At 42.4% G+C, this 144,179-nt stretch overlaps 2 protein-coding genes across 8 annotated transcripts; one reads left to right on the top strand and one right to left on the bottom strand.

The window, feature by feature from the left end:
- On the top strand, window positions 34,468-48,561 carry KIAA1191 (KIAA1191 ortholog). Of its 7 annotated transcripts, none has more exons than XM_005685047.3 (9): window positions 34,468-34,683; window positions 35,685-35,797; window positions 36,036-36,122; window positions 39,441-39,619; window positions 42,479-42,605; window positions 44,582-44,706; window positions 46,666-46,772; window positions 46,922-47,064; window positions 47,174-48,561. In XM_005685047.3, exons 3-9 carry the CDS (start codon window positions 36,095-36,097, stop codon window positions 47,380-47,382), a joined length of 918 nt encoding a protein of 305 aa, XP_005685104.3. In that variant the 5' UTR covers window positions 34,468-34,683; window positions 35,685-35,797; window positions 36,036-36,094; the 3' UTR covers window positions 47,383-48,561. The 7 variants fall into 7 exon arrangements, with proteins under 7 accessions (XP_005685104.3, XP_017909203.1, XP_017909204.1 ...); XM_018053714.1 differs by having other exon boundaries at window positions 34,494-34,683; window positions 42,476-42,605; XM_018053715.1 differs by having other exon boundaries at window positions 34,494-34,683; window positions 35,602-35,797; window positions 42,476-42,605.
- Window positions 48,342-131,802, bottom strand: SIMC1 (SUMO interacting motifs containing 1). Its single transcript, XM_018053713.1, has 10 exons — window positions 131,556-131,802; window positions 90,677-92,263; window positions 86,650-86,882; window positions 85,837-85,906; window positions 81,374-81,528; window positions 73,119-73,271; window positions 70,984-71,112; window positions 58,034-58,190; window positions 57,810-57,894; window positions 48,342-49,468 (listed from the first exon to the last, which is right to left on the bottom strand). The coding sequence occupies exons 1-10, from the start codon at window positions 131,682-131,684 to the stop codon at window positions 49,224-49,226; spliced, it is 2,943 nt and encodes a 980-aa protein (XP_017909202.1). The 5' UTR covers window positions 131,685-131,802; the 3' UTR covers window positions 48,342-49,223.

The following is a 144,179-nucleotide window of genomic DNA, read 5'->3' as shown; positions in this document are numbered from 1 at the left end:
CAAACACCCTCTTCCAACAACACAAGACTCTACACATGGACATCACCAGATGGTCAACACCAAAATCAGATTGCTTATATTCTTTGCAGCCAAAGATGGAGAAGCTCTATACAGTCAGCAAAAACAAGACTGGGAGCTGACTGTGGCTCACATCATGAACTACTTATTGCCTAATTCAGACTTAAATTGAAGAAAGTAGGGAAAATCACTAGACCATTCAGGTATGACCTAAATCAAATTCCTTATGATTATACAGTAGAAGTGAGAAGTAGGTTTAAGGGACTAGATTTGATAGACAGAGTCCCTGATGAACTATGGATGGAGGTTCATGACCTTGTACAGGAGACAGGGATCAAGACCATCCTCAAGAAAAAGAAATGCAAAAAAGCAAAATGGCTGTCTGAGGAGGCCTTACAAATAGCTGTGAAAAGAAGAGAAGTCAAAAGATGTCTTCAGGATTCCCTAAATGCTGGATGAAGCACAAGCTGGAATCAAGATAGGCTGGAGAAATATCAATAACCTCAGATATGCAGATGACATCACCCTTACGGTAGAAATCAAAGCAGAACCAAAGAACCTCTTGATGAAGGTAAAAGAAGAGAGTGAAAAAGCTGGCTTAAAACTCAACATTCAGAAAACTGAGATCATGGCATCCGGTCCCATCACTTCATGACATATAGATGGGGAAACAGTGGAAACAATGACAGACTTTATCTTCTTGGTCTCCAAAATCACTGCAGATGGTGACTGCAGCCATGAAATTAAAAGACACTTTCTCCTTAGAAGGAAAGCTATGACAACCTAGACAGCATATTAAAAAGCAGAGACATTACTTTGCCAACAAAGGTCCATCCAGTCAAAGCTATGGTTTTTCCAGTAGTCATGTACGGATGTGAGAGTTGGACTATAAAGAAAGCTGAGCGAAGAACTGATGCTTTTGAACTGTGGTGTTGGAGAAGACTCTTGAGAGTCCCTTGGACTGCAAGGAGCTCAAACCAGTCAATCCTGAAGGAAATCAGTCCTGAATAGTCATTGGAAGAACTGATGCTGAAGCTGAAGCTCCAATACTTTGGCTGCCTGATGTGAAGAGCTGACTCATTGGAAAAGATCCTAATGCTGGAAAAGATTGAGGGCAGGAGGAGAAGGGGACAACAGAAGATGAGATAGTTGGATGGCATCACCGACTCAATGGACATGAGTTGGAACAAGCTCTGGGCAATGGTGAAGGACAGGGAAGCCTGGTGTGCTACAGTCCATAGGGTGGTAAAGAGTCGGACTCGACTGAATTGAACTGAACTGAACTGAACTGAGCACTGAACAATAACAACAACTGCCCAAGGCCTCAGATAAAGAGTATAAGGATTGAAGAAGGTCCTGGGGCTAGGAATGCAAGTGTGCACAGCATGGGGTCTGAGAATTCTTGACTGCCACACCCTCAGAGATCGCACTGACTGTCTTCCAAGGTGCGGAGGGCGACCCTCCCCTGAGGCATCCATGGAGAGCTCTTGTAATTGCCCATCAGTTCAGTTTAGTTCAGTTGCTCAGTTGTGTCCGACTCTTTCTGACCCAATAGACTGCATCGTGCCATGCTTCCCTGTCTCCAAGGGACTCTCAAGAGTCTTCTCCAACACCACAGTTCAAAAGCATCAGTTCTTCGGCGCTCAGCTTTCTTTATAGTCCAACTCTCACATCCGTACATGACTACTGGAAAAACCATAGCTTTGACTAGATGGACCTTTGTCGGCAAAGTAATGTCTCTTCTTTTTAATATGCTCTCTAGGTTGGTTGTAACTTTTCTCCTAAGGAGCAAGCATCTTTTAATTTCATGGCCTCAGTCCCTAGTCATTGCCCATGATCAGGCCTGAAAGGTCAACATAGGTTTTTTAACCAGGAGCTGGACATCTCATCACTGTGCAGATGAATCAACTCTTAAGCATTTTTTTTCAATCCCTGGGGAAAGTGTTGAACTGTCCTATGCTGCTAAGTTGTTTCAGTCGTGTCCGACTCTGTGTGACCCCATAGACAGCAGCCCACCAGGCTCCTCCGTCCCTGGGATTCTCCAGGCAAGAACACTGGAGTGGGTTGCCATTTCCTTCTCCAGTGCATGAAAGTGAAAAGTGAAAGTGAAGTCACTCAGTCGTGTCCGACTCCCCGCGACCCCACAGACTGCAGCCCACCAGGCCCCTCCGTTCCTGGGATTCTCCAGGCAAGAGCGCTGGAGCGGGTTGCCAGCAGATCAGAAACCCACCCAGTGTAGCAGCCCCACCAAAACAGCATAGAATGAGAGAAGGGAACTGGCTCAGATGAAATCGGGGGCTGTTGCAAAAAAAAGATATGAGGGAAGCCAAGCATGTTAACTCAGCATCCATGCACTACCCATGCTCAAGTCTCTCCCTACTTAGAAAAACCAAAGCAAAAACCTATTACAGAAAAGTCTGTCTTTCATCCTGTCTGTTTACCCCTCCCCTGTTCGCCAAAACTGAGCTTCTAGCAATAATATTCAACACTTCGGCTATTTCTTGGTTATTTATTTACTCATTTCTCAACTCGCGGCTATCTGTTATCAGCTCCGCCTTCCCCCTAGTCAGCCAGCACTTCCCTTGGCAAGATCCCCAAGGACCGCACTGTGGTTAAAGCACAGGGACCTTCACCTCTTTATTTTGGTATTTGACTCTGCTGGCTCTGGTCTGCTTGTTGAAACCGTCTCTACCCTTGTTTCCTTCCCCTTCCTTCCTTTCCATTTTTACCCGGACTCTTTTGTGGTCTTTTTCTTGTTCTTCCATCACAGAGTCTTCAGCCCACTTGCACACTCCTTGTTAGATGCAGGCATTCTCCACCTCTCAGCAGGACCAAGGTGGGGAGTCCCAGGTCTTGAGTTAGCACGTGTGGCCCCAATCCTGGCTCTACCTGCAGCTCAGTGAGTCACTGTGGGAAAGCCACTCCTGAGTTTCCTTATCGGTGAGAGTGGACCTGCCAACAGGGTTGTTGTTGGTTTTAATGAAACAATGCTCGCGAAGCATTTAAAACGACACTGGGAACACAGTAAGAGTCGCTTGATAAATGGTGGCTGTTGTGTATTCAAAACGTCTATCCTGCCCCATGCTCACATCACCCCTGGCCCCTTTTTGCTTGTATTTTCTTTTATGAGACCTCACATTGGTTACCTCAGTTTGTAACTTCCTTATCAGGAAGGCTGTGCCTTTTGGACAGCAGATCCTTAGCACAGCGCCTGGCACATAGAAGATGCTGGATAAGTGCAAGTTGGGTGAAGGTGATAGACATGGGTTACATGCTAAGGGGAATATGAAGGTAAAGTTGGCGTGCTTATGAAAGGTCCTCTGGGTTTCCTAGATAGTAACTTAAATTTTTTTCATGTATGGCCATCATTTTTATTTTTTAGGTCCCATCTGACAAATATCCCGAACACTTGTTCAAATAAAATTCAAGAATCCATCAGATAAGAACTTTTCCTTTCCTTTGTCTCCCTATCACCATGACCTTCACTGCCATCATCATTACCATTAGAATTGTCTTTAAGTACCTGATGTAATCGCTGAATAATAATCTTGAAAATTTGTCCAATAAGAATTCCTGCTGCAAGGGTGAGATGTATGGAAAGAGTAACATGGAAACTTACATTACCATGTGTAAAATAGAGAGCCAATGGGAGTTTGCTGTATGGCTCAGGAAACTCAAACAGGGGCTCTGTATCAACCTAGAGGGGTGGGGTGGGGAGGGAGATGGGAGGGAGGGGACATATGTATACTTATGGCTGATTCATGTTGAGGTTTGACAGAAACCAACAAAATTCTGTAAAGCAATTACCCTTCAATAAAAAATTAAATTGGAAAAAAAAAAGAATTCCTGCTGCAACTTAGATTCCCCAGGAAGTAGAATCCGATCTTCAGTTAGCATGCAGGAAGTTGGTTAAGAAAGGTTCTTGAATTCGACACTTAGAATGGGATGGGAAGAAAGCAGGATTAGCTGGAGGGAGAGGGTGGACTGTGATGCAGACAGACCACGCACTCGGCTGGCCCCAAGAAGCTCTGCAGCTGAAATGGTTCTTTGACATTGTCCCTGTTTGACCTCAGGGAGACACAGTGGTGTGCTGGAGCTGGCTCCTACTAGCTCCAGAGAGGAGAGCTTGCATGCATCCCTCCTCAAATATGCATTCATTGACAAAACTTTGATTTGAAACAGGCCATGATAGGAGTATTTACCTTGCCAACCAGAGCAAGACCCTGTTTTACTCACAGCGATTCCCTCCCATCAGGAAGCTTCCAGAAGCCTCTTATCCTCATCTATCAGAGGGCAGGCAGAATGAAAACCACAATCACAGGAAACTAACCAAACTGATCACACGGACCACAGCCTTGTGTAACTCAATGAAACTATTTGAGTCATACAGCGTAGGGCCAACCAAGGTGGACGGGTCATGGTGGAGAGGTCTGACAAAACATTGTCCACTGGAGGAGGGAATGGCAAACCACTTCTGCATTCTTGCCTTAAGAACCCCATGAACAATATGAAAAGGCAAAAAGATAGGACACTGAAAGATGAAGTCCCCAGGTCGGTAGGTGCCCAATAGGCTACTGGAGAAGAGTGGAGAAATAACTCCAGAAGGAATGAAGGGATGGAGCCAAAGCAAAAACAGTGCCCAGCTGTGGATGTGTCTGGTGGTGAAAATGAAGTCTGTTGCTGTAAAGAACAGTATTGCATAGGAACCTAGAATGTCAGGTCCATGAATCAAGATAAATTGGAAGTGGTCAAACAGGAGATGGCAAGACTGAACTTTGACATTTTAGGAATCAGTGAACTAAAATGGACCAGAATGGGTGAATTTAACTCAGATGACCATTATATCTACTACTGTTGGCAAGAATCCCTTAGAAGAAAGAGTAACCCTCCTAGTCAACAAAAGAGTCTGAAATGCAGTACTTGGATGCAATCTCAAAAATGACAGAATGATCTCGGTTTGTTTCCAAGGCAAAGCATTCAATATCACAGTAATCCAAGTCTATGCCCCAATCAGTAACGCTGAAGAAGCTGAAGTTGAGTGGTTCTATGAAGACCTACAAGACCTTTTAGAACTAATACCCCCAAAAGATATTCTTTTCATCACAGGGGACTCTAATGCAAAAGTAGGAACCCAAGTGATACCTGGATTAACAGGCGAGTTTGGCCTTGGAGTACAAAACGAAGCAGGGCAAAGGCTAACAGAGTTTTGCCAAGAGAACACAATGATCATAGCAAATACCCTCTTCCAACAACACAAGAGAATACTCTACACATGGACATCACCAGATGGTCAACACCAAAATCATATTGGTTATATTCTTTGCAGCCAAAGATGGAGAAGCTCTATACAGTCAGCAAAAACAAGACCAGGAGCTGATTGTGGCTCATATCATGAACTCCTTATTGCCAAATTAGGACTTAAATTGAAGAAAGTAGGGAAAACCACTAGGCCATTCAGGTATGACCTAAATCAAATCCTTTATGATTATACAGTAGAAGTGAGAAATATATTCAAGGGATTAGATCTGATAGAGCCTGATGAACTATGGACAGAGGTTCATAACATTGTACAGAATGCAGTGATGAAAACTATCCCCAAGGGAAAAAAAATGCAAAAAGATTGTCTTCGGAGGCCATACAAATAGCTGAGAAAAGAAGAGAAGTTAAAGGGAAAGAAGGAAAAAAAAAGATATATCCATTTGAATGCAGAATTCCAAAGAATAGTTCACTCACTTTTTGAGTGAACAATGCAAAGAAACAGAGGAAAACAATAGAATGAGAAAGACTAGAGATCTTTACAAGAGTAGTAAAGATCCAAGGGAGTATTTCATGCAAAGATGGGCACAATAAAGGGCAGAAATGGTATGGACCTAACAGAAGCAGAAGACATTAAGAAGAGGTGCCAAGATTACACAGAAGAACTATACAAAAAAGATCTTAATGACTGAGATAACCATGATGGTGTGATCACTCACCTAGAGCCGGACATCTTGGAATGTGAAGTCAAGTGGGCTTTAGGAAGCATCACTGCAAACAAAGCTAGTGGAGGTGATGAAATTCCAGCTGAGCTGTTTTAAATCATAAAAGCTGATGCTGTGAAAGTGCTGCACTCAACATGCCAGCAAATTTGGAAAACTCAGCATTGGCCACAGGACTGGAAAAGGTCAGTTTTCATTCTAGTCCCAAAGAAAGGCAGTGCCAGAAATGTTCAAACTACTGCACAATCGCATTCATTTCATATGCTAGCAAAGTAATACTAAAAATTCTCCAAGTGAGGCTCCAACAGTACCTGAAACGACAACTTCCAGAATTTCAAGCCGTATTTAGAAAAGGCAGAGGAAACAGAGATCAAGTTGCCAACATCCGTTGGATCATGGAAAACGTGAGAGAGTTCCAGAAAAACATCTACTTCTGCCTCATTGACTGCGCTAAAGCCTTTGACTGTGTGGATCACAGCAAACTGAAAAATTCTTAAAGAGATGGGCATACCAGACCACCTTACCTGCCTTCTGTGAAACCTGTATGCACTTCAAGAAGCAACAGGTAGAACTGGACATGGAACGACGTACTGGGTACAAATTGGGAAAAGAGTATGTCAAGGCTACATATTGTCATCCTGTTATTTAACTTATATGTGGAGTACATCATGTGAAATGCTGGGCTGGATGAAGCACAAGCTGGAATCAAGATTGCTGGGAGAAATATCAATAACCTCAATATGCAGATGACACCACCCTTAGGCAGAAAGTGAAGAATTAAATAACCTCTTGATGAAGGTGAAAGAGGAGAGTGAAAAAGTTGGCTTAAAACTCAACATTCAGAAAACGAAGATCATGGCATTGGGTTTCATCATTTCATGACAAATAGATGGGAAAACAACAGAAACCATGACAAACTTTTCTTTTCTTGGGCTCCAAAATCACTGCAGATGGTGACTGCAGCCATGAAATTAAAAGACCCTTGCTCCTTGGAAGAAAAGCTATGACCAGCTTAGCATACTAAAAAGCAGAGACATTACTTTGCCCACAAAGGTCCATCTAGTCAAAGCTATGGTTTTTCCAGTGGTCATGTGTGGATGTGAGAGTTGGACCATACAGAAGGCTGAGCGCTGAAGAATTGATGCTTTTGAACTGTGGTGTTGGAGAAGACTCTTGAGAGTCCCTTGGACTGCAAGGAGATCAAAGCAGTCAATCCTAAAGGAAATTAGCCCTGAATATTCATTGGAAGGACTGATGCTAAAGCTGAAGCTTCAATACTTTGTCACCTGATGCAAAGAGCTGACACATTAGAAAAGACTCTGATGCTGGGAAAGATTGAAGGCGGAAGGAGAAGGGGACAACAGAGGATGAGATCGTTGGATGGCATCACTGACTCAACGGACATGGGTTTGAGCAAGCTCTGGAAGATGGTGAAGGACAAGGAAGCCTGGCGTGCTGCTTTCCATGGGATCGCAAATGGTCGGACACAACTGCACGACTGAACAAAAACAACAGGGACATTTACATTATAGAAGTTGGAGACAGGTTGCCCTGAGAATTGGAAGTGACCTTGAGCTGTTTAGGTAAGGAGATCCATGGAGAAGCCTGACAAGCTTCTCAGCAGCTGGGAGAATATCACTCTCCTATGTGGGGAGGAAATGGACTACACAGCACAGAATTCCTCCCTTGCCCCCATGATCTAGAGATGCTGATCTGAGAAAGCCCGGGAGATGATGATTTTTCTAAGTTTTATACCTGTCATTTTAACAGCAATATTTCCTTTATAATTCAAAAAGTTGCAAATAGTTAATTGGTTTTTTAAAAAAATAAACCTCTTCTAGAACAGTTTTAGAAAGCAGAAAAATTGCAGATACTGTGCAGAGAGTACCCCATACCCAATCTCCCCAGTTATTAACATCTTAGGTTAATACAGCATATTTGTTATAATTAATGAACCAACTAATGTTACAATTAATGTACCAATACTGATACATCAATATTAATGAAAACCCATACTTTCTCAGATTGCAAGGGAGAAACTACTCAATTCTAGATATAGAACTGAGAATGGGAAGATTAGATTTGATTGGATTGTCCTATATGAACACAACAATGAGGAACCTGGGTGAAGAATCAGACAAACCCCATGTTGTTGTGCGTGGCTCTAAGGAGGCAGCTTAGGGCCCCTCTGGCCATTTGGCTGGTTAGAAGCACTGCTTTGTCTTGGTAATGCTACTCTGACTGTTCCTGGAGGATAATAACTGTGCCGTCTGGTCAATTTATTAATCTAAGCACACAGTATAGAGAAAGCCTTTAAAAATCTTGTGTAAATAACAGGGAGTTACACTGAAGAGACATATGATTGCATTTGCTTCAAATGCAATCAGTATTCATAACTTATTTGGGACTTTTCCTTGAACACAAAAATATCTTAAGTACATTTGATGATAATTAATATTACAATTACCATGAGAATGATGTTTATACTTGCATCAAAGTATTTTCATTGATATGTGACTCTTTCAGTAATATATTAAAAAAATAACTTGAATGTGTAACAATTGACTTTGTTCTCATATTGTGAATAATAACTTTACTGTTTTCATATTATTAGAAATTCAAGCAGTACAGAGAAGTACAACGTAGAGGGTAAAACATTATAGAAAACCTTACCAACCTGAAATAATACTGTAAACATTAGCCAAACCAAACTCCAGCAACCTCTAGATGGGTGTTTTTCGAGGTCTCAGTCTATATGCAGTTTTTGAAAGCTATATATGGCTATATAGAAATAGTTTTATCAAAGTGGATAAGGAAGGAAGAGAAATGGAAGAAATTTCAGATTGGAAAAGTTGTTTCTTTAACAAAGTCGAATATTCCTCTAAGGCAGAGGTCGCAAACTCAAGCAGCTTTAGGACCAATGAACCAATGACAACATGGCTTGTGAAGTAAGCTATGAATAGTACATTGTTGGTATTATTTTCAAAATAAAAAATCTCTCTGATTATGTTGGCAATTCACCACTGAGTAGGCCAAAGAAAATGAAGAAGTGAAATATTTCCGCAGTCCATTAGCCATAAGCAGCCGACAGCTCTCTAGGCTGTTACCCTTGCAAAGATTATTGAAGGCAGCAGGAGAAGGGGATGACAGAGGATGAGACGGTTGGATGGCATCACCGACTCGATGGACGTGAGTTTGAGCAAGCTTTGGGAGTTGGTGATGGACAGGGAAGCCTGGCGTACTACAGACCATGGGGTTGCAAAGAATAGGACATGACTGAGCAGCTGAACTGAAGAAGTTACAGTCAATTTATTTTTTAAGTAATGTATTTCACTTAAGGTAGAATTGACTGATACCATGCCATAAAAGATTAGGAAACTAGTACTCTTAAAACTTTATTTCATTTATTTTGTGCATTATATAAATTAGCTCTTTTATCTATAGATTAAATTTATGCTTTCAAACATTAAAATATGTAGATTTAATTTCATAAACATAATTCCCACTTTAGCTCTTGGTTCTAAATGGACTTAATGTTCACTGCATGTTATCACATTTTCATTCCTGTGCTCTTTATTTTAATAATCTCTTGGTTGGCTTGTTTTTAACTATCAGGTTTCCCAAAAAGAACTCATGAAAACTACAAATACGATTATATTTGAGAATATCTGACTTTTGCTTTAATAGCCAAATAGCATTGTGGCTGAAAATTATATGCTTTTCTCAAAATTTGCAGACATTGCTGTGGAAAAGTCTGAGACTTGTTGACTTCTTTCCTCTTGTGACTTAGTTTTTTCACCTAGATTCCTGAAGCATGTGTTCTTTATCCTTGGAGTTTGATAATTTCAGCAGAATTTTTCCCAGCATCATCATTCTATGTCAGGTTCTTCCAAAATACAATTTTACTCTTCCATCAAAGTACAGACTCAGTTTCCCCCACATTATGGGAGTATGTATTCATTGTGATCATCTCATAGAGGGGAGATGGGCTCCCCAACCCAAATTTGGTTTTCTGTTGAGACTGATGGTATCACACATGCACTCCAAGAAGACAGGAAAAGGCTTATTACTCACAACATGAGGCTTTCTGGGGTGAGCAGGACACGCTCCCAACAGGTCCAGAAATGGAGATAGCAGGGGAGGTGGCTGGCTTGGGGCTTGATGGTGTTTAGGGAGGGGGGACCAGGAGGAGAGTTCTACACAGTCAGGGGCTTGTGCAGTTTGAACGTCCTGCCAGAGCCAACGGAGGGAGGGATGGGCCTTCCTCATCAGTTTGCCCGGATGTGGGTCAGAAGGGAAGGGGGAGAAACGGGGCTTGAACACTGTCAGCAGTCACAGAAAAAATGGAGTCAGACTATTACAGAGGCCGAATGTCTCTGTGTCTGTCTTTATCGGGTTCTTGCTCTGGGGACACAGTTATCCTCAGGTTGACTTTCCTTTGTTCTCAGCCTCTCCTTTGCATTTGCTATGAATAGCCCTTCCTTTCTGTCGCTAATTCAATTTGCAATTGTATCTAGTCTGTTTCTTCCAGTTTCTGATTTACATTTTAGGAAACCACGTGCTTTTAGTCCTCCGTTTCTTTCTTCGACTTTGCGATGCCTTTTACACCTAATTTTGTTGTTTCATCAGGTTATCTTTTTAGCTCTTGTTCCACTGAATTTATTTTGGTATTAAGTTCTGTCTTGAGCAAGCACACGGCAGCTGGCATTTTCTTCTATTAGGTTATATTTTATCCTAGATTGAACTTTTCATCTGTTCCTTGTATGCAGTAAACCTGTTTTCCCTGCTTTATTGGCCTACTTTTCCCCTCCCCGAGGGTCACTAGAAGACTACTTCCTGGGGGTTCCTCCATCCCCCGTGGAGCCCTGATTCTGCCTTCACGGATGTATGTTCTCTAAGGATGTCGCATGATTCCCCCTGGCTGACAGCTGGCACAGTCCCCACAGCCTCTGCTCCTCCCCAGGCTGGAGACTATGAAGAGAATTCTGGCTTGCGGATGCCTTCTTTTCCTAGCACTGTTTCAGCAGTTTGGGGATCACCTCTAGGATGCATGTTAGGCAATACAGATGCTCATTCTTGTCTTGGCAGATGCTTATTTCAAGTGTGTTATTAAATCTGTGTGGTGCTTCCCTGCTTGCTTGCTGTTGATGGGTGGATTTTTTTTTTCCTGTCTCCTATTTGTGGTATTTACTGTTTTTATGACAAACCTAGATAGTATATTCAAAAGCAGAGACATTACTTTGCTGACTAAGGTCCGTCTAGTCAAGGCTATGGTTTTTCCAGTGGTCATGTATGGATGTGAGAGTTGGACTGTGAAGAAAGCTGAGAGCCGAAGAATTGATGCTTTTGGACTGTGGTGTTAGAGGAGACTCTTGAGAGTCCCTTGGACTGCAAGCAGATCCAACCAGTCCATTCTGAAGGAGATCAACCCTGGGATTTCTTTGGAAGGAATGATGCTAAAGCTGAAACTCCAGTACTTTGGCCACCTCATGTGAAGAGTTGACTCATTGGAAAAGACTCTGATCCTGGGAGGAATTGAGGGCAGGAGGAGAAAGGGACGACCGAGGATGAGATGGCTGGATGGCATCACGGATTCGATGGACGTGAGTCTGAGTGAACTCCAGGAGATTGTGATGGACAGGGAGGCCTGGCGTGCTGCAATTCATGGGGTCGCAGAGTCGGACACGACTGAGCGACTGAACTGAACTGAACTGATCCTCTACTAATCATTGAGTAAAGGGAAGTCGGCAATTGTGCCTCTGTGGGTGTGTCTATAAGGGAAGCAACATCCAATTCTTTTCAAATTGTGCTCACTGATGGAAAATTACTGAAGAAACCACTCAATGTTTCACACATCCTATGTGTAAATATCTGTCCTGTTAATGGCACAGGTCTCTGAGAGGTTGAGTGGAGGAAATTAGGTGCAAATGAAAAGGGAGAGGTGATAATTTGAAATGGTTTTCAACTTTGAGAATAGACTAGAAAGGGGATCTGTTCATATATCACAAAGTATGTATATATATATATTTTAAGTTTTAATAAAAATTTCCCTCCTGTTCCCTTCCCCACTCTCCATTCAGTTAAAGGTGGGTGAACATAAATACCGTTTGTGGGAACAAATGTGGCCTGCGCCCTTGATACTATTCCTTCTTTTTTAAAAAAATCTAATTAATGAGTTTATTTTTGGCTGCACTGAGTCTTTGCTGCTGTGTGTGGGCCTTTGGGTCGCAGCAAGTGGAGGCCACTCTGTCGCAGTGTGCGGGCTTCTCATTGCGGAATCGTCTCGTTGTGGAGCACAGGCTCTAGGCGCGGGGCCTTCAGTGGCTGTGGGACCTGAGCTCAGCAGCTGTGGCGCGCGGGCTTGGTTGCTTCACAGCATGTGGAATCTTCCCAGGCCAGGGATCGAAACTGTGTCCCTGGCACTGGCCGGCAGAGTCGGTTCCACTGTACTACAGGGAAGTCCAATACTTTTCCTTCTTTTCTTTTTTTCCCTAAGCTTCCTGCTTGCTTTTCACCTCACATCTTGGTATGCAAATACTCAAGGAATAGTTTACATTTATGCTCTCTTGATTCCTAATGTATCTCACATTAAATAGGAACATGCACAAAACCAACTCATAAATTAAAATATGTGACTTTAATACTTCATTCCCCTGAGAGTCTGGGGAGAAAATGTGGGAACGTTACTTGTTTACCATCTAGAAGTTTGTTTTTGCCTTACACCCAACCGATTCACTTCCACTTGTCAGGCAAATGCTGAAGACAGAGCTAAAAACAGGTCTAGAAAGTGTGACTGAGGCTGGTGTGGAAATGAGGAGGTGGCGGGAAGGAGGAGAGCTGGGCCAGTGGCTTCTGCAAGTGACTGTTCCAAGCAGCTGAATGTGGCTTTTGTGTTTGCTCATCGTCTGGGGATGGGGCATGGGTGGCGGGCAGTTCTCGTCCTCTGCCAGGATGTGACTCTAAACAACCTTTGATCGTGAGTTGTAGGACTACAGGCTTTCACATTGTTAAGGACCTGGGCCAAATCCTTAGCTAACCCATAGCCAGAATGACTTGGGTTGTAACAAAATGCTTGTACCCCTCAATTTGATGATATATATCAAGAGCTTATTTAAACGGTCATTTCAGCTAGACTGGGCTCCTCAGGCTCAGATACTGTTCTAATGGCTGAGTAGGTATTATCCTTCCTCCAAAGATAATCGTTCACACCTGTGGCTGGGATGGATTTGGACTGGATTCCTTGATGTAGCCAAGGTTGACTAAATTGTTGGAGACTTCTTGGGGGGAAGAAAGGCCCACACTTTGGCTCTATGTCGCTGAGTGTTGAAGACGTACCTCATGCCTAGCGGGGAAAAGGCAGCTGCAGACTAAGGCTACAGTGCAGGACACTGCCATGGGGACCTTAAGAATGAGGGGCTCCGAGGTCTTCCCTGGAGGTCCAGTGGTTAAGACTCTGCTTCCGATGCAGGGGACGCAGGTTCGATCCCTGGTCAGGGAACTAAGATCATATGTGCTGTGCAGCCTGGCCGTGCCACCTCCTGCCCGCCCCGCCCCCGCCAAAAAAAATGGAGAGGCTACTGGGACAAAGGTCATACTGAGTTCTCAGGACACAGGGCAAGGCTGTAACCAATCTCACTCCAACCTGTACTCTGATACATTTTGATAAAACAACTAAGCACACGCGAATAGAAAAGTTGCATCAATCAAAATGAAAAATCAAAAGAGCTGAAGCACTCAAGGCCAAACAGCTCTTACGCTGAGATTCCACTCTAAGAGTAAAACTGTCTTCAAGTTGTATACCTCCAGAGAAGGAAGGCTTACCCCACTGAGTCCCAGGCTTCAGCCTGCTGCTGATATTCTCAATAACATGACCCCAGAAATGCTGAATTATTCCTGTGATCTTAAAGCCCCTGCAACTTGCTGCCAGGCTTGGCGGGGCAGGGATTGGAAAGATCTCTGAAGTGAATGTGGGCAGACTTTGGGCTGTAGGCTCTTTCGTACAGCTCCAAGACTCACTTCCTACTCTACCCAGCTGGTGGGAGCTCTGGATTTTCCAGTGGCTGCCTAGACGTTCCAGGTGACATATCTTACGGTTCCAGGGAGGTATGAACCATTGGATAAATCTGGACCAAAATAAGACAGCAGATTGGAGAGAGTTTGCAGACAAAAATTTCCCCTCCACTGCTCTCTCTTGGCTATTGCAATATACAGTACCTTGGTTCAGATGGTGAAGAACCTGCCTACAATGCAGGAGACCCAGGTTCAAACCCTGGATCAGGAAGATCCCCTGGAGAAGGAAATGGCAACCCACTCCAGTATTCTTGCCTAGAGAATCCCATGGACAGAGGAGCCTGGTGGGCTACGTGGGGTTGCAAAGAGTCAGACACTACTGAGCAACTAATATTTTCAACTTTTTAACTTTCAAGACAGCAGACTGGGAAGAGTTTGCAGAGAGAAAATTTTGCCACCACTGCAGTCTCTTGGCTATTGCAACATACAGTGCCTTAAAATAGTTTCTCTCAGAAATAAGCCAAGTTTTACCCAAGTCACGACATCAAAAAAGAAAGAAACAAAGAAGCTAGGTTTTGAAGCTGTGATAAGCTGGATAACATGCCACCTTGTATTGGCTTGCTTGCTTCCTTTCTTTGCCCTCATTCCTAGTTCCCTACAGGGACAGCCCCCAGTGAAACACCAGCATGTAACTCAGGTTGCTTTCTCGAGAACCCAGGCTAACACAGAATATAAAAAAGAGGTGAGTTTGGCAGAAGTTTGCAATAGAACCAAGAGTGTGGAAGCAAATTTGGGGCACTGAGCAGGTTTAATAGACATAATAGATCAGGGGCGGCAGATCGAGACTCTGGGTCCATCATAAGACGGGTCGACAAGTTGTGGGGTTGGGAGTAAAGTGTGGTAATGGAGTTATGCCTCCAAGAGGTACATTTCCTGTTCTCCAGCAGGTGGCAACAGGAAGATAACTACCAGGACTTTTCCACGTAGTTTGGATGTGTATGCCTATACTCCAGAGGTTACAGAAATATTGGCTCACAGTCTCATTGTGGGGATGGAATTATTCACTGCATTAAGTCTTTATAGGAAAAAGAAGTAAAAAGAAGTGATCACTCCATCAGTGAATATGAAGAGAAATAATATCAGAGTCTTCTGTGTCCACTGGACAGTCTTGCTAAACCTTTGGAAGTCTGTGCTTCGTTTTATACGGGAAACTAGAGCGATTCTCGCACATACAAATCAGGCTGTTGAATCCCCACCACAGCCTGGGCCCCCAAGGTTTTTCTCGCCTCCCTTTTGCAGATCGGGAACTGGAAACTTGGTGCAGTGAAGTGCTCTGTTCCAGGTCACACAGGTTCAGGGCTCAAGCCACCCTGAGGCTGTTTGGCTCAAAACCCCTACTATGGTTTCAAAGGGAACTGAGGAGGAGATTAACCTCTCCTCCTCCTAGAGATTCAACATAGTTTTAGCTGGTTAGCAGCTTGACTTCAGGCAATGAATCAAGACATAGGGGAAATGATTCACAAGTTGAGGGAATTGGGACTCTATTAAAATGGTGTTAGGTAAGGTAATCTGTGTTTGTGTTAGAGACCTATAATTTATGTAGATTCACATGCACTTTTTTTTTTTCAGAAACTGCATAAATTGGGAAATGTGTAGAGTGTTGTGGAACCAAATGTATTTGTATGTGTTCAACACACTGTACCGTTGACTCAATTATCCATGTGGGGATTGGTGGTGTTAGTTGCTCAGTCGTGTCCAACTCTTTGCAACCCCATGAACTGTAGCCCACCAGGCTCCTCTGTCCATGGGGATTCTCCAGGCAAGAATGCTGGAGTGGGGTGCCAGGCCCTGCTCCAGGGGAATCTTCCCGACCCAGGGGTCGAACCCAGGTCTCTGGTATTGCAGGCAGATTCTTTACCGTCTGAGACACCAGGGAAGCCCATGTGGGGATTATTCACTTAAAAAAAAATTGATTGATTTATTTTAATTGGAGGCTAATTACCTTACAATATTCTAGTGGTTTTGCCATACATTGACAAGAATCAGCCATGCGTGTACATGTATTCCCCATCCTGAAGCCCCCTCCTACCTTCCTCCCCATACCATCCTTTAGGGTCATCCCAGTGCACCAGCCCTGAGCACGCTGCCTCATGCATCGAACCTGGACTGGCGATCTATTTCACATATGGTAATATACATGTTTCAATGCTATTCTCTCAAATCATCCCACCCTAGCCTTCTCCCACAGAGTCCAAAAGTCTGTTCTTTACATCTGTGTCTCGTTTGCTGTCTTGCATACAGGGTCATCGTTCCCATCTTTCTAAATTCCATATATATGTGTTAGTATACTGTATTGGTGTTTTTCTTTCTGGCTTACTTCACTCTGTATAATCGGCTCCAGTTTCATCCACCTCAGTAGAACTGATTCAAATGTATTCTTTTTAATGGCTGAGTAATACTCCATTGTGTATATGTACCACAGCTTTCTTATCCATTCGTCTGCTGATGGACATCTAGGTTGCTTCCATGTCCTGGCTATTATAAACAGTGCTGTGATGAACATTGGGGTACATGTGTCTCTTTCAGTTCTTGTTTCCTCGGTGTGTATGCCCAGCAGTGGGATTGCTGGGTTATACGGCAGTTCTATTTCCAGGTTTTTAAGGAATCTCCACACTGTTCTCCATAGTGGCCGTACTAGTTTGCATTCCCACCAACAGTGTAGGAGGGTTCCCTTTTCTCCACACCCTCTCCAGGATTTATTGCTTGTAGACTTTTGGATCGCAGCCATTCTGACTGGTGTGAAATGGTACCTCATTGTGGTTTTGATTTGCAATTCTCTCATAATGAGTGATGTTGAGCGTCTTTTCATGTGTTTGTTAGCCATCTGTATGTCTTCTTTACAGAAATGTCTGTTTAGTTCTTTGGTCCATTTTTTGATTGGGTCGTTTATTTTTCTGGTATTGAGCAGCATGAGCTGCTTGTATATTTTTCGAGATTAATTCTTTGTCAGTTGCTTCCTTTGCTATCATTTTCTCCCATTCTGAAGGCTGTCTTTTCACTTTGCTTATAGTTCCTTCGTTGTGCAAAAGCCTTTAAGTTTAATTAGGTCCCATTTGTTTATTTTTGCTTTCATTTCCGTTACTCTGAGAGGTGGGTCATAGAGGATCCTGCTGTGATTTATGTCAGAGAGTGTTTTGCCTGTGTTTTCCTCTGGGAGTTTTAGATTATTCACTTTTAATTTGCAATCTGGCTTCTCCTTTCAGTTAGGATGTTTCAGGGCTGCTCTTGGAATGCCAACTAATTAAAATAATTTAAGTAAAACATAATTAGTTACAAAAATAAAATCCAATCTTCTCAGCTCCTGAAGATTCTGCAGCTGAGATGTAACTCTAATTCATCCACTATCTTTTCATTCTCCAGCACCATTTTACTGCAGAGAACTTTATTGCTTTCCATGGGTTATCGTAGTAGTTCCCTATCTGGCTTTCCTGCTCACCTCTTCCCCATCCAGTAATCATGCTGCTGACAGTAATCTTCAACAAACAAACACACCTCTCAACACAAAATTTTCTTTGCTTGAATACGTTTAATGACTCATCAGATTGAATGTACATACCAAACTGATCATTTAAGGCTTCTTCGTGCTGCCTGCCCCAGGAAGCTTACCTGATCAAAGCTCCATGTCTTATCTCTCTTCCCAGCTCTGAATCCTCGTAATGCCCTAGATGTTTTTCTCTAAGGGAGACTAAGGTATTCCTGAACTCGTGTTGTCTTTCTGCTGTCCTGTCCTTTTATTTTATTAAAATAAATTTTTATTTTTATTGAAGTTTAGTTGTTTTACAGTGTTGTATTACTTTCTGCTGTATAGCAAAGTGAAGCAGATACACACACACACACACACACATATATATGTGGGCCCCTTTTCCAGCACAGAGAACTGAGCAGTGTTCACTGTGCTACACAGCAGGTTCTCCTTTGTTTCCTATCTTCTTACATAATAGTATATCTATCTATCTATCTATCTCAATCTCCCAGGCCATCCCAGCCCTCACCCACTTTCCCCCTTGCTGTCCATACATTTGTCCTCTACCTCTGTGTTTCTATTTCTGCTTTGCAAATAGGTTCATCTGTACCATTTTTCTAGATTGCACATATACGCATTTATATTAATTAGGGTCTCCACAGGAATTCAACTCAGCTACTATGCAGTACAGTAGCAAATAGATGGGGAAACAATGGAAACAGTGACAGGCTTTATTTCTGTAGGCTCCAAGATCACTGCAGATGGTGACCGCAGCCATGAAATTAAAAGAGGCTTACTCCTTGGAAGGAAAGCTATGCCCAACCTAGACAGCTTACTGAAAAGCACAGAGATGACTTTGCTACAACAGTCTGTCTGGTCAAAGGAAATCTACTCTGAATACTTGTTGCAAGGACTGATGCTGAAGCTGAAGCTCCAATACTTTCGCCACCTGATGTGAAAAGCCGACTCATTGGAAAAGACCCTGGTGCTGGAAAGACTGAAGGCAGGAGGAGAAGGGGAAGACAGAGGATGAGATGGTTGGATGGCATCACTAACTCAGGTGTCATGAGTTTGAACACTCTGGGAGTCGGTGATGGACAGGGAAGTCTGGTGTGCTGCAGTCCATGGGGTCGCAAAGAGTCAGACAAGACTGAGCGACTGAACTGAATTATGCAGTACCTAGCTTGGTGACTGACCCCAAAGAGCTGCAACTTGCCTACTTAACTAACGGCTCTAGGTGTCTCACCTAGAGCCAGACATCCTGGAATGCGAAGTCAAGTGGGCCTTAGGAAGCATCATTATGAACAAAGCTAGTGGAGGTGATGGAATTCCAGTTGAGCTGTTTCAAATCCTAAAAGATGATGCTGTGAAAGTGCTGACTCAATATGCCAGCAAATTTGGAAAACTCAGCATTGGCCACAGGACTGGAAAAGGTCAGTTTTCATTCCAACCCCAAAGAAAGGCAATGCCAAAGAATGCTCAAACTACCGCACAGTTGCACTCATCTCACACGCTAGTAAAGTAATGCTCAAAATTCTCCAAGCCAGGCTTCAGCAATACGTGAACCGTGAACTTCCTGATGTTCAAGCTGGTTTTTGAAAAGGCAGAGGAACCAGACATCAAATTGCCAACATGCTCTGGATCATGGAAAAAGCAAGAGAGTTCCAGAAAAACATCTATTTCTGCTTTATTGACTATGCCAAAGCCTTTGACTGTGTGGATCACAACAAACTGTGGAAAATTCTGAAAGAGATGGGAATACTAGACCACCTGACCTGCCTCCTGAGAAATCTGTATGCAGGTCAAGAAGCAACAGTTAGAACTGGACATGGAACAACAGACTGGTTCCAGATCTGGTAAGGAGGACGTCAAAGCTGTATATTGTCACCCTGCTTATTTAACTTATATGCAGAGTACATCATGCAAAATGCCAGGCTGGATGAAGCACAAGCTGGAATCAAGATTGCTGGGAGAAATATCAATAACCTCAGATACGCAGATGACACCAGAGTTATGGCAGAAAGTGAAGAGGAACTAAAGAGCCTCTTGATGAAAGTGAAAGAGGAGAGTGAAAAAGCTGGCTTGAAACTCAACATTCAGAAAACGAAGATCATGGCATCCGGTTCCATCACTTCATGGGAAATAGATGGGGAAACAGTGGAAACAGTGACAGACTTTATTTGGGGGGCTCCAAAATCACTGCAGATGGTGACTGCAGCCATGAAATTAAAAGACACTCCTTGGAAGAAAAGTTATGACCAACCTAGATAGCATATTAAAAAGCAGAGACATTACTTTGCCAACAAAGGTCCATCTAGACAAGGCTATGGTTTTTCCAGTAATCATGTATGGATGTGAGAGTTGGACTTTTAAGAAAGCTGAGCGCCGAAGAATTGATGCTTTTGAACTGTGGTGTTGGAGAAGACTCTTGAGAGTCCCTTGTACTGCAAGGAGGTCCAACCAGTCCATCCTAAAGGAAATCAGTCCTGAATATTCATTGGAAGGACTGATGCTGAAGCTGAAACTCCAATACTTTGTCCATCTGATGTGATGAACTGACTCATTGGAAAAGACCCTGATGCTGGGAGAGATTGAAGGCAGGAGAAGGGGCCAACAGAGGATGAGATGGTTGGATGGCATCACTGACTCTACAGTCACGAGTTTGAGCAAGCTCCAGGAGTTGGTGATGGACAGGGAAGCCTGGCGTGCTGCAGTTCATGGGGTTGCAAAGAGTCAGACATGACTGCATGACTGAACTGAACTAACTGCTAACAAATCCCATGGTCAGGAATTTTGGTCTTTTATTCCCTGAGTCTGAATTTGGTAATAAGGAGTTCATGATCTGAGCCACAGTCAGCTCCTGGTCTTGTTTTTGTTGACAGTATAGAGCTTCTCCATCTTTGGCTGCAGAGAATATAATCAATCTGATTTTGGTGTTGACCATCTGGTGATGTCCATGTGTAGAGTCTTCTCTTGTGTTGTTGGAAGAGGGTATTTGCTATGACCAGTGCATTTTCTTGGCAAAACTCTATTAGTCTTTGCCCTGCTTCATTCCATATTACCAAATTCAGACTGAAATTGAAGAAAACAGGGAAAACCGCTAGACCATTCAGGTATGACCTAAATCAAATCCCTTATGATTATACAGTGGAAGTGAGAAATAGATTTAAGGGCCTAGATCTGATAGATAGAGTGCCTGATAAACTATGGAGTGAGGTTCGTGACATTGTACAGGAGACAGGGATCAAGACCATCTCCATGGAAAAGAAATGCAAAAAAGCAAAATGGCTGTCTGAGGAGGCCTTATAAATAGCTGTAAAAAGACGAGAAGCGAAAAGCCAAGGAGAAAAGGAAAGATATAAGCATCTGAATGCAGATTTTCAAAGAATAGCAAGAAGAGATAAGAAAGCCTTCTTCAGTGATCATGCAAAGAAATAGAGGCAAACAACAGAATGGGAAAGACTAGAGATCTCTTCAAGAAAATTAGAGATACCAAGGGAACATTTCATGCAAAGATGGGCTCGATAAAGGACAGAAATGGTATGGACCTAACAGAAGCAGAAGATATTAAGAAGAGATGGCAAGAATACACAGAACTGTACAAAAAAGATCTTCACGACCCGGATAATCACGATGGTGTGATCACTCATCTAGAGCCAGACATCCTGGAATGTGAAGTCAAGTGGGCCTTAGAAAGCATCACTACGAACAAGCTAGTGGAGGTGATGGAATTCCAGTTGAGCTATTTCAAATCCTGAAAGATGATGCTGTGAAAATGCTGCACTCAATATGTCAGCAAATTTGGAAAACTCAGCAGTGGCCACAGGACTGGAAAGGTCAGTTTTCATTCCAATTCCAAAGAAAGGCAATGCCAAAGAATGCTCAAACTACTGCACAATTGTACTCATCTCACATGCTAGTAAAGTAATGCTCAAGATTCTCCAAGCCAGGCTTCAGCAATACGTGAACCCTGAACTTCCTGATGTTTAAGCTGGTTTTTGAAAAGGCAGAGGAACCAGACATCAAATTGCCTACATCCCCTGGATCATGGAAAAAGCAAGAGAGTTCCAGAAAAACATCTATTTCTGCTTTATTGACTATGCCAAAGCCTTTGACTGTGTGGATCACAATAAACTCGGAAAACTCTGAAAGAGATGGGAATACCAGACCACCTGACCTGCCTCTTGAGAAACCTGTATGCAGGTCAGGAAGCAACAGTTAGAACTGGACATGGAGCAACAGACTGGTTCCCAATAGGAAAAGGAGTACGTCAAGGCTGTATATTGTCACCTGCTTATTTAACTTCTATGCAGAGTACATCATGAGAAACCCTGGACTGGAAGAAACACAAGCTGGAATCAAGATTGCTGGGAGAAATATCAATAACCTCAGATATGCAGATGACACCACCCTTATGGCAGAAAATGAAAAGAAACTAAAAAGCCTCTTAATGAAAGTGAAAGAGGAGAGTGAAAAAGTTGGCTTAAAGCTCAACATTCAGAAAACAAAGATCATGGCATCAGTCCCATCACTTCATGGGAAATAGATGGGGAAACACTGGAAACAGTGTCAGACTTTATTTTGGGGGCTCCAAAATCACTGCAGATGGTGACTGCAGCCATAAGATTAAAAGACGCTTACTCCTTGGAAGAAAAGTTATGACCAATCTAGATAGCATATTCAAAAGCAGAGACATTACTTTGCCGACTAAGGTCCGTCTAGTCAAGGCTATGGTTTTTCCTGTGGTCATGTATGGATGTGAGAGTTGGACTGTGAAGAAGGCTGAGTGCCGAAGAATTGATGCTTTTGAACTGTGGTGTTGGAGAAGACTCTTGAGAGTCCCTTGGACTGCAAGGAGATCTAACCAGTCCATTCTGAGGGAGATAAGCCCTGGGATTTCTTTGGAAGGAATGATGCTAAAGCTGAAACTCCAGTACTTTGGCCACCTCATGCGAAAGAGTTGACTCACTGGAAAAGACTCTGATGCTGGGAGGGATTGAGGGCAGGAGGAGAAGGGGACGACCGAGGATGAGATGGCTGGATGGCATCACTGACTCGATGGACACAACTCTGAGTGAACTCTGGGAGTTGGTGATGGACAGGGAGGCCTGGCGTGCTGCGATTCATGGGGTTGCAATGAGTCGGACAGGACTGAGCAACTGAACTGAACTGATCCCCTGAGTGTCTAGCATAGTGCCTGGCACATAGTAGGTGCTCAGTGAACACTACTGAATGAATAAAGTACCAAGAGCACAGGCTCCACACCCACGGCAGAGCTCCAGGGATGCAAACACATGAAGGGCAGTGGCAGCAGGACATGGGCTGGAGCTGTCCTGGGCTCCTTGAGAAGAGAGATCCCTGGCCCGCCCAGCTGTGCAGGCCGTGCGCAAAACCCTTCCTCGAAAAAACATTTATGTGTATATGTACACTCTCCTAAATATTTGTTTATACACACACTATCTACATAAAAATATCCTCACTCCATATGTGTATATATATATATGGATTGTATACGTATAAAATCAGTTCAGTTCAGTTCAGTCACTCAGTCGTGTCCAACTCTTTGTGACCCTATGGGCTGCAGCATGCCACGCCTCCCTGTCCTTCACCAACTCCCGGAATTTACTCAAACTCATGTCCATCGAATCAGTGATGCCATCCAACCATCTCATCCTCTGTCGTCCCCTTCTCCTCCCGCCTTCAATCCTTCCCAGCATCAGAGTCTTTTCAAATGAGTCAGCTCTTTGCATCAGGTGGCCAAAGTATTGGAGTTTCAGTTTCAACATCAGTCCTTCTGATGAATATTTAGGACTGATTTTCTTTAGGATGGACTAGTTGGATATTCTTGTAGTCCAAGGGACACTCAAGAGTCTTCTCCAATAAAACCACAGTTCAAAAGCATCAATTCTTTGGTGCTTGGCTTTCTTTATGGTCCATCTCTCACATCCATACATGACCACTGGAAAAACCATAGCCTTGACTAGAGGGACCTCTGTTGGAAAAATAATGTCTCTGCTTTTGAATATGCTGTCTAGGTTGGTCATAACTTTCCTTCCAAGGAGTAAGTGTCTTTTAATTTCATGGCTGCAGTCACCATCTGTAGTGATTTTGGAGGCCCCCAAAATCTTTTGCCGTCAAGTGATGGGACCAGATGCCATGATCTTAGTTTTTTGAATGTTGAGTTTTAAGCCAACTTTTTCACTCTCCTCTTTCACTTTCCTCAAGAGGCTCTTTAGTTCCTCTTCACTTTCTGCCATAAGGGTGGTATCATCTGCATATCTGAGGTTATTGATATTTCTCCTGGCAATCTTCATTCCAGCTTGTGCTTCTTCCAGCCCAGCGTTTCTTATGATGTACTCTGCATATAAGTTAAATAAGCAGGGTGAGAATATACAGCCTTTGGAAGAGCCACTCAAACTCCATGACAGGCCCTACCGGACCACAATTCCGATTTTCTCAGAAGGATAAACTGTTTCCTCCAAACTAGCTCAGCACTTAAAAGCCAATCCGCTGCCAGCCCGGGAAAATCAAATCAAGTGCGGGAAATAAAACCAATCAGGACCCGCAGCCAGCCCGGGAAATAGAGCTAGTTAGAACTCAACACCTAACCCCTCACTAGAGGGTGACCAATCTGACCCAGAGATTCCTGTTTTTAAAATTTTTCAAACGAGAATACCCCATATAAGCAATGTAACCCAGGGCTCAGGGCTCCTCTCCTTAGCTGCTGCGTTGGTAACGGTGGGAGACCCAGCTGGAGCTTGGTAATAAAGACACTCTTGCTTTTGCATCAGATATAGGTTCCCTGGTGGTCACAAGTCATTGGCGACTTGGGCATTACACGTTGACGTACTCCTTTTCCTATCTGGAACCAGTCTGTTGTTCCATGTCCAGTTCTAACTGTTGCCTCCTGACTTGTATACAGATTTCTCAAGAGGCAGGTCAGGTGGTCTGGTATTCCCATCTCTTCCAGAATTTTCCACAGTTTATTGTGATCCACACAGTCAAAGGCTTTGGCATAGTCAATAAAGCGGAAGGAGATGTTTTTCTAGAACTCTCTTGCTTTTTCGATGATCCAGCAGATGTTGACGATTTAATCTCTGGTTCCTCTGCCTTTTCTAAAACCAGCTGGAACATCTGGAAGTTTACATATAAAATAGGTAAATATATAAAAATGTGTGTGTGTGTGTGTGTGTGTGTGTGTGTATACATATATCATAGGTTAAAAAGTACATGTAAGTAAATTAATTCGTGTACAGCCTTGACTCGGAATGGCGAGAGATGGGTCAGGACAGCCGGGGCCGCCCCCTGGCCCCTCGGGGACCGCCAGAGCGGAAGGGCGCGGTTGGCCTTTCTGGCTTGCGGTTGGCCTTCCTGGCTTGCTGTCCGCCGCGCCGCCGTCGGGTGGGCTCCGGGCGGCTGATCCGGGCTGCGCGGCCCGGGAGCCAGGAGGCTGGCGGCGTCCGCAGCGCCCATCCTGCGGGAGAGCCCCAGGTCGCCCGGCTGCGCGCGGGGCCCCCGTCGCAGAGCGGCGCGGGCAGCCCCGGCCCGCGGATGCTCCTGCTTCTGCGCCCCGGCGGAGGCGCAGCGCGGGGTCGGGCGCCGGCCACCGCACGCCGGCTCTCCCCAGCGCGGGCTTACCGTGAGTCTGGAGGCTGAGGTCGGTGCGACGGGGCCTGGCCACTGTCGCTGTTCCCCGAGGCTGGGAGCACAGGTGCCCAAGCCATCCTGGAGTTGTACTGAAATCACGTGAAAAGGTGATCCGTTTCTATTTTCAGTCCCTTCAGACTGAGTATGAGAGAGACTCCCATTGGTCCTTGGATGGTCTTTAATATCTAACACGTGTTAATAAATACACCTTTTCAATCAAGATAGAATAGGCCTCAGGTCAGGAGTTTGGGGCTGGTAACAGCATCTGACCAGAATTTGATAACATTGCTTTTGTTTTCACTTTATTTCTTTTTGTTCATTTATATATGTAGTTAATTGCTTTTCGTGGTAGGTAAGGTCGGCTGTGGATGATGGTGATAAAGTTCTGTTTTAAAATTTAAGTAAAAATGACTCCATTTATTGAAAGATACGTAATAGTGTAATTGGTTTGTGGATGCAGAAAAGTGCGGAAGTTTAACAGGCTGGAGAATGACTTCCTTGTGTCTAGACTGGACAGGGGGGTCTTTTTGAAGAGACTTGGCATTTTGAAGTTTTTCCGTATTTGATTGAGCTCTGAGAGCTAATTCCTTTTCTCACACCAGTGTCCTGGGTGACACACTACATCAGTGAATCATATCCAACGTGGTGCAATAGAATTGTTTTTATCACATAATTTGAAGCTGATTACAGTTTAGGCAGGGTTTTATTTTTAATTAGTTAATTTTAATTGGAGAGTAATTACATTATTGTGATGGTTTTGGCTACACATCAAAATGAATTGGCCACAGGTATACATGTGTCCCTCCCATCCTGAACACACATCCCACCTCCCCTCCAACCCTACCCCTCTGGGTTGCCTTAGAGCAGCAGCTTTGGCTGCTCTTAAGCAGGGTTTTAAAACAACTGTGTACTTAGTGACCCCAAATGATATTGTACCTTAGTGTCTCTTTTTATTCCATTATCTGCTATGTAGGGTTTTTTTTCTTTCTTTTTTTCTATTTTTGGTGTAATTGCCGCTTCCCTCCTCTCACTCTTTTCAGAGTTCTGAGTTAAGGGGTACATAAACATCCACTTCTAAATTGATACGGTTCCCCACCGAGTGCAGGCTTTCCTAAATAGAGCGCCTGGCCCAGAAGAAAGAGAAAATGTGCCAAATAGGCATTTTCAACAGAAGTACTTCTGGGGGTATATTTTGGAAATGTCCTGTCTTTGCTGGCCGTCATCCGTTTTTCTTAATTTCACTTTATAGCAGTCAGTTGTTGAAGTGAAAACTTAACAGTCAACTGTACTTACAGCAATGACAGTACCACTTGGGGGAAACTCATTTTAAAACTTTGTTTTGTGAATTTCTTTAGCATTAAAAAGCAGTGTCCCTGATAAATGAAATAGATATAGGAAGATTTCCATGATTGCTCACCCGAATTCTTCAAAAGCTTCACCTGAAGGTTTGTATGTTTGAATTTCTATAGCTTATAATTTGTTCTTGTGATTCCACTGCCACTCTGTTTCTACTTGAAGAACTTTTTGCAAGGTGTTGTTCTGCAGCAATACTGGAGAATACTGGGTCTTAATGGCAACCCACTCCAGTACTCTTGCCTGGAAAATCCCACGGACGGACGGGCTTGGTGGGCTACAATCCATGGAGTCATGAAGACTGAGCGTCTTCATTTTCACTTTTCACTTTGGTGCATTGGAGAAGGAAATGGCAACCCACTCCAGTGTTCTTGCCTGGAGAATCCCAGGGACAGGGGAGCCTGGTGGGCTGCCGTCTATGGGGTCGCACAGAGTCGGACATGACTGAAGTGACTTAGCAGCAGCAGCAGAAAATTTGATGATAGTCCATGATCAAAAAGTTTGGGAAATTCTGCCTTCATTCCAAATACTGTTTTTAAAAAAAGTTATAGAACTTTTCAGAGTATATTTTATGGTAGTGTTAATAATAAATATTTAAGGGTGAATATTGTGTGCAGAATTTTCCATACGTATTTGACCATGGAACTGTTTTATCTGTTTTGGGACAAAGGCTTTGTGGAACTTGCTTTGGGAAAATTCTGATATCATGATTTCATTTTTCCTCTTAATAATAATTCTGTGGTTTTGCTATCAACCAGTATATAATCTTTCTATTCCACTTTTATTTCAAGGGTGTGGTTATCTTGAATGTATTGATAGTTGGTAATTCACTACTTGGTCACTAAACTTATTTCTTTATTGGGTTATAGAAGAATTATGAAAATCAGACACAAGAAATACCCAGTTCATTACCAGAAACTAGTGTAATCCAATATACTTTGTTTACAGAAGTCTAGAATGGGTACCATACATTTCAGAAAGATTGATTTTAAAACTTTAAGTTATCTCATAGATTGACTTGTGGGTACCACCATATTTCCCTATTATGATAATTAGGTCTTAGTATATTAACATAAAGGACAATCACAAGTGTAAACCCCAGCATATAGAAATGTGTGAGGATTTTGGTTGTTGTTGTTACAGTGTGTTTAGGGTGCTGCTGGCATTTCTCTATATAGAAAAATTAATATCCACTTTTCATTTAAAATTTAAGTTTCTTGGACACTTGGTTTCTAATTTTATAACATGGGCCTTAAATTTTTTCTCCCATTGAGAGGATAAAAATGAATATATCTCTTTAACTTTCTCTTTAATACCCATTTATGTGTGGGTTACTTTTGGTACAGAGGGAGAAGTTAAGCTGCTGTTGCAAGCAAACAATGTGACTTACATTTAATATTTATCTGCCCAGGGATGTTGTTGGATTAAGATGTTGAAGAGTGTTTGGAACTTTGTTTTAGAGCTGTGTTCTCCATTTGTTGTTCTGCTCACATATTTTAAGCTCCACCTTCTTTTAAGGGTGCGTGTGTCATGTATCAGTTAACGGGGGGAGATAAATGTTTCCTTGTCCCCCTTCACTCCACTTTATTAATAAAACTTCAAACCACTTTATTAATAAAATGCTTTTGAAGATCTTAAGAATGTTCTTTTGTTTTTGCTCTCTTTTTTAAAAAATAACTCACTTTCTTATACATTTTGAGGACATTGAAGTTTGTTTTTCTATGTGCTCAATCACTATTTTTATTTTGTCAAAAAAGCACCTCATTTGGCATATGTTAAAAGGAATCAGTTGACAAACTTGGATGTTAGATTGTACATATTCATTGAATTTAATGCAACATGTGGCTCAGTGATTATACATTAGTAATACTGTTATTCTGTTCCTCATATTGACAAACTCTGGTACTGTAAGTCATTATTTCAAGAAGGTATATGGTAGTCACAGAAAATTACATTAAGCGATTCATAATGCAGGTTGACCCAAGTCTTTACATTCAAAGACTGCGTTTATTAATCCACATAGTTGTCCCTAATCCTCATTTCTGCCAGCTCCTCCCATAAACTTCCTGCACATTAATCTTAGAAAGAGTGATGGATGGTTTCTTTTTTTTCTTTTATGTATAAGGATTCTCATGGAGAGATGGGTTTTAGGGTCTCTAAGGTCAATGCAGAAGGTGACGATCTCATAGAGACGAGACTGTTTCAGGGAGGGAGAGGCAATTCCTTAGGAAAGCACCGCGCTGGATCCTAACATAACACTTCTTCATAAGTCAGTTTCAGTTGTCTTATTTTTCTTCCGAAGTTTGTTGGAGCTGTTTGCTGTTTCTGTAGTTGAACACTTAGATTTGGAGTGCATGTTTGTCTTTTAGCCCTAGAATCACCCTAGTACACGTGAGATCTCAGCACACACTGACCGAGGAAGCAGAAGACACATTCTGCATCTCACACTCACTGACTTCAGGACTTAACTTGTTCAGGGAATGGTGGACCTCATTATTTAGTCTGGAGAAGGAAATGGCAACCCACTCCAGGATTTTGCCTGGAGAATCCCATGGACTGAGGAACCTTGTGGGCTACAGTCTATGGGGTCGCAAAGAGCTGGGCACGACTGAGTGACTAAGCAGCAACAATTATTTAATTAGTATTCTATCTCTGTTTGCACAGTGTATAGATGAAGTCATATAAGTGAATCCTGTTTGAATTCACATAAATTAAAATGTCACTCTGTTGTATTAACTGATAACTTATTTACACTTTGTCCCTTTTGTGTCTTTCCAACTTATGCCTTCAGAATCTTCAGGTTCTCGTCTTAAAATTTAAAAATACTACCGGGAGATGGTGATGGACAGGGAGGCCTGGCATGCTGCGATTCATGGGGTCACAAAGAGTCGGACACGACTGAGCAACTGAACTGAACTGAACTGTATCTATTAAAGAAAGGCTCTTACCTATCACCAGTCTCTTACTGATTTATGGGATTAGAGCCTGTGAGGAGAGAGAAAAGTTTCTTAAACATAAACTCACTGGTATTCTGTCTTTGTCAGGTAAGTATATTCTTATAAAAATCTTGTAGGTAAACAAATATTCTGTGTGTCCTAGTGAAAAAAAGGAGGGGATAAGATAGTACAGATTTAGGTGTTAACTTTTAAAGTGGGAGGAATGTGAGTATCTTCACCTAGTTGGTGCCAATTTGAGGAATTCTAATATGATTCCCTGTTTTCCTTCAAACTATATTGAATTGGGTTCTGTTGCTGCAAGCCAAGTTATTCTAATTGAATTTAGATTCAGACATGACTGTTTCCCATGGCTTCCATTCTTGTAGGCTCTATTTATACTGCTTTGTACAGTAAGGGTTTGCCTTTATTTATATTCACAGCATTAATCTCCTATTAATTTTTCATTTTAGGTTATTAAAACATCACATTCATTAGTATAATAATTAGAAAGTCAGTTATCCTCCTAAGGACCAAAACATTTGAGAACAACTCTGATATTTAATTTCTTATATTTTAAAAGGTCTGGCTGAAGATTTTGATTTGAGTTTTGTCCCCATGTTAATATTGTTATAGGGAGGTTTAGACTTATTAAATAGGTGTGTGTCCTGGAACAAGACATTTCTCTGGATCCTAGTGATTTCTACCATCCAGCTAAAAACTAACTGTATTACATTTGGTAGATAGTGGAGAATAAGGCAAAGGATTTAAAGGTGGCATTGATATGTACTAAAAACAACACGGGCTTTGGGATCACACTGTTTACCTCTTGGGGACTAGCTAAAGAATCTCGAGCAGGTTACTTACCTAGTTGAGACTTAAATTCTAGTCTGAAAGTTTGGACAATAATAGCAACCTTTCGAGGTTTTTCTGGAATTAAATACAGTGCGCGCTCAGTCGTGTATGACTCTCTTGCAGCTCTGTGGATTGAAGCCCGCCAGGCTCCTCTGTCCATGGGATTTCCCAGACAAGAATACTGGAGTGGGTTGCCATTTCCTCCTCCAGGGGATCTTCCCGACCCAGGGATCAAACTGTGTCTTTTGTGTCTCCTGCATTGGTAGGTGGATTCTTTACCACTGCACCACCTCAGAAGCCCTTAAATATGGTCAGAAATGTTAAAGCATCTATTGCAGTACAGCACATTCATATCTTAAGTTTCTAAAAAAGTCTTTCCAGTTTAGGGCAGGAGACTAGAAATGCCTAGCTCTTTATAAGGCCGTTGTTAAGTTTTGCCAAAAGTGAAACTAGTTGTGAAAGTAGAAGGCGTAAAGAAGATAATTCCTTCCTCTTCTTTTTTTTCTTTTTTTTTTTAAATAGTCTCTCTATTATCTTTAGGATAAATTTAGGAAGAAAATGTTTAAGGGAAGATTCAGTTCAGTTCAGTCACTCAGTCGTGTCTGACTCTTTGTGACCCCATGAATCACAGCATGCCAGGCCTCCCTGTCCATCATCAACTCCTGGAGTTCACCCAGACTCACGTCCATTGAGTCAGTGATGCCATCCAGCCATCTCATCCTCTGTCATCCCCTTCTCCTCCTGCCCCCAATCCCTCCCAGCATCAGAGTCTTTTCCAATGGGTCAACTCTTCGCATGAGGTAGCCAAAGTATTGAAGTTTCAGCCTCAGCATCAGTCCTTCCAATGAACACTCAGGACTGATCTCCTTTAGGATGGACTAGTTGGATCTCCTTGCAGTCCAAGGGACTCTCAAGAGTCTTCTCCAGCACCACAGTTCAAAAGCATCAATTCTTTAGCACTCAGCCTTCTTCACAGTCCAACTCTCACATCCATACATGACCACTGGAAAAACTGTAGCCTTGACTAGATGGACTTTTGTTGGCAAAGTAATGTCTCTGCTTTTGAATATGCTATCTAGGTTGCTCATAACTTTTCTTCCAAGGAGTAAGCGTCTTTTAATTTCATGGCTGCAATCACCATCTGCAGTGATTTTGGAGCCCAAAAAAATAAAGTCTGACACTGTTTCCACATCTATTTCCCATGAAGTGATGGGACCAGATGCCATGATCTTCGTTTTCTGAATGTTGAGCTTTAAGCCAACTTTTTCACTCTCCTCTTTCACTTTCATCAAGAGGCTTTTTAGTTCCTCTTCACTTTCTGCCATAAGGGTGGTGTCACCTGCTATCTGAGGTTATTGGTATTTCTCCTGGCAATCTTGATTCCAGCTTGTGCTTCTTTCAGCCCAGCGTTTCTCATGATGTACTCTGCATATAAGTTAAATAAGCAGGGTGACATAGATCTATTAAATGTCCTTATTGAATATTGTTCTTTGGTGCTAGTGACTTTCCCTAGCTGTTTGAACCAAGTGAAAAAGGTTAATAAAGCTCTACAGTAAAACAATCTGACTAAAAATAAAGCTGCATACTTAATGGAAAGCCTGGCCCTTTCATTATAAGTGGGAGAATATAACTGAATGTTTGATGAATGCAGAACTTTCATAAGATTTGAGACTATACCAGTTCAAGTTTAAAATAAAGAGGAAAAGAAGTTCAAAATGTACAGATCACCAGATGAGAGTATAAATTATATGGGAAAGTGTATATAAAATAGAAATTAAAGAGGTTGTGGGCATCCTAATGTCACATCTATACTGAAGATATAAAAAATTAAAGTGTCTTCCAATTTTGTATTTTTAACCAGAGAAAAGTTGTTTTCTGTGAATACTTCTGTTTACCAAAACAACCATTGACTTGGTTCTAAAAGAGTTAGATTATTTAAGTCCTGTAAGAATTTCATCTGAAATAGTTTTAGCAGCATACAGTATCAGTAATTATGATATGAAGTCAGCATAACGTTTGCATCTTCTAAAACTGGTTTGATATTTGCTTAGTGCAGTTTTACCCAATTATGTTAGTGATCTTGAGAATTAAAAAAAAAAAAAAAGTCGCAGCAGTGTCCTGTGAAAGAAGTTTCTGTAACCTGAAGTTAATTTAAACTTACTTATGATTGTCACTTATTTTGGGCTCCTAATAAAATCCAGTTACAATTTTAAGACCTGGCAAAATTCAGTTAAAATTTCTATTTGCTTTATTCAGAGTACCAAGGAGTAAATTTTCCCCCTAATTTGTTTATGGAGACCTACTTTTCATAAAGGACTTAAACAAAAGCATCTTGGGTCAAGGATTTGCATAAAATATTCATTTTTCCCAATGCAGTTAAATGGATGCTCTTTCAGAAGATGTTCTTGCTTGCAAAGATGATCATAAAGTCATGCCTATTCCCATATGGAAGAAAATTTGTTATATGAAAAAGCTCAAAGGTTTAGGACAACCTGGGGCAGTTTTTTTGAGGAAGCTTCAAACAGCCCAAGAAAGAAAGGACTCTTTTGAGGATGAGAGTGATGCAGAGGCTTCTTGGAACAAAAAGATAAGCCAGAGTTCAAAGGGGCAGACTTGAGTTAGGTAGGGCTTGCCTAGTGGCTCAGCTGGTAAAGAGTCTGCCCACATGCCAGAGACCTGGGTTTGTACCTGCGTTCGGACGATCACCTGGAGAAGGGAAGGGCTACCCACTCCAATATGCTGGCCTGGAGAATTCCATGGACTATCCATGGGGTTGCAAAGAGTTGGACACGACTGAGGGACTTTGACTCACTCACTGAGTTAGGTAAGAGATGGGAGGGGTGGTAACAGGAGTGGGTGGCTCAGTAGCTTTGGCCCAAGGGAAGGAATGTGGGGAGGTGAACCTAGATAGGTCACCAGAGGTCCCTTCACTGATATGAAGGGATGTGGGATGTTATTGGCAGAGGGGAGTCACTGAAGTCTTCATAGGAATCAGATAAAGATGTTTCTGATTTAAGAATATCAGCATGACCACAATGTTCTGGGTAAATTTAGGGTAGGAAGAAATTGTGGGCAGTCGTTTTAGGATGAGATGGCAAAACTGAGTGAAGAAAATTATACCTATCCTTACATCACCTGTAATTGCCTAAGATAAGATTCACCTGGAGAGCTTTTAATTATTGCAGATTATCGCGATTTTCATCCGCGAGTGGTCACCCCAGTAGGACTGGCATCTGACAGGGAATTGATCATTTTAAAAACAGTTCCATGTGGTTTTATCTCCAGATGGCTGGGGAAATGATGAATATTCATTGGAAGGACTGATGCTGAAGCTCCAATACTTTGGCTATCTGATGGGAAGACCTAACTCATTGGAATTGACCCTGATGCTGGGAGTGATTGAAGGCAAAAGGAGAAGGGGGTTGCAGAGGATAAGATGATTAGGTAACATCACCAACTCAATGGACATGAATTTGAGCAAACTGCGGGAGATAGAAAAAGACGGGATCTTCACTGGCTGTAGTGTATCCTGTCCCAAAGAGCTGGACGCAACTTAGCGACCGAACACCACCACCACCACCTAGAAGAGGCAGGCGCTGCTTGCTTCCCGTTTTGGTCCTGCTTACAAGTATGAACCCTGCTACTAATATGAACCCAGCAGTTCCTGGAAGAGGGTCCCTGCTCACTTCAGGTCTTCTTAGTCAAAGTGCCTTCACATCTCTCTGAACGTCAACTTCCCTAAATGAAAAAGGTTTGAGAGTGTCACTTTACCGTGCTATCTCAGTCTGTCCTCAGCCTGTCACAGGCCCAGGCATAGAATGCTGGTCAGTTCAGTTCAGTCGCTCAGTCGTGTCCGACTCTTTGCGACCCCATGAATCGCAGCACGCCAGGCCTCCCTGTCCATCACCAACTCCCGGAGTTCACTCAGACTGACATCCATCGAGTCCGTGATGCCATCCAGCCATCTCATCCTCTGCGTCTGGTCAAAGGGCGCTTTTCTTCTGGGAGCTGGCGAGTTAGACACACGGAGCCCTGGCCCCAAGACCGTCAGTGCCCGTGATGATCCCAGGGCTTGCCGGATCGTGGACTACAACTCCCAGCATGCTCCGAGCCCCGCCCTCATCCTGCCAGGTCTCGCGTGAAGTGACGCAGCCTCGGGAGAGTTTATCAGGGAGGCTGCCGGCCGTTGGTATCCTGTTCTCCCTCCCAGGTTGGCGTCTGGGACCTTCTGTGTCGCCACAGGCACAGCGCCGCTCACACCATGGCTTGGATCCGGACTGCGCAACAGCCTTTCGAGAGACGTGGGTCTTTGGAGCCTCTTTAGTCCCGGGCCGCAGGCAGCTCCGCGGCGGCGGCGGACGGAAAGGTAACTGGAGGAGCCGGGCCTGCCCTCCCGGGGGCTCGGGCTCCGCTGTTTAGGAGGGGCCTGGCCCCCGTCCCCGCCAGGCCCGGGCCTGGGGCCTCGCGCTGCCCTCACTCAGGCGGGCTTACTCAGGCTCGGAGCTTGGCTGGACCGCACCGTGCAGCTTTCGCTCCGCCTTCTTTTGGGGGGGGGTTCCTCCCACCGCGGGGTTCCTCAGCGATGACGCCCCCGCGGCCCCGGCACCGGGCCCCGCTTCTACCAAGCCGGCCTGGTCCTGGACCACCCTTCCCCGCCTTCAGCTCCCCAGCCTCCTACTTGCCTTGCCCCGGGAAACCTTCATCTTACAGCCCCTGCCCCTAATCTCCGTAGTCTTCTTAAGCCTCGCTGGGTGGAAGAGGCGGTGAGTCAGCCCAGGCCTTTCGCCTCCTGGTGGCGTTGTCTTGCCTCTGGTAAAGGAGAAGTCAGAGCTCTGCGGGGCAGGGGGAGGGCCGGGCCCCGGGAAGTGGAAGGGGAGGTGGCCTTGTCGGAACGCTCCCTGGACTCCGAGGTTGACGGAACTTTGGCTTCTGCGATGCTCTTTATGTGTTTGCCGTCTGAGCTTCATCACGGTAGGGGGGCCAGTGTAGCAAGTTGAAAGCAAATAACGGCTTCCTCAGAGCTTTGCCTTACAGATGGGCCACTTATCTGTGACCTTGGACAAGTCACTTCTCCTTTTTAGTTTCTTCTAAAGTGGGAGTAAACAATGGATTGCTCCAAGGGTTAAAACACAAGATAATCGTTGTCTGAGTATCAGTCAGTACTAGCAACAAAGAATGAATTTATTGACTTGATCCCTGGCCGCTTGCTGTGTGTGGGTCAGGTTATTTTGACCCTGAGCCCTAACTTACTGAAAAATAAAATGAGTATAGTATCTCTTTTTAGGTTGTTGTGGCAAAAACATGAAATACAGGGAGATGTTTGGCAGACTCTGCAGGGCTGTGCCAACGCTGGTTGTTTGTTCTCAGAACCTCTGGAATGGATGGACTCTTCCTGAGCAGTTTCGCTAATTTGCAGCAGCTGGACAATGCTCCTCATTGATAGCTGTCTGTCGGCATAATCGTCGCATCATCTCTCTCTGGTAAGGGGACCTTTTCACTCTGCATGGCGTCTTTGTCATATCATGGGTGTTAAGATCAGTGACGGGTACGCTGAGTCCTTTGACTTTATCCTTTTTTTTTTCCTCCCTTGGCATGTTTGTCACTCATCGGCTCTTTATGTGTTAAAGCCATAAAACTCTGTGTGCCTGTTGAAAGAACAGCATTGGAGCTAGTCTTTGGTGTTCCCTGTAAGAAAATACCCTTTGTTATTTTTATTAGGTGGCGGGGAACTCAGCTCAAAATCTGTGTAGGAAAAGCGCCTGGATCCCAGTCTTTCAATGGCTTCGAGACAACCAGAAGTGCCTGGTAAACTTAGTTCTTTTTGGTAAAGTTATGTTTTACCCTTTAAGGTTTTAAACTAGACAGAAACCACTTTTTCTGAACCAGATGTTTACTATTTAAATGATGCCAGTCTATTATCTTATTAATATAATCCTATTAAATGATTAGTATTATCTTATTATCACATTAAATCTTAACATATTATCTTATTAACCCACCCAGGGTGTGAACGCAAAATCTAACTTGAAAGAGTACCCTTATTGCACTTAGTGGTGGTAGTTAGTTGAGTCTGACTCTTTGCGACCCCATGGACTGTAGCCCACCAGGCTCCTCCCTCCATGGGATTCTCCAGGCAAGAGTACTGGAGTGGGTTGCCATTGCCTTCTCCAAGGGATCTTCCCGACCCAGGGAGGGAACCCAGGGCTCCCGCGTTGCAGGCGGATGCTTTACGCTCTGCACCACCAGGGAAGCCCCGTTGCGCTTAAGCATATGACAGATTTGTCAGTTTCTTACGTATCAAGTCAAAATTCAGAATAGTTCTTGTACCAAAATGACTAAACTCACCCCTTTTTTTTTGTGAGGAGGAGGTAGGAGATTGGGAGGAATGAAAGTCAAAGCAAAAAAGACACCAGCCTGATTTCAAGGCACCTTGAACTTAGTTATAAGAATATTCACTGCAATTAGTGAGTCCTGGGTTCTTTACAGGGTGGTAATTTCTGGGTTAGTGAAGTCATTGATCCTTCCTTGGACTGTTAGTGGGAGTGGTTAGTGATTTTTAAAATCTGAATCACTCAATTTTTAAAACAAATTTAAAAATCTGTTTATCATCATCCTGGCTGCACTGGTCTTCATTGTGGTGTGCGGGCTGCTTTCTCCAGTTGCGGCGCCCGCAGGCCTGCCTTGGTAGTTGGGGCACGGGCTCTCCAGTGGAGGTGCACTGGCTTCGTTGCCCCATAACGTGTGGGATCTTAGTTCCTGGCTAGGGAGTGAACCCTTGTCCCCTGCCCTGGAAGGTGGGTTCTTAACCACTGGACCACCCAGGAAGTCCCTGAATCAGTTTTTGAGTCTCAGTAAGATGATAGTGCCTGTCTCTCAGGGTTACTGTGCAGGTCAAACATCAAATAAATGAAAATTGTGAATCAAAAGTTAATATCAAATAGTTACTTACTGCCCAGAAAAATTTTTGCTTTCTTATTTATGGGAATATGTGTGAAAGTCACTCAGTTGTATCCGACTCTTTGCGACAGTCCATGGAATTCTCCAGGCCAGAATACTGGAGTGGGTAGCCATTCCCTTCTCCAGGGGATCTTCCCAACCCAGGGACCCAACCCAGGTCTCCCGCATTGCAGGCGGATTCTTTTCCAGCTGAGCCACTGGGGAATATATTTCCTCATAAATACTACCTGACTTTATTATTTTTAGGAAGGCTATTGGGATGTCTTTAAGATGTTTGTGAAATTGCTCCCAAATTAAGTGGAGGGATAGGAGCCTCCCCTCTGTCTTTCGGTACGGATCCATCCTGGGTCTGAGCCTCCCCTCTGTCTTTCGGTACGGATCCATCCTGGGTCTGAGCCTCCCCTCTGGCTTTCGGTGCGGATCCATCCTGGGCCTCAGCCTCCCCTCTGGCTTTCGGTGCGGATCCATCCTGGGTCTCAGCCTCCCCTCTGGCTTTCGGTGCGGATCCATCCTGGGCCTCAGCCTCCCCTCTGGCTTTCGGTGCGGATCCATCCTGGGTCTCAGCCTCCTGTCAGCTTGTGCTTCAGTGTGTCTTTCGCTGTGGTTGTGCTGACTGTAAACTCCCTGTGGGCGTCTGGGCCCCAGGGTTGCATGCACCAGGTCGCTGCTTGAAGGGTGGGGAGCATGGAGGGTGTGAGTGCTGGCTGATTTCACCTCATGCTTGCTAGTGGGGTGTTGTTTAAGATCCGTGCCTCAGTTTCCCAGGCTGGAAAAGGGGAAGAATATCTGCTTAATGAGGATTAGAAAAGATGAGGGATGTGTGCTAGACAAGGAAGGGACTTGGTAATTGTTATTTGCTTATGTGTGTGTTTTGAGTGAGATAATCCACATACTATACAATCAGCCATTTTAAAGTGAACAGGTCAGTAGCAATCTTTAGTGTAGTGACAGAGTTGTGCAACCGTCACCACTGTCTAACTCCAGAATATCTTCTCACCCCCAAAAGGAAGCCTTGTCCCTGCAGTGGTCATGCCTTATCCCCGCTGTGGCTCCTCCCTCCACCCAGTTCCAGGCAACTACTAATCCTCTTTCTATGGATTTGTTGGTAATTGTTAGAAATCATAATAGTAAGGGTAACTGCTTGTCCCCCTCTGTTTACATAGAATGTCTTTGCTGGTTTGGGACTTCACTGCCACACAGGTTGATGTTTTGGAGAAAGTGGTTGTGTAATTATAGCAAGAGGAAAATGTCAGCCTGAAGGCAGGATCAGGCATTAGTCCTGGTTTGAAAGGATCCGCAAACAAAGTAAACTTTGCTCCCTGGTCTGGTAGAGCTGAGCGCGCCCTGGAAGTGGGAGCCTGGGTCAGGGTGGGGCGTTCCAGGGGGCAGGAATAGCAGGGTCAGCTGGTAGTGCTTTGAGAGAACAGTAGCCAGTAGTTTCTGGATGGACGTTGCCTTTGCTCTTTTGAGTCATAGGGAACATTTGAAACTGTTTTGGACGCTGCTGGACACCCAGTGTGCCCAGCACGTCATATTGCTCTTGTTTTCTGAGGAGGTGTAGGAAAGGCAGGATCTGTCACCTCTGAGCCTTCACTCACTCGTCTGTACTATAAAATGGGAACAAGACTTCATGCTTTTTTGGGGGGTGGGTGGTGCAGGCCATGAGGCTTATGGAATCTTAGTTCCCTGACCCTGGATTGAACCCGGGGCCTCAGCAGTGAAAGTGCCAAGTCCTAACCACTGGACTGCCAGGGATTCCTAAGACTTCATATCCTCAGTTTTGCCTGAGTTGAGATGCTTGGGATTGCCACGGGGGTGATGGCCTAAAGAATACAAGCTTTGAAATCAGGTGGGTTTGGGTTTTGATTCCTTACTGCACTTTGAAGTTATGTGACCTGGCTCAGGTAAATTGAATTGTTTGGTTTCCTAATCCATGAAGATGGATTAGGGCCGCTGTTTGGGTGAAGTGGAGAATCCAAAGTGGCAGGCCGAGAGGAGGGGCTTTGTCCTGTTTCCTTACCTTGCCTGGGTTAGCCCTTCCAGAACCAGCTGCTATTGCTTTGTCCCAGAAGTGTTTCAGAGCCTTCCTGCCTACAGACAAATTAGTTTAAAGCTACCAGTATGTTCAGCTGGTGCACCCATCCTGACCGGTGTCTCTGTTCTTAGCTCTTGAGCCTAGTGGGCCTCTAGGCAAGATGTCCCTGCCCATCGGGATGTACCGCCGGGCATTCAGCTATGATGATGCCCTTGAGGACCCTACACCCATGACTCCTCCTCCATCGGACATGGGCAGCATCCCCTGGAAGCCAGTGATTCCAGAGCGCAAGTATCAGCACCTCGCCAAGGTATCTGACCCTGCCGAGTGCCGCTGGCAGGCCCAGCCCCTTCCTTCTCCTTCCTCTGCTCCTGAAGCCGCTGGTGGCTCCGAGCACCCAGCGAGTGGGGCACCCACTCATCTCTGTACATGTTAATGTTCCCTGTGGGGTTGGTGGGCCTCTTTTCCTTTCTCATTTTAAACTAGCGTGGCCTTGTCTTCTCCCGTTACCCGCCCCTGCCATTTCCACAGTATTACGTCCAAGCTCCTTAGTCTTAGTCTGGCTTTGCATGGTCCTGGTCCTCTGAACACCATGCGCCCCACGTGCCGTGATCCAGCCTTGCCAGTTTCCTAAGATTTCTTGTGCTTAATAGGGTGTTGGATGCCTCTGAGTCTCTGCTTGTCACTGCTCCGATCGCCTAGAACAGTCCCAGTCCCCGTCCTGTCCCATCTGCCTGACAGATGGCATCCTTTGAGTCTTAGCTCGATCTCAGTCTCCTCTGTGGTCTTCCTCTGTCCTCCCAGTAAACTGTGCCCCTGCTTTCAGGTCTCCAGTGTCCTCTGGACCCTGTCAGCATCCCTGCTGTGTTACGGCACCCTCCATTAGCATCCTGGGGGCAGGGCTGCGTCTGATCTGTACCCCTCTGCAGCATCTGGTGGAGGGCGTGGCAGACGTGCTGCGCTGCTCCTCGTGCGGTCCTGTCTCGGGTGCCCGTCCTATGCCATCCCCGGGGAGCTGCCTCCCCGTTGGCCCTCCTGCCGCAGGCACACGCGCCGATCTGCACTCACAGCCCTTTGTGCAGCTGGGCTCATGCTTCTTACATGTTGGCTGCAGGCGTGTTATTGGAGCCTCTGCTTCCTGACTGTCTATTGTCACCTCTGACTTCCCATGACCAAGATGCCGGAAAGTGGTCCCATTGCCTGAATTAGCTGGTGCTCCTGCTGCTGCTAAGTCGCATCAGTCGTGTCCGACTTTGTGCGATCCCTTAGACGGCAGCCCAACAGGCTCCCCCGTCCCTGGAACACTCCAGGCAAGAACACTGGAGTGGGTTGCCATTTCCTTCCCCAATGCCTGAAAGTGAAAAGTGAAAGTGAAGTCACTCAGTCGTGTCCAACTCTTAGCAACCCCATGGACTGCAGCCCACCAGGCTCCTCCATCCATGGGATTCTCCAGGCAAGAGTACTGGAGTGGGGTGCCATTGCCTGAATTAGCTAGCCTTGCCCAGTTCAGGTGACTCCTCCTCACCCACACCTGCGGTCGCGCTGCACTGTGGGGTCGTGTGACGGCTCGGGTCCTGAGGGCAGGTAAAGCCTCCGTGTAAGCAGCCCTGGGGGTGAACCCTGAACAGCCTGTGCCCCCGCCGTGAGCCTGGCCTCACCCCTGAGGCAGCGTCTCATGTGAGAGATGAAAATACTTTTGTCATGGAGCTGCTGTGGGGATTAAAGAAGAGATAGCAGGGAGGCTCCCATCTGTGTGGAGCCAATGCTGTGACTGGCTCCCAGCCCGCCTCTCTCGGTAGAGCCGTATCTGAGCCTTCCTTTCTAATGGGGGTGCCCGCCCTGTCAGGCTCTTAGAATGGGGCGCCTCTTGCTGTCACCATGAAGGAGTCCCCTGCAGCTCCGGGGCACATTCCCCACATTAGTCATCTACCAAGATCTGACCCAGTCAGCTACTGAGGTGGAAGCACTCTGTGTAAAAAGTGCGGGCAGTGCCAGGAGAGAAGGGCCCGGCAGCCTGCCGGTGGTGCCAAAGCAGCAGGCTCTGGGGACTGGAGCAGGAGATAAGGGCGGCTCCTGATGGGGCTTGGGGCTTGGGGCTTGGGTGGCGGCCCGCCACCCTCTGCATCTGTGAAGGCTCCTGCCTGCTTCACGAGGCAAAGAATGTGCGTCCAGTCTTCGGCTGTGCCCCAGCTGGGACAGCTGACGTTTGGAACAGCCGCTCTCCACGGGGAGCCCAGCCCCACTCCGCGTGCATGCTTCCACTGGTCCTAACTCTCTACGCCCTAGGCATCCGTGTCCCCACCCGCAGCTGTCCTCCAAGTGAGGAAGCAGAGGTTTATTTAGGTTTTACTCGAGTTAGTTATATCTTAGCTGAGAAGTTTAAATCCTGTTTTGTAACAGGGATACATTTCAGTACTTCCTTCTACTCCCCTCCTTTCTGACCATATTTCCTCTCAGCTCCTTTGGAGAAGCAGAGAATAAAGAGGAAGCCCACTTCTCTGCTTCCAGTCAGCGCTGAGCACCGCGTCAGGTGCTGAGCTGAGGGAAGGCAGCATGCTCCAGCTTGCTCGCGTGAAAGATGAAGCGCTATGGAGACTTTCTGGTTTGTTTTAGAGGACCATTATTGGACCTTTAGAACCGTGGTCCAGAAAGTGTGGTCTCGGGACCTGCAGCATCAGCATCACTTGGGGGTTTGTTGGAAATAACGTTCTTGAGCCCCTGCCCAGACCTCCTGAATCCCCTCTGGGTGGGGCCCAGCAGTTGTTTAACAAGCCCTCCAGTGGATGCTGGCGCTCGGCAGGGTTCCAGAACTACTTAGTAGATGCAGTGGTTAATCACGCAAAAGCAGGGATGGTGCTCGGGACACAGTCAACGCCTAGTGATAGGTCTCCTCTGCGTCCTTAGGGCATGGTAATATAGTGTACTGGACACAGTCTGGGAGGACAGTAAAGCCCGGGGCTTCCGATTCTGGCCCTCCCACTTCTATGAGTATGTAAATACAGGCTCTTTGTATCATCTCATATGTGCTGTCACTGTGCATCATATATAGCCAACCAGGTGGGGATGACAGCCCCCTTCACGTGTTTCCTCATGGATCTGATTGCTCCTGAAGGGGGGGTGAGGCTGTGACTCTGTGTCTGGCTCACGCGCCCCCTCCCATCTTGAGCAGGTGGAGGAGGGAGAGCCCAGCGTCTCCCCACGCGCCCCGGCCCCGCTGCCGGCCACTCACAGTGCAGAGAAGGCCCCTGTGGTGAAGGCCAAAGCGACCCATGTCATCATGAGCTCTTTGATCACAAGTAAGCCTCTGCGCCCTCGGAATAGAGTCAAGTGGGGCGGGGGAGAGCTGAGTCCCCGCAGCCAGCTGCCAGGCGCTCTGCATGCCCGCCTGCCTCAGCCTGTCCTCAGCGAGCCCCGCCGAGGCCAGCCTGGAAAGGCGGGAGATTGACCCAGCGCTCAGGATTGCGGTTCATTCGGGGCACTCCAGCTGCTCTGTTGCTACAGCCTTGCTTTCCCCTGTCCATCAGTGTGGCCTGGGGCAAGTTGTCTTAACTGTGGCGGCTGTTCCCCCTCCAAGAGGTGGGGGATCTGGCCCGCAGTAGGTGGCAGGGTTAGATAGCACAGTGCTCAGGGGCCAGGGGCTTCTGCTGCTGCTGTCTCAGGCTCTGCTAGAGGAGACCCCCTCAGGCATCACCCACCTGCCCTGCACTTACTTTGTTAAATTAAATGGCTCAGAGTTGTTCTTTTTCCTGGACCTTGAGGCACCAGTCTTTAGTCTTAAGAATATGTGATTTATGGTCCTGATGAGACTAGAAACAAGATAGCCTGAATTAGAAACATCCTGACAAGTTCTCTAAACTCAGTGGTTCTGGAGGGTCCTTGTAGTTGCCGTGGGAGGTTAACAGTTAATAGATACAGAGCTCTGCTTGTCCGCAGCAGCCTCTGCTGGGGGCAGGGCACGTTGGAGGTCAGAAGCCCTTGTTTATGAGCTCGGGGAGGGCGCCAGTTAGTCTTGGGCAATTCCTGAAGAGCTCACCCAGGAACCGAAAGTTCAGACTCTTACCTGGACTTAGTTTCTTATTCACACAGAAATGCACTGTTTGAATCAGCAGCTACTACTTGTATTTTGCAACCTTGAGAATGTGTCCTGTCAGTGTTAAGAAGCTTAGTCATTGTTCTTTCTGTGCAGTAGAACTTCTTTATTGAAAATACAGGTTACTAACAGCATAAAACATCATAGAACCCCAGTATATATTGTTATCACTCAGATACTTATTTGGCTTAGTTATGTCCACCTGTAAGCATATTTTTATATAATTGTAGATATAATAAACCGTTTTATTTTTTCAGCTAATACTGCCATAAACTTTTGATGTTGCTATAATCTTAATTTTTTTAAAAAGCTGCATTTAAATTAGTGTATTCATGAAGAAGTCCTTTCCTGCTTTTAAAATTTTCAGGTGACTACCTGGCAAGACTGGAAAACACCTTTATACATTTAGTGTATGTCTGTTTTCCCTTGCTTCTACTTCTGATGGAAATAAACCAGCCCCTCGGAAGGGGAAGAACAAAGTCCTGAAGGGCCTGTGGCGTCTGCACTTTTGGCCCACAGCCGCCACATTCTCACCCATGAGGGGTGTACTACGCAGAGCGTGCAGGTCAGGCAGAAGTTCCAGTCGCCCAGGGCGTCACTGACACCGGCGATGAGACGGCCAGATGCTGTGCCAGGCCCTGTGCGGGCAGCTGCGCGCACCCTGGGAAGCACTGCGTCGGTAGGCCTCGGCCAGTTCAAGGCACATTCTCTCTGGTTCAGATCTAACTGCCACCCGGGTGCCGCCTGGCCTAACCGTGGCCTGGTTTCTCTTTGGGCAAAGGTCTTAGAGAGGGTGGTGAGTCTCTGAGAAAGCTTTGTATTAGAGAGCTTGCACTGTTTCTGAATGTCAGCTGCCTTCTCCGTGTTGCATGTCTAAATATGAATAACACAGAAAATGTCCTGGGGTACAAATGAGAGGACAGTAAGGAGTGTTTCCCTGGAGGTTGGCCGGCTGTCTCTTTAGGAGTAACCTGCTCTTTACCTTGTGTCAGGGGGCTTCCTTCTGCTCAGAGACGCTTTGTGGGAGATTGAGAATTGCTGCCATGACGCCTGTCTGGGGGATCCTCTCTCAGACAGCCAGTGTGAGCTCTTGCTCCCGGGGAGAATGGTGGCTATGTTATCTCCCCCAGGTTGCAATGGGAGGTGGGGGATGGCCATGACTATCATGTCCTCTGTCCCCAGAACAGAACCAGGAGAGCATTCATCGTTTTGAGCAACAGGCAGGGCTGCGAGATGCCGGCTACACCCCCCACAAGGGCCTCACCACTGAGGAGACCAAGTACCTTCGAGTGGCAGAAGCACTCCACGTAAGCTTGTTCTTAGGAACTGAACACACACAAACCCTCGTCCTTTACAGCCTGAGCGCGGCTGTGGTTCATGAGTTCCCGCTCAGCTAGTTGGGGGTTGAGGAGAGTGGTGGGAAGAGACTTGAATGAGGAATTTAGAGCTGGTTGAGTCCCCCTCCAGAGTGGTTGCACTTCAGCTGAAAGGTCCAGGGCTCTCAACCTCGTTTCTGCTTATCTGCCTATAAAGCTTGGGTCGGAGGGTCAGATGAGATTCTGGGCTGATCCGTGTGAGCACGTGATGAACAGCAGAGCCAACGTGGGTCACTCTGTGCTAGTGAGTGACCGAGGGTGAGAAAGGAGAGTTGGGAACCTCAGAGGGAACACTGGATGGGAAGGAGTGTCAGGTTCTAATTTAATTTAAAAAAAATTTAGATAGTGTAGAATTGGGATGTTTCTGCTCTTTGATTTTTAAAATTGGAACAAATAAAGAATTTTCAGTAAGGCTTTTGTTGTTTAGTCACGAAGTCCTGTCTGACTCTTCGCAACGCCATGGACTGTAGCCCACCAGGCTCCTCTGTCCACGGGATTTCCCAGGCAAGAATACTGGAGTGGGTTGTCATTTTCAGTTTCTCCAGAGCATCTTCCTGAGCCAGGGATTGAACCCATCTCTCCTGTACTGGCGGGCAGATTCTTTATCACTGAGCCACCTGGGAAGCCCCTTCAGTAAGGTTTATAATGACCAAATGTATCAATAAAATAGTTTTAAATGATTTTCTTTCAGGGACTATCACTTTATAATTAATGCTGCTTTTAAGATTTATCAAGCACTCATATTCACTTCATCTTATTAATCCTCTGACATAGACTCTATTATCCGTGTTTTGTAAATGAAGAAACGGGTTTAAGGTTATGTATTTAAACATCCACAGTATCTGAACTCAAATCTCTGGATACCCTATTCCCTGTGGATTCTTTCTCATATTCCAGAATCTTCTAAGAATTTGGCTCCTGAAGGGGCTTACTCGGAGGCATGATATACAATATATAGAAGGAGGAATAATGTAGAGTTAGTGGCCTGTGGCAGAGATACAAGACACTGTAGACGATGGTTGCCTTTTGTAATGAGTGGCCCGAGTGATTTTTGCACACACATAAAACTGTGCCGTGGGGGAGTCAGGGTTGGTTTGGTGTCCAGCTGAGGCTCTCAGACAAGACATGCTTCTGGAGAGGAGCTCTGTGAGCCTTTGACACTGAGAGCTTTCCAGGGTGTCATTCTGAATTCACTTGCCCAGTTCACCCCATGTAACCATGGAACTGAATCCGGCACATCTTCTGCATCTTGGTCGCAGAACATGAGGATGGCTGAGATGCCAGCTCACATAGCTTCCCATGCTGAGGATGGAGAGGGTTCACACGTGGGCACTTAAGCGTAGCCTGGGCATTGGCATACTAGCCCCGGGGCATGGAGATGTGTGGAAGCCTTGGCCCGGGAGCAGTGAGACAAGCAGGCTTGTCTCCCCGGAAAACTGCTGGTCTGTGGTTAGGCATCTGTTTACTGCACCCAGAGCACCGGGTGGCTGGGTACGGGAGGGAGAGGTTCACAGAGGGAGCGTTGAGCTGGAGAGAGTGGTGCGCCGAGGCTGGGCCTAGGAGAGGCAGGGAGGGGCGCTGAGGAGGGCCCATGGCGGGGCTTCTGGCTCCTCCACTTACTGGCTGTGAATGTGTGGAAATCAGAAGCTCTGGTGTGAAGTTAGTACAGAGATGTTTGAGATGTTTTTGATGAAAACATGTTTTTAAAAGACGGCCTTTTACCTAGAACGGCAGAGCCTGGAGAACATCTGTCCTGTAATCCAGAGGGTGCACCTGCGGACATTTCCTTTTCCTGAAGTTAGAGTGAAGCAGGTTGTTTACACCCTAACTTGGCTGTCTTGTATCTGCTCTGACTTTCACAAAGTCTCTCTTCTGAACCCATGTGAGCAGAAACTAAAGCTCCAGAGTGGAGAGACAGCAAGAGAGGAGAGGCAGCCGGCGTCCACGCAGTCCACCCCGAGCAGCAGCCCGCAGGCCTCCCCTAAGCAGAAAAGCAGGTGAGCACCTCGCCGGCCCCAGCAGCCGGGGGTCAGCCCGCGGCTTCCAAGTCAGGGGCGGGAGCTGGCAGCCCCTGGCCTCAGCAGGGAACACTTCTAGAGTTGGAGCAAAAGGATGTGTTACCTGGCATTTTATCCTTTCTCTTCAGAGGCTGGTTCACTTCTGGTTCTGCCACAGCCTTACCTGGCCCCGGTCTTAGCGCCATGGATTCTGGAAGCGGGGATAAAGACAGAAGCTCAGCCGATAAATGGAGCCTCTTTGGACCGAGATCCCTCCCGAAGTCTGAGTCAGGTGGGGCACCCTCTTCACTAAAGAAAGCAGCGTGGCGGGCGTTTGACCACGTATGCTGGTAACTGCCGACAGATCTTGAAATTGTCTGCTCTGTGGTTTCCTTCTGCAGGAGGCTTTGCCATCCAAGCCTACAAAGGAGCCCAGAAGCCTTCTCCAATGGAAGTGATGCGTGGACAAGCCACCCGAAGGACGGAGGAGCCAGCAACGTTCAAGCCGCCCAAGATGGATATCCCAGTGATGGAAGGGACGAAACAGCTGCCGCGGGCCCACAGCCTCAAACCCCGGGACTTGAATGTTCTCACACCCACTGGCTTCTAGAGCTTTCTGTCCCGGGGGCTCTGCATCGAGGGTATCGAGCCCAGCTCCCTTTACCTTGGCTCTGACATAGGAAAAGTTTTGTCTTTGTGAAAATCAGACTGAGGCTAGATAGAGACATAATTGGTTTTCGCGAAACATTAGTGCAAAGCTTGTCCTTGTGTGGAAAAGCCATTTTGTATTGCTTTAACGTTAGACTAAACTTGAGCAGTGGTATATGGGGACCTCCCCAGAACTTGGACCACTGCTTACTAGGTGACTGTCTGCGTTGCTCCAAAGCCAAGGCTTCAGGATCCCTTCACCACTGTCGAGGTGCGCGTGGACAGACCACGGCGAGGGGATGTCCGTGAACTAGTGCAGGAGACTTCGGCCCTCACGGCCGTGCTGGTGCTGGGTGCTCCGGTCTGGTCAGTCAGGGAACCCAAGGCCTGCTTGAGATCTGGGTAGGGCTAGGAGCCAGCCCCGCAGGGCCCCCGCTCGTGCTGGCACCGGCGTCTCCTCGCGTCCTGGGGGACCTCGTGGGCCTGTGTCCTGCAGCCAGCCCTTGCTGTGGGACCTCGGGGGCCTGTGCTGTGGGAGGGGTGCTTCTCTTCTGCGTGTCACAGAACAAACACTAGTCTTAACACATCCTTTGTTGCACTTTAAAGTGACATTAATTTAGCTTCCATTTGGTTGAAAACTTCCTAAAGGAGAAAATTCAGTCTACTGGCTTGCTATAGATAAATGGCTGTTTAACGTTTTTAAAGAGGTGGCAGCTGCAGCTGGAATGTAGTCTTGAGGTTCATGGGAAACTGCTGTCACTCTAGTTTGATTTTCTTGCTCAGGCTAGGGCTTCTAAATTTTTTTCCTGGGAGGCAGAAGAATTAAAAAATTTCTGTATGCAATCATTTTCCCCTCAAATGAGCCTCATGCCTTTGTAAACATACCTCGCTGAGGAAGGAACTGGGGAAGCCACTCTCTCATTTCTCTTCACTGTACACGTGCAGCCACTGTCTTGAACACCGTCCTTTCCTGCTGTCTCTTGATTTGGACGGTATTGTGTCTACACAAGGAGCCGAGCTGACCTTCCCCCAGAGACACCCGGGAGTCTCAAATGATCAGAATTAATTTATTTGTGTCTTCTGTTATGCTTGTATCTTACTTGTTTTGACAATAAAAGTCCGTACCACTTTCTCAAATGTAGATGGAAGTTTTTTTTCATTAAGTTACTCCATTCTGCCTGCTCAGTCATGAAGCCTAAGCATGATAAACTTGATATTTTGAAACACCATTGCCTTTTTATTGTATCCTTTTAACATCAATCTTTTTGCACCACACTCAATACTTTTGTTTCTATCCCCCTTCATTACATTAGGTCTTAACAGACTGGCCACAAATAGGCAATATCACAGGTCCGATATAGGATGTTTGTTTTCCATTAGGGAGACAAACATCTTTCTCTTTCGAAACAGGTTCTCAGTACCTTGAATGACGTAACATTGATGTCTCAAATTTGTTCAGCACATGGATTCTTTTTTTCACATCTTGAATGGAAATGTTAAACATATAGTGCATACAGTATTACCTGTTTCAAAAAAAGTATACATAAATAATTTATTAAAAAATACATACACCATATGTATTTAAGTCATATCTGAGAAGAGGCTAGGACAGGGTTGTTAAAAAAAAAGATGTTTACTAAAGAGTTAGAAAGTTATCATAGCCTACAGATAAATAAGGTAGGTTTGGTCCTGTTAGATTTTAAACTACTTTCTATCCTTCTGGGACTTCCAAGCAGTTGGAGGTGGAGTTCAGGAGGTATTCTTGGTGTTCAGTGCCTCAGACAACCTTGTGCTGCTCCGGGCCTATGGAGAGACCTCCGAGTCGGGGTTCAGGTCTGCGGCAAAGAAGAGCAGGAGCCTGAGGAGGCGCACCTTGTCCTGCAGCTGCGGGACGAGCGGCTCCCCCAGCATGCGGACCAGGCGGCTGCGGAAGGCCTCGATCTGCTTCTCCACGTCCACCACGGAGATGTCGTCCCCCTGCTGGGGCTTGGGCTTGATTCTTTTGATTATTAAGTCTTTCCGGTCAATCACTGAGCTCCGCAAGTGCTCTGCAAGAGGGAAAAAGTCAGCGGCACTGTTCCGAACGACTTTCTATTCCTCTGTGACTGGGGAAGACGGAATTTTGGTAGGTAGGGTGTAGGCAAAGATTTGTTGATGAGTGACTAGGCTACAAGTCAAAGGCCCATTTCTGAAAGGTCCTTTGTTCTGGCTCTCTCTGGACCTCAGGTTTTAGTATCAAAAAAAAAAAAAGCCTTGGTTTTAGTTCTTTTTCCTTTGTTGATTTAGACAACGAACCTATGTTAAATAATGAAACTATTTCAAATGGATATAATTGGAGAACTATTCTCTGAAAAGAATTGCAAAGAAATTTTACATGGTAAGTCTGTCATGATTTTGGTTTATCATAATTCTGTTGAATCCATTTTGTATGTATTGCAGGATAGACCAAATGAATAAACATATTCATGTTGTTGAGAATAAAGCAAGGGTTCTCACTATGGGAGACAAGGTTGAATTAAGGAACAGGAAGAGGAAGAATTCTGTGGAAGTGGAAACAGGTATCAGTATGAACTTTCATTTTTTTGAAATTACATAATTTACTAGCCCTTGTCAGAAAGGGCCTAGAAGCAATAATAACTGATGGCTGTCCCAGTAGCAATCAGCATACTCAGCACCTAGATCTTGGTTTTGAAATACTATTTCCCACTCCCCACTAAAAAATACCAGAACTCTTGGCAAAAAGGCTGATTTTAGGATCATGGCAAGGAAGTTACAAGGGGAACCTGGAACTTTTTTTATAAGAAAGTAAGGGAATGCTTAGAAACCAATGGGGACATATTAGTTTCTGTTGGCCACATTTTGAACAATATGATGGTAAATAATGGCCAAAAAAATGGGACTATAACACACTGAATTTTAAAATGTCCCAAATCCATAGTAAATAAGAATGAGTGCAGGGAGAAGGGAAAGGTCATTTTTATCAGAAGGCCAGTTAAGAAATGTAGAAGGAATACATAACTAGAAAGGGACCAATCTTCCATCTACTAAATCAATTCAGTCGTTCACTGAATGAAAGGCTGAACGGGAGACTGAGTTTTACCCTCTGGGAAGAGAGCACAGGAGAAGTCTCTTAGGGACTCCCTGACCATATGGTCCAACTTCACACCAGCGAGACCACACTGATGTTCCTGCCTGTTGGTGTAATGCACTGGAAAGGGGCGGCCACCCTCATCTCTTCTGTGTTCTTGCTGCTCATGAGAGAATAAGCTGACCACCCCAGTTGTGCGGTGTTCTATGAAGTAACTGACCTGGACTCTTCAAAAGTGTCCCGTTACGAGAGACAAGTAAAGGCTGGCAGCTGTGTTAGATGACAGGAGGCAGAAGAGCATACCAGCCAAGCACAATGTGTGATGCTTGACTGAATCCTGACCCAAAGCAAAACCAAACAGCAGTCAAGGGTACTACTGGCACACATTAGATAACATTCTATCAAGGACAGAATCAGAGGGATAATGAATAATGGCATGTAGGAGAATATTCTTAAGCTGAAGTATTTAACAATGAAGGATTATGACAGCGCAACTTACTCTAAACTGGTTCAGCAAAAAAAAGTATGTGGATAGAATAGATAAGCCAAATACGGCAAAATGCTAACAGCTTCTGAATCAAGGTACAAGTTACAGGAGTGTACGTCATACTACTCCTTAAGCTTTTCTGTAAGTCCAAAAATAAAATGCTGGGGAAAAGTAAAAACTTCTAAAGGTACCCATTACAAAACCATGACTCGGACCTAGCAGGGCTCTGGAAGTGTGTGGAATCGAGGCACACGGCACAGGGCCACAGGCAAGGCAAATGGAGGGGAAGGGCCCTGCAGGCCTTTCGAGTCCAGGTGTACCAGAGACCATGCCAGCATCATTTTATCCATCTCATTGATAAAAGGGGGTAGTGGCACCTTCATTAACAGGGTTACTAGAAGGACTGAACTACAGGGTCTAGAAATTTGAGGAAATAGAATCAACTGAAAAGAAAAAGTATAATAAATAGATTGTAGAATATCCAACAAGTCTGCAAACAGGAGGCACAGCTGCTCTGAGATGTCATCATAGGGGCATTTCAACATTTAATCAGTGTTACAGTGAGCGCCTACCCTGCCTCTGGGACAGGGCTAGGCTCCGAGGAGACAGCGGGATCAGAGACCTGGGCCCAGCCCTCATGGACTGACACTCTAGCCGCAGGAAGCCTGACAGTGGTTAGTCAACAAAGACAGTTGTGGTTTTGGTGAGTGCAACCAAAGAAATCAACTGGGTGCTGTGATAAACAGGAACACTGAGGATCAAGGGAGGCGGTGCATTCTAGCTGGGGAGGGCCTCTTAGTTGAGTCCCAAAGGATAAGGAGGTAAGCATGAAAAGTCTAGCGGAAAAGCAGTCCACGTAGCGGGAAAAGGCGCAAATGCCATGATGGAGGAAAAGCTTGTTTGGAAAACTAGGTTAGAGCTGGGTAGCAAGAAGGAAAACGGGGCCAGAAGAGACTGGCAGGCAGCCTGGGTCAGAGTTTGTCTTCTGAAAGCAAAAGGAGATACGTGGAATGTTTTAAGCAGTGAAATGTGCGATACTTCAGTCTGCTACTGGGGAAGAATGATCACAGGGGACAAAATCCTTTTAGTAGAATATGATTTTCTTAAAGCATGTGCTATTCTGAAAAACAAGAAAACGACTTCGAAATAACAGAATTGGCTGCAAAGAGAGGGATGGGGAGACTTGGGAGCAAGGGAACTTGGAATTTATTAATACCGGAAATTCAGAGAAGCAAAGGTTAGCGGTGCCCACCTACCTACCGCCCAAGGGAAGTCCTGGCCAGTGGACTTGAACCATCCTGGCCCAGCTGGCGGGGCCTTGGATTTCATGCTTCAGTAGGGACGAGAGTTCTTACTGCAGAGGTTCTTGGGGTGGTTGTGTGAGGCAGTCTTTGCAAAGGGCTTATGTGGCATGAGGCCTGGCTCGAGATACTTGGGCTGGGAGTGCCGTTACTAGTCCCTGGGTCAAAACTAGGGCTAGTGATTATCACGTGGCAAGGTCATCGTCACCAGGGCCTCCAATCCAACGGTCACATGGAGCCCTTTACCATCTCTGCAGCTCTTCCATGTACCTCCATGTCAGTACCGGCAGAACCCTAGGTGTACCTTCAGCCTCGACACCCCTGCCCTGCCACACCCTTGTCACCATTACCCTCGCCTGACCTCCCGCGTCCTCAGCCAAGCTGTCCGCCACCCATCGGGCCTTATGTCAACCGTCTTGCCGGGCTCCCTTCACTCTGGAATCAAGACAAGTGAGCTCCCTAGCTGGGGGCCTTCACGCCTGCTCCTGTCTAGGCCCACGGTCTTGTTTGCTGCTGCGCTCCCCTTACTCACTGAATCCTAGTCCTACTAGTTTGCTCTATGTTCCTTGGACTCATTAAGTTGCTTCTGGCCTCAAGGTCCCTGGACATGCTGTTTCTTCTTTCCAGGAAACTTTGCCCTCCCTATTCGCCTGGCTAACACCAGTACTTCACATCTTAGTCTGAGTATTACTCCTTTAGGGAGGCCTTCCTGAGTTCCCCCATACACAAGTAAGTCCTACTTTTTCCCTTCACAGCATTTTATTTTCATTGCAATTATGTTACTAGTGTGATGGTTTGTTTCAAGCCAATCACTTCACTAGACAGTTAAGCTCTAGGAGGGCAGGGGCCACGTTGGTCTTAGACACTGAAGTTTTCCCAAGGAGCCAGGCACAGAGGAGGCACTGGGTAAATATTTGTTGTCCGGATGAATGTATGAACTGAACCGATTGTGCCTGAGTCTGCTTTTCTCCCCTCTGTGGATGAGGCTCCTTCAGGAAGGCTGTGTGTGAGACTCTCCTTGGAATGAACAGGTGTCTGACTTTCACATCACTCTCAGTGGCTCAGAGTGAAATTCAGGAAAATCATTTTGTTTATTTAAATACCATATGTTTAAATTCCTAGATTCATAGCTTTAAAGTATATTCTAATTACATGCATCAGGAGAACTCACAGCACATGGCAGCTCGTAATTTTGCTGAGGCTCGGATTTGAGTTTCATGGCTGTGAAACTGGGGTGTGGAGGCTCACTTCCCTCAGCTCAGGTGACAGCCCAGCATCCACCTCTTAGGGGCTGCTGTGCTGTCTATGGGAACATTTACAAAATGTGGGGGTTCCAGATACATTGCTCCCCAAGGCCAAGGGTCAGTATGAAAGTAATTTAACCATGTATAGAGAGTTTAGAAAGTGGGCATCAGAAATTCCTTAGAACCTCATCTTCTAATCTCATCTGGAATTTTACAGAAAATTAATTTCCTCCAGTGTGTTTCCACTGTACACAGGCTCTGGCCACAGACCTAGGTTTGAACCCTGGCTCCGCATGTACTTTCCTCTCCGCTTCTGTTTGCCCGTGTGTGAAGGGGGTTGGTGCTCATCTCACAAGCTTACTGGGTTAGATAAACCAGTGTATGTGAATTTGCCTATGCCCCCTTCCTCTCTTCCTTCTTAGAAGTTCCCACAAACAAAGGGCACACTTGGACTCCCCAACCTCTTTCTTTCCTCCCCACCCTTGGAGCAGGACAACTCTGTGTGTGTGCTCAGTTGCTTCAGTCATGTCTGACTTTCTGCGATCCCGTGGACCGTAGCCTGCCAGGCTCCTCTGTCCGTGGGATTCTCCAGGCAAGAATGCTGCAGGGGGTTGCCATGCCCTCCTCCAGGGCTCTTCTCCACCCGGGGCTCGAACCTGTGCCTCCTGAATTGCAGGGGGATTCTTTATCTGCTGCTCCTCCTAGGAAGCCCATTGGACAACTCTGGCTGACCTCAAAATGCACTCAGTGATGTCCTCCTCCCACTTGAACCGGGCAGAGATGACTAAGGAGCCGTCACAGCAAAATGCCTCCTGATAAAGACACTATTTCAGGGAACCATTCAGTTGTGTTCTTCGCAGGACTCTATTTTCAAACTTCTGGTTCTAAATATTTCTTCTTCTTAACTCTTTTCCAAAGAAGCTGAAAAGGATGCTAAGGATAAAACAGGACTGGAACACCCCATTTATTCTTAGTCAGTATACACTGGTCTGAGAGCTTCCTCTCCCTTATTCAAGGCAGAAAAGAATATTCTGTAATAAAAGTCGATCCCATGTCCACCTTGAATCACTATTGCCTGTGACCCAGATATATTCCCGGGAAACAAAACAGAAATGAACAACAAGTATTAAGGGTGAACTTTAAACAAAACCAAGCTGCTTTAATATTAAACTTTCTGCTAGATCTCCAAAAGAAACAATTACATAAACTTCAGTGAGGCTGAGCACACATGGAATTTGCCTTTGGGGCTTTGTTCTTAAAAGGACACGTACCTTTCTTTGAGCATGTTAAAAAATGCACAAACCACACAACCTCACGTCATGGCCTCGACAACGCTCTGTTATGTTTTAGTTACAAGTGTCTGAAACAGAGAAGACCCTTGTAGCATACTCCTGGCCTGGCCACAGGCAGCCTGAGAGTCGGCAACACTGACAGCACTTTCTGCTTTATTTCGCGCTGCTGCTGCTGCTAAGTCACTTCAGTCGTGTCCAACTCTGTGTGACCCCATAGATGGCAGCCCACCAGGCTCCCCCATCCCTGGGATTCTCCAGGCAAGAACACTGGAGTCGGTTGCCATTTCCTTCTCCAGTGCATGACACTGAAAAGTGAAAGTGAAGTCACTCAGTCATCTCCGACCCTCAGCGACCCCATGGACCACAGCCTTCCAGGCTCCTCCGTCCATGGGATTTTCCAGGCAAGAGTACTGGAGTGGAGTGGCTTTATTTCATGCCTATTAGCAATTAGTCTTGGCAAGTTATGTATTATCATCCCTATTCTATAGAAGGAAGAAACTGAGGTCTAGAGATATAAAATTAGCTGCCCAATGCAGAGTAGGTGAGGGAATTGGGATTCAAACCCAGAACTTCTATATTCAATCCAGTGCTTTTAATTTTTTTTAATGTTTCTGTAATACCTTCCTCAATTCCAGGCAAAAGAGGGTGTAAGGAACATCTTATCTTCCCAAGAGCATTGCCAAGCTAAAATCAACCTCAATATGATCATGTATGTGTGTATATAGCTGTATATATATATACACACATATATACATGCAATGTATATATATATTAAGTACAGAATAAATGGCAGAAATAGCAAGGACCTAAAAGAAGCAGAAAAGATTAAGAAGAGGTGGCAAGAATACACAGAACAACTGTTCAAAAAAGGTGTTAATGACCCAGATAACCATGATGGCGTGGTCACTCACTTAGAGCCAGATATCCTGCAGTGTGAATTCAAATGGGCCTTCGGAAGCATTACCATGAACAAAGCTAGTAGAGGTGATGGAATTCCAGCTGAGCTATCTCAAATCCTTAAAATGATGCTGTTAAAGTGCTGCACACAATATGTCAGCAAATTTGGAAAACTCTGCAGTGGCCACAGGACTGGAAAAGGTCAGTTTTCATCTTACCCAATCCCAAAGAAAGGCAATGTTGAAGAATGTTCAAACTGTCTTACAGTTGAGCTCATTTCACATGCTAACAAGGTAATGCTCAAAGTCCTTCAAGCTACGCTTCAACAGTATATAAACTGAGAACTTCCAGATGTACAAGCTGGATTTGGAAAAGGCAGAGGAACCAGAAATCAAATTGCCGGTATCTGTTGGATCATAGAAAAAGCAAGAGAGTTCCAGGAAAACATCTACTTCTGATTCATTGACTGCGCTAAAGCCTGTGACTGTGTGAATCACAACAAACTGTGGGAAATTCTTACAGAGATGGGAATACCAGACCACCTTACCTGCCTCCTGAGAAACCTGTATGCAGCTCAAGAAGCAACAGTTAGAACTGGACATGGAACAACAGACTGGTTCTAAATTGGGAACGGAGTACATCAAGGCTGTATATTGTCACCCTGCTTATTTAACTTCTATGCAGAGTACATCATGAGAAATGCCAGGCTGGATGAAACACAAGCTGAAATCAAGACTTACGGCAGAAATATCAACAACCTCAGATATGCAGATGATATCAATATAATGGCAGAAAGTGAAGAGGAACTAAAGAGCTTCTTCATGAGGGTTTAAAGAGGAGAATGAAAAAGTTGGCTTAAAACTCAACACTCAAAAAACTAAAATCATGGCATCCAGTCCCATCATTTCATGGCAAATAGATGGTGAAAAAGCAGAAACAGTGGCAGATTTTATTTTCATGGACTCCAAAATCACTGTGATTGGCGACTGCAGCCATGAAATCAAAGGAAGCATGCTCCTTGTAATAAAAGCTGTGACAAACCTAGACAGCATATTAAAAAGCAGAGACATCACTTTGCCAAAAAAGGTCTGTATAGTCAAAGCTATGGTTTTTCCAGTAGTCATGTATGGATGTGAGAGTTGGACCATAAAGAAGCTTTTTTTTCAGGATCCCCTCCAGGATCATGTTTTGCATATAATATTCATGTGTTTTGGTTTGATTTTAATCATCTGGAATAGTTCTTCAGTCTTCCTCTGTTTTTAAGACATTGGGACTTTTGAAAGTACAGGCCAGTTAGTTTGTAAAAGGCCCTTCAATCTGGGTTTGTCTGGTGCTTCCTTCTGATTAGATTCGGGTCAGGAATTTTTGGCACCTAAGTGATGAGGTGTTCTCAGGGTATCACAAGAGGACTGTCGGTTTTCTCCCCTGTAAACCTACTGTCTTTCCTTATGTAATCTGTAACCACGTTAGTTTTCCTAAGGGCCTCGTTAATGCTTGGCTGATCAAATCACTCCTATCTGAAGCACCTATTCCACCATTATCCTTGTCGATATTTGCCCGAGTGCTAGTCAACCAATTAATTAGTCTAACTCTCCCAGATCCTCACTGGCTTTGCCTGTGACTGGGGCAGAGCCACGTTCACAGTCTTAACATCATTTGCAAGATGTTCACATTTACCTTGCCACTGATTTTCTGTGTGTCTGTATCATATTGACCGATGTTTACAACATCCAAGTCAGTGAGCAGGAGACCCAACAGAGACTCTGCAGTGATGGGCCAGGGAAAGCTGCCAGGGCTTGGTCAGGTCATTACTGAATCTTGCTCATGTTAGGGTAACTCATTTACCTACACAACCCTAAGGACTGTGAGGACCACTGTGGTATCTGCCTTAACAAAAATACTACGTGAACTCTTCTGTTTCAGAGCAGCGATTCCAGCTATGTCCTTTCTCGTTTCTTGCAATTACACTAAGGAACAATGATTTACGGAAGTTAATAGAGTCCCTTATGTGACTTTAATTCATAATAATGTCCATGGTCAGACTCCCACACCACCCGGTTTGTGCCCAAATGCTCCTTACCTCTTAAAACATGCTGGTAACTGGATAACAGGAACTGTAGGTGCTCGACCAGCTCATCCCATTTCTGCCACTGGGTTTTATCTGACTGCAGAGATAGTAAAAGCAGTTGGTAATAAATTCTTTCCTCAGTAAGAGGTTTATACAGTTTTTAAGTAACTTACAAAAAGCTCAAGGATGAAGGAAAAGGTGGTCTGGGCCTGGGACTGAAGTAGGGAAAAACATACCTGACACTTGAGCAGTGACGTGGAATTGTTCAGAAAATAGAGGGCCTGGGCCAGAGACAAGGGTAGGCGGGTGGGCGTCTCACAGCTGTGGAGAAATATGATTTCCAGCACTTTGCAGCGTAGTAGGTGGCTTTCCATGGTAGTAAAGAACATCTCTCTGCATGGAGGAGAGAGAGTGCACCATCACAACTATTGTTTCAAGGAACGTATACCACAATTCTCCCTGAATGCTCTAACCTTTGCCTAAACCTGAGAAGGCTAGGAAGGAATACAATGAAGGCCTACAAAATCACAAAGCCTATGGACAGGGCAGAAACAGATTCGTTCATGAACTGACAACTGCCAGAAAACTCCTTGACGTTTGAAAGCGAAAGACTAGTTTGGGACACGTGAAGAATTACAGCATACTCTAACCAAGAGAATTAATCATGAGATTAAATGTTTCTGAATGGCCATAAAGTGCCATAACTGGCACAAAAGAGGAATATTATTAAGAGGAATAAAAGAGGGTATTGCTCTCGAAAAGCTCATGGTTGAACAGGGGCAAGAAGTGTGCAACAGGAACCTAACGCGCAGGGCCAGTGTGTACACGGTGTGGTGGTGCCCCCATGACACAGATGGGAGAGCACACCTGGTCGGGGCTGGAAGCAGCCTCTGACAGGGGAGACGGCACGGGCAGCAGTGGGCTAGGGGAGTAAGGAAGGCGCAAGGTAAGAGGCACTCCAATGCTAGGAGAGACATGGCGAAAAGCAAGAAGCAAAGAGATATACACATCTGGGGCGCCACAGCCTTCTTCAGTTTCAAGTCTCTAGGACTGAGGAGTCCCCGAGGGACTTGGCCAGCGAGGGTGGGCTGAGCGCACTGAGGCTTCTGAGAAGGAGAGCTGTAAAACGAAGGCTGAGCTTCAGGAAGGTGAATCCCACTCACTGTTCTAAACACAGTGTCAGCTTCCCCCCTGAGAATGTGATAAATTTCAGATGCACAGGGTGCATCTCTGGACTGCCTAAAGGCTTTTGCCTGAAGGTTTGGTTGGTGGTTCTTGCCAGGTCTGCGCATCAGAGCAGTTTCTGAGGAGTAGGCAGTGAGCAGATAAGGAGATGGCAACAACAGAAACTGCCCCAGATATCAGGGTTCTTTCTGCTACAGCTGTCCCTTTGCAGTGGGGCAACATCTGGAAAAATAGGGGGCTCTTGGTGCCACTGCCGCTTATAAAGTATCTATTCATTTTTATTTTCTTCTTCCCTTTCCTTTTGCTGTTCCACCAGACACGTTATTAGTGTAAAAGCAAAATTTTAAAAAGCAGAATAAATAATTCTAAAACCTTTGCTTAACATTCTAAAGTATTAAAAATGTCTAAAATATTTATGAAAATCCATTTGATCTCCTTAATGTATTTTTTAGTACCATTCTATATTTTCTGTGACAAATTTTCTTTAATACAAAGGACTCCAAATTATTACATTCCTAAGATATTCTCCAAATCCTTTTAAAGTCTAATTTCTACTCTGCATTTGGTGTATGACTTTCACAGACAGTTGATCTATTCAATAACTTTTAATTTCAAACTGTATTTTCTCTTCCAGTTTTGACTCCAGAGCCTGCATTTGTCCTGGTTTTATAATCCAATACGGCAAACCCAGAAATATACAAATAACAAGTAATTTTAATGTGTTGGACATAGTAGGAAATGGAGGTACAATTATCTATAGCAATTCAAATTCACATTTTTAAAACAAGATAGAGAGGAAGGCTAACTTCCAGATCCAGCCTTAACAAGTATATCTGGTATTGGATTTACTCTCCTTTTATCAACAATTATAAACAAAATATATGAAATAACTATTTTCAGGCATTGGATAACCTACTACAAATGACTATTCTTGAGAGAAAGGGGGAAAAAGGTGGTGAACTCCATGTTTACCCCAGATTTCCTGCTGGGGGCACTTTCTAACTAAGGCCAAGGAAAGTATGGGTCCTAAACAGAAAGCAGTGGATTTGTTGGACGGAGCAGAGACTGGAGGTCAGGGGAGCTGAGGTGGCTGGAATATCTGTAACGGTCCCCCTTAGCACATGGACAGGGAGATAGCCAAAGCCTGGGAGAGAACAGTTAGTGAGGGCTGTGAGATGAGTGGGGATTCGGGAAAGCGCCCAGTGTTGAGAGAGATGGGGTTTCAACGAACTAGAAGAGAAATCTCAATTGAACATATTGGGCTTTCGGGGACAACCCCAGAAGACTAAGCTACCAGACATTAGTCTCTTAAGAAAGGCTGCTTTAGCATGCTTGGGGCTGGTGCACGGTGATGACCCAGAGAGATGTTATGGGGAGGGAGGTGGGAGGCGGGTTCATGTTTGGGAACGCATGTACACCCGTGGTGGATTCATGTCAATGTATGGCAAAACCAATACAGTATTGTAAAGTAAAATAAAGTAAAAATAAAAATTAAAAAAAAATAAAAATAAAAATCACGTTCAAAAAAAAAAAAGAAAGAAAGGCTGCTTTAGAATACCCTTACAATTCCTAGAAACAAGCTTCAAAAGGAGAAAGCTAACCTGCTAATAAATCACTATCTGCCAGACTGGAAGTCAGTATTCTTTAAAGGAAGTCAGCAGATTTCAGATTCTCAACAACGGACCATTCATGTTAGGCATGCAATAAAAAAGTATTAGACAAGGGAAAAACAGGAAAATGAATCCATACCCAGGATCAAAATGCCCAAAGAAACAGACCAATAGATGACACAATGTTGGAGTTAGTAGACAAGGACTTTAGAACAGCTGTTATAAATATGCTTAGATTAACCAACCAACCAAGATATATATACACGAATGAATAGAGGGGGACTCTCAGCAAAGAGAAATGGACACTCTAAGGATGAACCAAATGGAAGCTCTTGTTCTGAAAGATATAACATCTGATATTTAAAAAAAAAAATCACTGGATAGGCTTACCAACAAATTAGGCACCACAAAAGAAAAGAAAAATCAAGGAGGAGGAAGTGCAACAGAGAGAGAAAAAAAGACAAGTCAAAACAAAATTAAAAAACAAAAAACAATAGTAGAAAACACCAGAGCCGTAGTGTTCTGTGGAACAGTGAGACACAGCCTAGCACATATGCACTTGAATTCCCAAAAGATGAGAATTCAGGCCAAAAAAAATCACCCAAGATATTTCAAACTTTGATCAAAAATATTAACTCACAGATTCGAGAATCTCAATAAACCCCAAGCAGGGTAAACACAGTGGAAACTATAACTAGTTACTGTAATCAAGTAGACGGAAAAAAAAAAGCAGCAGCCGGAGAAAAAAAAACACATGACACAAAAGGGAGCAATAGTAAGAAATTCTAATGACTCCCCATTAGCAAGCCAGAAGAGAGTGGGACAGCTTCAAAACGAGGAGAAATACCTATCAATCTAGAATTCATATCAAGTAAAAACACTATTCATATATGAAGGTGAGATAGCATATACGGATAAACAAAAGCTTTGCATTACCAGTAGACTTGCAGTACAAAAAAAATTAAAGAAGCTAAGTTCTTTACCTGGAAGAGAAATAATACCAAATGGAACTTGGATAGTCAAGAAAGAAAGAAAGAACACAAAAATGGTAACTGTGTGGGTCTGATATGTGTTTTTTCCAGCAACACTAAGCAACTGACTCAATTTTGACACTATTTACCATAGCGTCAGATTCCGCAGGTTAAGGGCTCAGGCCTACAAGGCTGCCCTCACATTGTCTCTTTAGATGCCAACCCAAAGTCCAGGTTGTCAATCTGTGTGCTTCTGAACCACGTAGCTATAGATGGGAGGTTCCAAGGACCCCCACTTAGCTTTGATTAATTTGCTACAGCGGCTTACAGAACTCAAACCCTTTGCTTACTAGGTTACCAGTTTGTTATAAAAGGTATAACTCATGAACAGCCACATGGAAGAGATGTGTAAGGTACGGGGCAAGGGTGAGGCAAGTCCATGCTCTTTGGGTGCATCACTCTACAGGCAGTCTCCACCTATTTACCAACCTGGAGGCTCTCTGGACCTAGTCCTTTGGGGTTTTCAAGGAAGCTGCATCAGACAGGCATGGCTGATTAAATCAGTGACCCCTGGTAACTGAACTCAACCTCCAGCCCCTGTCCCTTCCCTGGAGGAGGGGATGGAGCGGGAGAAGGGAGGGTAGAGGAGAGCTGGAACGGAAAGTTCCACTCTCTAATCACATGGTTCCCCTGGCAACCAGCCCCCAACCTTCAGGGCACCAAGTGATTTTCCGAAAGATACCTCATTAACGGAACAAAAGATAACTTTATTAATTACTCTTATCACTTAAAAAACTCCAAAAGAGCTCTGTGCCGGGAACAGGATGAAGGTCTCTCTCAAACCCCGCCCCCCACACAAGCTTGGATGGTAAAGAATCTGCCTGCAATGTGGGAGACCCAGGTTTGATCCCTGGGTCAGAAATATCCCCTGGAGAAGGGAATGGCAACCCACTTCAGTATTCTTCCCTGGAGAACTCCATGGACAGAGGAGCCTGGTGGGCTGCAGTCTGTGTGGTCACAAAGAGTCGGACACGACTGAGGACTAACTCTTCCTTTATATACATATTTCTTATTATAGGTTACAATATCACAGATAGGTGGAACAAAGACCGCTCCCCACCCCCATCCCTGAATTTCTTTTAAAAACAACTGTTTAAAGCAAAAACATGATTCCATCCCAGAGTAAAATGCATGACAACAATAGCACAGATAGTGGATGGGAGTGGATAAGTGGAAAAATGGTTATTAAGATTTTAACATTACATGTTATGATAGAGTACTAATTCAAGGTAGACTCTAATAAGAACACATATTGTAATTCCAAGAGCAACCATTAAAAAAATAAAACAGCTCTGAAAAAGCATTTGATAAAATTTAATATCCACTCATGATAAAAACAGAAAACTAGGAATAGAAGGGAAATTCTTCAACTTATTAATGAACATCTACCAAAAAAGTCCTAGAAATAGCATCATAATTAATGGTGAACTGACATTTTAATTAACCAATAATTAATGAACTGAATGCTTTCCCCTAAATCATGAACAAATCAAAGATGTCTGCTTTCCCCTGGATCATAACCAAAGCAAAGATGTCTGCTTTTGCCATTGCTATTCAACATAATATTGGAAGTTCTAGTCAGTGTAGTAAGGCAATAAAAGGCATACTGACTGGAAAGAAAGAACTAAAACTTTCCCTACTTGCAGATGACATGATGGTCTACACAGACAATCCCAAGGAATCTCTGGCATGAGAGCATTTTCCATAAAAGAAAATCTGATAAGATACAGATTTCATCAAAATTCAAAACTTGCTCTGTGAAATATCTTGTTAAAGAGGATGAGAAGACAAACTACAGAATGGGAGAAAATATTTGCAAACTACAGATCTGAAAAAGGATTATATCTAGAATATATAAAGACTCTGGAAACAGGAAAAAGCAAAAAATCTGTTAAGAACATGAGAAAAGAAATATTTTAGTAAAGATGTTATACAGTTGGCAATTAAGCACATGGAAAGATATTCAACTTCATTAACGATTAAAGAAACGAAAATAAAAATCACAATGAGATACCATCATACACTTATCAGAATAGCTAAAATAAAAAACTGTTTTAACAACAGCAAATGCTGGTTAGGATGCAGAGAAACTGGATCATTCATACTGCTGGGGAGAATGTAAAATGGTAAAGGCACTCAAAGAAACAGTTTGGCAGTTTCTTTAAAAAAACTAAATAAGTGGCTACTATTTAATGCAATGGAGAAGGAAATGGCAATTCACTCCAGTATTCTTGCCCGGAGAATCCCATGGACAGAGGAGCCTGGTGGGCTACAGTACACAGGATCGCGAAGAGTCAGACACGATTGAGTAACTAACAACCAACATATAGAGCAAAAATTGCACTCCTTGGCACTTATTCCAGAGAAATGAAGATTTATGTTTATTCAAAAAGTCTGTACATGAATGTTTATAAAAGCTTTATTCATAATAGTCCCAAATCGTAAGCAACACAGATATCCTTCAATGGGTAACATGGTTTAAAAAAAATACCAAAGGTATACCCACACTACGGAATACTATTCAGCAATAAAAAAAAGACACCACAACCTGCATGATTCCCAAGAGAACTATGCTAAGTGAAAAAGCCAATCCCAAAAGGTTCCCTACTGTATGATTCCCACTTATATAATATCTTGAAATGATCTAATTTTAAAAATGGAGAATAGATAAGTGGTTGCCAGGGGTGGGGTGGGAGGGCAGTGGGTAGGGTCATAAAAGGTCAGGATTAAAATCCTTACGGCGCTGGAAATGCTCTAAACCTCATCTTGTGTCGTGCTTGTGTCCTGATGGCGACACGTGCACCAAGTTTCGCACTGTTACCACTGGGCAACCTGTGCAAAGAGCACATGCGGTGTCTCTGTACTATTCCTGTCAACTGCATAAGGACCTATAACTACGTCAGAATAAAATTTTATTTAAGAAAGTTAAAAAGCTTTGTTTGTGCTCAGTCACTTCATTCTCTTTGTGACCCCATGGACTATAGCCTGCCAGGCTCCTTTGTCCGTGGAATTCTCCAAGCAAAAATACTGGAATGGGAGGCCATGCCCTCCTCCAGGGGATTTCCCAACCCAGATATCGAACCCACGTCTCCTGCATTGCAGGCAGATTCTTTACCGTCTGAGCCACCAGGGAAGCCCAAAGGGAAGAACAGAAAATACGTGATTAATCCAAAAGAAGGCAGAGAAGGAGATAAAAATGAACAAAGAACAAATAGTAAGCAAATAATAAGATGACAGATGTAAAACCAATAATTGATTAAATGTAAATGGAATAACTCACTCTAGTTAAAGGCAGAGATTGCCAGCTGCCTAAAAAGCAAATCCGACTATATGCTGCTTACATTAAACATGCCTTTTATAAAAATAAACTTTTTGTTAGACTCAAAGAAGAGTTGTAAGAATAGCACTAATAATTCCCAAACACCCTTAGTACTTTCCATGCAGATTCCCTACGTGTTAAACTTTTACCATATCTTCTTTATCCTTAATATCTCTTTGAACTTTTTTTGAACTATTTGATAGAAAGGTGTAGGCATGATGCCCATTTATCCCTAAGTTCTTCAGTGTATAATTCCTAAAAACATTTTCTAAGGTAACCAAGTGAGTGAGTGAGTGAGTGAAGTCGCTCAGTCGTGTCCGACTCTTTGCGACCCCATGGACTGTAGCCCACCAGGCTCCTCCCCCATGGGATTCTCCAGGCAAGAGTACTGGAGTGGGCTGCCATTTCCTTCTCCAGGGGATCTTCCCAACTCAGGGACTGAACCTGGGTCTCCTGCATTCCAGGCAGATGCTTTAACCTCTGAGCCACCAGGTAACCAAAAAAAAAAAAAAAAACCAGAAAATTAATCTTAATGCAACAGTATTATATTAACTGTAGACTTTAATCAGATTCTTTCCACTGTCCTAATGCTGCTATTAATAGCAAAGGAAATCGCAGGTTAGCACTGCGTTCAGTTGCCTGTTTTTTCAGTGTCCTTTGATCTGGAACAATTCCTCATTCTCACTTTGTCTTTTATGACATTGACATTTTGGAAAAGTGCAGTTCAGTTTTTTTCATAGAACATTTCTCATTGGGGTTTCTGATATTTATCCATGATTTGATGGAGGTTATGCATTTTTTGGCAAGAGGACTGCAAAAATATTTTGTGCATCCTATCAAGGAGCATATGATGTCAGTTTGCCCCACTGCTGGTGTTTCTGATTACTTGACTCCATAGTAAAGTTATTTTTCACTTCATAATTAATATTTTGTGAGAATATACTTTCAGACTATGCAAATATTTTGGTACGCCACAAAATTTCACCATTTTAGTACCCAGTCATACCTGAATTAATTCTTATTATGATGCATGCAGCTCAGAGGGTAAAGCGTATGCCTGCAGTGCGGGAGACCCGGGTTCAATCCCTACATTGGGAAGATCCCCTGGAAAAGGAAATGGCAACCCACTCCAGTACTCTTGCCTGGAAAATTGCATGGACAGAGGAGCCTGGTAGGATATAGTCCATGAGGTCGCGAAGAGTTGGACACAACTGAGCGACTTCATTTTCACTTTCATGATGCATGCCAAATGGTATTTTCCCCCCAAATTCATCATTTCTTCTTATATTTATTAGCTGGCTTTCTACTATAAGGAAGAGAGCCCCTTCTCTTCCTTCCTATCAGTATTAGAATCATGGGTTATTATTCTACACAATAGTGTGTAGTCTTTTACTGTCAATATTTATTTTGATACTCAAATTATCTCAGATTTAGCCAGTGGAAGCTCTTTAAGCTTCTTTTGTCATGTTCCAAACATTCTTTGAACATTTCCTCACTTTTTGGATCAAGATGTTCTGGGCTCATTTTATACTTTATCTCAGGTCTAGAATCGGGCATTTCTTTCTTTTTTTAATATAAATATTTTAATTGGAGGTTAATTACTTTACAATATTGTATTGGTTTTGCCATACATCAACATGAATCCGCCACGGGTATACACGTGTTCCCCATCCTGAACCCCCCACTCTCCTCCCTCCCCATACCATCCCTCTGGGTCGTCCCAGTGCACTAGCCCCAAGTATCTAGTATCATGCATCGAACCTGGACTGGCGATTTGTTTCATACATTATACATGTTTCAATGCCATTCTCCCAAATCATCCCACCCTCTCCCTCTCCCACAGAGTCCAAAAGACTGTTCTATACATCTGTGTCTCTTTTGCTGTCTCGCATACAGGGTTATCGTTACCATCTTTCTAAATTCCATATATATGTGTTAGTATACTGTATTGGTGTTTTTCTTTCTGGCTTACTTCACTCTGTATAATCGGCTCCAGTTTCATCCATCTCATCAGAACGGATTCAAATGTATTCTTTTTAATGGCTGAGTAATACTCCATTGTGTGTATGTACCACAGCTTTCTTATCCATTGATCTGCTGATGGACATCTAGGTTGCTTCCATGTCCTGGCTATTGTAAACAGTGCTGCGATGAACATTGGGGTACATGTGTCTCTTTCAATTCTGGTTTCCTCGGTGTGCATGCCCAGCAGTGGGATTGCTGGGTCATAAGGCAGTTTTTCTTAACAAACTCTGGTTCCTTTTAGTGTAAACTAGTATTTAGAAACAAAGGTCTGAGTACTAGGTCTGCTCACTGCTACTAGGGTGTAGTTGTTCCTATGCTCTCTTAGCGGGTAGAGGTAGGAAAGAAATGTGTGAATGCACACACACATACAATATATATATAAATGCTGACACCTCTACTTTTATTCCTGTATCTATCTATTTATTAGGAACCACAAGTTCATACTGATGCCTCCAAATCCAATCCAGCACCACAGGGTTCCTCTGTCCTTTCCGCTTTTCATATGTGACTCCCTTCTCTGACAGTGAGAAACTTGGCTCTCGTTATCCACAATACATTTAAGTGTTTAATCCTAGAATACATATAAGATAGTTTTTGAATTGTTAATACTTCTTGTGAAAAAGCAATTTACTAACTAGAGTTTAATATTTATTTACATTTCATTTTTTGTCTTTAGCCTGAGGGTATTTAGTCCAAATACTGCGTTTTAACTTACTTGGATGGGCCGGGGAAGATGAACAGTTATCGTAAAAGGGTAGTATTAGGGATCTTTGTCGTGACGGAACAGTTCTGCATATGTTGGCTGTCTTGGGGATTATATGAAGCTACACGTGATAAAATTTAGAACTACATATGATGAGTGCAATCTGGGCGAAACGGGTGAAATCTGAATATGTTCTGTAGATTATACCACTGTCAATTTCCTCTTTGCGATACTGTTACAGTTATGCAAGATGTAATCACTAGGGGATAGACAGTGAAGGGTATAGAGGACCGCTCCTACTAGTTTTTGCAACTTCCTGTGAATCTTTATATAAAAATAAAGAAAAAAAGTTGCTTGGGCTTGTCCTCCCCCCACCTCTCACTCCTCAGCCCCATTTAAATGAATAATAATTCATTTAAAACACAGGTTAATTTGTTTGTATTGCTTGTTAGGCTCTCCTCCAACTTCCTTACTGATTTATTTTTCTTTTTTGAGTATATAAAACATTAACATGGTTCTAAAAGTCTAAAAGTTATAACTATACAAAGAAGTATATTTCAGGAAGTACTATACTATCAATACCAAATTAAGGTCATTATCACTCCAGCCCAGCACCCTCGCTCCTTTCCAGCCCATCTACCCCTGTATGTAAACAATTTGATTGGTCTGCATTTATCTTAACTATGTTTCTTTTTTTACAATTATAATCATGTATATTAAAAATGTTCTCCTTCTTATATGTATATTTATTATGCATACTCTATGTATTTTGCTTTGTTTACTTAACAATATATTTTGGAAAACCGTTCATAAAAATTTTGCTCCTATTTTTAATATTTACTCTTTTATAGCTACATCTTCATTTTGTAGATATACCACAGACATTCAACCACTGTCCTATGTATGGGAATTTGGGTTGTTTCTAGTACTTTGCAATTATAAACATGCTGTTGTGAATATCCTTTTGCATATGTATTGTCATACTGTTAAACATGTATCTTCAGGATAAATTCCTACACATGATTTTTCTGGGTCAAGAGGTTATATACATTTAGTTTTGTTAGATATTGTAAAATTCCACCACACACCCCCCCGCCCCCCACCGGCCGTAACGCTTGTACCACTTTGCATTACCACCAGCAATGTATGGCATCTACCTGCTTTCTCAAACCTTCACTAACAGAGTGTTTTATAGTACTTTAAAAGTTTTACTATTTGTAAAGGTTGGAAATAGTATCTCAGTGTAGTTTTAATTTACATTTATTTATTTTTATATACATTTCTTTAAATATAAATGAAGTTGGACATTATACAAAAATAAAATTACTATCTCTAATAAACATAGATGAAGAAGCCCTTAACAAAATATTAGCAAATTGAATCTGTCAATACAAAAGAATAATATATTACAATCAAGTAGGTTTTATTCCAAGAAAGCAAAGTTGGTTATAATACGAAGGAATCAATCAATGTAATTCATCATATCAATGGAATGAGGGAGGAAAAACTATGATTATTTCAACAGATGAACAAAATACATTTTATAAATTCAAATACTTATTCTTCACAAAACACTGAATATCTTAGACAAAGAAGGAGGCCTCCTCAATCTGACAATGGGCACCTATGAAACATCCACAGCTAATATTATACTTAATGGTCAAAGACTGAATATTTTTCCTCTAAGATCAGGAATAAGGCAAGGATGTCTCTTCTTATCACTTCTCCAACATTCTATTGGGGGTACCAGCCCTTGCAATAGGGTAAGACAAAGAAGGAAAAGGCATACAGAGTGGAAAGGAAGAGATTAAACTTTTCATTTGCAGACAATATATTGTGTATATAGAAAATTCTAAGGAAATCACAGAAAAATTCCTTCTAGAATCACTGAATTCAGCAAGGCTGCTGGATTTCTCCCACTATCAGTGAGCCACTGGAAAATAATAGGTCACATAAGTTATACTTTTGTCAGAACTTTGGAATGATACCTATGTAAATTAGTTTATATCATTTAACTACATGTAAACTATACATAAACATTAAAAGATCAAAAGGTAAGGCCATATAAAGTATCTTCTAGTATAATTTGGGGTGGTTGCAAATTTTCCCTTCCTGAAAAGTTTTAAATTAGGACCCGGTTTCATTTAAACGATTTTTGTCTATATTTAGTTTAAATTTGTTTACAGTTACCTACTCCTTAGATTTCCCATCTCTCACTAGAATCTGGGCATAAATAAATAAACAGTATGGGAGCTGGATCCAAATGAAATACTAACGAAGTGATAGAGCAAGCATGATTTTATGAATGCTTCCTTCTGGCTGACCACTGTAATGTACTGCCTTCTTTGAACTGACCTTGCAATTAGGAAGTCTTGGGTTTAAATCTGGATTCTAAACCTGATTAGCAATGTAAACTTGGCTAGTTATTTAACTATTTAGAGTATTTTTTTCATTTGTTAAATGGGAACAATATCATAAAGCTTTATAAAAACATGAGATAATTAATGTAACAATGACTGGCACATTGTATGGATCCAATTAATGTTTGTCTTAATCTTAGCAGGATAGTTTAACTAAATCTTTATTACAATTCTATTTGGAATGACATTTTCTTCTAACAGAGGAACCAGAAATGTACAAGAGTGGTCTTGGTTACCAACTGGGAGCTTACGGGATGGGGTGGGAAGCAGAAAAGGAGCTGACAGAGATTCCCTCAGGGGTTACCACCCTACAGTAGCTCTCCCATAGTTACTTCCTGTTCCAGCAACTGTTCATGAAATTACAGTCATGGTAGCTTATTTTCCTTCCTTTGGATTCTAAAATTACTGGTTCAAAGGAGGAATCATTGGTCCTAGCCAAGAACTCTTATTTCTTTGTCTCTTCCTAATGGAATGCTTCACTAATTGTTTAGAGAAAGTGAATTCCCTACTCTTAATATCTGGGCTCACTTCCCCTTATATGGACAGGCCTATTTCACCCAACAAGATTTTAGTAAACATTTATACCAGGCTCTCTGGCTGAGGGTCAGAGAAGATGGTAGTGCTTAACAGCTAAAAACTTGAGGGATGAGTAAAGTTATTAGACAAATGGATAAAGTGGGAAATTTAGGCTGCATTTAAGGTAACCTGCCTCTTCCTAAGAAATTATGCCTTAGTTGCAAATAATAACAGTTGGTTGAGAAACTATTTCTTTCAAAGGTTAAAGAGACAGGAACTATTTCTCTACCCTTTTTCCCCCGAATTTAACTACTGTTTGGAATTTTCTTTTGAAATTATGTTCCCAGATCAAAAAATAAAACAAAGCTAAGACTCACCTCTGACTCCTCTCAGGAATGTCCAGCACAAACCCAAACATCATTTCAGCAATTTTATTGGAGCTGCACGTGGGGGTCCTGTCCACCTCTACAGCGATAGACAGCATCCTCTGGAGCTGGCATACAATCCTGAGTCCAGAACACAGAACACAAATGAGCAGGAGGGTCCCTGCTGGCTGGGATGAGGTGCCCGCCAGTGTACTAAAGGCTCTTGTAAAGCACACACTAGGTCAGGGAGAACTACTCAAGCATCAGCATGCTTTTATTAGCAATTTCACCTACCTGAATCCCTTTTGCCAGATCATACTATCAACCTCTCAGAACCTGGGGTTGCGCTGCAAAAGCAAGCTGCTTTTAAATTCAAAAATAGAAACATACAATCTTTTAAAAAATATAGTTCTTGTTGCTTATCTATTTATTTAAAAAAAATTTTTGGCCATGCCACAAGGCAAGTGGGATCTTAGTTTCCTGACCAGGGATCAAACCTCTAGAACCTTCCTCAATCTGCCCCTGCATTGGAAGCATGGTGTCCCAACCACTGGACTGCCAAGGAAGTCCATAGGAACATATAATCTTAAGGATCTAGAGAGCTTTAAGGATATCTAACCTAAAACTTCTATATTCTACCGGTGAAGAAACAGCTCAGAATGACTAACAATTATCTGAATTTCTTTGATAGGAGAAAATATAAATTTACTACATAGTTTTCTCCTGTTACTGGTTCCTTTACAACAATCTTTCCCTAAGTTCAGTGTCAGAATTTCAACTGGTGAAACATGACCCTCTCTCCCATCAGACCTAACCGTGGGAGAGACCCAGGCTGAAGGAAGGAATCTGAGCAGCCCCTCAGAAGGTGAGCCTCACCTGAAGGTACCCTTTTCTAATGTGCGCTGTTATTTGTGAGGCAAAGAGGGGCTCTGTTTGCAGAAAATCTGCAGCCAGGGACACAACAGGTGGACCAGAGTCAGATCAGATTCTGGCTCTGCAATGACAAGCTATTCAATTTTTGACAAATTACTAAACTGCTCTGAGTCAAAATTCTCTCATCTCAAAAACAGGGAAATAACACCACCTATTTCATAAAGTTGTGCTGAGTAACAGATCTGGCATATAGGCACTAGTTAATGGTAAACAGCAGTGCCTACTGTTGTTAAGATCATGATAAATTCTCAAGGACTCTAATTTTATTTTTCTAATATCTACTTATAATTACTATTATGATATTAGCTTTCTCTTAAGGAACAGTGTCTGCCTCTCTCTTGGTCTATATACTGGGGCTCTGACATAATCTTATTTTCCTACTTTAGGGCCTTCCCCATTCTGCCCAAGCAAATGCTTCATCGTTCCAAAACATTCTTCCTTTAGACACACAATTGTCTCCTAGATTAGTTAAAATCCATAGTACTTATTTAAGAATCTGGTCAGTGCAACTAAATTATAGCACTGTGAATTTAGTTGCTATATTTGAACAAATGCTATATTTGAAATATCAAGTTTAACTGGCTTTATAAACATAATTGACATAGAATAGCAGGTTACTTGTACAAGGCCAGCTCCAGCCCATAAAATCCTGGCATTTCCCCCAAAATGCCAAGACCACTTTCGATTCTGTTAAAGAAATGCCAGGAATTTCTTTCCGGTGCAGTCTGAGGGAATGGGACCTGATCTGGTCTGAGCCACTGCTGTTACAACTTGTTGGAACCTGCAGGTTGAACTGCTATTCTTCTTCCAGGACTGGAGGAGAGAGACCCAGGCCCTTGAGGATTAGAGGCTGCTAGAATGTCCACTACCCGTGAGTCCCCATCTGTCAGGGGACAGATGAAGTGGTGAGTGGCTTTGATCTGTATTGTCTCTGGGAATCTAGGAAGGGAAGGCACTGTTGTTCGCTTTCGCTCCGCTTCAGCTGGTGAATTCACTTAGTGATGTCCTGTTCACCTAGGGGGAAAGATCTGCTTTTGTTTTACCTCTGGAATTAGGAACTTAGCCTTTGGTCAAAATAAGGTAGTTTTTAGTAAGAATCAGCCTATGTTATAAGAGCTGTTAATTTTGGGGAAACTGCTCATAGAGAGTGGTGCTAGTCTCCAACACAGTAAACCCCAGAGCTCCAGGAAAGATAACTTCTGTCTGCTCCTTACAGCTGATTGGCGTTCTTTGTCAGGTTAGGTTGGGAAGAAGGGTGATTACTGCTGGTCTTCAAGATTCCTTTTCCTGGAGAGGTTTGATTCTGATTTGGGGGCTGGATTAATCTGTCTTCAGTTACTGCTCTGATCAACCACTTGATGACATCCCTGCAATGGAAAAGAAGATAAAAAAGAAAAAGTTTAAACTTCTATCTTACTGTTAGGGTGCTCAGAACTGCAACTTTAATGTGGACTCCTAGACACTTAGATTTCCCTAAAGGCAACAGAGAGGAGCCCTTAGGCTATTTTCAATATTTTACAAGTCTAATGGAAACCCTGCATTTAATTGCAGGAAGGTTACAAAAGATAAGGAAAATGTCAACAATTTTCTTTAAGTTAGAATTGTTGAAAGGTATCTCCAAGGTTAAAGTGTACTATCTGTGGCTTCCTGACCAGGAACATGCCTTGCTTGACAAGGCAGAAAGCTGGACTAGACAACCTTGCTGGCTTTCTATTATTGGGCTAATAACCAAAGCTTAGAGTATGTTTGGTGTAGTCATATCTTATACAGGGTGTAGGTGCTCAGTGTTAGGGAGATAAAAGCTTCTCATACAGTCCACATTTAATTTTGTTGCCTTCTAAAATCTCACTAATAGTAAATACTTTTTAAAAAATCCACAAAGAAGGGAAGAAAAGGAAGGCAGATAATAATGGTAAAAATCTGGAAGTTGGAAGGAAAATCAGTATTTCACGAAACAGAATATTATATAGTAGTGGAAATGAATACGCTACAGTGGATAGGTAACAATATGGACAAATTTTAGTACACTATAATATTAAGTGAAATAAAAGTACCAATCAATTACATACAGCATGATACTTTTATAAACAGCTAAAAGGAACTAGAATAAAAATATATACTTCACAGGAACACATACAGATGCAATAAACTACATGAAAAAGAAAGAAAAATGATGAACATTTGGGATGCCAGTTACTTTGGATGCAAAAAGGTGCAAAAGTGGGTGATAAAGAGGATGGACGTGTGGTTAGATATAGGTAACTGTCAAGGTCCTAGCCTTTGATTTAAGGGGTGGGGTAAGAGATGCTGATTACAAAATTCAGAGTAACCAATTAGCTAAGTAAATAAGGCAACTGTCATATTTAGATGATGTTTAATCTAACTCTATGCCTTTGGCAAAGGAATACATTTGAACTGGCTTGACAGAATTGAGGAAGCTGAGTCCTAAGCCACTGGTAGAGAAGAGTAATCCTATTTAAAGGCAGTACAAGGTTTCCATGAAGTTAGGATAAAAGAGGGTAAATTAAAAAATAAATATAATGGTTTATAATCTGTTTAAGAAACTTTTAGAGCCCTAGATCTTCTTTTCCAGCCCTGAAGACTACAGGTTAACTCTGTGGAGAGATAAACAGGGTCTCTGGACTAGGATATCAGGCACAGCTGGGAAACAAAGGCATCAAGGCAAAAACAGGGGTGTTAAGTGGACCTGCGCATGCTCAGTGCAGAGATCCTCGCCATCTTCCCACACCTGTCTTTCAAAAACCTGGCATCCTGGTCTCTATCCTTCATGGAGGAGATCTGAAGTCTTTTCTGGAAAACCCATCCAGACCAAGAGGAAAGATCTAAAGTCATTGACAAGGTATTTTCTAAGAAATGAGAAGCCAGTTCCACCTACAGGAAAACTCAAAAATGACAAGTCCTCACCTGTACTCAGAGCTTCCATCAGCTTTTGAGCACATCAGCTTTTTGCCCTTAAACAAGAATAGAGCACCAAAATTTTCCAGACATCTATGGACATATTCTAACAGAAGAGATTAAGGGCTAAAACCCCAAACCAACCTGCCTCTCTCCTCAAAAAAGCAACTTGGAGAAAACAGACATTATACAGAAAAGTAACAAAAACAAAAGCTATCATTAGTAACATCAAAGATATGAAAAGACACAGATCTAAGAAAGAAAAAGACACGAACAGATTCCTATTTATTAATTTTAAAAAGGAACATTTAAAGAAAAAGTAAAAGAGCTCTTGGAAATTAAAAATATAGTAACAGCAATGAAAACTCTATTTTCCAGAAATGAAGGATATGACATGGCCCACTGAATGTCCATCGTAACAGATGAATATAGACCTAAAACAAGTATACTGGGAAAAAAGATTCTGCAAACATCCAGAGAAAAAAATCAAGGCACATACAAAGAATCAGTAATCAGAGTAGCCTATGGCTTCTTCACAGCAAGAAGCTAGGAGGCAATGGAAAATTTGGAAAATTTCCTTTAATATTCTGTAGAAAAGTTATTTGTAACCTAAATATCTATACTCACATGAATCAATGTATGGAAGATAAAGATATTTTCAGACATACAAAAACTCAAATTTTACTTCCCACATACCTTTCTAAGAAGCTACTGGAGACTGATCCATCAAAACAAGGGAGTAAACCAAGAAAGAAAAGATATGAAACATATCCAACTCTGGGAACAGGTGAAGGGAATTTCACATTTATGGCAGAGACTTGGCAAAGAGGACAGCCAATCCAGGTTAAAGGAGGTCGAAGTACCCCACCACAGATCTTCAAGAAGAAGAACTTCAGAAGTGGGAACAAACATCTTGACAGGATATTTAAATCAAACAGCAGAGAATTTGGGACTGACTTCTGATATGCAAAAGAATAGGAGGAAACTAAAAATGAGGCAATTACTAACTCTAAGGAAAACAAAAAGTTATGAGTGGAGGGAAAAGTAATCATAGTTTAGTACTGGGCTCAACTCTGACTAGCACACAGTTATAGTGATTAGAACATCAAATACTGATCTAAACAAAATTCTGATATAGCTATATTATGGTACGGGGGCTGGGAAGTGTGTGTGTGTGTGAGGAGGGAAAGAGGAAAAAGAGCTAACTCCTCATCTTACAGGTGGGGAGTCAACAGATAGTCAATAATAGTCAATTATAGCCAACAGCAGACAGCAAGGAGATCCAACCAGTCCATCCTAAAGGAGATCAATCCTGAGTGTTCATTGGAAGGACTGATGTTGAAGCTGAAACTCCAATACTTTGGCCACCTGATGCAAAGAGCTGACTCACTTGAAAAGACCCTGATGCTGGGAAAGATTGAGGGTAAGAGGAGAAGGGGACGACATAGGATGAGATGGTTGGATGGCATCACCAACTCACTGGACATGAGTTTGAGTAAACTCCGGGAGTTGGTGATGGACAGGGGGGCCTGACGTGCTGCAGTCCATGGTATTGCAAAGAGTCAGACACAGCTGAGTGACTGTAGTGAACTGAACTGAACAATAAAACATCAATAATTAGCAACACAGGCAAGTTATTCCGCCATGAAGAAGCTAAATCCAAGGAATCTCTTAAATGAAAGAGTTGAAAGCAGTTACCCCTGTTGGAAAAGAAAATGGGGGTGAGGTCATCTGGGAACAACTATATTTCTTAAATTGTGTAGAACTAGATTACTCTTTGTATGCACAGTTAAAAAGAAAAGAAAATCCCTTAAGGGGCCACATGGAGACTGACTTACCATCACTCTCTTTTAAAAGCTTATTTTTGAGGTATAACTTATATAAAATAAATTGCACACGTTTTTTGTTTAATGAGGTGTTTTTTTTTAAATTTTAAGACAGAAAATGGAAATTTTAATTGCACCAAGCTGAGGATTACAACCCAGGAATAGCCTCTTCTCTGACAACTAAAGGTCAAAGCACAGTTATATCATTTGAGGAGTTTAGACAAATATATGCCCATATCCATGTACCACAACCTCAATCTAATAGCCATCTCTTATTGAATCAAAGGGCTTCCCAGATGCTCAGATGGTAAAGCATCTGCCTGCCAGGCACGAGACCCGGGTTCGATCCCTGGGTCGAGAAGATTCCCTGGAGAAGGAAACGGCAACCCACTCCAGTACTCTCGCCTGGGAATCCCATGGATGGAGGAGCCTGGTAGGCTATAGTCCATGGGGTCGCAAAGAATCGGACATGACTGAGTGGCTTCAATTTAGTTTTAGTTTTTTATTGAATCAAATACAGCTGGTTTTCCCTCCAGCTGGAATTGACTTTTTTCATTAAGAAAGCACAAAATAGTGTATTTTATTTGCATTTAGAGGTCATAAATCCCCATCTTTAAACTCAAGAGTTAAGTGTTGGGTACACTGAAAGGCTCACGCCCTGAAAGGTGGAAATGAAAGTGAGCAACTTTTTAATGGATTGAGTTGGGTTCATGTCTCCCATTTCCCAATTCAACGCCTAAGCTCATAAAGCAGAATGGTCAGGAGAGCTGCTGTCACTATTTAAACTGTTGTTTTTCAATTTTACACCCAGTTACGCTATCCTGTGCTCTTGTAGTTTCGTTACTTACTGATTTTCTACCTCTATAATTAACATTTAAACTTCACAAAAAATGCCACATTCACAGAAACGGATGGAAGCAGGTAAACCTAGGGAGAAAAAGCCATTGTCCTTGTTATTGCTCAGTTGCCCAATAGTGTCTGACTCTTTGATACCCCATGGACTGTAATACGCCAGGGCTCCCTAGCCCTCATCATCTCCCAAAGTTTGCCCAAGTTTATGTCCATCGAATCGGTGATGCCATCTATCCATCTCATCCTTTGATGCCCTTTTCCTTCTGCCCTCAATTTTCCCAGCTGACTGATAATCAAAAACATAATGAAATGTCCTTCTTTTTTAATTAAAGGAATTATAATAGATCAATATCCCATATTGGCCTGTGAAAACTATTCTTAACAAATATGCGAGAACAAATATGCAAGTCATATGTATATGACTGAAAAAATCTCAGTGATGTTTTAAAAAAAGGAATGCTGAAGAGAACAGTTTCCAAAAGAAGCACAAGAAGGGGGTAGTTCCAGGATGAAAATTCTAGTCTGAGATCCCTACCCTAGAAACCACATTTTCCCCTACATTTATAAGGATATGGTAGTTTCCCACTCTTAAGCTTCTAGCAGCTTTAGCCCTGATTTTACAGAAAAAAACATGTGTTTGTTACCTTATTGTATCTTGTTCCATGTAACCTATTATAAAAGATTTCTCAGAAAGTTCAGTTCAGTTCAGTTCAGTTGCTCAGTCATGTCCGACTCTTTGCGACCCCATGAATCGCAGCATGCCAGGCCTCCCTGTCCATCACCAACTCCTGAAGTTCACTCAAATTCATGCCCATTGAGTCGGTGATGCCATCCAGCCATCTCATCCTCTGTTGTCCCCTTCCCCTTCTGCCCTCAATCCCTCCCAGCATCAGGGTCTTTTCCAATGAGTCAACTCTTTCGCATGAGGTGGCCAAAGTATTGGAGTTTCAGCTTTAGCATCAGTCCTTCCAAAAAACACCCAGGACTGATCTCCTTTAGAATGGACTGGTTGGATCTCCTTGCAGTCCAAGGGACTCTCAAGAGTCTTCTCCAACACCACAGTTCAAAAGCATCAATTCTTCAGCGCTCAGCTTTCTTCACAGTCCAACTCTCACATCCATACATAACCACTGGAAACCCAAAAAAGATGTCCTTTTCATTATAGGAGACTTGAATGCAAAAGTAGGAAGTCAAGAAACACCTCGGGTAACAGGCAAATTTGGCCTTGGAGTACGGAATGAAGCAGGGCAAAGGCTAATAGAGTTTTGCCAAGAGAACGCACTGGTCACAGCAAACACCCTCTTCCAACAACACAAGAGAAGACTCTACACATGGACATCACCAGATGGACAACACCAAAATCAGATTGATTATATTCTTTGCAGCCCAAGATGGAGACACTCTATACAGTCAGCAAAAACAAGACCGGGAGCTGACTGTGGCTCAGAACATGAACTCTTTATTGCCAAATTCAGACTTAAACAAACTGAAGAAAGCAAGAAAACCACTAGACCGTTCAGGTATGCTGCTGCTGCTGCTGTGAAGTCGAGTCAGTTATGTCCAGCTCTGTGCGACCCCATAGGCTCCCCTGTCCCTGGGATTCTCCAGGCAAGAACACTGGAGTGGGTTGCCATCTCCTTCTCCAACGCGTGAAAGTGAAAAGTAAAAGTGAAATCGCTCAGTCGTGTCCGACTCTCAGCAACCCCATGGACTGTAGCCTACCAGGCTTCTCCGTCCATGGGATTTCCCAGGCAAGAGTATTGGAGTGGGGTGCCACTGCCTTCTCTGATTCAGGTATGACCTAAATCAAATTTCTTATGATTATACAGTGGAAGTGAGAAATAGATTTAAGGGACTAGATCTGATAGATAGAGTGCCTGATGAACTATGGACGGAGGTTCGTGACATTGTACAGGAGACAGGGATCAAGACCATCCCCATGGAAAAGAAATGCAAAAAACCAAAATGGCTGTCTCGGGAGGCCTTACAAATAGCTGTGAAAAGAAGAGAAGTGCAAAGGAGAAAAGGGAAGATATAAGCATCTGAATGCAGAGTTCTAAAGAATAGCAAGGAGAGATAAGAAAGCCTTCCTCAGCAATCAATGCAAAGAAATAGAGGAAAACAACAGAATGGGAAAGACTAGAAATCTCTTCAAGAAAATTAGAGATACCAAGGGAACATATCATGCAAAGATGGGCTAGATAAAGGACAGAAATGGCATGGACCTAACAGAAGCAGAAGATATTAAGAAGAGGTGGCAAGAATACCCAGAAGAACTGTACAAAAAAGATCTTCACGACCCAGATAATCACGATGGTGTGATCACTCACCTAGAGCCAGACACCCTGGAATGTGAAGTCAAGTGGGCCTTAGAAAGCATCACTACGAACAGAGCTAATGGAGGTGATGGAATTCCAGTTGAGCTCTTTCAAATCCTAAAAGATGATGCTGTGAAAGTGCTGCACTCAATATGTCAGCAAATTTGGAAAACTCAGCAGTGGCCACAGGACTGGAAAAGGTCAGTTTTCATTCCAATCCTAAAGAAAGACAATGCCAAAGAATGCTCAAACTACTGCACCATTGCACTCATCTCACACGCTAGTAAAGTCATGCTCAAAATTCTCCAAGCCAAGCTTCAGCAATAGGTGAACAATGAACTTCCAGAGGTTCACGATGGTTTTAGAAAAGGCAGAGGAACCAGACATCAAATTGCCTACATCTGCTGGATCGTGGAAAAAGCAAGAGAGTTCCAGAAAAACATCTATTTCTGCTTTATTGACTATGTCAAAGCCTTTGACTGTGTGAATCACAATAAACTGTGGAAAATTCTGAAAGAGATGGGAATACCAGACCACCTGACCTGCCTCTTGAGAAATCTGTATGCAGGCTAGGAAGCAACAGTTAGAACTGGACATGGAACAACAGACTGGTTCCAAACAGGAAAAGGAGTACGTCAAGGCTGTATATTGTCACCCTGCTTATTTAACTTATATGCAGAGTACATCATGAGAAATGCTGGGCTGGAAGAAGTACAAGCTGGAATCAAGATTGCCAGGAGAAATACCAGTAACCTCAGATATGCAGATGACACCACCGTTATGGCAGAAAGTGAAGAGGAACTCAAAAGCCTCTTGATGAAAGTGAAAGAGGAGAGTGAAAAAGTTGGCTTAAAGCTCAACATTCAGAAAACAAAGATCATGGCATTTGGTCCCATCACTTCATGGGAAATAGATGGGGAAACAGTGGAAACAGTGTCAGCCTTTATTTTTAAAAACATGTGTTTCCTACCTTATTGTATCTTGTTCCATGTAACCTATTATCATAAAAGATTTCTCAGAAAGTAGCAGCAGCAAATGAGGCTTATCCTGAGCTACTCAGGGGGGTGGGAGTAAATTCAGGCTTATAGCAGCTGTGAGGGTTACACAAGTTCACGTTTTCCCGTGTCTCTTGAGGCTGTCTGAACAAAACTGAAATAGATCAATGCAAGTCTGATGGTCTCAGGAGGAAAAACCATACAAGTTATGGCACCTGACACACAGTTGGTACAGAGGTTTTTTTTTCTAGGACTGTCTACATATCTGCCTGCAATGCACGAAACCTGGGTTCGATCCCTGGGCCAGGAAGATCCTCTAGAGAAGGGAATGGCAACCCACTCCAGTGTTCTTACCTGGAGAATCCCATGGACAGAGGAGCCTGGTGGGCTAGAGTCCTTGGGGTTGCAAAGAGTCAGACACAACTGAGTGGTAACACTTTCCCTTTCATAGTAATAATAACTATCCCTGTTACATTATCTAGTTACTAGACAGTCTCATCCACCTGCTGTGTTCTCCGGACTTGATGACTCTTGTCATCCCAGGCTTCGGATAGCTGGTTACCTGACATTGTGGGGTTGCTTGTCACAGGACAGCACAGTGCTCGCAATGGCTTGCTGCAGGTGCTGTCGCTGCTTCCTCAGGATCTGCTGGAAATCATCTTCCAGGGTCTGTACTACATAACGCAGAAAGAAGACTCGCCCGGGCAGGTTTTGTCCCTTGGGGAGAAAAAATGAGAAGTAAGTATTTGTTCTCAGTCTCCTGGATGACACTGAGCCCTGGGCTCTCATAAATACTAAATCAAGGAAAGACGCATGAGTCAACAAGTGTGTCTATATCCAAAAAAGAGGCCTGTGGGAGAGAGCAAGCAGCCCAGGTCATTGCAAAAGAGGGCAAACAAGGAAATCCTAGAGCTTGAAAAGTCAGTTTCTCTCTCTCACTGAACCTCAGTGGTGAACCCCAGTCTCAGGAGAGGCCCCAAGCTGTGTATAGCTGAACAGAGAGACAGAAAAATGACTGCTAAGCTGCTATATCAAACCGCCATGATCTTTATCCCACTGCCAAACTTCTAGTAACATGAGCTGATATACAGTTTATTGTTTAAGCAACTCTGAGCTGGGTTTTTTGTTACAGGTGAAATGATCCTAATTGCTGAAGCCCAGCTAATGCAGGTAAAGAGCATGGGCTTTGGTGATGCAGAGACCTTATTTATTTGTTTGTTTGAAACTCAGCCCCATTCCTTATTTAACTTACTGCTCTGAGTCTCAGTGTCCTCATGGTTTACATGGTGATCATCCTAGCCAGGCAGGCACGCACAATTTGTTGGTTTCTTTTACTGATAAAGAGAGACTTAATTCTGGCCTTGTTCTTTGCTTTCTAAATGCCTTGTAGTTTTTTGGTCCCTCATTTCCTACATCACTGTCTTTTGCCTTTAGTTGATTTTTTTTGTAATCAAATGCTTATATTCTTTGCTAATTTCCTTTTCTGTACATTCTATAGCTAGTGTCCTTGTGGTTACCATGGGGATTACATTTAACATTCTGAAATTATAATACTTTGAATTTATACTAGGTTCACTTTAATAACACACAAAAGCTCAGCTCTTTATGGCTCTGTTCCCACCTGTTTTAATTGAAGTCACAAAACTACATTGTGTGACCAAAAATAAACTCATAATTCTTTAAAAACTTTTTGGTTTATTTATTTAGTTTTGGCTTCTCTGGGTCTTCACTGTTGTGCTCAGGCTTTCTCCAGTTGCTGCAAGTGGGGGCTCCTCTCCAGTTTCGATCTGTGGGCTTCTTGTTGGGTGACGACTCCTCTTGTTGCAGAGCACGGTCTCCAGGGCACATGGGCTTCAGTCATTATGGCTTTCAGGCTCTAGAGACACAAGGGCTTAGTTGCCCCATGGCATGTGGAATCTTCCCAGTCGGGGGATGGAACCCGTGTCCCCTTCATTGGCCGGCAGATTCTTAACCACTGGACCACCAGGGAGGTCCAATAATTGTTTTCAGTTCTTTTCAGTCTTTCAAATTATGTAGAAAACACAATGTGGAGTTGCAAAGTTAAATAACACTAGCTTTTAGATTAATAATTTTAAAAGGTATTAGTCACTTAATACATTATAGAAAACGAATGTGGAGTTACAAATCACTGTCATAATAGTTTTTATGATTGCCCATGTATTTATCTTTACTAACATCTATTTCTTCATATGTCTTCAAGTTACTGTTTAGTGTTTCATTTTACCCTGCAGGACTTCCTTCAGCTTTTCCTGCTGAGTAGGACCAGTGGGAATGAATTCCTTCCAGCTTTTGTTTATCTGGGAGTTTCTTTACCTCTCCCTCATTTTTGAGGGACAGTTTTGTTGAATACAGGAATCTTGGTTGAGTTTTACTCTTTAGCACTCCAAACGTATGACCCCACTACCTTCTGGCCTCACTTCTGATGAGAAATCTTGCTGAGGATCTTGTATCGACATGCCACTTCTCTCCTGCTGCTCATTCTCATTTCTTGAAGGCAAGTTTTGCCAGATATGGTATTCTTGGTTGACCGCTTTTTTCTTTTAGAACTTTGAATACATCATCCCATTACCTTCTGACCTACATGGCTTCATTGAGAGTTTGCTGAGAGACTTATACAAACTCACCTGTATGTGATAATTCACTTTTTCCTTGCTGCTTTTAAGTCTGACTTTGGACAGTTCGATTATAACGTTTCTTGGTGTGAGTCTCCTTGGCTTACCCTCACTGGTGCTAACCTTCTTGACTCTGCGTGTCTATTTCTCTCCTCAGTCGGGAGGTTCTTTGGTCACTGGGCTCTCTGCCCCTCTCTTGCTCTCTGGAACTCCCATAATGTACGTGTGGTCCGTTTAATGATGCCCCATAGTCCCGCAGGTGCTCACCAATTTTGTTCACTGTTTTCTTTTTGCTCCTCTGTCTCAAGGATTTCAAAGACCTTTCTTCATGTTCACTGATATGTTTTCCTCCTGCCTGATCAAGACTGTTGTTGAACTCCTCTAGTGAAATTTTCAATTCAGTTATTATACTTTTCAGCTCCAGAATGTCTGATTATTATCTATAGTTTAAAAATTTAATATTCTCATTTTGTCCATGCATCATTTTCCTGCTTCATTTTGTTTGTGTTCTGTTTTAGCTCCTTGAGCATCTTTAAGATGGTTTTAAAAAATTCTTTCTCAGGAAGTTGAGAGATTTGTATTTCTTTAGGGTCACTTTCTGGAACTTTATTTCATTCTTTTGACTGGGCCACACTTCCCTGTTTCTTTGTGTGCCTTGTACTCTTCTTTTGAGATTTAAACATTGGAAAAAAACAACCAACTTTCCCAGTCTTTATGCATTGAGTTCATGCAGGGCAAGGCCCTTAACAATCAGTCTGGCTAAAGGTTCTCAGTGCTCTCAGAACTTTTCTGGAGATGTGTTTTCTCTGAGCTTGGTGTATGCTTTTATCTGTCTTAACTCCCCAAGCAGCTTGCCCTTGTTCCTTCTCAAGAGCCACAGTCTCTTGCTCCCCTAGTACCTGTTTATGGAAATACATACTCTCTGAAGCTCTAAAACGCTGCAGTGCTCACCTTTCTTTTCAGCCAGAAAACTAAGCCAGGGTTTTCAACAGTGTTCTGAGTCGGGTGAAACAAAAACTATGCCCATAACAAGCCAGAACCTGGACTTGACGTTCTCTCCTTTGTTTCCACCCCAAGGGAGAAGCCAGGGTATGGGAGATTTCCTCCTGGTAGCATTGCGCTAGGCTGGGTACAGGAAGGGGCATGGACACACAAAAATACCAAAAACATTCCTACTCCTTTTAATGGAGTCCCTTCTTGGTTATGCTTTGGTCTGGGTACTGCAACTTCTCAACTGGTTGCTAGAGTTTTGGTGTCTCCATTGGGGAACAAAGGCCTGGAGCGTCCTCGTCTACCATCTTGGTGGTATTTCCCAGATCAGCCTTTCTTAAAGCCCTGTGGTTTTTTGCTCCAATCTGGAGTGACTTTAGGTCTACTATTTGTGGTAGTCTCAGGACTTCTCTTTCTTATTCTTCTGGATTAGATCCAGTGTCCTTTGGATCCTGTGCCTCTTCCTCTTTTGATTTCTCCCCTATTCTTTGTAGGCATATCTTCAAGTAACCTATGAAATGGGGTGTATGAATATTTTTTCAAGCTTGTACATGTCTGGAAATATCTTTATTCCACCCTCACACTTGATCAATATCTTGGCTGACTAGAGAATTCTAAATTGACAATAACTTGTTCCATCCATGTTCTTTTGGGTAAGTAGACACAAAGCTGGCAATTAAGCTCAAGGATCCCTAAAGGTCAGAATGTAGACTTTTTTCTGGAGCACCAACTCTACACTGAAAGGAAGTGAAAGTGAAAGTAAAGTCGTGTCCAACTCTTTGGGATCCCAGCCTACCAGGCTCTGGCAGGACAGCAGCCTACCAGGCTCCTTCATCCATGGGATTCTCGAGGCAAGAGTACTGGATTGGGTTTCCATTTCCTTCTCCAGGGGATCTTCCCGACCCAGGGAATCGAACCCAGGTCTCCTGCACTGCAGGCAGACATTTTACCCTCTAAGCCACCAGGGAAGCCCATATAAGAAGTCCAAAAATTCTCTGTTCTAAAGGGCGGATTTCCTTCCTCTTTGGCACGCCTGTGTTCTAGCCTGCAGCTTTTGCTGCCTAGCTTCATCAGCCATCACTTTTACATTTCCTTTAGCTTTTCCAGTCTCCATTCAAATCTGTTCTCTTTCCCCTTATTTTCAGTGCTGTAGGTTCATAACTTCTTCTATTCATTTACTGTTATTTTAAGTGAAATTTTAAGAAGAGGAGGAATAAATGAGTATATTCAATCTTGAATTGGAAGACAGCACATATTTCAATAGAAATATTTTGGTCTGGATCGGGGGAGTAAAAGCTAAAAGGAAGGAATAATGGCCAAGACTGTACTACCAGGTTTACTGTGACTTGTTTCTAGTTAAAACTACCTCCGCAAAAGATTTCTGCATGCAAACTGTTGTTACCTCTTCCTCCATGACATAAGAGAGTAGCTTCCAGTCCCACTCCACTGTCTTGGCATTAGCTGGATGTAGCCTGAAAGTCAAGTGATAGCAGTTAGAATTCTGGAGATTTTAGTGGAAGGAAGGATGGGATCTGGAAGACAATAGAAGCAAGAAGCCTCATCTTATCCTCCGTGCTCTTGCCCACCCTTGTCTCTGAGGGAAGTAGAACTTCATTTTACCTAGTATCTACTTCTCTTTTGGGAGGCATTAGCACTCCAATTTTGCCTTGAAGAAATCAACTCTTTATTACTCTTAGCCCAGTGGCTTTCACCCACTAGGACCCTGGGATGAAGCCTATGAAGCATGTTGAGCTAATCATGATATTCTGTCCCACCATTCACATGACTGGCTCAAAGACAGACTCATGTCTTATATCATGCCAATTAAAACCTGTAAGACTCAATTTCAGAACTCTCATGTGATTATAAAGGAAATGGATGCTCTCTTGTATTAAGAGTGTCTGAGAAAGCCACCATATGAAGCCTAGAAACAGAAGCAAAGCAAAGCTGAAAAATGGATACTGGAAACCATTTTGGAGCTGAATTAAGTCACATCTTACTCCTAGGTTTCTAGATTTTTAGTAACATGTGTCATTAAATTCTCTTTTATCATTTGTTAAAGCCAGTTTGGATTGAGTTCCTGTCACTTGCAATCCAAATAATATTAATATACTGTCACCCGCTCTAATGTTTAGTTGAATAAATCTTAGGCAAGAGAAAATTGTGCCCTGATTCCAGGTTCCCTAAAAGATTTGCCAACAGCCAAGGTTCATACTGTTGAATTTTCATGAGAAGCATGTAGGCCTCCTTTAGAACATCCACAGTCTCAGAGCCACTGAGCAGGATTTTCTGGATGATGTGAGCCACAATTTCTCGGGGCGGGTAATGCTGGGGTGACACAAAGTCCATCAAAAACTGCACAGTCCCCAAGGGGAAATTTTCTTCAATGGTGTTTGTCACCATCCTTAATCTTCGATGAGGGATAGGTTCTAATTTTTGACCCTTGTTCTGTAGAGATAAAAAGAAAATAAATTAGGATAGGTTTCTATACACAAAAACACCAGAGGTTCTAGAAAAAGTTGAAGACAGCATTTGAAATATTCATAATTAGAAAAACTGAGATTGGAAAGCCTTATCTAGAAAACTTCTAATGATATGGGAAATGTTTATATTAAGTTAAATAAGAATTCAAAGTTCTACATGTAAACATGACTTCATCTGTTAAAATACAGCATAGAAAGCAAAGTACAAGAATCAAGAGCTAGCCTAAGTTGATTCTGAAGTGAGGGTGGTAAGATATTTAGGGGTAGTTATGATACTATATCAGATATTAAAACAAAAAGATGAAGAAAGATGTTTTAAATATGTTTCATTGTTACAAGAATTTCATTTTGTTGATTTTTTTTTCAGTTCAGTTCAGTTCAGTTGCTCAGTCGTGTCTGACTTTTTTGTGACCCCATGAATCACAACACGCCAGGCCTCCCTGTCCATCACCATCTCCTGGAGTTCACTCAAACTCATGTCCATCGAGTCGGTGATGCCATCCAGCCATCTCATCCTCTGTTGTCCCCTTCTCCTCCTGCCCCCAATCCCTCCCAGCATCAGAGTATTTTCCAATGAGTCAACTCTTCGCATGAGGTGGCCAGAGTACTGGAGTTTCAGCTTTTGCATCATTCCTTCCAAAGAACACCCAGGGCTGATCTCCTTTAGAATGGACTGGTTAGATCTCCTTGCAGTCCAAGGGACTCTCAAGAGTCTTCTCTAACACCACAGTTCAAAAGCATCAATTCTTTGGCACTCAAGCTTTCTTCACAGTCCAACTCTCACATCCATACATGACCACTAGGAAAACCATAGCCTTGACTAGACGGACCTTTGTTGGCAAAGTAATGTCTCTGCTTTTTAATATGCTATCTAGGTTGGTCATAACTTTTCTTCCGAGGAGTAAGCGTCTTTAATTTCATGGCTGCAATCACCATCTGCAGTGATTTTGGAGCCCCCCCAAAATAAAGTCTGACACTGTTTCCACTGTTTCCCCATCTATTTGCCATGAAGTGATGGGACCAAATGCCATTTTTCTTTTTTCAGTCAACAGTAAATATTAAGCTGCTTTACCTCCTACCCCTACCCTCAAACAGCATGTATATAAAGACTGAGAATGTGTAAAAAAACTTTCCATTATCTAGGCAGTGAAATGATGGATACTTTTTCCTCTGTATGTACCTTTGTATTTTTTACTTTTTCTGCAATAGGCAAATAATCAGAAGAAAAACAAATGCTAAAAAGTCTGTTATGGGAATAGTATAATAAAAATAACTATAATAACAATTTTTTTAACATCTAACTTATTCTCACTTAATTCTCACAACTCTAAGAAATACATGTTATTATTATTCCTATTTCATACATAAGGAAACAGATTTAGAGAGAAAGCACTTGTCAGGCAACAGAAGTTGGTTTCATATGGTGCTATTACTTCAGAGCTACCCTCTGCATTCATACTCTCTATAAACAACAAACCCAACAATAATAAATATACTTCTGCTAAAACTCCCAATTATTAAAAAATTTAAAGTGCCTACAAAAAGGCCAAAAGAAAGGAAATATATCCAACTATTAATATTAATAAATGCTGACTGATAGCATCATGTAATTATTTTTTAATCTTATATACTTTAAAATGTTTCATACTAAGCAAGCAAGCATTATTTCAAAATCTGAGAACAAGCATTAATTTTGAAGCACCAACTAGACAAAATTTCGACCGCTTGTGTGTAGCAGAATAGTGAAGGCTAAAATTGCCCTTCTAGGGAGAGGGCAGTTAGCATTTTGGAGGAAGGAAGTTCAGCTAGTTTTCTTACGTCTCAAGCCACCTGAGTGTGACTCCGCTGATCTCACTGATGAGAAACCAACACTGTAAATAGCGTGTAATAAGAGTTAAGAGCAAGAGAAGAATAAAAATCTTGCTCGGTGACTATTTTATGTGTGATGCACTTTATGATCTTGAAACTGTATTTTATTCGTTACTTGCCTACAAATGGGGACCTCTACAAATTTTAGATAAAGTTTATAAATTATTCTAATGCCCTTATCCTTAAGGGGAACTACTATTCATAGAACATTTCTATAAACCCTGAAAGGTTGCTTCACGTGTCTATGTGTTTACCTTTAAGCCAAACAATGGCATAGTACAGGCGTTATGACCCATTCTAGAGCTAAAGAGAAAGAGACTCAGCAGAGTTACGGTCCGTAAGTAAGGAATTAAGAGGCAGCATAGAGCCTGGCCAGGAAGCCACTGGGCGAGTGCACTGTATAGCTTAGCAAGCCGCAGTGCACGAGCTTCTCCAGCTGCAGCACACGGGCTCCTCTCTCGCTGTGCTAGGTGGGCTCCAGGGCACGTGGGCTCAGTAGCTGCAGCACATGGGCTCAGCTGCCCCATGGCATGTGGGATGTTAGTTCCTAAAGCAGGGACTGAACCAATGGCCCCTGCACTGGAGGGGGACACTGGAGGGTTTTCTAATATAGGGGATTATATTCAACATCTTGTGAAAACCTATAATGGAGTGGCTCAGTGGGTAAAGCGTCTGCCTACAATGCAGGAGACGTGGGTTCGATCCCTGGGTGGGGAAGATCCCCTGGAGAAGGAAATGGCAACCCACTCCAGTACTCTTGCCTGGAAAATCCCATGAACTGAGAAGCTGGTAGGCTACAGTTCATGGGGTTGTAAAGAGTTGGACACGACTGAGCGACTTTCCCTTCCCTTCCGAAAAAATAATGGAACCACTCTGCTATACACTTGAAACTAACATGATATTGTAAACCAACTATATTTCAATAAAAATATTATTAGAGCGATCCTAGTAGATGTGAATTTTTATTTATTTATTTATTTTTTGCAGTTCCCTAATGACTGGCTTAAGACTCAACATTCAAAAAACTAAGATCATGGCATCCAGTCCTATCACTTCAAGGCAGACAGATGGGGAAACAATGGAAACAGTGACAGACTTTATTTTCTGGGGCTCCAAAATCACTGCAGATGGTGACTGCAGCCATGAAATTAAGACACTTGCTCTTTGGAAGAAAAGCTATGACCAACCTAGACAGCACATTAAAAAGCAGAGACATTACTTTGCCCACAAAAGTCCATCTAGTCAAAGCTATGGTTTTTCCAGTAGTCGTGGATGGATGTGAGAGTTAGATCACAAAGAAAGCTGAGCGCTAAAGAACTGACGCTTTTGAACTGTGGTGTTGGAGAAGATTCTTGAAAGTCCCTTGGACTGCAAGGAGATCAAACCAGTCAATTCTAAAGGAAATCAGTCCTGAATATTCATTGGAAGGACTGATGTTGAAGCTGAAACTCCAATACTTTGGCCACCTGATACAAAGAGTCGACTCACTGGAAAAGACCTGATGCTGGGAAAGATTGAAGGCAAAAGGTGAAGGGGGCACCAGAGGATGAGATGGTTAGATAGCATCACCTACTCAATGGACATGAATCTGAACAAACTTTGGGAGATAGTGGAGGACAGAGGAGCCTGGCGCGCTGCAGTCAATAGGATCACAAAGAGTCAGACATGACTTAGCGACTGAACTACAACAATGTGATATCTCCAGTGCCAGTTTCTAAGTGTGAGGCTGAATTTGAACCCGGACCCATTCTATATCAGATGGTTTCACAAATGGGAGAAAGATAATGTGAAACTCAACTGATCCTGTTCTCTCATGTGTGGACCCCCTTGAGCATATACAAGGCCTATACAGAGGACACTTGATCCCCAAGGGAAGGCATGTTAGCTCACCTCTCTTGTGTCTTTATCTGGTATTAGTGTCTGGAAGAAGAGGTGATGCACTGGAGGTCGTAAGAAGTACTTCAGTCTATGTAGGCACGGTCTGTTGTACAACCCGCCTTGCGGTATCTGTGTCTGTATCAGGGCACACCCAGGGTTGACAGGCTCTGACAGTGATCTCTCTTTTCTGGCTGGATTTTCTGTGACAGAGAGCCAAGGAACTTTCTCTAAGGAAGTCTCAAACTCTGGGGACTGTGGGCTGGGAAAGGAGCTTGGAGAGACTGGAGCTGAGATATCCATAGGGGTGTCATGGTTCTGTACGTCATTCTGCAGAGAGGCAGGCCTGATTTTTGGTAAATGAGCCAACTGTCCAACTGTGGGTGGCACGTCTTCCAACGAGCATGACATGGCCCCAAGTGAATGCAGGGCCTCTCCTGATAAGCGTGAGACTTCTCTAGGTGAATGCGGCACAGTTGCTGGTGACGGTGGCGCGTCTGCTGATGGAGGTGGCGCGTCTGCTGATGGAGGTGTGTTGACGGGTGGCTGTGACGCCTCTGCTGATGGAGGTGTGTTGATGGGTGACTGTGGCGCACCTGCTGGTGGCTGTGGCATGCTGACCAGAGGCGGCGGTATGTCTCTCGGCGACTGTGGTGTGCTGACTGGGGACAGCGGCATGTCTTCTGGTGACTGTGGTATGTCTCCCAGGGACTGTGGCACACCCGGTAGATGGACCACGTCTTCCAGATACGATATATTTTGAGGTGGACCTGGTACATCTTGAGGTAGGCCCAGTGAGTGTTGAGGTGGGGAGAGTGAGTCTTGAGGTGGGCTTGGTGAGCGCTGAGGAAGCCATGATGAACCATGAGGTGGACTTGGCATACCCTGCTGGGGGCCTGGCACATTCTGAGGGCAGGGCATGTCTTGAGGCGGACATGGCTCTTCTTGAGGCAGGTGAGGCAAAGTTTGTAGCTGGTACTGCATGGTTTGTGATGGGCATGACAAGGCTCGCGGTGGGCATGAGGAGGCTCGAGGTGGACATGGTGAGGCTTGCAGTGGGCATGGCAAGGCTCTCAGTGGGCATGGCAAGGCTTGTGGTGGGTATGGCACATCTTGCTGTGGGCATGGCAAGGGTATCCTTTGATTGCTACTGCTACTATTATTGCTGGTCTGGGGGAGGGAGTGAATATTTGAAGAGGGCTGTAGGCTTGCCAAGAAGCTGAGGTCACCTTTGAATATGGCTGAGCTACAGTTCGGCTCTACTGGGTAAACAGAGTCCCCACTGATAGACCTGGGTGGCTGGGGACCTTCGAATGCTGTTTCTTCCAAAAGGTCCAAGTCCACAGGATCACTGTTGATGATTCTCCGTGCTGCAGGCCTAGAGCTTCTGTCCACCCACCCTTCCATTATCTCCTTGCTGGAGAGGCTGGCACATGCTTGAAGACTGGCTGGCTCTTTCTGGGAAGGAGCAACAGGTTCTAGAGTCAAGTCAAGCGTGGCAATAGGTCTACTTTCTTCCTCAGATCCTGTCAGGTCAATCACACAGAGTCCACTGCGATCCTTTGCCCTTGGTCTGGTTTCTCTAGTTAAGTCGATGATGTCCTGTTGAAGGATTGTGAGAAGATAAGAGGTTAAGTTGGGAGGGGAGGGGGTGTCTTAGCTTTATCTAAGAGGACTTAAAACTTAGCTTTTAAGGCTAAACCTATTTTACCTTTTCATTTCACTGGCAATTTACGTATCTTGTATAACGTGAGTATTAGTTTATTTCCTTTGGTCAAAATTTCACTATTGTCAAAGCTGCCAACTTCCATACCTTCTTAAATTATCCAAAGGCCATAAGCACATAACAGAGGGCACAGAGGGAAATGTTTTATGATCCACAGTAGACAGGGGAGTAGTAGGGAAGATTTCAACCTTAAGTCAAAGTGAAAAGCAGCCTTTGTTTGGAAAAGCAAATACACAGGATAACCTACAACAGAAGCGAAAGAAGGGAAGCTAGTACAAGAGAATCTACTTTGTGCTAAGAACACGGTGAGTGCTTCCATACATCTTTAATTTTCACAGTTACCTATCAGGAAGCCATTTTATCATCAGGAAGGCATCATCATCTCCATTATACAGGTTGGGAAACTAGAGTTTAGAGAGTTATGAATTATTTAGCTATGAAGCAGAGAAAGACACTCAAACCCAGGCCTGTTTCTTTCTTTTCCTGTTAGGCCCTAAGAATGTACCACCTCATTCAATGTATAATCAGCTTATAGTCAGATGTGGAGGATAATACAATAAGGGTTATAAATGTAACCATTGTAAGTTTAAGCCTACATTAATTACAAAAAAATCTTCTATCTTCACTACCATTCCTTGGCAAAATGATTAAGCAGTTCACAAAGTCTAATGATGCCAGTTGAGGTACTTAAACAACCTGTGTCAGGAGCCAGGAATAATATTGCTCTATCTTCCAGGTGTCTCTTCACTTGGTTGGGTACCACTGCCACTGGTATATTAGGTAGCAACTGCTGGGCTACCAATGCTATTGCTGCTACCACAGTTTCCACACTATTTCTTTTAGCAAATGTGATGGTTACCACTGTCAACAGTACCAAAGCTGGACACAGGATTCTGGGTGAGTCAAGTGAGAAGTTGGCATGCATCTCACCCTGGAATAGGGATTCTTTGGTGAAACCAAATGCCTCATTCCTAAGAAGCAGCCATAGAGTATCACTGCCTCTCTACTGCTAGCTGAACTCAACATAAATAGCTATAAGGGTCTGAATTGAACTCCTCTGCCATGGCCAACTCCTAAAACACAACATTATCACGTCTCTTTCACTTAAAACCCACCATATGAGGTATAGGATAAAGGACAAAGGCCTTAGTAAGACTCATGAAAAAGTTGAAGTCCCTCAGTCATGTCCCACTCTTTGCAACCCCATGGACTATATAGCCTGCCAGGCTCCTCTGTCCATGGGATTCTCCAGGCAAGAATACTGGAGTGGGTAGCCATTCCCTTCTCCAGGGGATCTTCCCAACCCAGGGTTCAAACCCAGGTCTCCCGGATTGCAGGCTGTTTCTTTACTGTCTGAGCCACCAGGGAAGCCCATGAATAATGGAGTGGGTAGCCTATCCCTTCTCCAGGGGATCTTCCTGACAACAGGAATTGAACTGGGGTCTCCTGTGTTGCAGGTGGATTCTTTACCAGCTGAGCTAGAAAGTGAAAGAAAGTGAAGTAGCTCAGTTGTGTCAGATTCTTTGCGACCCCGTGGACTGTAGCCTACCAGGCTCCTCCCTCCATGGGATTCTCCAGGCAAGAATACTGGAGTGGGGTGCCATTTCCTTCTCCAGGGGATCTTCCCACCCCAGGGATTGAAGGATTGAACCTGGATCTCCCACATTGCAGGCAGACTCTTTAACCTCTGAGCCATCAGGGAAGCCCTTTAGCTGAGCTAGAGTCCTTCGCAATTTAGTGTCTTCCTGATTTCTCTTCCTCATTTGAGCAAATCACATAGAAATACTTCAGATCCGTAAATATGCCATGCTTTCTCAGTATTTCTATCTTTATGTTTGCTTATGGTTCTTTCTTTTGCCTGAAATGACTATTATCTGTTTGACTATTTCAAAGTTACTTGTCTTTCAAGACTCAGAACAGATATCACTGTGTCTGAAAATTCTCCCAGATCACTTCTAGTCTCAAATTATTTGTTTCCTTCCTTATTTCCCCACTGCATCTGTACAAACCTTTTCCTTTAAAAAAATTTTTTTTTAATTGGGGGAAAATTGCTTTGCAATGTTGTGTTGGTTTCTACCGTACAGCAATGCAAATCAGCCATAATTACACATATATCACTCTCTTGAAGAAACACTTTAAATATATATATTTATTTATTTGGTTGCACCATGTCATGTTTGCAGCATGTAGGATCTAGTTCCCTGATCAGGGATTAAAGCTGGGCCTCCTGTATTGGGAGCATGGAGTTTTATCCACTAAACCACCAGGGAAGTCCCCAAAACTTTTCTTTTGATCCCAAAGAATTTGATGCTTTTAAATGATATTGAAAATGGAAACATTTTTTCATTTTCCAATTATTCATTGCTAGTATAAAGCAATACTATTGATTTATGTATGTGTATTATCCCTGTGTCCTTTGACCTAGCTAAATTCATTTACTAGTTCAAGTAACTTTTTTTTTGGTAGATTCCTTAAGGTTTCCCATATAAAAAATCATGTCTGTAAATAAAAGAGTTTTATCTCTTCCTTTTCAATCTGCATGCCTTTTATTTCCTTTCATCACCATTGCAGTGGCTAAGGCATTCGGTACAATTCTCAATAAAAGTGCTAAGAGCAGACATAATCATTAAGCACCATGTTAGCTGTGTTGTTTTCATAGATGCCCCATATCACATTGAGAAACTTTCCTTATTTTGTTTTCTGAGAGTTTTAATTGGGAATGGTCATTAGTCAAGTGATTTTTCTGTACCTGTTATTTTATGGTTTTCTCTTGTACTATTAATATCAAAAATTGTATTCATTGATTTTCTAATGTTAAATTAGTCCTGGGGAAAATTCCACTTAGTTATAATGTTATTACTCTTTTTCAACAGTTTGGTTTAACATATCAATATTTTGTTAAGAATCTTTACATATTCTTGAGGGATATTCAGTTCAGTTCAGTTCAGTTGCTCAGTCGTGTCCAACTCTTTGTGACCCCATGGACTGCAGCATTCCAGGCCTCCCTGTTCATCACCAACTCCCAGAGTTTATTCAAACTCATGTCCACTGAGTCAGTGATGCCATCCAACCATCTCATCCTCTGTCAAACCCTTCCCCTTAGTTTGTAGTTTTCTGTTCTTATAATTTCTGTTACTGGTTTTGCTATCAAAATAAAACTGGCCTCTTACAGTGACTTGGGAGCTAGTCTCATCCCCTCTCTTCAGGCTGTTGTTGGATTGGTGCCACATCTTTCCTCAGTGTTTATAGAAGTGAAGCTATCTGGGCCTAAAATTTGCTCTGTAGTTAAAATTTGGAAGACATAAGGCTATTAACATTTTCTACATCTCGTGTTAATTTTGTGACTTGTGAAACTGGTCTGTTTCATCTAAATTGTCAAATTTATTACCATAAAGTCATTCAAAATAGTGTTAACTATCTTTTACATTCTAAACTCCATATAGATTTATCCCCAATTTTCTTTTTTATGCTCAATATTGGTAACTTATATCCTTTGCATTTTCCCCCCTGATCAGCCTAGCTAGAAGTTTATCAATTTTACTGATATTTACAAAGGACCAGGTTTTATCATCTATTTCCTTTATTTCTATTGTTATCATTATCATTTCCTTCATTCTATTTACTGTGGGTTTGAATTTGCCTTCCTTTTTTTCCTAACTTCTTTTTTAAAAAATGTATTCATCTTATATCTACCTTTGATTGTGCTGGATCTTCACTGTTGTGCCTAGGGGCTACTCTTCATTGCAGGGCATGGGTCCTCATCGTGGTGACTTCTCTTGTTGTGGAGCACAGACTCTAGGTGTGTGGGCTCAGTAGTGGTGGGGCATGGGCTTCATTGCTCCACAGCACGTGGAATCTTCCTAGACGAGATGGAATCTGTGTCCCCTGCGTTGGCAGACGGATTCTCATCCACTGTACCACCAGGGAAGTTCTTCTACCTTCTTAATGTGGAAGCTTAGATAACTTGATTTTTGAAATCTTTCTTTTCTAACATTAGCATTTAAAGCTAGAAATTTTCCTGTTAAGTACTGCTGTAGCTTCATCCCACAATTTTTAATACAAAGTCATTTTATAATCATGCAGTTCAAGCTTATCGTCACCGTGGTTGGAAAACAAAACCCTGTAAGATCTCAATCTTTTGAACTACACTGAGGCTTGTTTTATGCCCTACATAAAACATGGCCTACTTGCTGAATGTTCCTTGTATATTTTGGGGAAAAAATGCTCATTCTGCAATTGTTGGCTATAAATGTCAATTAGGTCATGGCTGTTGACAACTTTTGGATCTTTGACTTTCTTCACCTTTGAAGCAATGCAGCTGTGCTATTAATTACTGAGTGTATTAAAGTGTCCAACTAAGATTGTGGCTTTGACCATTTTTCCCTTGTGTTTGGTTAGTTTTTGCTTCATGTATTTTCAAATTCTGTTTATTAAGTGTAATAATATACTTAAAATTATTCTACCTTCTTAACGTATTAACCCATTTATCATTATTAAAACAACATTTGTCCTCTCAAGTCTCCAGTAATCTTCCTTGTACTGATGTCTATTTTTTCTGGTAAATAATAGAGACACCTTCTTAAGCATATTGTTTGCCTAGTGTATTTCTATCTTTCTATTCTCCACATATTTGTGTCTTTGTATTTAAAGTGCACCACATATAAATAGCTAATAGCTGTTATTGCTTTTTTTGTCCAATCTGACCACCTCTGCCTTTTGATTAGTTTTTGGTTCATTTACACTTAACTGTTGATATATCTGCATCCATATATTTATTTCTTATTTGTCCTATCTGTTAACTCTCCCTCTGTTCCTCCTTTCCCACTCTCCTTTGAGTTAATCATATATATATTTTGGAATTCCATTTTAATTCCTCTGTTGGGATTCTAGCTATATTTTTTTAATTATATTTTTAATGGTTACTCAAGGGCTTCTCTAGTGGCCCAGATGGTAAAGAATCTGCCTGCAGTGCAGGAGACCTGGGTTTGATCCCTGGGTCAGGAAAATCCCCTGGAGAAGGGAATGGCAACTCAATCCAGTGTTCATTCTTGCCTGGAGAATTCCATGGACAGAGGAGCATGGTGGGCTTCAGTCTAACTCCTCTCTTCAGCTCTTATTTGGGCTTTCCAGGTGCCAATAGAAGCAAAGAACCCACCTGCCAATGCCGGAGATGTACAAGACATGGGTTCAATCTCTGGGTTGGAAGATCCCCTGGAAGAGGGCGTGGCAACCCACTCCAGTATTCTTGGCTGGAGAATCTCATGGACAGAGGAGCCTGGTGGGCTACAGTCCAAAGGGTCGCAAAGAGTTGGACACAACTGAAGTGACTTAGCATGCATGTGGTTACAGGGGCTTTCCTGTGGCTCAGATACTAAAGAATCAGCCTGCAATGCAGGAGACCTGGGTTCGATCCATGGCTTGGGAAGATTACATGGAGAAGGGAATGGCTACCCACTCCAGTGTTCTTCCCTGGAAAATTCCACAAACACCGGAGCCTGGAGGGCTATAGTCCATGGGGTCCCAAAGAGTTGGACACAACGGAGTGACTAACATTTTTACATTTTTCACGTGGTTACAGTATACAGATTCAATTTATTCCAGTGTACTTAGGAAAATATTAAAATACTTAAGATAAAAAAGTAGAAATCTTACAAAATATTTCTTGCCTTGTGCCCCATTATTTTTGTTGTCATATATATTTTACTTATATATATATACAGCATAAGTATTTACTTTCAGTTATTCATTTTTAAGGAAATTAATAGAAGAAAATACTTTCTTTTCTACACATATTTACAATTCCTAGTTCCTTCATTTGTGTAGATCCAACGTGCCATTTGGTGTCATTTCCCTTCAGCTAAAATATCTTATAGTACAGGAGTGCTAATGATAAATTCTCTCATTCTATCTGAAACTGTCACAATTTTGTCCTTATTTTTTTAAATAATTTTATTTATTTTTGGCTGTGCTGGTTCTCCATTGCCATGCAGACTTTTCTCTAGTTGCAGCAAGTAGGGGCTGCTCTCTAGCTAAGATGCACGGAGTTCTCATTGCAGTGGCCTCTCCTGTTGTGGAACCCGGCGCTGGAGCACAAAGGCTTCACTAGCTGTGTCTCTCGGGCTCTAGAGTGCGGGCTCAGTGGCTGTGGTGCATGGGTTTTTAGTTACCACAGGATCTTCCTGGACAAGGGATTGAACCTGTGTCCCCCACACTGGCAGGTAGATTCCTAATCAGTGGACCACCAGTTCAGTTCAGTCGCTCAGTCGTGTCTGACTCTTTGCGACCCCATGAATCACAGCATGCCAGGCCTCCCTGTCCATTACCAACTCCCAGAGTTCACTCAGACTCACGTCCATCGAGTCAGTGATGCCATCCAGCCATCTCATCCTCTGTCGTCTGCTTCTTCTCCTGCCCAAATCCCTCCCAGCATCAGGGTCTTTTCCAATGAGTCAACCCTTCGCATGAGGTGGCCAAAGTACTGGAGTTTCAGCTGTAGCATCATTCCTTCCAAAGAAATCCCAGGGTTGATCTCCTTCAGAATGGACTGGTTGGATCTCCTTGCAGTCCAAGGGACTCTCAAGAGTCTTCTCCAACACCACAGTTCAAAAGCATCAATTCTTCGGTGCTCAGCCTTCTTCACAGTCCAACTCTCACATCCATACATGACCACTGGAAAAACCATAGCCTTGACTAGATGGACCTTAGTTGGCAAAGTAATGTCTCTGTTTTTCAATATACTATCTAGGTTAGTTATAACTTTCCTTCCAAGGAGTAAGCGTCTTTTAATTTCATGGCTGCAATCATCATCTGCAGTGATTTTGGAGCACCCAAAAATAAAGTCTGACACTGTTTCCACTGTTTCCCCATCTATTTCCCATGAAGTGATGGGACCAGATGCCATGATCTTTGTTTTCTGAATGTTGAGCTTAAAGCCAACTTTTTCACTCCCCTCTTTCACTTTCATCAAGAGGCTTTTGAGTTCCTCTTCACTTTCTGCCAGAAGGGTGATGTCATCTGCATATCTGGGGTTATTGATATTTCTCCCGGCAATCTTGATTCCAGCTTGTGTTTCTTCCAGTTCAGTGTTTCTCATGACGTACTCTGCATAGAAGTTAAATAAGCAGGGTGACAATGTACAGCCTTGACATACTCCTTTTCCTATTTGGAACTAGTCTGTTGTTCCATGTCCAGTTCTAACTGTTGCTTCCTAGCCTGCATACAGATTTCTCAAGAGGCAGGTCAGGTGGTCTGGTATTCCCATCTCTTTCAGAATTTTCCAGTTTCTTGTGATCCACACAGTCAAAGGCTTTGGCATAGTCAATAAAGCAGAAATAGATGTTTTTCTGGAACTCTCTTGCTTTTTCCACAATCCAGCGGATGTTGGCAATTTGATGTCTGGTTCCTCTGCCTTTTCTAAAACCAGCTTGAACCTCTGGAAGTTCATGGTTCACGTATTGCTGAAGCCTGGCTTGGAGAATCCTGAGCATTACTTTACTAGCATGTGAGATGAGTGCAATTGTGCGGTATTTTGAGCATTCTTTGGTATTGCCTTTCTTTAGGATTGGAATGAAAACTGACCTTTTCCAGTCCTGTGGCCACTGCTGAGTTTTCCATATTTGCTGGCATACTTAGTGCAGCACTTTCACAGCATCATCTTCCAGGATTTGAAATAGCTCAACTGGAATTCCATCACCTCCACTAGCTTTGTTCGTAGTGATGCTTTCTAAGGCCCACTTGACTTCACATTCCAGGATGTCTGGCTCTAGATGAGTGATCACACCATCGTGATTATCCAGGTCGTGAAGATCCTTTTTGTACAGTTCTGTGTATTCTTGCCATCTCTTCTTAATATCTTCTGCTTCTGTTAGGTCCATACCATTTCTGTCCTTTATCGAGCCCATCTTTGCATGAAATGTTCCCTTGGTATCTCTAATTTTCTTGAAGAGATCTCTAGTCTTTCCCATTCTGTTGTTTTCCTCTATTTCTTCGCATTGATCGCTAAGAAGGCTTTCTTATCTCTCCTTGCTATTCTTTGGAACTCTGCATTCATATGCTTATATCTTTCCTTTTCTCCTTGGCTTTTTGCTTCTCTTCTTTTCACAGCTATTTGTAAGGCCTCCCCAGACAGCCATTTTGCTTTTTTGCATTTCTTTTCCATGGGGATGGTCTTGATCCCTGTCTCCTGTACAATGTCATGAACCTCATTCCATAGTTCATCAGGCACTCTATCTGTCAGATCTAGGCCCTTAAATCTATTTCTCACTTCCACTGTATAATCATAAGGGATTTGATTTAGGTCATACCTGAATGGTCTAGCGGTTTTCCCTACTTTCTTCAATTTGAGTCTGAATTTGGTAATAAGGAGTTCATGATCTGAGCCACCGTCAGCTCCTGGTCTTGTTTTTGTTGACTATATAGAGTTTCTCCATCTTTTGCTGCAAAGAATATAATCAATCTGATTTTGGTGTTGACCATCTGGTGATGTCCATGTGTAGAGTCTTCTCTTGTGTTGTTGGAAGAGGGTGTTTGCTATGACCAATGCATTATCTTGGCAAAACTCTTAGTCTTTGCCCTGCTTCATTCCATATTCCAAGGCCAAATTTGCCTGTTACTTCAGGTGTTTCTTGACTTCCTACTTTTGCATTCCAGTCCCCTATAAAGAAAAGGACATCTTTTTTAGGTGTTAGTTCTAAAAGGTCTTGTAGGTCTTCATAGAACCGTTCAACTTCAGCTTCTTCAGCGTTACTGGTTGGGGCATAGGCTTGGATTACTGTGATATTGAATGATTTGCCTTGGAAATGAACAGAGATCATTCTGTCATTTTTGAGATTGCATCCAAGTACTACATTTCGGACTCTTCTGTTGACCATGATGGCTACTCCATTTCTTCTAAGGGATTCCTGCCCGCAGTAGTAGATATAATGGTCATCTGAGTTAAATTCACCTATTACAGTCCATTTTAGTTTGCTGATTCCTAGAATGTCAACGTTCACTCTTTTTTTTTTCCCCCCAAGAGAACAGTGATATTTTATTTTTTTTAACTTTTTACTTTTACTTTATTTTACTTTATAATACTGTATTGGTTTTGCCATGCATTGACATGAGTCCACCACGGGTGTACATGCGATCCCACACATGAACCCCCCTCCCACCCCCCTCCCCACAACATCCCTCTGGGTCATCCCCGTGCACCAGCCCCAAGCATGCTGTATCCTGCATCGGACATACACTGGCGATTTGATTCTTACATGATAGTATACATGTTTCAATGCCATTCTCCCAAATCATCCCACCCTCTCCCTCTCCCTCTGAGTCCAAAAGTCCGTTATACACAGCTGTGTCTTTTTTGCTGTCTTGCATACAGGGTCATCATTGCCATCTTTCTAAATTCCATATATGTGTTAGTATACTGTATTGGTGTTTTTCTTTCTGGCTTACTTCACTCTGCATAATCGGCTCCAGTTTCATCCATCTCATCAGAACTGATTCAAATGTATTCTTTTTAATAGCTGAGTAATACTCCATTGTGTATATGTACCACAGCTTTCTTATCCATTCATCTGCTGATGGACATCTAGGTTGTTTCCATGTCCTAGCTATTATAAACAGTGCTGCGATGAACATTGGGGTACATGTGTCTCTTTCAATTCTGGTTTCCCTGGTGTGTATGCCCAGCAGTGGGACTGCTGGGTCATAAGGCAGTTCTATTTGCAATTTTTAAAGGAATCTCCACACTGTTTTCCATAGTGGTTGTACTAGTTTGCATTCCCACCAACAGTGTAGGAGGGTTCCCTTTTCTCCACACCCTCTCCAGCATTTATTGCTTGCAGATTTTTGGATTGCAGACATTCTGACTGGTGTGAAGTGGTACCTCATTGGGGTTTTGATTTGCATTTCTCTAATAATGAGTGATGTTGAGCATCTTTTCATGTGTTTGTTAGCCATCCGTATGTCTTCTTTGGAGAAATGTCTATTTAGTTCTTTGGCTCATTTTTTGATTGGGTCATTTATTTTTCTGGAATTGAGTTGCATAAGTTGCTTGCATATTTTTGAGATTAGTTGTTTGTCAGTTGTTTCATTTGCTATTATTTTCTCCCATTCAGAAGGCTGTCTTTTCACCTTGCTTATAGTTTCCTTTGTTGTGCAACGTTCACTCTTGCCATCTCCTGTTTGATCACTTCCAATTTGCCTTGATTCATGGACCTGACATTCCAGGTTCCTATGCAATATTGCTCTTTACAGCATCGGACCTGCTTCTATCACCAGTCACATCCACAGCTGGGTGTTGTTTTTGCTTTGGCTCCATCCCTTCTTTCTTTCTGGAGTTATTTCTCCACTGACCTCCAGTAGCATATTGGGCACCTACCGACCTGGGGAGTACTTCTTTCAGTATCCTATCATTTTGCCTTTTCATACTGTTCATGGGGTTCTCAAGGCAAGAATACTGAAGTGGTTTGCTATTCCCTTCTCCAGTGGACCACATTCTGTCAGACCTCTCCACCATGACCTGCCTGTCTTGGGCAAGGAAGTCCCTATGTAACATATTTTTTTCTGGACAGTAAAGTAGTGGTTTTCTTTGTGTTCATCTTGTTTTGAGTCTCCTCTGCTTCTAGGATGTGTAACTCATTTTTTTCCTCATCAAATTTGAGAAGATTTCAGCCATTATTTCTTAAAAAATTTTTTTACAGTTATTCCCACCCCTCCTTAAAAGACTATTTTTTAAATTACTTGGTATTTCCTTGCAGATCTCTGATGTTCTGTTCAACTTTTTCCATCTTTTACTCTATTCTTAAAATTGGGTGGTTTCTACGTTCTGTCTCAAACATCTCTATCCCTCCCCACCTGCCATCACCTGCTTTCTTTCCTAATTTTCCATTGAGCCCATGTAGTTACTTTAAAATTTTAGTTACTGTATTTTTAAACTCCTGAACTTTTCTTTTCTAAAAATTACAGAACGTTATTGTCTCACAGCTCTGAAGTCCAAAATCAAGGTGTCAGCAGGGGAGGTGCCTTCCTGGGCTCCTCTAGCTTCTGCTCATCGCAGTCCGCGGCACTCCTGGCTTGCAGGTGCGGCACTCCCGTCACGTGGCCATCTTCTCCCTGTGTGTCTTCATACTGTCTTCCCTGTGGATGTCTCTCTACATCCAGACTTTCTGTTTTTATGAACTGAATTTCTGCTCTTTATAGCTTTCATTTCTCTGCTGAGATTTTCTATCTATTCACTCACTGATGTCATATTTTCTTTAACTGAATAAATGTATTTATAGTAATTATTTTGAAGTTTTTGTTAAATCCAACACTTAAGCTCATTCCAGTCAGATTCCATTGACTGCCTCCTTTTTTTTCTCCCCCTGAGAATGAGTCACACTTCTGTTTTTTTGAATGTCTAGTAATTTTTGGTTGAAAATTGAGTTTTATAGCTACATGTAATGATTTGATTGTTTTCTTCCAAAAATTGTCCTTTCATTGTTGTTGTTGGTCTAGTAGTTAATCTGCCTGAAGTCAAACTGCAAGTTTCGTCTCCTTCACACAACGTAGGTGCTGGTATCTTTGTTCTTATGCTTTCCAGCTGCTACCCTTTTAACCTGACCTTTTGGTGGTGAGGGACAGGGTGGTTCTTATTTGGGCAGAAATTTTACTTTAATTTTGGGGTTTGCTCTTACTGTGATTTTCTTGCTTCAACAGATTAGGGATTGCAGCCCTAACTCTTTGCTGCTCTGCTATCCTTTACCTCTATCCCCTGACATTTCAAAACCATAAAAATTTCAGCTTTCTGTCACTTATGTGGCAAGTGATTAGGGAATACAGTCTGTTAAAAGAGCAGCAAATTCATAGATATTGCCCTATGAAGCTATCTTTCAGTAGATTTCTCACTAGTGTCTGCCTGATTTTTAACTGGGCACTCAGGAAGTATTTTGGCAGGTGAGTTTCACAGATTGGAAGCACAATTCAACTGCATTGCTCAACCTTGGAGAGCTTATTGCTTCCCTTTTTGGTTACTCCAAAGCACTCTGCACATACCAATATTGCTTTAGTGCATATCACAGAGCACTTCCATATCCTCATTAGACAGCAGCTTATTCTTGTATCCTGCACCCTTACATAGTATTTTACATTCAGCTTGTAGTATTTATTAACTCCTTAGATAAATGAATAAATTTAATCTAATGACAATTGTTTGTTTATCCTCTCATCTCATTGTCCTCCGACAGTCCTAACTTAATTATATTATTTTGCATTTTATCACATATTACGCTAAGTTTTCAGAGATAAATTATCTTTCTAGTTTTAATAATTATGTCATCAGATGGAAATACAGATGACTAAGACTCTCCAATGGGCTTCCCTGGTGGCTTAGTGGTAAAAAATCCGCCTGCCAATGCAGGAGACTCGGATTCAGTCCCTGGGTTAGAAAGATTCCCTGGAGAAGGAAATGTCAACTCACTCCAGTATTCCTGCCTAGGAAATCCCATGGACAGAGGAGCCTGGCAGGCTATAGTCCATGGGGTCACAGAAGAGTTGGACATGACATAGCAACTAAACAGCAAGAAGGCCCTCTAACAGTCTGCATCTGCAGAATGAAACACAGCAATAAGCCCATAAAGCCCTTGTCTACCCTATTTTTTGACCCAGATGCCTCACAATTACCCTGTGAGGTGAACATCATTCATATTTTCTAGCTATAAAAACTAAAACCCAGAAAGCAAATTACTTTTGGGTTTCTGGATCTGTTTAAATGAGAAATCTCATTCATTTTCAGCTTCAAGGGGCTGGTCCAAGACTTACTTCTTGATTATGGTGCTGATAATGGGATTTGTTCTTCACCAGTCCAGGTTATCTCATGATTTTGGTTTTACTTTTACTTTCCTCCTTTGAGATTTCTGTTAATTCCTGCCAACCCAGCAAGCAGGAAAATTAGTTTCTTTCAGAATCTAGTTGTTGTTTTAGCAGAGATCCCTTTAAAGTCAGTCAGTCATATTGCTGAAGGAAGAAGTTCCTAGATCGTCTTTTTACAATATTCCAATATCGGCTGCTTATCTTTTCCTCTAGGATTGAGTATAATGCCATAATGACTGGCACAGCATCTTTTGGAAAATGGCAAAGTGCTCAAGAAACATCAACTGAATCTAAAAAAAAAAACAATTTTGAGGCGGAAAGTTCATCTTCCATACCTCACATATGGACCTTCCATTCAACATGACTGAAAACAGTAGAGATACTTTAGGTTTCTCTCTACCTATCACTCTTTTCCAACAAGGCAAATGGAATGGCTTCATTATTTGGAGAAATTAGAACGAAGGGCTGAACTCAGAGTCCCCTTTCTTTATTTTAAGCCCTCTTCCCTAAAGTTCCTATCTGCTTTTTCCATGGGTAAGGTTACCATGCAGGCTTTTAACTTGAAACTTGTTAGGTAGGAAGGGGACAAAGGAGCCCTAAGTTTAATTATAGTTTTAGGGAGCCAAATGGAGCTACAGATCCATGAAGCTTATTCTAACTAAGCACTATTAGTAACATAGCTATTATATCAATCTCCAGCTATCTGACCTATATATCCTTTTCCTGTCTCTATGAATTTGCCCATTCTAATATTTCATATACATGGAATCATAATTATGTGGCCTTTTATGTCTGACTTTTTTATTAATATACATATTTTATTGAAGTATAATTGACTTACACTGTTTCAAGTGCACAGCAAGGTGATTCAGTCATACTTACATACAAATATTATTTTTGAAATTATTTTCCATTATAGGTTACTAGAAGATATTGACTATAGTTCCCTGTGCTATATAGTAAACTGCTGTTGCTTGCTGCATATCTGTTTTTTTAATTAGAAATCTAGCACTCTACTCATACTAAGTCAAACAAGTAGAATCAAAGTTTCATAAATTTTTAGGCAAAAATTGGTAAGTTTTCTAAAAAACATATATTACACATATTATTTATATATATGCATACAAAATTTTTCTATTAAACTTGATAAAGGCTTGAGAAAGAACACCAGGAAACAAAAAGAGATGGAGAAATTGGAAAGCAAACTAAATGAGATGAAAGCACTGAATATTAAATAGAAAAAGTGAAACAAACTAGATAAAAGTAAAAGATCATCATATAGTCCAGTTGTTTTTAACCATGACTGCTTATTAGAAACCTATCTGGAACTCTGGAGATAAAAAAAGCAATACATGAGCATTTGTATTTTACAAAAAATTTCAAGATAATTCTGACTTGCATCTGGATTTTAAAAAGTGATTAAAGGTTCTTCTATTAAATTACAGTTTTGGTGATATAGAATTCTATTATTTCTCTGCTGACAAATCATGATACAATGGTATTAAGTGACTAATAGTTACACAGACACCATAGTGAAAGATGTTTATCAGTTTTCAAAATGAATAGCCAGAAAAAAAAACCAAGATAATTATAACTGCAAGCCATAATAAGAATATGATTCACTTAACAATATAAAATAATTACATACAATTTGTGGGGGTCAAGAAGAGTGATGTGGTAAGTGGAAGTGTATACATGCGCATGTTTTCATCTGCCTAGCCAGTCTATGTCTTTTGGTTGGTACATTCGATCCATTTACGTTTTAGGTAATTATCAGTCTGTACAATCTTCTTAGAAAGCCTTGCTCAGTGATCAGTGCAAAGAAATAAAGGAAAACAGTAGAATGGGAAAGACTAGAGGTAGTCTTCAAGAAAATTTGAGATACCAAGGGAACATTTCATGCAAAGATGGGCACAATAAAGGACAGAAATTGTATTGACCTAAAAGAAGCAGAATATATTAAGAAGAGGTGACAAGAATATACACAAGAACTATACAAAAAGATATTCATGACCAAGACAACCACAATGGTGTGATCACTCACAGCCAGACATCCTGGAATGCAAAGTCAAGTGGGCCCTTAGGAAGCATCACTACAAACAAAGCTAGTGGAGGTGATGGAATTCCAGTTGAGCTATTTCAATTCCAGTTGAGCTAAATCAACTGGAAATCAAATCCTAAAAGATGATGCTATCAAAGTGCTGCACTCAATATGCCAGCAAATTTGGAAAACTCAGCAGTGGCCACAGGACTGGAAAAGGTCAGTTTTCATTCCAATCCCAAAGAAAGGCAATGCCAAAGAATGCTCAAACTACCCCACAATTGCACTCACCTCACATACTAGCAAACTAATGCCAAAACTCAAGTGAGGCTTCAACAGTATGTGAACCATGAACTTCCAGATGTTCAAGCTGGATTTACAAAAGGCAGAAGAATCAGAAATCAAATAAACAAGATCTGTTGGATCATCAAGAAAGCAAGAGAGTTCCAGGAAAACATCTACTTTTGCTTTGTTGACTACGCCAAAGCCTTTGACTGTATGGACCACAACAAACTGTGTGGAAAATTCTGAAAGAGATGAGAATATCAGACCACATGATCTGCCTCCTGAGAAATCTGTATGCAGGTCAAGAAGCAAAAGTTAGAACTGGACATGGAAAAACAGACTGGTTCCAAATTGGGAAAGAAGTACGACAAGGCTGTATATTGTCACCCTGCTTATTTAACTGCTATGCAGAGTACATCATGCGAAATGCCAGGCTGGATGAAGCACAAGCTGAAATCAAGATTGAGAAATATCAATAACCTCAGATATGCAGATGGCACCACCCTTATGGCAGAAAGTGAAGAATTAAAGAGACTCTTGATGAAAGTGAAAGAGGAGAGTGAAAAAAAAAAGGCTTAAAATTCAATATTCAAAAAACTATGATCATGGCGTCTGGTCTCATCACTTCAAGGCAAATAGATGAGGAAACAATGGAAACAGTGACAGACTATTTTGGGGGGCTCCAAAATCACTACAGATGGTGACTGCAGCCATGAAATTAAAAGATGCTTACTCCTTGGAAGAAAAGCTATGACTAACCTAGACAGTATGTTAAAAAGCAGAGACACTACTTTACCAACAAAAATCTGTCTAGTCAAAGCTATGGTTTTTCTAGTACTCATGCACGGATGTGAGACTTGGACTATAAAGAAAGCTGAGCACTGAAGAATTGATGCTTTTGAAATGTGGTGTTGGAGAAGACTCTTGAGATCCCTTGAACTGCAAGGAGATCAAACCAGTGCATCCTAAAGGAAATCATTCCTGCATATTCATTGGAAGGACTGATGCTGAAGCTGAAACTCCAATATTTTGGCCACCTGATGCAAAGAACTGACTCATTGGAAAAGACCCTGATGCTGGGAAAGATTGAAGGCAGGAGGAGAAGGGGATGACAGAGGATGAGATGGTTGGATGGCATCACCAACGTGAGTTTGAGCAAGCTCCAGGAGTTGGTAAGGACAGGGAAGCCTGGCGTGTTGCAGTCCATTGGGTCACAAAGAGTTGGACATGACTGAGTGACTGAACTTAGCTGAATGATCTTATTACCATTTTCTTAATTGTTTTGGGTTTATATTTTCTGTAGGTGTTTTCCTTCTCTGTGTTTCCTGCCTAGAGAAGTTCCTTTTTAGCATTTGTTGTAAAGCTAGTTTGACAGTGCTGAACTCTCTAAACGTTTGCTTGTCTGGAAAGCTTTTGATTTATCCATCAAATCTGAATCACAGTCTTGCTGGATAGAGTATTCCTGGTTGTAGGTTTTTCCTTTTCATCACTTAAATATATCGTGCCATTCCATTCTGGCTTGTAGAGTTTCTGTTGAGAAATCAGCTGACAGCCTGATGGGAATTCTCTTATATATTCTTTGTCATTTTTCCCTTGTTGCTTTTAGTATTTTATCTTTGTCTTTAATTTTTGTCAGTTTGATTACTATTTATCTTGGTGTGTTCCTCCTTGGGTTCATCCTGCTTGGGACTCTCTGTGCTGCCTGGACTTGGCTGACTATTTCCTTTCCCATGTTAGGGACGTTTTCAGCTATTCTCTCTTTAAGTATTTCTTCTGGTCAATTCTCTCTCTCTCTTCTCCTTCTGGGACCCCTATAATGTGAATGTTGGTGTGTTTCATCTTGTCCCAGAGCTCTCCAAGGCTGTCTTCAGTTCTTTTCATTCCTTTTTCTTATTCTGTTCTGCAGCAGTGATTTCCATCATTCAGTCCTCCAGGTCATTTATACATTTTTCTGCCTCAGTTCTTCTGCTATTGATTCCTTCTAGTGTATTATTCATCTGTTTCTTTGCTCTTATAGGTCTTTTGTAAATATTTTTTGCATCTTCTCAATCTTTCCCTTCATTCTTTTTCCGAGATCCTGAATTCATCTTCACTAACATTATTCTGAATCCTTTTTCTGGAAGGTTGCCTATCTCCACTTCATTTAGTTGTTTTTCTGTGATTTTATCTAATCCCTTCATCTGTGACATAACTTTCTGCTTTTTCATTGTGATTACATTTCTGTAATATGGTTCTTGTTTTAGCTGCTGCGGGATTGTGCTTCTTTTTGCTTCTTCTGTCTGCCCTCTGATGAATGAAGCTAATAGGCTTGTGTACGCTTCCTGAACCTCCATCCATACTTCATCAGGCACTCTGTCTATCGGATCTAGTCTCTTAAATCTATTTCTCACTTCCACTGTATAATCATAAGTGATTTGATTTAGGTCATGCCTGAATGGTCTAGTGGTTTTCCCTACTTTCTTCAATTTCAGTCTGAATTTGGCAATAAGGAGTTCATGATCTGAGCCACAGTCAGCTCCCGGTCTTGTTTTTGCTGACTATATATAGTTTCTCCATCTTTGGCTGCAAAGAATATAATCAGTATGATTTCAGTGTTGACCATCTGGTTGATGTCCACGTGTAGAGTCTTCTCTTGTGTTTCTGGAACACAGTGTTTCCCATGACCAGTGCGTTCTCTTGGCAAAACTCTATTAGCCTTTGCCCTGCTTCATTCCGTACTCCAAGGCCAAATTTGCCTGTTACTCCAGGTGTTTCTTAACTTCCTACTTTTGCATTCCAGTCCCCTATAAAGAAAAGGACATCTTTTTTAGGTGTTAGTTCTAAAAGGTCTTGTGGGTCTTCATAGAACCTTCAACTTCAGCTTCTTCAGCATTACTCGTTGGGGCATAGGCTTGGATTACTGTGATACTGAATGGTTTGCCTTGGAAACGAACAGAGATCATTCTGTCATTTTTGAGATTGCATCCAAGTACTGCATTTCAAACTCTTCTGTTGACCGTGATGGCTACTCCATTTCTTCTAAGGGATTCCTGCCCACAGTAGCAGATATAATGGTCATCTGAGTTAAATTCACCCATTACAGTCCATTTTAGTTCACTGGTTCCTAGAATGTTGATGTTCACTCTTGCCATCTGTTTGACCACTTCCAATTTGCCTTGATTCATGGACCTGACATTGAAAAGAAGAGAAGTGAAAAGCAAAGGAGAAAAGGAAAGATATAAGCATCTGAATGCAGAGTTCTAAAGAATAGCAAGGAGAGATAAGAAAGCCTTCCTCAGCAATCAATGCAAAGAAATAGAGGAAAACAACAGAATGGGAAAGACTAGAGATCTCTTCAAGAAAATTAGAGATACCAAGGGAACATTTCATGCAAAGATGGGCTTGATAAAGGACAGAAATGGTATGGACCTAACAGAAGCAGAAGATATTAAGAAGAGGTGGCAAGAATACACAGTAGAACTGTACAAAAAAGAGCTTCATGACCAAGATAATCATGATGGTGTGATAACGCACCTACAGCCAGACATCCTGGAATGTGAAGTCAAGTGGGCCTTAGAAAGCATCACTATGAACAAAGCTAGAGGAGGTGATGGAATTCCAGTTGAGCTATTTCAAATCCTGAAAGATGATGCTGTGAAAGTGCTGCACTCAATATGCCAGCATATTTGGAAAACTCAGCAGTGGCCACAGGACTGGAAAAGGTCAGTTTTCATTCCTATACCAAAGAAAGACAATGCCAAAGAATGCTCAAAATACCGCACAATTGTACTCATCTCACATGCTAGTAAAGTAATGTTCGAAATTCTTCAAGCCAGGCTTCAGCAATACGTGAACCGTGAACTTCCAGGTGTTCAAGCTGGCTTTAGAAAAGGCAGAGGAACCAGACATCAAATTGCCAACATCCGCTGGATCATGGATAAAGCAAGAGAGTTCCAGAAAAACATCTATTGCTGCTTTATTGACTATGCCAAAGCCTTTGACTGTGTGGATCACAAGAAACTGTGGAAAATTCTGAAAGAGATGGGAATACCAGACCACCTAACCTGCCTCTTGAGAAACCTATATGCAGGTCAGGAAGCAACAGTTAGAACTGGACATGGAACAACAGACTGGTTCCAAATAGGAAAAGGAGTACGTCAAGGCTGGATATTGTCACCCTGCTTATTTAACTTCTATGCAGAGTACATCATGAGAAACACTGGACTGGAAGAAACACAAGCTGGAATCAAGATTGCCGGGAGAAATGTCAATAACCCCAGATATGCAGATGACATCACCCTTCTGGCAGAAAGTAAAGAGGAACTCAAAAGCCTCTTGATGAAAGTGAAAGAGGAGAGTGAAAAAGTTGGCTTAAAGCTCAATATTCAGAAAACTAAAATCATGGCAGCTGGTCCCATGACTTCATGGGTAAAAATGGGGAAACAGTGGAAACTGTGTCAGACGTTATTTTTTTGGGCTCCAAAATCACTGCAGATGGTGACTGCAGCCATGAAATTAAAAGATGTTTACTCCTGGAAGGAAAGTTATGACCAACCTAGACAGCATATTAAAAAGCAGAGACATTACTTTGCCAACAAAAGTCCATCTAGTCAAGGCTATGGTTTTTCCAGTGGTCATGCATGGATATGAGCGTTGGACTGTGAAGCAAGCTGATCACCGAAGAATTGATGCTTTTGAACTGTGGTGTTGGAGAAGACTTGAGAGTCCCTTGGACTGCACAGAGGTCCAACCAGTCCATCCTAAAGGAGATCTGTCCTGGGTGTTCATTGGAAGGACTGATGCTAAAGCTGAAACTCCAATACTTTGGACACCTCATGTGAAGAGTTGACTCGTTGGAAAATACCCTAATGCTGGGAGAGATTGGGGGCAGGAGGAGAAGGGGACGACAGAGGATGAGATGGCTGGATGGCATCACCAACTCAATGCACATGAGTTCGGGTGAACTCCAGGAGTTGGTGATAGACAGGGAGGCCTGGCGTGCTGCGATTCATGGGGTTGCAAAGAGTCAGACACGACTGAGTGACTGAACTGAACTGAAGCTTCCTAATGGGAGCAATAGGCAATGGGAAAAACTGCATCTTGCTCTGATGGGCAGGGTCTTGCTCAGTAAAGCTTTAATCCAATTATTTGCTGATGGGGTTGCACTCCATCCTTGGTAGTTGTTTGGCCTGAGGCAACCCTGCCCTGGGGTCTATGGGCTATGATAGGGTTTATGCTGAACTCCAAGAGGGTTTACACTAAGAGTGGCCTTTGTTGCCTGATGCTGCCAGTGTGCCTGTCCCTGTGGTGAGACCCTGCCAACCCATGCCTCCACAGGAGACCCTCCAACACTAGCAAGTAGTTTTGGTTCAGTAACCTAGTGGTCACTGCTCCTTTCCTTGGGACTTGGTGCACACAAAATGTTTGTACCCTCTAAGACTGGAGTTTCTGTTTCCCCAGTCCTGTGGAAGTCCTATAATCAAATACCATTGGCCTTGAAGGCCAGATTCCCTAGGGATTCCCAGTTCCTTTGTCATATTTGATTTTTATCATGATTGCACCCCCTCTGCTGTCTCGCTGTGGCTTGTCTTCGGATGTGGGGTATCTTGTTTTGGTGGGTCCCAGTGTTCTCTTGTCAATGATTGTTCAAAAGCTAGTTGCAATTTTGGTGTTCTCACAGGAGGACATGAGCGTACATCCTTCTACTCTGCTGTCTTGGACCAGAACCTATATGTGAGCTTCATGGTAACCACAAAGCAAAACTCTCTAACGTGTACATAAAAGATAATGTGAAAGGAATGTATGCATAACACTAAAGAAACTCATCGAATCACAAGGGAAGAGAGCAGAACAGAAGCAAACCAGGAAACGCCAGCAAACAACTAACAAAATGTCAGTAAGTGCATGTCTATCGGTAGTTACAACACCTATCGATAATTACTTTAAATATAAGCAGGCTAAATTCTCCAATCAAAAGACATAGAGTGGCTGGGTGGATTGAAAAAACAAACATATGCTGCCTGTTCGATTTAATTCAGATGTTAGGACACACTCTGACTAAAAGTGAAGGGAAAGTCGCTCAGTCGTGTCCGACTCTTTGAGACCCCATGGACTGTAGCCTACCAGGCTCCTCCCTCCATGGGATTTTCCAGGCAAGAGTACTGGAGTGGGTTGCCGTTTCCTTCTCCAGGGGATCTTCCTGACCCAGGGATTGAACCCGGGTCTCCCGCATTGCAGGCAGATGCTTTACCCACTGAGCCACCAGGGAAGCCTGACTAAAAGTGCAGGGATAGAAAAAGATGTTCCATGCAAATGGAAACCAAAAGAAAGACTGGGTAACTATACTTATATCAGACAAAATAAACATTAAAATAAAGACTGTAGTAAAAGACAAAGAGGGGCATTACATAATGATAAAGGGGTCAATCCAACCACAGGATATAACATTTGAAAATATTTATGTACTCAACATAGCACCTAAATATATAAAGCAAATATTAATAGATGTAATGGGAGAAACTGACAGTAATAAAAAATGTGATACACTTTAATACCCCATTTACATTAATGGACAGATCATTCAGACAGAAGATCAATAAGGAAACACTGGTCTTAAAAGACACACTAGGCCAGATTAATTTAATATATATAGAACACTCCAGCCAAAAGCAAGATATTATACATTCTTCTTATGTACACATGCAACACTCTCCAGGACAGATCCTATTTAACAAAAAAAAATCCCAATAAATTTAAGAAAAAGAGACGTTTAAAAAAAATGCGTTGAGACAAATGAAAAGGGAAAAACACAACTTATCAAATCTACAGGATGCAGCAAATGAGCTTTAAGAGGAAACTTGACAGTGATGCAGGCCCACTTCAAGAGACAAGGCAGATCTCAAATACGTCATTTACCTTTACAACCAAAGGACTAGAAAAAGAAGGGAAGCCTATAGTTAGCAAAGGAAGGATATAATGAAGATCAGAGTAGAAAGACACGAAAGAAAGACTAAAAAGACAACAGAAAAGATCAATGAAACTAAGGGCTGGTTCCTTGAAAAGATAAACAAAATGGACAGATCTTTAGCTAGACTCACCAGGAAAAAAAAAAAATAGGAAAGACTCAAATAAATACAATCAGAAATGAAAGAGAAGTTACAACTGATACCACAGAAATACACAGGCTCATAAAAAAATACTAAGAGCAATTATAGGTCAACAAATTGGACAACCTAGAAGAATTGTATAAATTCCTACAAACACAATCCTCCAAGACTGAATCATGAAAAAATAGAAAATCTGAATAGACAGATTACTAATAATAATGAGATTGAATCAGTAATCAAAAACTGCCCATCCCCCAATAAAAGTCCAGGACCATGTTTTCATTGGTGAATTCTACCAAATATTTAAATAAGATTTAGTACCTATCCTTCTCAAACTCTTCCAAAAAACTGAAGAGGAAGGAATGCTTCCAAACTCATTTTACAAGGCCATCATGGCCTTGATACCAACCAGACAAGAATATCAAAAGAGAAGTACAGGCCAATATCACTGATGTACATACATACAGAAATCTTCAACAAAATAATAACAAACCAAACCCAACAATTTATTCTAGGAATGCAAGGATGGTTCACCACCCACAAATCAAGTAACAAGATATACATGAACAAAATGAAGGATAAAAATCAAGATTATAGCAACAATTGCAGAAAAAGCATTTGACAAAATTCAACATTCATTTATGACAAAAACTCTCAACAAAGTGGGTAGAGATGGAAACACACCTCAACATATTAAAGGCTATATATGACAAACCCACTGTTAACATCATATTCAACGGTGAAAGCAGAAAGCTTTTCCTCTAAGATCAGGAATAAGACAAGGATGTCCACTCTCGTCACTTTTATTCAACATGGTATTGGAAGTCCTAGCCAGAGCAATAAGGCGAGATGCAGAAATAAATGGCATCCAAAATGGAAAGGAAGAAGTAAAATTTTCACTATTTGTAGACAATATATAAAATGCTAATAACCATATCAAAAAAACTCTAAGAACTAATAAATTCAGAGAAGTTGCAGAGTACAAACTAATACAAAAATCTGCTGTATTTCTACACAATAACAATGAACTGTTAAAAAAGAAGTTGAGAAAACAATCCCATGTACAACAGTATAAAAAAAAATAAAATACCCATGAGCAAATTTAACCAAGGAGGTGAAAGACCTGTATATCGAAAACTGTAAGACACTGATGAAAGAAACTGAAAACACAAATTAATGGAAAGATGTTTTGTACTCATGGTTTGGATGAATTAATATTGTTAAAATGTCCATATTAGCCAAAGCAATCTACAGATTCAATGTAATCCCCATCAAAATCCCAACGGCACATTTCACAGAAATAGAACAATCTTAAAATTTATATGGAACCACAAAAGACCCCAAATAGCCAAAACAGTCTTGAGGAAGACGAACAAAGCTGAAGACACTGCACTCATTGATTTCAAACTCAATATGATTTGGCATAAAAGCAGACATTGGAACAATTTTAAGAAAAATAGCCCAGAAACAAATCCCATGCATACATGTTCAATTAATTTATGACAAAGGAGGTTAAGATTATACAATGGACACTCTTTAATAAATGGTGCGAGGAAAACTGGAAAGCCACATGCCAAAGAATGAAACTAGACTACCATCTTATACCATACACAAAAATTAACTCAAGAGACTAGAGACTTGAATATAAGACTTGAAACCACTGAACTCCTAGAAGAAAATAGAGGCAGTAAGCTTGAGGACATTAGTTTTGGTGATTATTTTGTATCTGATTCCAAAAGCAAAGCCAACAAAAGCAAAAACAAACAAATGGGATTACATCAAACTAAAGCTTCTGTACAGCAAACAACACCATCAACAAAATGAAAAGACAACCCCCTAAGTGACAGAAAATCTTGGCAAATCGTGTATCTGATAAAAGATTAATATCCAAAATACATAAAGAACTCATACAACTCAATAACAAAAAGCCAAAAATGTGATTATGGAATGGACAGAGGACCTAAATAGACATTTATAGATGGCCAGCAGACACAAGAAAAGATGCTCAACATCACTAATCATCAGGGAAGTCAAAATCAAAACCACAATGAAATATCCCTTCATTCCAGTAACAGTGGCTCTTATTAAAAAGACAGGCGATAACAAGGGTTGGTAAGGATGTTGAGAAAAGGACACCCTTGTGCACTGTTAGTGTAATTAATGTTTAGCTCAGTGCTATGGAAAATAGTATAGAAGTTTCCCCTCAAATTAAAAATAGAACCAATATGTGATTCATCTAGCCATTCTACTTCTGGTTATTTATCTGAAGAAAATGAAAACATTAATTTGAAAAAATATATGCACCCCTACATTCATTGAAGCATTAGTTACAATAGCCAAGAAATGGAAACAACGTGTTTGCTGATAACTGAATAGTAGTCCATATATGTATCTATATGCACACACACGTTGGGCTTCCTTAGTGTCTCAGACTCTAAAGAATCTGTGCATGATGCAGGAGACCTGGGCTCAATCCCTGGGTTGGGGAGATCCCCTGGAGAAGGGAATGGCTACCCACTCTAGTACTCTCACTGGGAGAATTCCACGAACAGAGGAGGCTGGTGGGCTACAGTCCATGGGGTCACAAAGAGTTGGACATGACCGAGCAACACACACACACAACAGAATACTGCTCAGCCATAAAAAGTATGAAATATTGCCATTTGTGACAACATAGATAGAACTTGAGGGTATTATGCTAAGTAAAATAAGTCAGACAGAGAAAGACAAATACCATACGATTTTACTTACACGTTCAATCTAAAAACAAACAAACACAATATGAAATTCACAGGTACGAGGATTATAATGGTGGTTGCCAGGAGGGTTGGGAGGGTAAGCAAAGTCGGTTAAGGGGGTCAAGAGGTATAAACTTCCTATCAATAATGTTTTATAATATATTGATGTATGATCAATGATGTATAAAGACTTATTATGGATGTCATTTTGCAGTGTGTATAAATACTGAAGCATTATGATGTACACCTGAAACTAATATAATGGTATATGTCAATAAAAAAGTGAAGGATTTTTGGAAAGTGGGGCATGACACTAAAGTTCATTTATAATGTGTGAAACTTTGATTAAAACATAAAAACTTTATTAATTAAACTTCATTAGTTAAATCACCATGATATATACTTAAAATATCTTAGTTTCGTCAATCATAAATCAACAAAGCAAACATTTTAAATAAATAACAAAACAGGAGAAATGTGAGAAAACCTACAAAAAACTCTGGAAAATAATGAGCTGGGAACTAATACTACCCTAATTTTCATTGCATACCATTCTCTAGCATTTGAATTTTTTGGACTGGTACATTTTTTAGATGGATAAACTTTACTTTTTAGAGCAGTTTTTGGTTCATGGCAAAATTGAACAGAAAGTATGGAATGTTGCCATATAGTCCAACTCCCCATATATGTACAACTTCCCCACTATCAGCATCCAGCATCACAGTGGTGTATTAGTTACAAATGATAAACCTACACTGGCACATTATCAATACCCAAAGCCCATAGTTTATATTAGGATTTACCCTTGTACATTTTATGGGTTTGGACAAATATGTAACAACATGTATCTACCAATGTAGTATCATACAGAACAGTTTCACTGCCTGAAAATTCCTGTGCTCTGCTTATTCAGTACTTTCTCTCCACTAACCCCTGAAAACCAGTAATGTTTTCACTGTCCCCTTAGGTTTTACTTTTCCAGAATGTCATATTGTTGGAATCACACAGTATAGTCTTTTCAGACTGCATATTACTAAGTGAAAGAAGCCATTTAAATTTCCTCCAAGTATTTTCATGGCTTGATAGATCATTTCTTTTTAGTGCTGAATAATATTTCAGTGTCTGGAGGTAACAGTTTACTTATCCATTTACTTACTGGAGGACATCTTAGTGGCCTTCCAAGTTTGGGCAATTATGCATGAAGCTGATATACAAACATCTATATTCAGTCTTTTTGTGTGGATTTAAGTTTCAATTCATTTGGGCAAATACCAGGGAGCACAATTGTTGGTTTGTACTATAAGAATACATTCAGTTCAGTTCAGTACAGTTCAGTCGCTCAGTCGTGTCCAACTCTTTGCCACCCCATGAATCGCAGCATGCCAGGCCTCCCTGTCCATCACCAACTCCCGGAGTTCACTCAGACTCACATCCATCGAGTCAGTGATGCCATCCAGCCATCTCATCCTCTGTCATCCCCTTCTCCTCCTGCCCCCAATCCCTCCCAGCATCAGAGTCTTTTCCAATGAGTCAACTCTTCGCATGAGGTGTCCAAAGTACTGGAGTTTCAGCTTCAGCATCATTCCCTTCAAAGAAATCCCAGGGTTGATCTCCTTCAGAATGGACAGGCTGGATCTCCTTGCAGTCCAAGGGACTCTCAAGAGTCTTCTCCAACACCACAGTTCAAAAGCATCAATCCTTCAGCGCTCATCTTTCTTCACAGTCCAACGCTCACATCCATACATGACCACTAGAAAAACCATAGCCTTGACTAGATGGACTTTTGTTGGCAAAGTAATGTCTCTGCTTTTTAATATGCTATCTAGATTGGTCATAACTTTCCTTCCAAGGAGTAAATGTCTTTTAATTTCATGGCTGCAGTCACCATCTGCAGTGATTTTGGAGCCCCCCAAAATAATGTCAGTCACAGTTTCCACTGTTTCCCCATCTATTTCTCATGAAGTGATGGGACCAGATACCATGATCTTCGTTTTCTGAATGTTGAGCTTTAAGTCAACTTTTTCACTCTCCTCTTTCACTTTCATCAAGAGGCTTTTGAGTTCCTCTTCACTTTCTGCCATAAGGGTGGTGCCATCTGCATATCTGAGGTTATTGACATTTCTCCTGGCAATCTTGATTCCAGCTTGTGCTTCTTCCAGCCCAGCGTTTCTCATGATGTACTCGGCGTGTAAGTTAAATAAGCAGGGTGACAATATACAGCCTTGACGTACACCTTTTCCTATTTGGAACCAGTCTGTTGTTCCATGTCCAGTTCTAACTGTTGCTTCCTAGCCTGCATACAAGTTTCTCAAGAGGCAGGTTAGGTCGTCTGGTATCCCCATCTCTTTCAGAATTTTCCACAGTTTCTTGTGGTCCACACAGTCAAAGGCTTTGGCATAGTCAATAAAGCAGAAATAGATGTTTTTCTGGAACTCCCTTGCTTTTTCCATGATCCAGAGGATGTTGGCAATTTGATGTCTGGTTCCTCTGCCTTTTCTAAAACCAGCTTGAACATCTGAAGTTCATGGTTCACGTATTGCTGAAGCCTGGCTTGGAGAATTACTTTACTAGCGTGTGAGATGAGTGCAACTGTGCGGTAGTTTGAGCATTCTTTGGCATTGTCTTTCTTTAGGATTGGAATGAAAACTGACCTTTTCCAGTCCTGTGGCCACTGCTGAGTTTTCCAAATTTGCTGGCATATTGAGTGCAGCACTTTCACAGCATCATCTTTCAGGATTTGAAACAGCTCAACTGGAATTCCATCACCTCCACTAGCTTTGTTCGTAGTGATGCTTTCTAAGGCCCACTTGACTTCACATTCCAGGATGTCTGGCTCTAGGTGAGTGATCACACCATCGTGATTATCTTGGTCGTGAAGATCTTTCTTGTACAGTTCTACTGTGTATTCTTGCCACCTCTTCTTAATATCTAAAGGATTGGAATGGGTGAATTTAACTCAGATGACCATTATATCTACTACTGCAGACAGGAATCCCTTAGAAGAAATGGAGTAGCCATCATGGTCAACAAAAGAATCTGAAATGCAGTACTTGGATGCAGTCTCAAAAACAACAGAATGATCTCTGTTCGTTTCCAAGGCAAACCATTCAATATCATGGTAATCCAAGCCTATGCCCCAACCAGTAATGCTGAAGAAGCTGAAGTTGAAGGTTCTATGAAGACCCATAAGACCTTTAAGAACTAACACCCCAAAAAGATGTCCTTTTCATTATAGGGGACTGGAATGCAAAAGTAGGAAGTCAAGAAACACCTGGAGCAACAGGCAAATTTGGCCTTGGAATACGGAATGAAGCAGGGCAAAGATTAATAGAGTTTTGCCAAGAAAATGCACTGGTCATAGCAAACACCCTCTTCCAACAACACAAGCGAAGACTCTACACATGGACATCACCAGATGGTCAACACCGAAATCAGATTGATTATGTTCTTTGCAGCCAAAGATGGAGAAGCTCTATACAGTCAACAAAAACAAGACAAGGAGCTGACTGTGGCTCAGCTCATGAACTCCTTATTGCCAAATTCAGACTTAAGTCAAAGAAAGTAGGGAAAACCACTAGACCATTCAGGTATGACCTAAATCAAATCCCTTATGTTTATACAGTGGAAGTGAGAAATAGATTCAAGGGACTAGATCTGATAGATAGAATGCCTGATGAACTATGGACTGAGGTTCGTGACATTGTGCAGGAGACAGGGATCAAGACCATCCCCATGGAAAAGAAATGCAAAAAAGCAAAATGGCTGTCTGGGGAGGCCTTACAAATAGCTGTGAAAAGAAGAGATGCTAAAAGCCAAGGAGAAAAGGAAAGATACAAGCATCTGAATGCAGAGTTCCAAAGAACAGCAAGAGATAAGAAAGCCTTCCTCAGCGATCAATGCAAAGAAATAGAGGAAAACAACAGAATGGGAAAGACTAGAGATCTCTTCTAGAAAATTAGAGATACCAAGGGAACATTTCATGCAAAGAAGAATACATTAGTTTTATAAAAAACTGCCAAACTGTTTTCCAAATTTGCTGTACCATTTTGCTTTCCCACCAGTAATTAATGAGAATTCTACTATTCCACATCCTCACCAGCATTTGTTGTTGTGTTTTGGATTTTGTCTACTCTAAAATCCAAATGCAGTAATAGTTCACTGTTGTTTCAATTAGCAATTCCCTAATGGTGTATGGTGTTGAACATCTCTTCATATCTTTATTTGCCATCTGTATGCCTTCTTTATGATGTATCTGTTTATGTCTTTTGCCCATTTTTTAATCAGGTTGCTTGTTTCCTTACTGTCGATTTTAGGAGTTATGTGCATAGTTTCAGTAACAGTCCTTTATCAGTGTCTTTCATAAATATTTTCTTCCAGTCTGTAGCTTATCTTCTCATTCTATTGTCTTTCACAGAGAAGTTTTAGTAGTAGTGTTCAGTTAGCAATTATTTCTTCCATGGATTATGTTCTTAATGTTATATCTAAAACATCATCGCCAAATTCAAAGTGGTCTAGGTTTTCTCCCATCTTCTAGGAATTTCAGTTTTGCATCCTAGGTTCAGGTCTATGATCCACGTTTTGAGTTGATTTTTATGAAAGTTGTAAGGTCTGTGTCTAGATTCATTTCTTTGCCTGTGACTCTCCAGTTGCTCCAGCACCATTTGTTGAAAAAACTATCTCTGCTCCATTCTATCACTTTAGCTCCACTGTAAAAGATTAGTTGACTAGCGTAATTTGGGTCTATTTCTGGGCTTTCTATGGTGTTCCACTGATCTATTTGTCTATTCTTTTACCAATTCCATACTGTTTTGATTACTGTGGTTTGTAGTAAGCTTTGAAGTCAAAAGTGGCAGTCCTCTGACTTTGCTCTTCTCCAATATTCAGTTGGTTATTGCATCTTCTTAAAGAGAAAGGGAATACCAGACCACTTTACCTGTCTCCTGAGAAACCTGTCTGTGGATCAAGAAGCAACAGTTAGAACCAGACATGGAACAATGGCCTGGTTCAAAATTGGGAAAGGACCACATCAAGGCTGTATATCATCATGCTGCTTATTTAACTTTTATGAAGAGTACATCATGTGAAATGCTGTGCTGAATGAATCACAACTGGAATCAAGATTACTGGGAGACAATGTTCACTACAGCACTATTTACAATAGCTACAAAATGGAAGCAACCTAGATGTCTATCAAGAGATGAACGGGTAAAGAAATTGTGGTACATATACATAATGGTTATTACTTAGCCATAAAAAAGAACGCATTTTGAGTCCGGTCTAATGAAGTGGATAAACCTAGAGCCTATTATACAGAGTGAAATAAGTCAGGAAGAGAAAGATAAATACTGTATACTAAAGCATATTTATGGAATCTAGAAAGATAGTACCAATGAATTTATTTGCAAGGCAGCAATGGAGAAACAGACATAGAGAACCAACTTATGGACACAGGGAGAGGGGAGGAGAGGATTAGACGTATGGAGAGAGTAACATGGAAATTTACATTACCATATGTAAAATAGATAGCCAATGGGAATTTGCATTATGTCTCAGGGAACTCAAACAGGGGCTCTGTATCAACTTACAGGGGTGGGATGGGGAGGGAGATGGGAGGGAGTTTCAAGAGGGAAGGGATGTATGTATACCTATGGCTGATTCATGCTGATTGACAAAAAACAACAAAATTTCTGTAAAGTAATTATCTTTCAAGATAAATAAATAAAAAGATTACCTTTTAAACCTCAGATGTGCAGATGATACCACTCTAATGGCATAAAGTGAAGAAGAATTAAAGAGCCTCTTGATGAGGCTGAAAAGAACAGAGTGAAAAAGCTGGCTTTAAACTCAACATTCAAAAAACTAAGATTGTGGTATCTGGTCCCATCACTTCATGGCAAATAGAAGGAGAAAAAGTGGAAATAGTGGCAGATTTTATTTTCTTGGGCTCCAAAATCATGGTGGACTGTGACTGCAGCCATGAAATTAAGATGCTTGCTCCCTGGAAGGAAAGCTATGACAAACCTAGATAACATATTAAAAAACACAGGCATCACTTTGCTGACAAAGGTCCATATACTCAAAGCTATGGTTTTTCCAGTAGTCATGTATGGATGTGAAAGTTGGGCCATAAAGAAGGCTGAGTGCTGAAGGAACGCTTTCAAATTGTGGTGCTAGAGAAGACTTGAGAGTCGCTTGGACAGCAAGGAAATAAAATCAGTCAACCCTAAAGGAAATCAACCCTGAGTATTCACTGGAAGGACCGATGCTGAAAGCTGAAGCTCCAACACTTTGTCCATCTGATGCGAAGAGCCAACTCATTGGAAAAGACTCTGATGCTGGGAATGATTGAGGGCAGGAGGAGGGGGCAGCAGAGGGTGAGATGGTTGGTAGCATTACTGACTCAACGGACATGAGTTCAAGCATATTCAAGGAGATAATGAAGGACAGGGAAGCGAGGACCATGGAGTCTCAAGCAGTCAGACATGTAAGTGACTGAACAAGAACAAATTGCCTCTCCATATAAACGTTAATCAGTTTACTGATATCTACAAAATAACTTGCTAGAATTTTGATCAGGATTGCACTGAATCTATAGATAAGGTTCATAAGAACTGACATCTTAACAATATTGTTTTCCTTTCCATGAACATGCGATCAGTTCAGTTCAGTCACTTAGTCGTGTCTGATTCTTTGCAACCCCAAGGACTGCAGCACGCCAGGCTTTCTTGTCCATCACCAACTCCCAGAGCTTGCTCAAACTCACGTCCATCAGGTCGGTGATGCATCCATCCAACCATCTTATCCTCTGCTGTCTCCTTCTCCTCCTGCCTTCAATAAGAAGGCATCAGAGTCTTTTCCAGTCAGTTAGTTCTCATCAGGTGGCCAAAGTATTGGAGTTTCAGCTTCAGCATCAGTCCTTCCAATGAATATTCAGGACTGATTTCCTTTAGGATTGGCTGGTTTGATCTCCTTGCAGTCCAAGGGACTTTCAAGAGTCTTTTCCAGTACCACAGTTCAAAAGCACAATTCTTCTGCACTCAGCTTTCTTTATGATCCAACTCTCACATCCATATATGACTACTGGAAAAACCATAGCTTTGACAAAATAGATCTTTGTTGGCAAAGTAATGTCTCTGCTTTTTAATATGCTGTCTAGGTTGATCATAGCTTTTCTTCCAAGGAGCAAGCGTCTTTTAATTTCTTGGCTTCAGTCACCATCTGCAGTGATTTTGGAGCCCAAGAAAATAAAGTCTGACACTGTTTCCATTGTTTCCCCATCTATCTGCTATGAAGTGATGGGACTGGATGCAATGATCTTAGTTTTTTGAATGCTGAGTTTTAAGCATCACTCTCCTCTTTCACTTTCATCAAGAGGTTCTTCAGTTCCTCTTCACTTTCTGCCATAAGGGTGGTGTCATCTGCATATCTGAGGTTATTGATATTTCTCCCAGCAATCTTGATTCCAGCTTGTGCTTCATCCAGCCTGGCATTTCACATGATGTACTCTGCATATAAGTTAAATAAGCAGGATGACAATATACAGCCTTGACAGACTCCTTTCCCAGTCTGGAATCAGTCTGTTGTTCCACGTCCAGTTCTAACTGTTGCTTCTTGACCTGCATACAGATTTCTCAGGAGGCAGCTCAGGTGGTCTGGTATTCCTATCTCTTTCAGAATTTTCCACAGTTTGTTGTGATCCAGCCAAAGGCTTTGGTGTAGTCGATAAAGCAGATGTTTTTCTAGAACATGGAATATATCTCCATTTATTTCTTCTTTGATATATTTTATTAGTTTTACAGTTCTCCTCATATAGATCTCTCTCGTAGATGTTTTATGAGATTTGTATTTAATTTTTACAGTTTTGATGTAAATGGTAGTTATGTTTTTAATTTCAAATTCCCCTTGTTCACTGCTGGTATACAGGAAAGTGGTGACTTTCGTAAAGTGACCTTGCATCCTGTGATGACTTTTGTAAAGTGACCTTGCATCCTACAATGTTGCTATTATTACTTATTAGTATTTTTTTTTTTTTTGGTTGCTAATTCTTTTGGATTTTTTCTACATAGGCAATAATGACATCTTTGAGTAAAAATTTTATTTCTTCTTTCCTAATCTGTATACTTTTTCTTGCCTAATAACATCAGCTAGGACTTCTAGTACAATGCTGAAAAGCACTGGTGAGAGAGGATGTCCTTGACTTGTTCCTGGTCTTTTTGTTGTTTTTCACAGTTCTGGAGGCTCAGAAGTTCAAAATTAAGGTGTCTGCAGGACCACGCTCTCTTAAATGCTGTCGGGAAAAACTGTTCTGTGCCCTTCTCTTACCTTCTGGTGTTCACTGATTTGCAGTTGCATAACTCCCATAGTCTCACAGTGTTCTTCCTCTGTCTTCACATCTTATAAAGATATTACTTATATCAGACTAAGGGCCCACCCTACTTTCTATGATCTCATCTTCACTGATTACATCTGCAATGACTTGATTTTCAAATAAAGTCACATTCTGTAGTGGCACTGGGAGCTTCAACACATCTTTTTGGAGGACCCAATCCAACCTATTAAAAGTCTTTACTATGTAAGTAAAACTATGCTAAGTTGCTTCAGTTATGTCTGACTCTACTGATTGCAGCCTGCCAGGCTCCTCTGTCCATGGGAGTCTCCAGACAAGAATATGGCAGTGGGTTGCCATTTCCTTCTCAGAGATCTTCCCAACTGAGGGATTGAACCCACATCTCTTTTGTCTCTTTACTACTAGCAACACCTGAGAAGTCCAAGTAAAACTGACAAATTAGTAAAACAAAAACAAAAAAATCCACAAAAAATCCACCAGGACAAAAACAGGCAATTAACTCTCATAAACTATATATACACACACTCACACAGATATAGCACACTACATTTAAGAATTCATGAATCTTTCTTCTAACCCTGTTCCTCCACAAGACATCCTCATGTCAGTGACTGACACCAACCTGCATCCAGTTGTTAGGGACAAACCAAGGCATCATTCAGGAATCCCCCCTTCCCCTCATTAACCACAACCAAGGATCAGGACTGTAACCAAAAGTAGGGTCTGGCTGCTTGTCATTCAAAAAGTCAATAAAGAGGCAAGGTTGTTGGAAAGGAAAGTTTGCTTTACTTTGGATGCCAGCAGCTAGGGTATGGGGGGTGTAGAGGATGGACACCTCTCTAAAGGCCAACTCCGTCCCCTGAAAATCAGTGGACAAGAGCTTTTATAGGCTGAGGGAAGGGGCTACATGTAGAAACTGTACAGTCAGCTCTGACAATCACCTTGAAATTGGTCATCAGTGGTCTGATCAGTGTCACCTTGGTTGTTTTAAGTACAGTTAGTCTTCAGTTTCAGGGTTGGTTTGTTCTCACTTCTTTGAAGCCAATTCTTGGAATTGTGGCAGCTTATGTCATGGTTTCCCTGGTGGCTCAGAGGTTAAAGCCTCTGCCTGCAATGTGGGAGATCTGGGTTCGATCCCTGGGTCAGGAAGATCCCCTGGAGAAGGAAATGGCAACCCACTCCAGTATTCTTGCCTGGAGAATCCCATGGACAGAGAAGCCTGGTGGGCTACAGTCCATGGAGTCACAAAGAGTTGGACACAACTGAGCGACTTCACTTCACTTCATGTCATGGTTACAGTCTGGTCATTATGTGGTTAACTTCTACCTGGTTGGGGTTTCAGTAACCATAAGACAGCTCACAGGATTTGGCTCAGAATGTTATCTATAGTGCTTGAGAAGGAAGGAAAGGTCCTTGACTTTGTTTACGGACTAAATTATTATTACTTGGTCTTCTTGACTGCTTTCCTTTGTTTCTGCATGTTCTTACTTTTCTGATTAAACTTACTATGTAGCTAAATTTTTTCCATGGACAAAAGGCAGAGGACGTACAAGGCAATGACCTCAGGGTCCTGCTGTTTTATGACCAGTTGATTTTTCTTCATTGGTACCTTCCACATCCCTCCAGTTATCCAGTCGTACCACCTACAAAGCTACGATGATCTCTGGTCTGGACTACTACTGCAACCTCCAAGACAAATCTCTTTGCTTCCACTTTTGTTCCCTTACAGTAAAGTGAAACAGGTTTGTATGGGACAGTTTCAGTTTTTACTTGTTGTTTGACACCCTGTCCAGTTAGCAACCTCTTTCATTTGCAAAAGGATCCCCATCTGGATGATAAATTATATGGTCACCCTACCTTACAGTCTTTCCTTCTCACAGTAGCTAAAGTCACTTTTTAAAATATAAATTAGATCATGTTATTCCCCTGCTTAAGACCCTTCAAAGATTTCTTATTACATAAGAATAAAATCCAAATTCCTTATCGTGGTCTACAGGCCTTATACAGTCTAGTCCACCTACTTCTCATTGCTTTCCAACTCGTCCGTCACTTACATTCTAGCCCCACTGGCCTTTTGATTCCTCCAGTTAGTCATGCGCCTTCTTATTTCCAATCTTTGCTTTTGCTACACCCTTTGCTGTTACTTTATTCCCCAAGATCTTCTCCTAACGAATCTGTCATTTTGTTCTCAGATCAAATATTAACTCTTCAGAGAGGTCTTCTTTGAAGACACAATCTAACGTTCCCAAACCCACCCCAGTTGTTCTCTATTATACTGTTCACTTATTTCTTAGTTTATTGCTATTTCCCCAGAACATAGGTACACTTTCACCTTGTTCATCTTTGGTACCCAGGGATGGAGCATGTGCTCAACAAGTATTTAATGAGAGAATGAATCACTACCTACAACCAGAAATAAAAATTAAAACCATGACAACTCAGAGAATCTAGCTATCAAACCAGCAAATACTGAAAAACCAAAAATGTCTTACTTTTCTTTCTAACACTCTGTGTATCATCTGATAGGACACCTATGTGACTGTTTACTCTTTGTCTCCCTCTGACTAAAATGAAATCTCCACAAAAACAGGGCCTTGGTTTTGTATTTTTAGCTGCATTCTTAGCAACTGTATGCCAACAAGAGTATCTGGCATATAGTAAGTGTTCCATAATTATTTACATATTTGGTAAATTGACAGTATCTAGGGGTAAGTAAGTAGTAGAGAAAGGGGTACCGTGAAAATATAATTGGTGTACAATTTCTGTAGGAAATTTGACAATACATATCAAAAGTCCTGGAAGAGGGCATACCTTTAGACTTAGCAATCTCACTTCTAAGAGGAACTTATCCTAAACAAACAAATGAACAAAGGCACAAAGATTATTTATGAGGAAATTTCTGACTTGTTTTATAATAGAGAAAATTTAGAAATGGCAACATAATACCCATTTATAGGAAAAGGTACATGTAATTATAAATCTGTATAATGAAATACATTGTAAATATTGGTGAAAATGTATATTTGTTGATGTAGAAAAGTGTATTAAGACAAAAAGGCAAACCAAAGAAAGAAGTATAGCAAGATTTCATTTTTGCAAAAACACAGTGGGAGACACATTTGTGTATGAGCGTACACTGGCACCCACAAAGAAAAGTTTAGGCGGGCATACTTCAAAGTGTCAGCATTGGTTATCTTTGTATGGCGAGGTTGATGGCAATTAGAATTTTCTTTTGTATACATTTCTCAATCTTTGTAATTAGGCGAACCAAAATTAGCTGAACATGTTCTGCTTTTATAAGTGTGTGTGTAGGGGGAAGAGGGGGAAGCAATAAATATAAAAAACACACAGACACATTTCATCAACTTACTGAAGTCTAAAGCCCAGGTTAAGACCAGAAGTTCAGAAACATCAACTTCAGCATAGGAGGTGGCTTTCTGATTTCCTGAATTCAAGCAAGTTGTTTCCCCTCAGTCAATATTTGCAAAAAAGAAAAAAAAAAAAATCACAAAACTTGTTTCTTTTATTTCATTGCTTGCCAAGCTTGAGAAAACAGCATAAAGTGTAGCAAAAGCTATCATTTATGTTGGGCACTATCCTTGCATTGTTTCATTAAAAACCTTCTAATGGTCCTGCCAGGTAGGTATTAATGTTCTCAAATGCAGACACTGAAAGAGACAACAGAACTTGCCAAAGCTCCCAGAGCTGTTGGGCGGATTGGGAAGTAGAGTTGAGGGAGTTCTTGATTTAAACAGAGGTTTCTCTGACCTCAGGGCCTTAAGGAAAACCTGGACAAAGGTGCCTGAGAGTCTCTTAATGACTCTGATACTTTCTGTGGTTATCCTACCACCCTTATAACTTGCAAGAAGGATAAAAGGAGAACCAGCCAGGAGTTCTGAGAAAGCTGGAGTAAATATCTGGAGAAGCGAGATTTACATTGGGTGCTACTCTGGAACATACCTTTCACTTCTCTTCAGTTCTAAACGGCTCCCACTCAAAATGCTTGATTGAGTGGTCACAGAGGAGGAGGGGAAGTTTGTGAGCACCCCTATGTGTGTGCAAGGAGGGTTATAGCACATATCACAGACTTGGCTAAGGATGACATCTGTACACTTGAAGGAGGAAGCTGGCTCAGGATGACGGGAGGTGGACACCACTTGGGTGGAAAAAGCAAAGTTGGTAGGAAGTACAAAGTTAAAGGGGGACTGAGAGAAGGAGGAGGAGGGAAGAGGAAAAACTAGGAGAGGCAGTTGAGGGTTATTCTGCAGTACTTTTTTCTTCCACCTTTTTTCTTTCTACATTCTTTCCCTTGATTATCTCAATCATAATTAGACCTTCAGTGCTTCTTTCTATTTAGATAATTACCAAATCTTTCCAATCCTGACTGTTCTCCAGAGTTCAAGTCCTCTGAGGCCCAAACTGAATGCAGCTTTTCTGCCACCTTAAGCCTGCTTCTGTTATATTCACTGTCACCATCAAACGACCGTCTGAACTGCTCTCTCCCCCATTCCGTCAACCTTCTTTCATCCAACAAATATATCTAGTATGTCCCCCACACTGTACTAGGGACATCCAGTCACTTTTACCTTGAAAATCTCGTCTGTCCATCTCTTCCAAATTATTTACTGAAAGTTATAGAGAATTCCTCTTGCTTGAACCATGGCAACACAGCGGTATAGGTTAATTGGTTTTGCATGCCATTCATTCTTATAGTGACCTCCTAGATTTAACACTATACCTGAGACACAGAAGTGGCTCACAGGGGAGGCTTAGGGACTCAAGACGCTGGGAAGGGGATTGGAGGGGCAGAAGCTGGACTTGCCTTGATTAAGTATTTACACAGGAAGAAAGGGGTTTACAAATAACATCAGCTTGACAATTCTGTTATTTCAGGGGTGTGGCTTTAAGAGGCTAGGAAGATTGTTGGAAGTCTGATGTTGAGAGCCTCCTGATACCGAAAAAGCCCCGCCCACCTCCCATCCTTTGAGTATTCTATAGCTACTTGTTGATTCTATCACCTTCTATGACAGAAGCCAGGAGTGTTGTGTTCATCGTATCCCCAGCTCTTAGTACACCTGGCCCATAGTAGGGGCTCAATAAATATCTGTGGAGGATTCTAGAAAGGCAGGGCCCATAAATGTTTTATTCACCACTTTAGGCAGAAGGACAAAGACTAATGAGCCCGAGGGGTAAAGAAATCGTGGATGTTTCCCTCCCTATTCCTTTAGACCTTGGTAAATGTTTGCGAAGCGCCATAAACCGCCCTCCCGCACAGCTCCAAAATCCGGCCCCTCGCTCGACTGCCAGGCCCTGGAGCTTGGCCACCGTCGGGCCCAGGCCCCAGCTTCCCTCCCTCCCCGCCCGGGCTCCTGTTATCTCCCTGCACACATCTGTACACACCACAGGCTAAACAATTACGCGCTCCCGCACGCCCGCCTCGAGGTCCGGGTCTCCCCAGGGGACCCCGTGTGTCCCCGGCCCCCGCCCAAGGCTCGGGGCAGCCCGCGGCCTGGCCTGAGGACCGCCGCCGGCTGTGGGCTCCAGCGGCCCCCGCACCTGGCGCGCCAGGACCTCGTCCATGTGCCCGGCGGCCACTCTCCAGCCTCAGCCGCTCTCGGGCTTGAGCGCGGAGCCCGGGAGGCCCAGCGTCTCGACCCGGGGCCCGGCGCGCTCCTCGGGGCGAGTAACACCGGGAAGGCGGGAAGCGGCTGCAGCTGTGAGGCGCCCGGGGGCGGGCGGCGGAGCCGCGGAAAGCAGCGGGTGGGTCGAGGGCTGTGCGAGCGGCGGGGGCTCCGGCCGCAGCGGGGCTCGGCGAGCGGCGGCTCGCTCACTCACCACAGTCCGGCGGGGCAGCGCGCCGGGGGTCCGGGACAGGGCCCGGCGGAGCCTCCGCGCCCGGCCCGAGCGGGTCCCCCCGGAGCTCTCGGAGCCGCTGTCGTCCGAGATCACAATGAAGTCCTCCATGGCTGCGGGACCGGCCGAGACAGCGCGCGGGCGACCAGCGACCCTGGCGGCAGCGACTTCGGTTCCTGCTGCTGAGGTGGGGGCCGACGACAGCCAGAGCCAGCCCGCCGGCCCCGCCCCTTCCCACCCCGCCGGCCCCGCCCCCTGCCCTCCGGGGGCCCGCCCCCTGGCGGCGGGCGGCGAGCGGCCGACTCAGGGCCGCCGTCACGGTACTTGGAAGTGGCGCTGGTCTTCCCTTCCGGGGGAGGAAACAGAGAAGGGGGAAAGATCAAGTCGCAGCCGGCTTGGGCTGGTGTTGGGGCCGGTCGTGCGGGACGCTGAGGCTGTGAGGGCTTTCCCCGCTGCTTCCAACTGACTCCAGTGTGAAGTGAGGTGTGAATAGGCTTTTCTAACCACTATTAAGGGCTTCAACGGACTCACCCGGAGAAGCCCTTTGAGTATGGGACCCAGGCTTGGACTGGCAGAGTGCGGTTAGGTGGGGGGGATTGACTGAAGGTGGGTGAGCTGGCCTTTGGTTGAGTAGGGGGAGAAAGGCCCCCTTCTTTGTGCACACATGCAGGCCCCTCTATAGGATCACTTCCCTGTTGCTGTTGTTTTGATAAGTGAGGCAGAATAACTAAGTTGTACCAATTTGCGGGTTTCACCAACAATCTATGTCACTCAGGAATTTAAACTGACATTTAGAGATTTGTTCAGTTGATAGCAGGATCAGAGATTGGGAAAAAATGCACAAAGAGAAGCAGCGAAGGAGCAGAGAGTTGTGAATAGTTAGATGTAATGAGGAGCAAAAAAGAACCCAGTGGATGGAGAAGTGGTCAGTAGTTGGTATAGGATAGGAATTGTGGTACAATAAATGTGGAGTATTGACCCAATCTTGCTGCTCAGGCTCTAGCAATTTGGCAACATGTTATTAACAGATCCAAAGGAAAATGAGTTTATCAAAAAGGGGATTGGTTCCTAAAGGAATGGCTATCAGGTGCTATCTAAGCACCTTCTAGAGCAGCGATTCTCAAACCTTAGTGAGGATCAGAATCACCCACGAGGCTTGTTAAAACAGACGCCTGGACCCCACCCCAGACTTTCTGATTTAGTAGGTGTGAGGTGGGGCCACCCAAGTTCATTTTTAACGCGATCCCAGGTGATGTCAGTGCTGCTGTGGGGTCCACTGCATCGAAAAACCCACAGGTCGGTGGCCAACAGATTTCAGATGTTCTGGTGGTATATTTGAAATCATCCTTGTGAAGGGATTCATTAAGTTTTTTTATCTTCACCAAATGCTATTAAACATTTAGTTTAACTTCTTTTCTGGGTTTCTGTGACTCACACCTCTGTTATGACTTCTTTTCATTCTCCTTAGCTGATTTACTTAGTAAGTCCTCTAAGTTACTCCTTAAATCATCGAGTTCCTCATGACCTTTGCATACTCTGCCTGCACAATCTCAACCATTTCCAATGCTTTAATGATACTTTTTATGGTGGTGAATCCCATATGTTTATCTTCAGCCCAGCCCTGTCTTCAGAGTTCCGGATGTATATATCCAAATGTCTACTGAGCCTCATGGGCATCTCAAGTTGAGTATGTCCAAAAGTGAACTCAAAAATACCTGTCCCCTACCCTGTGAACTCCGGCAGTTGGTGATCGACAGGGAGGCCTGGTGTGCTGGGATTCATGGGGTCGCAAAGAGTCAGACACGACTGAGCAACTGAACTGAACTGAACTGAACTGAACCCTGCTCTCCAGAAATAAAGCCTGTTTCTTCTCTATGTTCCCTCCTTCAGTGACTGGTGGTACCACCAGCCAGTAATTGCTCAAGTCAGAAATCTGAGCTTTATGCTCTCAACAAATCCTATCTCTTTTACCCCCTAGATAATTCTTGCACTCACTTGCATCTTTAGGTTTTTCACCTTAGCTCTTGCTCCAGCTAAGTAGGGATGAGGAGAAGGGAGAAAGAATGTTCTCTGCAAGACTGTCTATGAAGAGTTGTCTCCTCATTTTCTTCTGGTTTTGCTACTTTAGCAACAGTTCTCCCAATGTGTCAGGAGTCCAGATGCCAGCTCTCTTACTTGGACTGGGAACATCCTTGCTTTCTGGGGCCTCCCCTTGCACTCTCTAATGTAGCAGGGGTCAGTCTCAACTCTTTCTCCTGGGACATCCCCATCAGTCCCTGCCAGGGGTAGTCTAACATATAGCCTTTTGTTGTTGGGAGATCCTTATCTAGAGGAGCTTCGTGGGGAGTGATAGCAAGGGACCGAAGTCTTGGCCATCTTCTGTGCTCTCCAGTTGACTCATGCATGGAGAATTTACATGGGTAACTCAAGGAGGAAAGGAATGCAGGCAACTCCCATCTTGGTGCCCTTCTGTCAGCATCAACTAGCTCTCCCCACCCTTCCTTCACCACAAAAGTTATCAGGGGCTTGTTGAGGCAATAGTTCAGTGACTTTGAGACAGGGTCTCATCTTGGGGAGTAGAGAGAGTAGTTTATTGCATTTTAAACTGTGGGAAGGGATTGGAGAACAAGATGAATGGCTTGCATCTTCTTTAGCTAGGGAAAAGCAAATGGATGGTTGCTATCTACAATAAGTGATGCTCATTCATAGATATATGGAACTAACTGGAAAAAATTCAAATATCTACCTCTGTTGCAGAAAATATGATAACGTGATAAATATTAGTAGCTGACTTTCAAGCATATAAATAGTGATAAGACTTTAGGGGTACAGCAGTTTTATGATTGTATGTATTTTTCTCATCAGCCATCCTGCCTGAAACTCAAGAAATATAGAATCCCTGGGAATGTAATGTGAGTACACTTGCAAAGTTCCTTGTCCTTAGCTGGCAAGCTAAATGGATGAATACTAGCCTTGAGATTGCCTTTCTTAAAACCATAAGTAGTGTCACTTATGTTTTCTTGGCCATCCTGGATCTTTCGTGAAGTAGGCTGTTTACTCAAGACTTCCAAATTTATGATGATGTCTTTTTCAGAAATGAGTATGTATGTGTATTTTTCTTTTTCTTCTGGGTGACTTATTTTTTCCAGATTTAATGAGATACAATTGGCATATAACATTGTGTAAGTTTTAAATGTGTGATGTTTTGATGCATGTATATGTTGAGAAGTGATCGCCACAATAAGGTTAGTTAACACATCTTTTCCCAGGTAGCACTAGTGATAAAGAACCCACTTGCAGGAGACGTAAGAGATTTGGGTTCAACCTCTGGGTCAGGAAGATTCCCTGGAGGAGGGCATGGCAAATCCACTCCGTGCCCCACTCCATGTATTCTTGCTTGAAGAAACCCATGGAGAGGGGAGGCTGGCAGTCTATGGTCCATTGAGTCACAGAGAGTCAGGGACAACTGACTTTGTTTTTAACACATAGCACAGCACATCTTTTACATTACATAATAACCATTTTGTTTTTGTTGTTATGGTGAGAACAGTAAAGAAATGTTCAAGTATATTATACAGTATTGTTATCTATATTCATCATGCTATGCATTAGATCCCTGGAACTTATTCATCTTATAATTGAAAGCTAGTAATTTTAACCAACATCTTCCCCAGCCCCCAGACACCAGCAGCCCCCATTCTACTCCATTTTCTGTAAGTTTGCTGTTTTTAGATTTCACGTGTAAGTGAGATCACAGAGTATTTATCTTCCTCTGTACAACTATTTCACTTAGCATAGTGCCCTCAAGATCTATCCATATGGTCCCAAATGGTAGAATTTTCTTCTTTTTTTTATGGCTGAATAATATTTGTGTGTCTGTTTTGCAAGGTGACACTTCTTCATGACTTATTCCCCTCAATCATACATAAATTGGAAGGATAATGCAGCCATTTATTCCTCAAGTGTATACCCTAATGAATGAGTTCCCACTAGGTGCCAGGCACGTTGTTAGGGGTTGGGAATGCAACAGTGAGCAAGACAGCCCTGGCCTCAATCTCCACAGTGTTTTGTTGTTGGTCAGTCACTCAGCTGTGTCCAGATCTTTGGAATCCCGTGGACTGCAGCACACCAGGTGTCCCTGTCCTTCACCATCTCTTGGAGCTTGCTCAAGCTCATGTGCGTTACGTTAGTGATACCATCCAACCATCTCATTCTCTGCCTCCCCCTTTCCTCCTGCCTTCAATCTTTCCCAGCTCAAGGTCTTTTCTGAGTCAACTCTTCACATCAAGTAGCCAAAGTATTGGAGCTTCAGTTTCAGCATCAGTCCTTCCAATGAATATTTAGTACTAATTTCCTGTAGGATTCACTGGTTTGATCTCCTTGCAGTCCAAAGGACTCTCAAGAGTCTTCTCCAACACCACAGTTCAAAAGCATCAGTTCTTTGGTGCTCAGCCTTCTTTACGGTCCAAGTCTCACACCCATACATGGCTATTGGAAAAACCATAGCTTTGACTAGACAGACCTTTGTTGGCTTTTTAATACATTGTCTAGGTTTGTCATAGCTTTTATTCCAAGGAGCAAGCATTGCCACAGAGTTTAGCAATGAAGAAAAAGTATCTCTTGTCTATGAATGAAGAAAAGAAATCCTGATCCCTTACTTTCTTTTTCTGAAATAATTTTTAATTAAAAATTTATAGTACATGAAAAAATAATATGTAAAAATGCAAATCAAAACCACAGTGAGATACCATTTCACACCCATTACAGTGGCTTATTATTTTAGAAAAGAAGTGAGGATGGGAAACAAGTTTTGGCGAGGATGTGGAGTAATTGGAACCCTCAACCATGGGAATGTAAAATGGTACAGCTCCTGTGGAGGACAGTTTGGCAGTTCCTCAAAAAGGTAGAATTACCATATGAACCAGCAATTCTAGATATTTTCCCAAAAGCATTGAAAGCAGAAACTCAAACAGATACTTATCCACCAATCTTCATAGTATTATTCATAATAGCCAAAGGTAGAAATCAAGTATCCATTATGTGGTATATCCACATAATGGAATTCTACTCAGCCTTAAAAAGAGTGGAAAATATGACATAAGCTACACCATGGATGAAAATTGAGAAACCTATGCTAAATATAATAAGCCTGTCAAAAGGGACAAATATTTTATGATTCTACTAATATGAGTTACCTTTAATAGGTAAATTCATAGAGACAGAAAAATATTGGTTATCAGAGGTAGGTGGAAGGGAAATGGGGAGTTATTTAATGGGGGCAGAGTTTCTATTTGGAATGATGAAAAAGTTCTAGAAATGAAGAGTGGTGAAGTTTGTGTAATATTGTGACTTTACTATACTACTGAATTGTGCATTTAAAAATGGCTATAATGTGAATTTTATGTGTATTTTAATCACAACATGTGAATACTTTTCCTTTTACTAGAAAATTAAACATTATAGACAAGGTTAGAGCCCTCTTTGACCACTTCCTTCATCCTGATTCTAGTCACCCCTGTTCACTGCTTCTGTGCTTACTTCGCTAGAGTTTTTTTTTTTTTTAATATTTATCTGTATTCATATGTCCTTACCAAAATGGTATGTATTTTCAGCTTTATCCAAAAAACATATCTGCTTTAGTATGGAGATGTGAATCCATGGTTTGCAGTGAAAATGTTCTAAGCAGCAAGGCTACCTGGCTTATTAATGGAGACTTCTTCTTTTTTTTTTTTTTTGATGGATATACATCTTTAAAAGGTGGTTTTTTTTTTTTTTCAGTTTTCTTTTTTTTGTTGTTGTTGTGGCAGAGTTAGTGCCTGCAGACCCACTTTTGTTTATGCTAAAGCTGGCCAGCTCAGGTTTCACTCCTGCCCTAGGGAACACTCTGTTCTCCTTGCTGAATTCCAGGTATAGACTCCCAGTTTCAGGTCACTGCTCTTTTTTGCACAGGGCTGCTTTAGTAGGCAGTCTCTCAGTGTGCATAACTTTATTTAAATCATTTTCTTTTCCTTTTCCCATTTCTATTACAGCTTCTAGTTTGCAGAAATATCGAATAGATGTCAGAATTTATATTAAAAATTTTTTATCTTCTGTGTTCAGAGATGATGCATCCTCATTCTGAGAAAATTAAGGCAATTCAGAATGGTTGCAAAGCAGAATGTATATGCATTTTGATAATCTTTCCAGACATTTCTTAATGTAATTACCCACAGGTGCCAACACATAATTTTACATAAGTAGGAACATACTATGTACATTGTATTGCAGTTTGCTTTTTTAAATTAAAAAAGGAAATCTGTATAGTTTCTGTGTCAGTGAATAGATATACAAACCCATTTTTGACTCACAACAATACTTTTAAAAATAGAATGGGATTTGGTCTTATTCTATAGGAAAGCACAAAGAATCAAACATTCTCCCAACCTTGAATGCTTACAGGGAACAGTTTGTTAAATTAAAAGAAACACATCTATGAGATTAAAAAATTCATGCTACGAAAAGTTCCCTTTTTTTGGGGGGGGGGGCTTCCCTTGTGGTTCAGCTGCTAAAGAGTCTGCCTGCAACATGGGAAACCTGTGTTTGATCCCTGGGTTGGGAAGATCTCCTGGAGAAGGGAAATGCTAACCACTCTAGTATTCTGGCCTGGAGAATTCCATGGACTATCCAGTCCATGGGGTCGCAAAGGGTCGGACACTACTGAGCAACTTTCACTTTCAAAAAGTTATAAAGTAAAAAGTGAATGTTGAGAGCCACGCTCCCTTTCTTAGTTCATTTACCCAAGGCTAAAATGCCTTTCTTAGTTTCTTGTGAGTCCTTCAAAACATACAAAATTATTTACATATACTTATTTCTGTCTCTTTTTTTGTCTTTAACACAAAAGATCATAGTATACAGTTACTTACTCTGCTTTTATCATTTAATACATTATCGGGTTAGTTCCCTAACAGGAAGGTATAAAATATAATATAGTGTAATATAATATGCATGCATGCTACATCGCTTCAGTTGTGTCCAACTCTTTGCAACCCTGTGAACTATAGCCTGCCAGGCTTCTCTGTCCATGGGATTCTCCAGGCAAGAATACTGGAGTGGGTTGCCATGCCTTCCTCCAGACCTTTCTGACCCAGGGATCAAACCTGCATCTCTTACATCTCCTATAATTGCAGGTGGGTTCTTTACCACTGGTGCCACCTGGGAAGCCTATAATATAATGTAATATAATATAATGTAATATATAATAAATATATTTCTGGGCTGCTAAAAAAGGTCAGTTGTTAGAGTCTGCCACAATTTATTTGATCAGTTTCCTATCATGGTAATTTTGACTGTTGCTAGAGTTTTCCTTGTTTGTTTATTGTAGGTTTTGATTTTACTGTTACAAATAATATTACAAGAATACCTATGTACTTATGTTACCGAGTCCAAGCTTGTTTCGCTGGCCACACAACAGGCCAATGACTTGGAGACGAGGTGTTGAGGCAAAGTATGTGACTTTTTTGCATTCACAATGAAAAGCAAGTCAAAGAAACAATTACAACATAGAGTCAGAATTAATTCTTCTCTTCAACATTTATCTTAAGAAGTCTTGCCAGCATATCCACAGAGAGAATCCTAAGCAGTGAGGACTGGGTTAAATGATGTATGTGTCTTACATTTTGAATGAAATTACCAAATTTGTTTCCTAAAATTCCACAAGCACTGGTTATCAAAAGTTTTAGTTGTTGCCAATCAAATACATTAAAATTAGTATCTTGTTCTGATTTGCATTTACTGTATTATGAATGAAGTTGGGATACTTTAAAAATGTTCATTGGCCATTTGTAGTTTTTTCCTTGAAACGTTTATTCACTGTGGTTTTCTCCTGGGCTGTTCATCTTTTTCAATAGTTATCAGTAGAAGATGGCGGAGGACTAGGACGGGGAGACCACTTTCTCCCCCACAAATTCATCGAAAGAGCATTTAAATGCTGAGCAAATTCCACAAAACAATTTCTGAATGCTGGCAGAGGACATCAGGCACCCAGAAAGTCAGCCCATTGTCTTTGAAAGGAGTTAGGACAAAATATAAAAGATACAGAGAGACAAAAGAATTAGGGACAGAGACCTGTCCTGGGGAGGGAGTCTTAAAAGAGAAGTTTCCAAACACCAGGAAGCTCTCTTCACCGGCAGGTCTGTGGGGAGTTTTGGAATCTCAGAGGGCAACATAGCTGGGAGAAAACATAAATAAATACAACCCACAGATTATGTGCCTAATGGCAACTCCCAGGGGAGAAGTAGCCCACATGCTCGCATCCACCACCAGCAAGCGGGGGCTGAACAGGGAGGTGCGGGCTGCATTGCTTAGGATAAGGACCAGGCCTGAATGCCCTGAGGGCAATCTGAGGGAGCTAACATGAGACAGCAACCCAAACTGGATAACCAGACAGACAGAGAAAAAAAAAAAAAAAAAAGGAAAGAGAGAGAGAACTTTTCCACGAAAATCTCTAACCTAAGGCACTGCTGGCGGCTCACAGAACAAAGGACTGAGCAAATACCAGAGGAAAGCTAGCCGGCTGCGGGCTGGCCCATCCCCCGCTGGAGGCAGGGAGGCAGGCGGGAGGCAGCCAGAGCTGGAAAGGGGCAATCTCACCCCAGAGACGGCATCCTTTACCAAACTGCGAGCAGGCTCCCAGTTGCTAACCAAGACTTCCTGGGATTCTGGACTGTTGACATCTGCCAGGAGGGTCGCAGCCAGAGATCAGCGCCCCAGAGGAGACACACACCTGAGATGGCGCTCCCGCTGCGCATCCAGGAAACTGAGCGGCTGGGACCGGGGAGGTGATAAGACTCACTGGCCCACCTAGGGAGAGTGCACTCGCAAAGCTGCTCGGACCTGGGAAGGGCACAAAACGCAGGCCCAACCGAGTCTGTGCCTTTGTGGAGTACTCAAGAACCTGAACCTGAGCAGCTTAGACCTGGGAAGTGCACTCAACCCAGGGCCTGCTTTAGGCAGTTCCCCTGCAGAGCAACCTGGAACCTGAGCAGTGTAAACTGGGAAAGCACACACACGGTGAGCAGGGGCAAACCCAGTGTGGCCCAGACACTGGGAGCACTCCCCACACATGCCAGTGATATTTGTTTGCAGTGTTCCTTCCTCCCCACAGCACAACTGAACAAGTGAGCCTAAATAAGTGACCACCTTTGCCCCCTTGTGTCAGGGTGGAAATTAAGCACTGAAGAGACTTGCAAACAGAAGAAGCCAAAATAACAGAGGGAACCACTTTGGAAGTGACAGGTGCAACAGATTAAAACCCTATAGTTAGCACCAACTACATTGGAAGGGGCCTATAGATCTTGAGAAGTATAAGCTGGAACAAGGGACTATCTGAAACTGAACTGACCCCACACTGCCAGCAACAGCTCTAGAGAAATTCCTAGATAGATTTTTACTATTATCATGTTTTAAATTAAAAAAAATTTTTTTTAAATTTTAAGTCCTCTATTACTCCTTTAATTTTCACTGTTTATGACCAACCTAAATAGCATATTCAAAAGCAGAGACATTACTTTGCTGACTAAGGTCCATCTAGTCAAGGCTATGGTTTTTCCTGTGGTCATGTATGGATGTGAGAGTTGGACTGTGAAGATGGCTGAGCGCTGAAGAATTGATGCTTTTGAACTGTGGGGTTGGAGAAGACTTTTGAGAGTCCCTTGGACTGCAAGCAGATTCAACCAGTCCATTCTGAAGGAGATCAACCCTGGGATTTCTTTGGAAGGAATGATGCTAAAGCTGAAACTCCAGTACTTTGGCCACCTCATGTGAAGAGTTGACTCATTGGAAAAGACTTTGATGCTGGGAGGGATTGGGGGCAGGAGAAGAAGGGGACGACCGAGGATGAGATGGCTGGATGGCATCACTGACTCGATGGACGTGAGTCTGAGTGAACTCTGGGAGTTGGTGATGGAGAGGGAGGCCTGGCATGCTGCAATTCATGGGGTCGCAAAGAGTTGGACACAACTGAGCAACTGAACTGAACCTACTATTACCTTGCAAAAAAAGACCCTATTTTTTAAAGCAAACTTCATATATATTTTTTATTTTTTTGATTCTGTTTTTTTTTTAATATTGTATTTTTGAGAGTCTAATGTCTACTCTAGATTTTTAATCTTTGCTTTTTGGTATTTGTTATCAATTTTGTACCTTTAATAATCCAATCTTCAATACCCATCTTTACTTAGGAGTGTGATTACTGGCTTGATTAGTCTCTCCCCCTTTTGACTTTCCTTTTTCTCCTCCAGGTCACCTCTATCTCCTCCCTCCCCCTTCTTTTCTCCAAATGCTGTGAATCTCTTTGTGTGTTCCAGGCTATAGAGAACACTTAGGGAACCGATTACTGGCTAGATCTGTCTCTCTCCTTTTGATCCCCCCTTTTATCCCCCTGGCCACCTCTGTCTCCTTCCTCCCACTTCTCTTCCCTGTGTATCTACGTGAACATCTCTGAGGGATCCAGACTGTGGAGAGCACATAGGGAAGTGATTACTGGCTAGCTTGCTCTCTTCTCTTTTGATTCCCCCTCTCTCCTCCTGGTCACTTCTATCTCCCTCCTCCCTCTTCTCTTCTCCATGCAACTCTGTGCACCTCTCTGGGTCTCCCTCACTGTGGAGAAACTTTTTATCATTAACCTAGATGTTTTATCATCAGTGCAGTATGGATGGAGAAGTGTTGAGGCTACTGTAAGAGTAAGACTGAAAACCAGAGGCAGGAGGCTTAAGTCCAAAACCTGAGAACACCAGAGAACTCCTGACTCCAGAGAACATTAATCGGTAAGAGTGCATCCAAAAGCCTCCATACCTACACTGAAACCAGGTACCACCCAAGAGGCAACAAGTTCCAGAGCAAGACATGCCACGCAAATTCTCTAGCAATGCAGGAACATAGCCCTGAGCTTCAATATACAGGCTGCCCAAAGTCACACCAAACCCACAGACATCTCAAAACTCACTACTGGACACTTCATTGCACTCCAGGGCAAAGAAATCCAGCTCCACCCACCAGAACACTGACGCAAGCTTCCCTAACCAGGAAACCTTGACAAGCCACTCGTCCAACCCCACTCACGGGGAGGAACCTCCACAGTAAATAGGAACCACAAACTGCCAGAATACAGAAAGGCCACCCCAAACACAGCGATCTAAACAAGATGAAAATGCAGAGAAATACTCAGCAGCTAGAGGAACATGATAAATGCCCACCAAACCAAACAAAAGAGGAGGAAATAGGGAGTCTACCTGAAAAAGAATTCAGAATAATAATGGTAAAAATGATCCAAAATCTTGAAAACAAAATGGAGTTACAGATAAATAGCCTGGAGACAAGGATTGAGAAGATGCAAGAAATGTTTAACAAGGACCTAGAAGAAATTTTTAAAAAGCCAATGAATAATGCAATAACTGAGATAAAAAACATTCTGGAGGGAACCAACAGTAGGATAATGGAGGCAGAAGATAGGATAAGTGAGGTAGAAGATAGAAGGGTAGAAATAAATGAAGCAGAGAGGAAAAAAGAAAAAAGAACTGAAAGAAATGAGGACAACCTCAGAGACCTCTGGGACAATGTTAATGCCCCAACATTTGAATCATAGGAGTCCCAGAAGAAGACAAAAAGAAAGGCCATGAGAAAATACTGGAGAATATAATAGTTGAAAACTTTCCTAAAATGGGGAAGGAAATAATCACCTAAATCCAAGAAACCCAGAGAATCCCAAACAGGATAAACCCAAGGTAAAATACCCCAAGACACATGTTAATCAAATTAACAAATATCAAACACAAAGAATAAATATTCAAAGCAGCAAGGGAAAAACAACAAATAACACACAATGGGATTCCCATAAGGATAACAGCTGATCTTTCAATAGAAACTCTTCAAGCCAGAAGGGAATGGCAGGACATACTTAAAGTGATGAAAGAGAAAAACCTAAAACCAGATTATTGTACCCAGCAAGGATCTCGTTCTCATATGAAAGAGAAATCAAAAGCTTTATAGACAAGCAAGAGCTGAGAGAATTTAGCATCACCAAACCAGCTCTTCAACAAATGCTAAAGGATCTTCTCTAGACAGGAAACACAGAAAGGGTGTAAACTCTAACTCAAAACAACAACGTAAATGGCAATGGGATCATACTTATCAATAATTACCTTAAATGTAAATGGGTTGGATGCCCCAATCAAAAGACAAAGACTGGCTGAATGGATACAAAAATAAGACCCCTATATATGCTGTCTACAAGAGACCCACTTCAAAACAAGGGACACATACAGACTGAAAGTGAAGGGCTGGAAAAAGATATTTCACGCAAGTGGAGACCAAAAGAAAGCAGGAGTAGCAATACTCATATCAGATAAAATAGACTTTGAAATAAAGGCTGTGAAAAGAGACAAAGAAGGACACTACATAATGATCAAAGGATCAATCCAAGAAAATTTAACAATTATAAATATATATGCACCCAACATAGGAGCACTGCAATATGTAAGGCAAAAACTAACAAGTATGAAAGGGGAAATTAACAGTAACACAATAATAGTGGGAGACTTTAATACCCCCACTCACACCTATTGATAGATC

Source organism: Capra hircus, chromosome 10, assembly GCF_001704415.2.
Source record: "Capra hircus breed San Clemente chromosome 10, ASM170441v1, whole genome shotgun sequence".
Taxonomy (NCBI): Eukaryota; Metazoa; Chordata; class Mammalia; order Artiodactyla; family Bovidae; genus Capra; species Capra hircus.
This window is presented reverse-complemented; position numbering and strand designations above follow the sequence as displayed.

What these genes read in the sequence shown, in the direction of transcription:
- SIMC1 (XM_018053713.1), bottom strand. Translation starts at nt 131,684, where the DNA reads ATGGAGGACTTCATTGTGATCTCGGACGACAGCGGCTCCGAGAGCTCC. An exon ending in CTTATGTCATGGAGGAAGAG is followed by an intron (nt 81,529 to 85,836) that starts GTAACAACAGTT and finishes TTTCTCCCCAAG; the next exon opens with GGACAAAACCTGCCCGGGCG. An exon ending in CGTCACTGCTCAAGTGTCAG is followed by an intron (nt 57,895 to 58,033) that starts GTATGTTTTTCC and finishes CTATCTCTGCAG; the next exon opens with TCAGATAAAACCCAGTGGCA.
- KIAA1191 (XM_018053714.1), top strand. Translation starts at nt 36,095, where the DNA reads ATGGCTTCGAGACAACCAGAAGTGCCTG. An exon ending in GAGACAACCAGAAGTGCCTG is followed by an intron (nt 36,123 to 39,440) that starts GTAAACTTAGTT and finishes CTCTGTTCTTAG; the next exon opens with CTCTTGAGCCTAGTGGGCCT. An exon ending in GAGTGGCAGAAGCACTCCAC is followed by an intron (nt 44,707 to 46,665) that starts GTAAGCTTGTTC and finishes CCATGTGAGCAG; the next exon opens with AAACTAAAGCTCCAGAGTGG.